Source organism: Strongylocentrotus purpuratus, unplaced genomic scaffold (assembly GCF_000002235.5).
Source record: "Strongylocentrotus purpuratus isolate Spur 01 unplaced genomic scaffold, Spur_5.0 spur5_scaffold_16, whole genome shotgun sequence".
Classification (NCBI taxonomy): domain Eukaryota; kingdom Metazoa; phylum Echinodermata; class Echinoidea; order Camarodonta; family Strongylocentrotidae; genus Strongylocentrotus; species Strongylocentrotus purpuratus.
Window position 1 is genome coordinate 32,664,828 of NW_022145601.1, and position 119,138 is coordinate 32,783,965.

Sequence of the window (119,138 nt, forward strand, 5' to 3'; positions counted from 1 at the left end):
ATGGAAAAAGAAACCTACTTATTTGTCATTGCAATATTGTAAGGGGAATGCGTTCGCTAATTGTTGATGTTACCTTAAGACCCCCCCCCCCCCCCCACTCCGGGAACGGAGGGACCGCATTCATGTTCCCCAGATCTCCGGTAAAAGGGTACTTTCACGCAACAAAGTCCGGCTCGTAATACACAAAAAAAATAATCGGCCAGTATGGACTTTACACAGCGGACTTAGGGGGGATTTCAAAGAGAGGGAACATGCATACGCGTTCCCTAAATAACACTGAGTGGGGGGGGGGGGGGGCGGGCCCTAGGGAGGGAAAGTTTTATCACTCAACTCAAAGTGTACATGCTGTAATAATAGTTTCCCCTCAAATTTTAGGTAATCGTAAGTGAAGAAAACGCAGCTGAAGTCAGCCAGCAAGTTGCGTACATTACTTCCAACATCGAAGATATCACATCAGATGACATCATGTTTGTGGCAGAGATAACATCAAACATTGTGAAGCTAAATCTTACTAGTGAAGAGGTATTCTGCACGATACCAGACCGATCCTATTGAATATGACGTTGCGATGGTTGATGAATTTTATTATGTTCCGATAAATATCTCATGGGGAAAAAGTGAAGTTTTCCCTCCAATACATATATAAATTGTTTATAGAATATGAAAGAGGTAAATCCCATAACCGTTTTTAACAATATTTGAGGCCTTGAAGCTAAACTACTGTGAATGAAGGAACCTTACCCCGCATGCGACTTTGCGTTTTACACCCTGGCCTGGACCTTTTCCCAATAAATTTCAAGGAACCGACTGGGAAAAGTCTATCCATGACAAGATATTGCGCGCGCACGTAGCTCTTCTGCAATGCTCAACGTACGTCCTATATGTCCAGTGTCGCGGTACGCGGTACATGTACTTTTGTATCGAGACGTACGAGTGAGAGAAAAACAACGAATAACAACAGAAGGAAATAGAGAAAAACAATAAATAATTAAAGAACAGAGAGGAAACAAAGAATGTCATAAGCAGAGAGAGAAAACAAAAACTAACTTGAAAGAAAGAGAGAAATTAGAGAAGGAATTAATCAAAGTAAGGAAAGAGAGAAACCAAATAATATTATGGTTTTTGTGGTTTAATTCCGCCTTCTTCAGGGTTTCAATTTTTGACGTGTAGCCTACTTTCAAACCATTTGCTGATTCGGACCCCCCCCCCTAACACACGTGTACACATATCGACACATACACAGACTACACTCGACATAATATGTGTAATGGTAATGTAATACATAAACTGTGATTTAAATATTGCACTCGTACCATTTTCTATTATTGTGGGATCACGTCTTTCATTTTATAAATTCATGTCATTTGTTTCTAAGACCTAATTTCTCTAATTCTCTTGACCCCTCTCCCTTCATATTTGTTTTCTAAGACCTCCCCCCCCCCCTCATCTCTCTTCATATTTGTTTTCTAAGACCCATTTCTCCCCCGCCCCCCCCCCCATCTCTATTCATATTTGTTTTCTAAGACCTCTCTCTCTCGACCCACTCTCTCTCTCGTATGTATTTCTCAGACCCCTCTTTCTTTCTCTCTCATTAACCCCCTCTTCATATTTGTTTCTAAGGCCTCTCGATCTCTCTCTTCATATTTGTTTCTAAGACCCCCCCCCTCTCTTTCTCATTTCTTGATATTTGTTTCTAAGACCTCTCTCTCTCTAGCTCTCAATTCATGATATTTGTTTCTAAGACCCCCTCTCTTTCTCACTTCTTGAATTCATATTTGTTTCTAAGACCTCTGTCTCTCTCTCCCTTTCTCTCTTTCTCATTTTAAATTCATGATATTTGTTTATAAGACCTCTCTTTCTCTCTTTTTCCATTCATCACTTTGTCTAGTGTAATGTACAGACACATAACATATAAAGGAAATTATACACCAGTTTTACATGAATTCATTTGCACTTTATTTACTGCTTTACAGCATTCATATACTTTTTTTTTTCGTGAAGGTAATCTAATCCTTCAATGTCAGAGAAGTAATACAAAAGATACAGGAGTATGTGTATGCATAAATAGTTATATAAAGAAGAAATATGTAGTGATGACTGACAGACAGTACTGACAGTGACAGTGACAATGTGACACTGTGTAGCGACTCACTTAGTCTTACTCTTAGTTTTGCTAACTATGGATGCCTAACAGTTACAGTTAATCGTACTCATATAACTACAATTCAAAACTGGATTTACAGTATCCGCAAAGGCGTCTGCATTGCCACTCCGTCATCATCCTCGATGAATTCCATCGTGCAGCAAGCTTCTTAACTTGTTGTTCTGAACTTGAAATCCTATATCTTCTCCCTTAATCTTCAGTATTGCAGCTGCGTACGGTGTGTATAAATGCTGCATCGACGTACGTCTGTGCATGTACGATTCGATTTGGAACTGGCGCGCCCGATCGAGGAGCGTAGACTAGACTCATTCAAGCAGTTTCATTGCTATTTACCGGGAAAATGTCCAGGCCAGGGTGTAAAACGCAAAGTCGCTACCCCGCATCAGGCTGTTTTTGGACAATTTGTATAATATGTAATTTGTTCCAATACAGATTTAGGTCTTTAACTGCCCTAACATATCTTTTTGACCCCTCGACGGTTGGTTCTTCCAGAAGTTGTTCAACAGCTTTAAAATAAAAGCTGTGAAAGGGCTGTCATGTTATTTAATATCCTATTGTCATTCAGTTTGATTTCCGGGCTTTGGCAGCTTTCTCCTACTATGGTTTAAACCATCTTCTTCTTTTGTGATTGGATTGACAGGTAACAAAGTCTATAACGAGTATTGTGAGCAATATAGCTCAGGTAGAAACAGAAGAACTTGAAGCCGCACAGGACGAAGGTGGGGCAATAAGTAAGTTTGTCCAGGCTTTTGAGGAACAAATCAGTCATGTTCAGGTTGCCGATGGTGGGATGCTCAACATTCAGCAGCCAAATGTAGCCGTACAGGTGATTTTACATTTAGGCCTATATCCTAGGTTATGAAAAAATAATTTGATTTCAACCAGTATACTAAAATATAGAATTTCATGTTCACGTTTATTTTCCCTTTTTTTTTGCATAGATAACAAAATTTAAAAATCCTGACACTGCCATTCTTTCATTGTGGTCTTATTCAATCTGGTGTCCAACAAGTCGCGGCACAAACAATTATAAAACAAAAATAATAATAATGATATTTATTATATACCTCACTTAAGAAATCCATCCATCTGAATGGTCGAAGTTAGAGTCGTGATTTTAGCCATTCCCTGTAAAGAAACGAACAATGCCAATACCGCTTAATAGTTCAAGAGTGAGATCCCTCGAAATTTTGGTTAACATGAAAATAGTAAAATTTTGCTGCGATACCCACTACTTTAAGTGTTACAATGTTCTTTGTCCGAGCGCGAACATCATACAGTGCTTTTTGTCTGCAATCCCAAATGATTGAAACTGTCAGTCATTTTTCAAGCAAAGATTACAGACAGTGTCTCAGATTTTCCGTAATGTTTTAACCAATCTTTATAAAATAAAAGGATAAGGTAATAATTCTTGATAGATTTTTAATCAGACTACAGAACATAAAAAATGGAACAATTAAGTATGTTCCAATCGAAATCTAAATAATATATTTTTGAACACCTCAATTGATCTGCTTTTATGAATTTATCAAGGGAGATCATTTTACATCGTGCATGAGCAAATGTTCCTTCTCTCACTTTCAGATAATATGGATAATAATAATAAAAAATAATGAATACAATAATAATGATGTTCACAATGATAGTAATAATAATAATGATAAAAATAATAAAAAATAATAATAATAGTAATTGGGGTTCTAATTCACATAATAATGATGAAGATGAGAATGATAATAACAATAATATTGATAATAATAATAATAATAATAATGATAATAATAATTATAATAATAATAATAATAATAATAATATAAATAATAACAATAATAACAATAATAATAATAATTGAAGTTGTAATTCACATAACAGGTTCAGAGTGTACTTGCTGACGACGTAATGAGCGGTCTCGTGATTTCGCTAGCTGTATACAGTCTTTCAGACCTGACCAAGTCCAATATTACCATCAGTCCTCCGATTCCAGATGACCAAGATGCTAACATACCAGACACCATCGCTCAGGTCAACATTCCACCTTCAGTATCATCCATCATTCCGTCGAATGGCAGTGGTGACCACATCCGGGTCAACTTCAATGTATTTTCAAGTCCAGCCCTGTTCATTTCTAAATCATTGCGCACAATCAGTGCAGATAATGAAGGCTTCAATCGATCGGCGAACTCGCACGTGATTTCTCTCAGTATCGGTCAAGGGAAAGTAGCAGCCTTGAACGAATTCATCAATTTTACCTTCACTACAATAATGGTAAGATCTATAGTGTCTTGGTCGAGTGGTTTAATGCGCTTGACTAGAGATGCGAAGGTCGAGGGTTCGCATCTCGACACGGCACTAATATCCTTTGGCAAGATATTAACCTGCACTTGCTGCTCTCCACCCAGGTGTTAAATGGGTACCCGGTAAGACCCAGGAAGTGGAGATTGTGCACAGAATGTGTTTGGGCAAGTATTGAATCCAATGGCCGGGGTAATAGTATATCTGTAAAGCTCTTAAAGACATCATAGATGTATTAAGCGCTATATGAAAGCGATATTATTATTATTATCGTAACAATAAAATGCCAGAATAACGTGTTTATCACATGTTTGTAATCTACATTTAGCAGTATTTATAGAGAATTAAATTTCTAGACACACACATATATATATATATATATAGGGGATAATGTATTATTTATTATTGTTATCTCAGCCTATGTTTTTCTTTTTTAACTCCTGTGTTTGATTCCTCTCATAATACTTGGGCTTTTAAACTGACAATCAGATTATCATTTATTCTACTTTCATGCCTTGTTTAACAAATGTTATTATGGGTCTATGCATTTCTTGCTGTTTTTGTTGTTGTTGTTATGTAGTCTGGCTACACGAATCCCAATTGTTCATTCTGGGATGAGGAGCAGAAAGATTGGTCCCAAGATGGGTGTGTTCTTGTTTCTGGAATCACATCTTCTGATGAGCGTTATGATGAGGAGAGAGTGCGCTGTGCGTGTGATTATCTTACCAACTTCGCTGTTATAATGGTCAGTGAAAAACAATATTAGTTACTTATTATATCCATTCTTACCATTTAACTACTCCCCGGATAACTGTAGCCCTTACTAACTATATAAACGCAGTATGTTACTAGAGACTTTGGGCGCGTTTATGCTTGATTTTGAAGGGAGAATGAGCGATTTGTAACGCTCATCGTAAACGCTCATCGTAATCGCAGTTCCACGGTGTACTGTTCATGCTCACTTCTCTGGCTCCTCCAGGCAATTTTACGCATCTTTTTGTGAGTTTACGATCGGCGATCGTGATCGCCGTTTTTCGGTGATTCTACAAAAGTGAGCATGGACGCAACCGTGTTTTAAACTAAACGCGTAACAGATGCCTGATTCTGGCCAGAAAAAGTGAAGCATAAACACGCCCATAGTGTAATAGTCCTCTTGATGACCCAGGGGTTTAGTTGGTCCAAGAAATACTAACAGGTGTTTGTGGACGAGCAGTCATTTTTCGACCTCTTCCCCTTTTACAATTTCCCTCTTACTTCCGAAGAACGCTGGAGTATAGAGCTGGTCTTCAACTCGGTTTGAATAATTTTCTCACTTTTGAGATCGAATAAAGTTTGGAGATGTGATGTTTTGTGTGAAAGATAGTAAAGTGACATTCTTTTCTTTGTTTTCCATCAGTAATATGGAGGTTCTACCACTTTAATAAGCCTCGGATTTCTCAGTTTTCAAATAATGACACAAAGACCTTATGAGAGCCGATGGTCTAATACTCAGATTTATTTGGGCATTCGAAGAATGTGTTTCAGTTTGGGCTCAAATTTCTTTCATGTTACAGGATATCCATAGACCGGAGAATTCACCAATCGAGGCTTACAACATCCTGACTTACATTGGCTGCTGTATTTCTATTTTCAGTCTTCTTGTGACATTGGCAACCTACTTGTGGAACAAGTGAGCCCATTGAGAAAAAAAAATGCCATCATTAATGTTATACAAAGGGACATAATATATAGTTATTCTCTGGTCGTTTTATTTTCGATTTTTATATGTTAGTTTTTGAACAAACAATAATTACATAAACTATAAAAAAGATGCAATTTTTGAATTCATTAAATAATCTTGCAAATTGCAAGTATCTCTTAATCAAATGATTTGTGAAATACGTATAAACCTCCAGCACAGTTCTGTTCGATATCACTTCTGTTTGAACCAGCAGAACTGTTGAGGACTACTATCAACAATGTACAGTTCATGATAGAAAGGAGAAGAGGAGGAGGAGGAGGAGAAGAAGAAGAACAAGTTGGAGAAGAAGAAGAAGAGAAAACACCATCATATGATTAGTTGCTTGGTGGTGTAGGGGTGGTGTGATGAGGGTCATAAATATATTACATTATTAATTTGTTTATATCGCACCAATATTATATATTGATATTCTATTAAATTCGTAGATCGAATCATCTGCGTAATGGTTTGCATAGAATAGAAAGCATATTCGTTTCGAACATCTTTGGCGTATATATATATTTCCCATTCGACATCGTCCTTAATAGTTACACCATGATAAATTGTATTCAACACGCGTGGCCATTCTAATGGTTTGTGCCAAGAAATAGAAGAGATACATGTATATAAGTAAAGCAAAATAAAGTATTCTCCTTCATTTTATAAAGATTTTCCCCTTCATTTTACTTTGTTTTTTTCATGTTGTTTGATGTTTCTATGTTCTGTGTTGCTAATGACGTGACCTGTACATATGGTACAAAATTGCTTCGACGCTTTTCTAACCTTATTTTGATCTTCATAGGGATTTAAGGACCAAACAGACTAACCAGATCTTCATCTATCTGTGCCTGACCTTGCTGTGTCTCTACACGACATTTGTCATCATGATCTCACTGGATTCTATCAGAGATTATCGTGAGGTCCAAGCTGGACCCTGTGGGTTCCTGACGGCCCTAGTTCACTACTTCGTTTTGTCCTCCATTGCATGGATGGGTGTAGAGGGGTACAATATCTACCTCATCATTGTGAAGATCTTTAACACCTACATCCAGAATTTCATGTTCAAGGCTTTCTTAGCTGCATGGGGTAAGAAATTTATGTTTTTTACATACCTATAGAATGTCTCTAGATCAGATACCTTTGACAGACTTGTTTGAACTATACATGTAGGTGCTAACAGTATAAATTTGGCATGGTCCGACAACCTGCTTTGCTGCGATCAACTTACAGCAATACAAAAATAAAGAATGGGCGATCAAATGTAATTCTTTTACAATTCATATATTAAACAAAGGACATTTTCCCCCACTGTTTTCTAAAGAACAAAGTAATTCAAAACCTCTGGCAGTGTACTATATTCATTGAACCATGCTAATTAAATTGACAATACGTATGTAAAGATCACACTGAGACGGACTATAGTCCAACAGGCATCTTCCTCTTCTTCTTGATTTCATCCAGATTTCATACAACTGCAGAGTTGTACCCTTCGCAGATTGAGTCAAATAGAGAAAAGGCAGACAATATAATAGGGGTACATAAATGTAGGAGGTCACAATATGTGCTAATGACGGCTAATGCAGGAGCTGCTTTGTTCGCAAAACTAGATCATTTCAAGTGCATTTCAAGGATACATTTAAGGGATGCGGCATTAGGGTTCAGGGCCTGGGCAGTAATGGGTGGGTCGTCGTTGATCCCGAGGAGGATGAGATTGGTGGTGACGTCGGCCACGAGATGGGGAGGAAACTGATTGTAGTTGGTGTTGAGTAAAAGTTGATAGGCCCTTGATGAAGTTTTACCGTTCGTCATCTAACAATGCCCATGAATTCGTCATAGGTCGCCATTAATGTGTAATTGATATATAATAATCGGCATGGCATGTGATTTGTACAAAGAAGACTCTAAACCCATGGGAGCAATGGCGTAATAAGCAAAAACGTTTTTTTTTTTTTTTTTTTTTTTTTTTTGGGGGGGGGGGGGGGGGGGGGGCTGATAAAAAAAATCCGCATCACCCCCACTCTAACATGCAGGCCCCGCTGAACAGTTCTCAAAGTAGTGTCTAATGGGCCCGCTCATGGGTATGGGCATCAGTGGCGAATCCAGGAATTTCTTACCGGGGGGTGGGGGCACAAAATGGCATGGGGTGAAGTATATGTGAAACGATGAAGCGACAGAACGAGGCTTAGGCGGCGAGGGAGCGGAGCGACCAAGCGGCGGTGTGTCTGGGAGGGGGTTCTGGCCCCTCCTAGAGTAAGAAGCATTTGCAATTTTAGAATCAAATTAGACGCATTTTCAGGCCATCAATTACCGACAAATATATTCATGCCTACAAATTTAACCCTATAAACCCGGGCCGCGCGTTTCCGTTTTACACCCTGCCCTAGGCTTTTCGGCAAGAAATTACACGAAACATGCTGTATCCGAAGTCTAAGTTTGTTTATATCGACGTCAAGAATAGCGAAGCCAAAGCTTATGTACAATTTCAATTGGGGATGCGAGGGTCTTCTTGTTCAAGACGGTTTTCCCGATATATTATTGTTTTGTTATCGCTGGGCTAAATTTTGCGAGCTGATCACGCATCCTCACGCTCTTAGAGTATTGCGTATTAATGGATAAAAATAAATGATACGACTAGGAAGATCAACTAGAGTTAGCTAGCGCTACGTGACGTTTTCAGAGTTCTGGTGGTGTGCAGAGCTCAGAGCGCCGAGGCAAGATGTGGACGACTAGACTCCGAATACCAGTCGGTTTGTAAAATTTTATTGGAGAAAAGCCTAGGGCAGGGTGTAAAACGGAAACGCGCACCCGGGCCAGGAACTAAGTTATTATCATCAGTCCCCCCCCCCTCCCCTCCCGCGCGAAGCGCGATAGCTTTGACACTCCATTAAATTATTAGAGAAAGAAGACGATCCGTTGTACCGTTCTCGACTCTCAATCCTTATCTGAATTCAGTTCCATCCCCCCTCCCGCGCGAAGCGCGGAAGCCTTGCGTTTCATTCAATTATTACTCTCAATCCATGTCTGAATTCTTTTTCGCCCATCCCCCGCGAAGCGCGAAAGCTTTCACGTTTACTCAAATGATTAGAGAAAAAAAGACGATTCGTTGTATCGTGTTCTTATCTGAATTTAGTTTTGACGTTTTATTTGATTATTAGAGAAAGAAGACGATTAATTGTACCAGTCCAGACTCTTAATCCTTGTCTGAAATCAGTTCTCCCCCTCCCCTCCCGCGCGAAGCGCCGAAGCTTTGACGTTTCATTAAATTCATTACTCTTAATCCTTGTCTGAATTCTTTTTCGCCCATTCCGCGCCAAGCGCGGAAGCTTTCACGTGTCATTAAATTATTAGAGAGAGAAGACGATTCGTTGCATCGTGTTCTTGTCTGAATTTAGTTTTGACGTTTTATTTAATTATTAGAAAAAGAAGACGATTCATTGTACCAGTCCCGACTCTTAATCCTTGTCTGAAATCAGTTCTCCCCCACTACCCTCCCGCGCGAAGCGCCGAAGCTTTGACGTTTCATTAAATTCATTACTCTTCATCCTTGTCTGAATTCATTTTCGCCCATTCCGCGCGAAGCGCAGAAGCTTTCACGTGTCATTAAATTATTAGAGAGAGACGATGATTCGTTGTATCGTGTTCATGTCTGAATTCAGTTTTCCCCCTTCCGCACTTCGCGCGGAAGATTTGACACTTCATTAAATTATTAGAGAAAGACGACGATTCGTTGTACCGTTCTCGACTCTCAATCCTTATCTGAATTCAGTTCCCCACTCCCCTCCCGCGCAAAGCGCGGGAGGGCTTGCGTTTTATTCAATTATTACTCTCAATCCTTGTCTGAATTCTTTTTCGCCCATCCCGCGCGAAGCGCGGAAGCTTTCACGTTTCATTAAATGATTAGAGAAAGAAGACGATTCATTGTACCAGGCCCGACTCTTAATCCTTGTCTGAAAACAGTTCTCCCCCCCCTCCCCTCCCGCGCAAAGCGCGGAAACTTTAATGTTTCAATAAATAAATCTTAATCCTTGTCTGAATTCATTTTTGCCCATTCCGCGCGAAGCGCGGAAGCTTTCACGTGTCATTAAATTATAAGAGAGAGACGATGATTCGTTGTATCGTGTTCTTGTCTGAATTCAGTTTCCCGACTGGGCCCCATGTGCAGTGTTACATGATGTAACTATTGAACGCTCGTTCGCAAATCTGTGCATGCTCAGTCCGAGTGGTGGGTAGCATGTATCTCTCGGCAGTGCTTGTCAGAGTAGCTTCTGGAAAGGAATTTTTTTACTAATGTTTTACTAATTATTTTACTACTGTTAGTGGCCACTATAAGGCCCCTTAGTGACTATAACAAACATACGCTCTTCCTGGCTATTTGGGAATGTGTCAGTTTGCAACAGAAACGCGTTATTTGTTGAAAATCATGTGATATCACGAACATTTATACATAACTTGTATATGGAATTGAAAATAAGTCATGGTTCAATTTTATTGGGGGGGGGGGGGGGGGCTGGCGCCCCCATATGGATATGGATATGGATATGGATAATATGACTTTTCCAGGAATTCTGCCACAAGCTTGAGCAACGTCGGGCCTGTACTCTCAATGGTTCTGGCTTTGGTAAACATAGACAGATCATAGTTCGCACTGTTGTATTCAACATCCCTGGCCTATATAGTACCTGTCTCATCACATCATCGATTCCATCATTATCATCTGCTTTAACCATCTTTAGTGTTTTTTTGACAGTCTCTCTAAATCCAATGACTGAAGCCCAACCATCAATGCGTACGATGACCTCGTCATTTCCTAGACATTTTATGAGGTTCGACAACATTGCCTTGCGACCAAGATAACCACCACATTGGACATACAATTTGTGAAGCTAAATAGAGTCCCAAATAATTAATATTCTACATATATGCTAATTAAGCTTATTTAATATTAGTACAATAATTACATATTAAGCTTATTGCATTAGTTAAAAATGAAAAATGGTGTCACAACTAAATCATAAAATCATATTATCCATGTTTTCAGTCTTCCTGGATTAAGATTAACAACATTATTACATATTGCATATACAGTGTATATGCTAATTAGGCAAATTATACGACATCTACATGGAATATCTTCTAATGAATTAATGTATAGTCTTTCAAAAGGTCATTTACAATTTTGCATTGCACCATTTTTAGGCTTTATAGATAAACAATGACAACAAAGTCCATACATCGTACATGTGCTAATTAGCTCATCATGATGCTATTTAAGACAATTCATTACTTAAAAATAAATACTGGTGTCATAAATGAATTCCTGGTCATGGAAAATCCTTGAAAAGTCACAATATGCACGTTTTCAGGCTTCCTGGATTAAGATAAGCAACCTTATTACATACTGCACATATATGCTAATTAGATTATAATGCTAATAAGGCTAATTATACTACGTATACATGGGATATCTTCTCATGAATTAATGATTATTCTTTCAAAAGTGATTTACAATGTTGCATTGCACCATTTTAAGGCTTTATAGACAAACACTGACAATGAAGTCCATATATTGTACATATTATGCTAATTATGCTATTTAAGACAATTGTATTACTTAAAATAAAAATTGGTGTCATAAATGAATTCCTTGTCATATAAAACCCTTGAAAAGTCGTATTATCCATGTTTTCATGCTTCCTGGATTGAGATTAGCAACATTATCACAAATTGCACAAATGCTAATTAGATGATTATGCTAATATGGCTATTAAAAAAGTTGCCAAGCTGGCAACCAAGCTGAATTTACTTCAATACCCATCTAGAACACGAATCAACAAAAAAACCTTGTACTTATCAACTTTTCCAGGTCATGTACATGGTCTATGGTACCGTCTACTGGACTAAGGCATATCAGAGAAACGGGGAAAGGAATGAGCTAGCTTGGCCCATGTCCAGTGTAGGCGTGTTATGAATAACTATAAACAATGTATTTCCTTACAATTGCACGTTTGTAATTTCAGGAATTCCTGCACTAATCGTGGTTCTTACCGGAGCTATTGCTAGAGGATCTTACGCCCGAGATGATCTGTAAGTGGTAACAGTTGATGCAAAATTGCCCAGTGGGAATACTTGTAGTTGGGTCTATAATATAAGTCTAGTAGTGTCCGACAGTGACTAGGCTACTGTCCCGTGTAAATTCATTTTTATACCTTTCTAATTCTATCACTGCACTTTCCCTGCTAAACCTTTGTCAGACTACTCGTTCGAAACACACCATATCTCGTATTTGCTCTCTCCTTCGCTGGTTCTTTGGTCTCTCCTCTGCTCTTTCAACTCTGCTCATTTCATGTGTACCCGCATACCCATGCCATCCCTTGGCTTAATCTCGATCGACGCGATTGTCGTCACACATGTTACACATAGCACAAAATGATTCAACCTGAACATGTCCAATTGTTTCCATTATAGTTGTAATAATCTCATAATCACATGATGACTCCCGATGAACAGATGAAGCAATAATTAAAAGCGATCATGAAGATGGAGTTTACTTTAGGTACCACTTTCATGGATATGTGTTGTGATCCAAGCTTTAGAAAGCACATTCACCACACATACTAAAAGCTCAGATGTTTTTAGTAATGTATGTGAAAGCAAATAAATAAATAATGGGAAATGATTTACCTTGACAATTTCTCAGATAAAATGTTTCAAGGACCATGGACATTTTGTATATCTATCGCTAAGAAAGTCAGTACTGATTGACTTGATTCAGTCACATTACAAAATGCATATTTACTATCAATAGATGCTTTCTACAATTCTGGGCTCAAATCGGTGGTCTCCTGATTCCCATGTCCATCATCCTCCTCATCAACATTGTCATCTTCATCCTGGTGGTTCGACAATTGCTCCGGTCAGCCAACTTCACTGGCCGGGTGAAAAGAGAGGCTAAGGCAGAACGTCAAGAGACTATCGAACGCGTCCAGAACGCGATCTGCATCTTGCTTCTGCTCGGTCTGACCTGGATCACCGGATATCTTCTTTTGATCCCGTCATTCAGTCAGGTAAAGCCAACGAGTTTAAAGAATAACTCATGTGTGATATCTTTCTCTTCTAAGAAGTATCTTGAGAACTCGGTTATGATAATTACATACCCAAGTAATACCACTTTAGATGTTTAGTACCTGAAGAACATGTAGGAATGCCATATACGTAATTATAATATTTCTGGAACATTTGCGTTCAACAGGTGGCCCAGCCAATCTTCATCGTCCTCAACTCCTTCCAGGGATTGTTCATCTTTCTACTCTACTGCGCCCGGAAGCCTCATATCCGTAAGAAATGGGGGATAACTTGTTTCGACAAGTTCCTAAAGAAAGAAGCAAGCACTTCCAGCGGTGGGGTAAGCTCGACGGTGCCATCCTCGTCACCTGGCTTATTGCGCCCAGGAGCCACGGGTAATTTCGTGTTGGCTACCGAAGACGACAATCCCGATCCTATGTGTACATGTATGTTCAATCCGACCTTTGATGTTAGCCAGGTTGAGGAAGGGGTCACACCACCTATGCACAAAGATATTTAAAGTTCAACCAAGGAACAGAAGAAGGACACGGATCGTGATCCAACAAGCACTGATGTCGTGACGGTCAGTCTTCTTCTTGATGCATCTGTCACAAATGTCACTAAGAGAGATGATGATGTTTTCTCCACCACGGATGCTGACACGGTCAGTTTTACTCTGGATTCAACTAATGCCATGAAAGCTACTGAGGCCACCGGTGATGTTGCTTCCACCAACAATGATGCTGCCACCAGTATCCCTTAGGGTGCAGAGGATGACACCATACACAATGAGAGGAGTGATGATGTTGCTTCTGTAACTAGCGATGCTGCCGTCAATCTTCCAATGGATTCAACGGTTGACATCAGAAGAAATTAGAGCAGTGACATAGATTCAGTGGCACCACCGATTTTTGAAAGGCCAAAGGCACAGTTGAGGTTTTGACTTTAGCGATGTCTTCATTCTTACCTGATTACAAAAAATGTAAAGGGTGTTTTATTCATTTATTTAAAGCAAGAATAAGGTCTTATTAAGAGAACATGATTGTACATTTGCATAATCCCTTAGGGAAGGGGGGGGGGGGCGGGGCTGGGTCTTAACTGAACCCTCCATTTCCCTTCCCCGAGCATTTTGCAATTACCAATAGTCCGTCACCACATATTTGGGAGACCAGATGATTGATTTTTATTATAATATTATTATATTTCAATGAAAAACAATTATCTGACAATTTTATTGATAGTTATCGAAGTATTCATGATCAGATGATTTGTTTATAACGATATTCTGTGGTGTAATACTCAAAGAAGACGTCTTTTTATTGTTGAGAAAAATATGATGGTGATGATGGTACGATAGGTTTTTTTTCAATTCATTTGAGTAATTTTTAATCATGACATGATGTATATATGTATATATTGCGAATGGAAATTAGAATATAATGATTGAGTAGCTAAAATCCAAGGACCCTATTGCTTTCCTTTTAAAAAATTTGTTTGCAAAGGTTTAATTTCTGTTCTGCCTTGAATCGAACCGGTTTACTTGCTGAGAACGCCAATGCCTTAACAACTAGACCACATTGAACCCGGCCCATCCCCCTTCCCCAAGCAATTTACAATTTACAAAAGTCCGTCAACATTATATTCAGGCAAGCAGGTGATTGTTTTTTGTTATCATCTTTGTTATGTTTTAATGCAGAAATTATGTCTGTACAAAACATATTATCCTTATCAAAGTATTCATGATCAGAAGATGTTTTGAAATGATACTTTGTGGTGTATTGCCCAGTGAACCGGTCATTCCATTTTTTGAAAAAACTATAATGATGATGATGAAACGATGATTTTTTTTACAATTCAGTTTAGTAATTTTTAGTCATGACATGATATATATGTAAATATTTATAATGCGAAAGGAAATAAGACAATGATGGTTCCCCATTGGTGTCCTATTTTTTGATTTTGTTGTTGTTGCGAAGATTGAAAAATTTAGCTCCGTTGCGAATCCAGTTGTGTCAATGGAATTGGCAAATCTCATGAAGAATTATATAAACATCTATAAACGTATATATACGTATATATCCTGCGTCGGTTGACGAAAAATAGAGCAGTGAGGAAAACTTATGAAAAAACCGTAGGAGATACAAAATATACAATTTTGTTCTTTTTGCTTTTTCAAGTAATGACAAATACTTGCAATTCTTGAATTTACCTAGTTGTTGAATGAACAAAGTGCCTATATAGTTTTTTGTGCCTTTTGATTTAAAGTATCTTTGTCGAAATTGATATCACCATATTTTACTCGGAAAAATGTATTTATTCTAGATTATTTTGATTGTATTCGTTACCAATTTTGTTCAAGCATATTTATTTGTTCATGGTGTCCCTGAAAAAGGAGACCCAAGTATATCGTTAAATTGCTAAATATTCCTCAATTACTTTTGGTTAATGTGCTCATAACAGAACAGCTAATACATGAATATATAATTCACCTTCATACAGCGCATATTAAAGGTTTATTGTCTCTAAACCCTATACATGATTAACTTACACGAATGTATAAATCTTTTGTAATATTCATGACAGGAATGTACGTATAGAAATAATGTAAAACAAAAATATATAGGTACAAATGTATGCAGAAAAATTTACATATAACAAAATTAATAATCACATAAGAAATACTTTTTGAAGTAAGTGTGTAAAAGAAAGGTATTTAGGCTATCCTTAAAATGATTAAAATGGAAGATAAGAATATCAGGACTTACAAGATGAGTTTTGATAATTAATATTCCCAAATCATTTGTCTTTCAAAACGACTATCATTGATTCGTTTAGTTTTCTTGTCAGTGCCACTTCAGGCTGTTTTTAATCAGTCATATATATATATACACTTGCACAATTCATACACAAAGATCGTTTAAACACTTTTCCGTTTTAAGTTTTACCTTAAGATTTTTTTTTTTTTTTTTTTTTTGAGGCCGCCATCCTTGTCAAGCTTTGCTTATGATTGCGGTCTCCTGCACTTTCCCGACAGAATAGTACGGATAATACTTTAAATTTATGATAATATGTTATGGAAAAAATAAGTTTCGTTATTGAATGTACATATATTATGTTAAAAAATATTTTGACATGAAGAAATTACTGTTTGTTTATATTGTATTATACCTTACATTTATATGTTCTTTGTTATTCAGTTATATTTTATTTTGAAAAAATGCAGAAAAAAAAGCAGAAAAAAAGAACAAAAATATGTGATTTAATGATCACATTCTAGTTGTCATACAATAGAAAGGAAAATGAGCTTTCGGGTGATGTATAAATTATTGTTTTTTTTTTAGTAGTAGAAGAATTGAGTTTTTACGAATCTAAGCTTGGATTTCTATTTTCAGGTACACCCTGTATTGTACTTCGTTTCAATGACGAATTGCTAGTAAATGTCTGATACTGCTGATACAAAGCATGACAAATCTGAACATTACTGGAACTATCATTTGTATTATCACGAGCAACAAGAAATGTATAAAAGGCAAACTTAGTAATAAAGTAAATGGCGGAATGGAAAGTTGGTATTCACATTGTTTTTATTAATCATATTGAATCAACTATTTCATATTAATATTTAATTGCAATTTAAAAACGTATATAAACTGCATTTTTTTTTCAAAGCTCATAGCATTATAGCTTTACTCTAAAAATCAATTACAAAACATACCCCAATTTAAAATGGCGGATTATTACAATTTGTATGCAGTTCATATCAGGCGCGTACGCATGATTTTTTCGAGGGGGGGGGGGTTAAAATTTAAAAATCACGCCGAAAATTTCGCATCGACTCAGCCAGCCGCTGAATAAGCAGGGGGGGGGGGGAGGGTAAGAGAACATATTTTGTTTGGTCCCGACATTTCACAACGACTCAGCCAGCCGCTGAATAATCGGGGGGGGGGGGGAGACCACATTTTTTGTTTGTCCCAAAATTTGTTTTGGGGGAGAAGGTCACATTTTTGGGGTCACCCATTATCACATTTAAATTTTTTTTTTTTATTATTATTTTTTTATATTAAAAAACAAAGGGGGGGGGGGGTTGAACCCTGCGTACGCGTCTGGTTCATATTAAGGTATATACACTGGGATGAGGTATTTATGCATGACTGACTTTGAATCATGAAGTAGGCCTATCTTTATTTTATCACGTTTCCATGCAGACACCGAAAACAAACGTATTAGGACATTTATTGTAGAGGAAGGAGAGGAATACCGACATATACTGGGGGGGGGGGGTGTGATAACTTCAGCCCTGCATACTACATAATGACAACATTTTCGTTTTAAAATACCCATTTGTGGAAAATAGCCCCTTTTGCAAAACTCCCCCGAACGCCCTGCTGTCAATAAACTCCTAAGCAAGTATCCGGAAGAAGTACCCCAGGTTAAACTACCTCTCAGTTTTAGGCCCAGATAGGTTTCTATTAGGAATATAGGATGTATGATTTTGGAGCTAGTAGTCCAGAAGTGGTAAAGTCTAGGAGTAAAAAGACTTTTGGTTTCTTCTCCTTGAAATTGTCCAAGATTTGAAAGTCTAGAGGATAGTCCTGACCAGGCGCGTACGCAGGGGTGGGGGAGGGGTTAACCCCCCCCCCCCCACCGAAACGAAATATCCATCGGCCAAATTTTGGGACCCCCCCCCCCCAACGAAAAATGTGCTGTCTCCAACCCTTGCCTCCCCCTCCCCCGCTTATTCAGCGGCTGGCTGAGTCTTTGCGATATTTCCGGCGTGATTTATTTTCAAATTATAACCCCCCCCCCCCCCTTCGAAAAAAATCCTGCGTACGCGCCTGTCACTCGATGAATAAATTAGAATTTCACTTACACCCGTGTGTAATTATGAATGTCCACCCTCCGTTAATACTGCACAATCATGCAAAGTCATGATAATCACTCTTGCAGTTGGAAACATGTATTGTGCATGGATGATATCAGAGGCAGACTGGCCGTCGGGATTTCAGGGGGGTTTATCACGGGCCGCTCGAAATTTGGCATGAGAACCCGTCAATTTATACTCTCTTGTTGATCATAAAGTAATATCAGAATGTTGTTACTTTTATTTATCCCCCCTCGTTGTAACCAGGGGCGTCTCTAAAGGGGGGGGGGGGGTTGTGGGGGTACGACACCCCCCTCCACACCTGTCAGGACATGGTCGGTAAAATTGCGCTGCCGTCGGGAAAAAAGAGAAAAGGGGGAGGGAAAAAAAGAGAGTGAAAGGGAAAGAAAAGAAAAACAGAAAAAGAAAAGAAAAGAAAGGAAGGAAAAGAAAGGAAAGAAAGGAAGGAAGAGAAAGGAAAGAAAGGAAAAGAAAGGAAAGGAAAAGAGGAGAAAGAAAGAGAAAAAGAAAAAAGAGGGAGGAGAGAGGCAAGCGCGTAGACAGGATTTCATTTTCTGAGGGGGGGGGGCGGTAATGAGCATGCAAAGCGCGAAGCGCGGAAGCTTTGACGTATTATTAGACAAAGAAGACTGTGGTGTACGATTTGGCGAACCAACCCAGTTGCCCTAGACCCATAGTAATGACACCATGCACCGTTGTAATTTGGTTATATACACACTGTAGCAGGCAAGGTTCAATCTGCAATTTAATAAAAGGATAAACAATAATAAGTCAACTTGCATAAACTGACATGAAAATAACATATCATGTATCAAATCTTAATAACTATCTGTTATCATAACAAAGGAAAACAAACAGTGCCTTTTTCATTATATATCTGACATAGGTAAATACATGCAACAATTAATGACGCACCGACGGTGACTTTGTCATTCTTCAAGGTCATATCATTCATGTTACTACTACGTACATGTAACACGCACTACCGTGCACGACAATTACGTAACCTACATACACGTGTACAATCTTTCACTTGAACGACTCATTCATGTCATATTTCATCATCTCAAATTAGTGTCATAAACATCATATTTCATTAAGCTATCTAGCTGTAAAGACAATATAACTCATAAACTTCAAGATAACATATTCATTTCTACTTACATCATTGGGCTTGTATCACAAAATTAAACGAAAACTTAGGCAACTCTGGGAGGCAACTATCCCATGACGTGGAAAATCAGTAACACACAAAATCCGGTACGCCCTCAAGCGGCCTAATCCATACACTTTCTACAAAGCGACGCCTGTGACGTCACAAGCATCGGCTTCAAGCAGAACGTCATCCTGCACTCCACAAAGACGATTCGTTGTACCTTTCCTAACCCTCAATCCTTATCTGTATTCAGTCCCCCTCTTTCGAAGCGCGGAAGCTTTGACGTTTCATTAAAGAGAAAGAAGACGATTCTTTGTTTCGTTCTCGACACCTTTCCCTTTTTCTTCCTACGTCCTCTTACATTTTTTCTTCTCTTTCTCTCTCTTTTTTTTTTGGTCCGGCGTTTTTTTTTGGGCGGGCGACCGCCCCCACCGCCCCACCCCTGGCTACGCGCCTGGAGAGAGGAAAGAAAGGAAAAGAAAGAAAAAGGGAAACAAAAGAAACGGGAGATGAAAGAGAGGAGAGAGAGGGGAGGTGATCGTGCCCGAGAGAGGAGGAGTGGGAGTAAAAGAGAGAGAGGGGGGTTGTTGGGTGAAGTCGTCTCGTCGAGGAAGCAAGAAAGACACGAGTGAATAATGTTGCTGTGTCGGGTCCGCTGTGTCGGTAGAGAGAGGGGGGTTGTTGGGTGAAGTCGTCTCGTCGAGGAAGCAAGAAAGACACGAGTGAATAATGTTGCTGTGTCGGGTCCGCTGTGTCGGTATTCTTGCTCGATCCTCGTGTACTATATCAATGCAAAAGTTTGAAGTCGGTGAGATGTATTTTTTCCCCTACGAAATGCCATTCCACTTTCCTTTCAATGGTAGTCTCAACCTTTTCAGACAACACAGGAGAACACTGTGACAACACATTCAATGCTTCGCGGGACACTGTATAATTTCTATACTTATTACATCCAACGATGGCACATTCACTCTCGCTCTCTCTCTCTCTCTCTCCCTCTATCCCTCTCTCTTCTCCCCCTCTCTGTCTTCCTCCCTCTCTCTCTGTCACAAGTACACGCTATAATTCGCTTTATATAATAGTTCCTAGTTTAATGAAAGAAAAAGGATGTCTTGATAAAACCGCTGATTGCGTTTTCCAACGTGACTTATAACTCCCCTTTTAAGAAAAGGCAAAGTTTTTACCAAATTAATCCTTTTTCTTTAACTTGATTTAATTAATCTACCACATGTACTGTACGAAAAGTTAGATTTTCCCTTTTTTTTATTCTTCTTCTTAACACATTACATACCCCAAAAGACAAAACACAATATAAATACGTCTTCTCTCCGTGCTCTCAATATTTCGGAGTCTTTCGTAACTAATATTCTGATGGACATCGGCTAAAAAAGTCAGCACCTACATTTTTAGCGCCCTTTATTGTTTCAATGCGGAAACAATACGGTTGCAATGCTAACGCCCAACGCATAATTCTACCATTAGTCACTTTTGCGCTTTGTATATAAGCTAGTGGATGATGATCCGTTTCATGGATTAATTCTCTGCCATACAGGTAGGGCTCGAATTTCTTGATGGCCCATGCTATTGCTAGACATTCACGTTCTATGACTGAATATGCCTTCTCCCTTTTAAGCAATTTCTTACTTGAGTAAGCGACGGGGAACTTTTCGTCTTCATGTTTTTGTAGGAGAACTGCTCCTAACCCAATGTCGGAGGCATCAGTTCGGAGGATGAAGTTGTTACTCAGATCGGGGAGACGAAGAATAGGGGGGGGGGGGGGTGGCAAGTATTGCTTTCAATGTCTTAAAAGCATTCTCTTGGCTTGCCTCCCACAGAATGACATTTGGTTCGTTTTTCTTAGTTGTGTCAGTGAGTGGCACATCAATGGCAGCGTAATTGGGGACGAATTTACGATAGTACTTCGTCGTTCCCAGAAAAGACCTCAACTGCTTCTTAGTCTTAGGTTGGGTTATCTCTTGAATAGCTTTAACCTTCTCGGGACGATTCGCTACTTCGCCTTGGCCGACCACATGACCTAGGAATTCAACGCTATTATGACCAATATAACACTTGCTCGGTCGGGCAGTCAAGTTTGCAGCTCGGAGTCTCACAAAGAGCTCATTTAGGGTCTTGAGATGTTGTTCCCAGGTAGTCGAAAAGATGAGGATGTCATCTATGTAATTGAGTGCCCCATCCAATCCATCAAGGAGTCTTCTCATATGATGCGACTAAAATACGCTGCAGCATTAACCAATCCAAAAGGCATTACTTTAAATTGAAACAAACCATTGGGGAAAATGAAAGCAGTTAGTTCTTTGGATTTAGGTGACATTGGGACTTGCCAATAACCTTTACTTAGGTCGACTTTAGAGAAATACTTACTCTTACCGATTTTAGTGAAGATTTCGTCTTGATCGGGGATCGGTTCAGCATCAAAAGTCGTGATCTTATTCAACATGCGGAAATCAACGCAGAAACGGTTACTACCATCTGGTTTCTTAACAATAACAATAGGCGATGCAAACGGGCTGTGGGATGGTTAAATGACATCAAGTAATAGCATTGTTTATACCTCTTCTCTGAATGTGTTTCTGAGTGCATGCGGAATTGGGTAAGGTTTTCCTTTTGGGAGTTCCTTTTGATTTAACTCAATGTTGTGTTCTCCAAGAGTTGTGCGGCCTTGAATATATGTAAGTATGTCCTGAAATTCATTCAGGATCGTTTGGACCTGTATATCTTGGGGAGAAGATAGATTTTCATTAATCTTGACATCATCGACAAATTCACTAGCAACTATAGGATAAGGTTGGAGGAGGGAAGTGTTAGTCATGTGATCGTCCAGCCTACCATCATCTGATGTGTCCTCTTCCTCGATCACTGCAGTGCTAGCCTCAACTGTGCTGTCTGATATGGGTAACTGTACTCTCTCTCGGGAGTGATATTTCTTAAGTAGATTTATGTGAAATATCTTTGGTTTTACATTGAGGTCAGTGCGATAGTCAGTGCGACTCACTTTCTCAACTACAGGATACGGGCCTTTCCATTGTAGAAGAAGTTTATTCCTATCTGTAGGAAGAAGAAGAAGCACTTTGTCTCCTACCTCAAACTCTCGGTGCTTCGCATTACGATTGTAGTACTTCTCATATCTGGTTGCCGACTTCTGGAGTTCAGTGTGGGCGTTGTGAGATGTCTCATCTAACCTGTTTTTTGTTTAGATCAAGAACATATTGGTAAGTGGTTTTCGTTTCTGATGTTTCAGTTTCGCCTGTCCACAATTCACGAAGAATCATCATGGGGCCCCAAACCTTCCTGCCATATAGAAGCTCGAAAGGGAAAACCCCATACTCTCTTGCGGAGCTTCTCGGACTGCAAAAAGAAGGGGTTCGATATAACGGTCCCAGTCTTTCGGGGTTTCGGCACAAATTCTCTTTAACATCTGTTTCAGTGTACCGTTAAACCTTTTGACCAGACCGTTTGCTGCAGAGTGGTATGGAGAGGTTGTGAACTGTTTGATATATAGGAGCTTACTTACCTGTTTCATGATACCAGATGTGAATTGGGACCCTTGGTATGTTAGCATCTCCTTCGGGATTCCTACTCGGGTAAAGATACTGATCAGGGCCTCGGCGACTCGTTCTGCTTCAATGTATGGAAGTGGTATAGCCTCTGGGTATCTGGTGGCATAGTCAATCACGAGAATGTAGCGATTCTTTGGTTCGGTCATTGGGTAAATTGGACCAACAATATCAACCGCAATTCGCTCAAAAGGTATTTCAATAAAAGGCATCTTTCCAAGAGGTACTTTCGTTTCACTACCCTTTAAAATAGTTCTTTGACACACATCACATGATCGACAATATCGAGTCACATCTGCAGTGATACCAGGCCAAAAGAATTTGCTAAGTACCCTTTTTAAGGTCTTCTTAACACCTTGATGTCAACCTATTAGGGACTCGTGTGCAATTTTCATGACTTGTCTACGATATGGTTTAGGTACCACAATTTGAGTAAATAGGTGATTTGCTTCAACCTTTGGTGATTGCAATCTGCGGTACAATATTTCATTTTGATAATAGAAAGAAGATTTGCCATCATTGCGACTTATCTTCTCCTTTCGAATTTCTGCTAGTTCCCTTGCACGGCCAAGAGTTTGTCTTCCTGTTGTGTTCCCCTTAATTTCTCTGGGTTGACGATGTTCTCCAAGGGCTTGGGGGTCTTTAATGGGCGATATGGCTTCTCTCGATCTCTTCGTTGAGCTCTTGTCTCCGCGGCACATACTGGATGGATGTGGGATGACCATGATCGGTCTGGATTGTCTGCAGCTCGGACACCTGTAATGTTTCCCAAAATAAGACCATATAAAGGGTTAGGCATACATATTGCTTCAACCTTGCCTGTGAAGTAAGCTAGAGTGTCAACCTCTACAATAGCGATGGGTGCTCTTCTCAAGCTACGATCAATGAGTATACATGTGACTTCTCTACCCGTTGACAAGCCATTGCTTGACGACTACTATCTCTGAGGACAGAAACTTCCTGTTTTCCTACAAAGCCTTTCAAAACTGGCATCCGTTTTAAGCCTTCAAAGTTAGTATTGCTACAAACTGAGCTGAGCATTGGAAGTGAATATTTATTTATGTAAGGGGCTTCTACATTAATCTGGGTATGGGAGTATTGACGTGATCTGTTCAAACCTACCTCAGAATCATGAGGGAACCAATCTTGTTCGTGCGGTACTGTAACATCTGTACCATCAGTATCATCTGTTGTCATCAGTCCTGCTGTTTTGGCAGCGTTGTATGGGCAATTGTTTGCATAGTGACCAGATTTGTGGCAGAGGTAACACGACCTTGGCTTGGGAACCGAAGGCGATGGACAATTTCTAGCGTGATGACCTGTTTGGTGACAGTTGAAACAAGTCTTGTGATAAGGATTACCAGGAGGTATTTTATGTTGGAAGGGATGCTTGCCATCACTTCTCTTTGTGGCTCCAGTTTGTGTTGGGTTGTGTCTCTGAGGGACTGAGATGTCTTGAAGTATCCCCCTCTTGCGTCTAAGTATTGGTCTACCAGTATCGTTGTCTGTTTCATAGAGGTCGGTTGTCGTTCCTTGAGGAATATAACAAGTTCCCGATGACAGCCTTCGATATATTGCCCTCGAATAATGAAATCCTTTACTCCTCGAACGTCTTCTCGATGCCTGCAAGTTCAATCCATCTGTCTAGGTAATCCTCCATGCGGGTGGCGTATTGGTGCCCAGTTTCTCCGGCCTTGTGTTTTCCTGTAACAAACTTAGATCTAAAACTATCCCCTGTTAAATGAAACCTTTTTAGAAGGGCATTTTTCAATATCTGGAAGTTATTCCCATCTGATAAATAGACAACTGGGCATATACCTTCAATGCACTACTTGTAACTATAAGCAAAGCACTCAAGTTTATGGCCCATTCAGTATCTGGTCATTTCTGAATCTTGGCATATCGTTCATATCTTTGTAAATATGCATCAATATCTTCCCTCTCTTGGTTGAAGAGAGGCAATTTTGGCGCTCTTGCTTTAGCGCTTACATTCTCTGCAAAACTAGCTTCGCCGCCATTATGCTCGCGAGATGCGCGCTTTTCCCGCTCGATCTCCAGCTGTATTTCGGCTAACTCTTTTTCACTTTTCTTCAATTTTAGCTGCTCAACTCTCTCATCTCTTGCTATATTCTGCTCAGATTTCAAAAACAATTTTAACTCATCACCGCCCAATCCAAACTTTTCACCTGCTTCAATAAGTTTTCCCAACTCCATGTTCACTGTGTGAAATCTACAATTTGCATCCAAAGTTTCAAATTACTACCAAAGCTAACACAAATTTTTTCAATAATTTCAATTCTTTTCCTCGAACCATTTTTTTTTTGCTTATTGATTTTCTATGTTATTTTAAATTGCGTGCTCTATCCCACTTCTGACACCAAAATGTCACATGGTCCACTCAAAATAAAGAAACCTTAACACATGCCATTTACGATACTCGTAATTATAATCAAGCTTTATTGTAAAGCAAAGAAGAGTACCAGTCTCCGACAAAAAAAGGAGAATGGTACGAACGAAATAAATATCCTCTTACAATATCTTTCCAAAACACTCGGTCCCAGCAAAATAAAATCAAACTTGACAATCAAATATAAATTATCAACATCTTTGTAACATGTATCAAATCTTTCTATAATTTGTTATACATGAAGTCTAGACCAATAATGTTCTATATAAACAGACATGAAATGTCTAAATGTTTAACACATATGTATAGCTTAATCAATTATCTTATACACTTCTCGTTCTCAGTTGAGAAACTTTACCTTAACATCGATACACAGACCAGTATTGTCGTTTATTTAGTTATCAACTTTACAAATTATACCTTCAAACAACCTTGTTCTCTTCTCAAGACAATCAACAACTGAATTTTTGTCACGTGAATAGTCAACTCCAGACCTGTATTGTCCGCTAACTTCCCTTGACTACTATGTGAGCATCGTTTCTCCCTTAGTCTACGCTCTATCTCCCATACATGTTAGTGTATAATTTTCGTCTCTATCCAATGCATGCATCGACAATACACACTCAAACTCGAAATAGTCCATATGGCTCTGCTAAGCCTTTGACATCTCTTCACAGTCGCGTACGCAGGATTTTTTCAAGGGGGGGGGGGGGGGTGGTCCCACAAATTTCGCAACGACTCAGCCAGTCGCTGAATAAGCGGGGGGGGGGGGGGGGGGGTAAGTTCTTTGAAAATTTGACCGATCGACATTCCGTTCCGTTGGGTAGGGGGGGGGGGTGTAAGGTCATCTGTTTTAGGTCATCCATTGGGAACTTTAAAAAAAAAAAATCAAAACTTAAAAAAAAGGGGGGGGGGGTACCCAAAAACATACACGTAACAAAAACTGAAGGAGGGGGTGTAACCCTCCCCCCCCCCTCCTCCTCCTTGCGTACCCACCTGTCTCTTCAGCTATGACTTTCAAGTTCATCGAACTATTTATCTCAACAAGTTCCATAATAGTCTGTCAACATGCTCGGCACCATTACCGCTCAACATAATGTTCATTTTGTGTTCTCTTCTGGAGACGCCATGTTCTTGGTGATCTGTCGGCCACGTGTCCAAATGTCCCGTCTCACATCAACTCTCGTAAAAATCTCAGCTTGTCTCCCAAGCCCCTGTGGCATCTAAAATGTAAAGAGTTCAGGCACAAACATTTCTCTACTATAGATTCTTCTTATAGGTGAAACATGCATCAATACAAATTGTAATAATTTTCCTCTTCTTTAATCATTAAGTTCTTTGCCAAAATATAATTGATAACAAAAGGTGAAACAACATGTTATACCTTTGTCGTACTTCAATTTGTCATGTTGAATAAAATCACCCTTCATTAGAGTACAAAATGATACAATTATCAATGAAGTAAAAGAATACAATATCGTGATCATTACCGATGGAAAAGTATTGGTTCTACTTAAAGCTGCAAATTCTCATGTAGCAAAACTTATAAAGTAAAAAGTCACATCTTTCTCAACTTGTAATCTTCAATGTGTGGACAAGCAACTAGCTATATTGCTCAAGCAAGCTGCTACTTACACCAAGACCTCCGTACACCAAGACAACTTCATTGGGTGTGGCCCCTAGCCACTGTTACTCCAGTACATTATGTCAAGGAGGATATACTTCCTGTCTATAACAGGTGTAATACCATTCCACTTTCCTTTCAAACAGTAACCCGTAACCACCCATTCAATGCTAATTACATCCACCGATGGCACATTCGCTCTCTCTCTCTCTCCACAAGTACACGCTATAATTCGCTTTATTTAGTTCCTAGTTTAATGAAAGAAAAAGGATATTTTGATAAAACCGCTGTTTGCGTTTTCCAACGTGACACCAGGAGGGTGGGGGGGGGGGGACCCGGGCCTTCTCCCCTGGGAAAAAACAGGTTAAAACAGGTTAAATTTACCTAAATTTGGAGACTGGGCCCCTCCCCTGGTGCTCAAGGGGGGGGGGGGGGGGGGGGGGTGCGATTTATCAATTTTCGAGGGCAAAAATAAAATACAAATTAATGCTCACTATCCCCAATTGAATGACAGCCCATGACTGAGGAAACGTCACTATGTTTTAAAATACAAACGTGATGATAAAATAATTTTACCATGTGTGTGTGATATGTCATATGAAAGGGAATTAAACTTCCCATAAACAGCTATTACAATTTATTGGTTTGACGATAATTTGGATAACGATTTGAGGCAAAAAAAGAGGATTTTTGCAATGCGTTTTTTTACTCTAGCAGTGTAAATTCTATAGTTTACATGAGGTTGGGAAAACCCATATCAAATAATTGTATTTCTTTTCCTTTTTTCAAATACTTCCTCTTTGTGACTTGAAAACGAAAATAAGTGATCTTATTCGATAGGTTTCCTCTGTTTGGACGCCGCAATACATGAACTAACATGTTTTGATCTTGTGCACCATGCGTGCAAATCATATTTCTAAGCAAAACATTGCCACATAGACATCACTCACCTCGCCACCTGATTCGAGAACAGTTCAGTCGTGTTTGCAGAACTGCGCTTGCTGTAGGTTACTATCTGCCATACTGTATACATTCATAGTGAATAGCTGCGTGGGAGCTTAATTGCCATCATTTAGAAGCTGCAATTCCTTCGCAGTGTACAGGTAAGAAAAAAGTAAACTTTTTCAGCAACCTTTTAACTCACCCCAATAATAATTTCATGCATATGCAAACCTTTGGTTCATCCTATAGGAATGCGCATTTTTCTTTTCGTAAAAGGTAAGATCAAAGTAAAAGTAAGATATCACAACAGAGGAGAAATCATGTTGAAAACCTTTCTCAGCCACCTTTTAAATCACCCCAATGATAATTTCATGCATATGCAAACTTATGGTTTATCCTATAGGAATGCACATTTTTCTTTTCGCAAGTGGGCTGAGTCATCTTGCTAGAACATCAACCATCCTGTTTCTATTTTGTTTAAAGCGAACGAGGGGAGCGAGTAAAAGTATAATATTTGTTTACTATGGTAATGGTATATTGCTATTTCGTCATCCAGATACACTAGACAGGCTACAAGAATCATACATTTGGGCATTTTGCTACCCGAATATGATGATATTCAGTCAACTAACCCTTTTTCAAAGCATGAGGAAAATTAAGATTTGATGTAAGTTTGGCGATAGCGGGATTCGCGGAAAATTACAATTCGTCACAAATACTGAGGAATTATATTATTGGCCCTATACTATCCAAAAAGTATTTGCAAGTCAGTGAGAGTCCAAATATTAATAATTGATGAATATTTAGTGGCATGTTTAATAGCGATATTTTGATGAAAATCAGGAAAAAGGCTCAATTTATGAAGATTAGTCGACGAATTGAAAGAACAGTCAGCGACATTTCGCAGAATGTGTCAAATGGTTAGCGACCATTACGCTGCTTGGAGAAAGTTGACAACAAACTGAGTAATAGCTTTGAACACTTTGTGAACATTTCAGGTATAATATCCTCGTGAGATCACGCTCCTTTATAGGAACCTACCCTATTGAGTCAATTTTTGTTGGAACACTCTATCATCCCGCGTGCAGAAGCCACTCTTTTTGCAAACTTTTTCTCGTTAGACAAAATGTGTTTAACTGGCCGCTAATCACCTTTCGTGTATTTACGTCTTGTATTTGAAGTTAGTACCTTCTTGCAGAAGAATAAACTGTTATTCAATGTCACTTACATTCTTGACGAGGAAACCATGTTTTGTATATTGAAAATGTTCATGTAGGGGCTATTATATATTATTTTTTTATACTCATCGGGACAGTTTTGTCAGTCGGTTTGTAAAAGCTGTATGTTGCTTACAATCAATAACATTCTAGTACATTTATATATGAAGTCTGTTATGTGTCATAGTAAACACCTCTTAGTATCGAAGGTTCTAAGCACAGGCCTCAAAAACATGTAATTCAAACAAACCTCCAATGCCTAACTCCTTCTCAGTTTCTACAGTTACTTGCTCTTCCGTAGAATGGGCGTTCCCAACACAAGGATTTACTCTCTGGGTTTTCGACTCCTTATGCTTTTTAATTTATGTACTGACTCTTGTTTATTGTTTATTTGTTCATTGTTTGCCATTTTTTGAGTGAGAGGGAAATAACTGTGAATTTCTGTCATCTATACTCAAAAAGAAAAGACAAAGGGATAAGTTCAGTGCTCGACACTTCAAAATATTGACTGGGCAGTACTCTGCTACATTTGAAGATGGATTTCCAGAATTAAGAAATGGATACACAATTATTCCTCAACTAATCTGTAACTATTCTGCTAGTTTTCCTCAACCGTTTGGTTTGTTAGCTAACTATTCTATAATTATTCTTGAACTATTCGTTACGTCCTGGAGGTGGGGGAGGGAAAGAGCGAATTATTGAATAATAGTGGTTGAATAAAAAGACCAGTTGAATGAAGATTACCTCATGACCGTGGTGCTTATTTGCAGACCGTTGGGGGGAAAAGTCATGTTAGCTTATGGTTGTTGTACAATCTAATATGATCACAATTTTATCAGACAGTGGGCGAATGTTTGGTGATCATGGCGAACACTGTATTTACAGAAATTAAAAGAAACAATTGACAATTATATCGAATGTCTGAAAATATCTATTTGTCGCTTTCAGCCAACATTTCGCAAACCAGGCGACATTCCTATTTTACACATCTCACTGCCCAAAACTATCCAGTTTCTACAGTTAGCAAGCGACAAAAAAACGACATTCTATTGTCTTTAAAATAGTATTTCTTCATCAAAATATTCTATCAAAATATATTTCTCTGCTGCCTCATTAAGTGTGGCACATATATTTAACAAGACAAATGCGACAGCGTCTCCTATATGCCTCCGTCCAGGCGCGTACGCAGGGGGGGGGGGGGTTGAACCCCCCTTCATTTTTTTATGTGTGTTTTCTGGAGCTAAACCCCCCCCCCCCCTTGTGATTGTTTTTTTAATTTTTTTTTATAAGTAACAAATAAATACCAAAACAAAAATAAATTATGCCAATGGCTGACCTAAAAGAGATGACCTTACCCCCCCCCCCCCACAGAGCGAAAGTCCTTAAGTCATAACCTATAGGGCACTAATATAGCACATCGACACTTTTTTGATCCTGGGGGCTCACAGTAACGAGGCCATCGCTTAGCCACTGAATCATGACTGTACGCAGCGGGGACTATGGTACGTCGCCGCCCCCACAAATACAAAACAAAGAAAAAAGAAGATGCAATCAATTATCAATACTTCATTGCATTTTGCCCCGACCCCTAACATAAAAAAATCCTCTATATGGGCATGCCTTGAACCATAATGCATGGCCCTACAGAGGATTCGTATCTGTTGGGGACCGGGGGGAAATGCAATGAATTATTGATACTGATGGAAATAGCGCGTATAATTATGTAGATGTACTTGAATAGAAAAAGTACGAAGAGACACAAAAAGTGATTTGTCAGCTTATGTGAAACAGGGATTGAAAGCAGACTGGCTGTGAATAGACCATCCACCACGATAGGAAGGGACCTCTTCGACTTGTTCTTCATACTAATATAATTCTAATTATCCTTCATTTTTATATGTATAATTTAGGTATTATATTACATAAAACTCGTAAAAGTTTTCAGAGGTTAGCATCTTCAAAGTAGCTAATCACATGAGATAACATGTTTCCAAAGATGGAAAATCTGTTTATTTCATTTTTTAAAAATAATTTTTCTAAATGAATTTACGAGGCAAATATTACTTCAACAAACAAAGTCGGTTACATTTATAATTTTAATCTCTCTTAGGAGGTAATGATATACATTTTCAACATAGGACTTTATTATTTCACACTTGTAGACAAGATAAAAATGTCTCAAGTTAAAAGACTACGAGAAAAAAAACCCTAAGGGAGGTAAATTTATAATATTCTGCTTATCATGATGTCCTTATGATTAAGGCGAACTAATGCAGGTATATGCCTGTCTTGTCGTCAAATCCATGAGAACAGTACAAGATGAAGTTAAACGTCTTGACGCCCACTTAGGCACACTACAATTATTTAAAACAAAATTAATATTAACTGTAAAAATACCTGTTATCCGACCTCCAAATACATTATAGTATGGATTTTGGGAACTGATATTTCTTTACAGAATCCGTTGGATCTAGTAGTGGTGGGTGTAAAAATGAGCAAATCATTGGGAAGCAAATGCAGTGTTACACAGATAACACTGTATACTGGCACACACGGCTTTATGTGTTGTTGCTTTTTGTTGTTTTTGTTTAATTCAATTTACAAATGGAGCCTGGATGGCATATAAAATAATAATGATACATGTACTTAAAAGGTTTGTTAAAACCAAGCAGCAATTTGGAACAAACAACTCTGGTCTGTCATTTTCGCTTGATGGTACCTTACAGCTGTAAGGTTTCGATAACCTTGAATTTGTGTTCGATCGAGCACCATTGTCATTGTCATGGTTGTTGTTGGAAGACGACCAAACAGCTAGACGTTTAATTTATCAATTTAGGCGTTGGTGAAAAGCTGCAAGGAGCTCCTTTCCCCCTTTTTAGTAGGAGCTTCTCTGTAGGATGATTGATAAATTATTAAGTAATTCAGAAGGGCGAGGGGGGGGGGGGGGGGGGGGGGGGTAGTGAGCACATTTTTTTTTTTTTGATCCTCAAAAAAATTTCAATTTGCACCCCCCCTTGAGCGCCAGGGGGGGGGGGGGCCCAAACCCCCAAAATCGTAAAAATCACGTGATTTTACATGATTTTTTTTCTCAAGGGGGGGGGGGGCCCGGGCCCCCCCCCCCCCTGGATCCGCCACTGTCATCAAGATAAAAGATAAGTACTCGCATACCCTTAAATATTAAGGTTATTTGAACACTAAATGATTTGCAAAGCCAAATAAGTCATTTAACTCAACAAAAGGAGAAGTAGCCACGTTGGATTTATCATAGTTTTAACTGAGAAGCTTGCTCCTCCTAGCTTAATTATTGCAGTAGACTTGTGGAATAATTAGATCTTATCAATGCGAAAAAGATTCAATTTGAAATAATAATTACTTCGGGTATAGTTCAGATATCTGACTTTGCTCGGTGTTCATGGAACTTAGTCTGAAAGTACGCCTACCATGATGAGATATTTCAATATTTTTTGTTTAGCAATACAGCTTTTCTTCAAACTAAAAGTAAACAAAACTCAAAATTTTCCTTGAAAGTTCAGACAAATCATCAGAGCTACCGAAGTGCTTCATTTATTGTCTGTCGAGATTGCAATCTACTTCTCATGTGTAAACATGGTTTTAGATCAAGATTGTTGATAGTCCATTGCTCATGTGGCAGCTTTCTATTCCTATGCAGTTTGTTGGCAAATTTGCTTAGGGTGCAAAGTCTCAAATTACTGCGACTTCTATATACATAATACATTGTATAATACCCGAGTCGTATGCACTAGCTGTCTCATTGTTATCGCGTGATACATAAATATCCAGGGATAGCGGGGGGGGGGGGGGGGGTGGTGGTGGTGTTGTGTGTGGAAAGACCTGGTTAAAAACCGAATTTGTCTGGGGTATTTTTAAGTGTTTAAACTACACTTGAGAATATTGAACAGTGTCTTTTTGCGAATAGACTATCACTGAACTTGGACAAAACTAATTTCTTATTTAGCAATTCAATCACCGATTTACCTGGAGATATCTATTTCAACAATGTCGAAATTAAGAAAGGAAAATCGATTAAATTTCTTGGACTGTTTATTGATGATAGAATGTCATGGAAAATACTTACAAATTAATTGTGTTTATTACTCCCAAGAAATGCTGGTGTGATATACAAACTGAAACCAATGTTTCCATCATATGTATTGCAAATGTTGCACTCCAATTTAATGTTGCCTTACTTGAACTATAGTATTCTTGTCTGGGGTAGTTCATTGAAACTTCAGCAGAACGAAATCCTGGTTGTTCAAAAAAAAGCAATACGAACAATTTGCAATGTATCTATTCGTACTTACTCGAGCCCTCTTTTCTTTAATACTAATAATACATCTTATAAAAGACCATTTTATCCCATATCAAGTATAATATAATATGCATAATATCGTATTACATCATCATTTTTTAATTTTAAGCCCAGTGGCATGAACGGAATAAAAATGACGACGTTTTTCGGAAAAACTCACTCAGTTGTCCAGCTTCTCCTCATTCTTTGGATGACATCCCTCATCCACATTGCAGTTGGGGGTAAGTAACATTGAATAAACGTATACAGGTTACGATTTTATCTTTTTATCAATTTGTACAGGCCTAGATTGATATTTGGTACATGGATGTGATATTAATTTACGGTAAGTTAGTTTAAGTATGCATCTACATGTGCTGCGGGTTGAATGGGGTTTTATGTAGTACAGGTATGGACATATATGTACATGTAAATTGTAACATTCGTTAAGTGCTATTGCGTATCATGAAAATTGACCCCGGTAAACTAGCCCCGGAAAGCTACCCCCAAGGACAACCACCTCCGATGACAATTACCCCCTCCCCCTTGGATAATAATACAACAATAATAATAGTACGAGCACATCTTTTTTATTTTGGCCCCGGAAATTGGAAAAATGACGTCGTCAGATATTTCGTTCAGTGGCTTGGGAGGGGAGGGGGGGGGGGGGGGGGGAGGAACACTTTATTTCTAAAAAAAAAAAAAAATCTTTCCCCTTTTTTTCCTTCTCTTTTTTTCCCTTTTTCTTTTTTCCCTTCTCTTTTTCCCCAGGGGGGGGGGGGGCACCCCCTGGATCAGCCACTAGTGGTAGAAGTCCGAATGGTCCTCTCTGAAGTTATCCCGATGAAAACAGTCGAGAGGAACGCAGGACATTCCATGTTGACAGTTCGGTGACAACACTAAATATCCATATTTGCGTATACTTGCCTAGTAAAACATTCGATGACCTTTGATTGATTGAGATTGTTTAGATTATAAATTACACTGAATTTGGGTTTACATTACAGTTTTATGCGATTCAGATGATTATTCTTAACTGTCCCACATTTTTGATCGATAGCTACCATATTAATTACACCTCATTGATCTTTTCTTCTCATTTCGAATACACAATTGTACCTGTAGCACCGTTTGGAGCCGACAATCTCGGTAGAGAATTCGTGTTCGCCTTCCCGCCAAATTTGGTCGAAAGTCAGAGCCAACCTACGATTGGCGTCGTTGTGGAGGCCATTTCAACCAACGTCACTTCCGTTAAGGTCAATGTGCTGTTGAGGAGTTTGGGTTTCAATTTCACACTTGAACCCGGATCAGCACCCTATGATCTCGTGCTTCCTCCTGAACTTACGACGACTGGGGTAGGAAGTGTAACAAACGCTACGGTTGTGGTGAGGTCCGATCAAGATGTCTCAGTGACGGCTTACAATATCAAAACTTTTAGCATGGCAATGTTCACATTGTTACCGATCAAGTATATAGGTAAGGAATACTTTATCGCGACCCTTACGGAACCAAGAGGGGGTGTCGTTCTATTGTCTGCAATTAATGAACCGACTGAAGTTAAAATAGAATTGACCGGTAGAGTGGAATTTCGTGGTGAATGGCATTCACCGGGAAGTGTTATTATATGTAGCTTGAGACCATATGAAACATTAAAACTTGAAGTACTGCACGACGACATCATTGGAACAAGAATTACTGGCAATACGTCGATTGTTGTGATTATCGGTGGCATTTGTCCAAACATTCCTGATGGAATACCAGCTTGCGATCATATCGCCGAACAGCTAGTTTCATTTGATCGCTGGGGACGTTTATTTTACTAAGTCCGTTCGCCAATCGACTGTCCGGATATCAATTCCAAGTTATTGCCGGGAGAAACAATACAAGGGTATCATTTGGAAATTATGAAATAGACTTGAACATGGGGGAGCACTATCTAGGAGATATAGCCAATCAGAGCATGACCTCAATATCAGCGACCAAACCAGTCATGGTGATGCAGTACTCGAAAGGTACGAACTCAGACTATAGGCAGGGGGATCCAGCCATGCTGTTAGTGACTCCTTGGGAGCAATATGTATCGCGTGTAGAATTTCCTGTGTCAGACTTTTCCGCAGCAGGGATCTCCGCAGTCTATATGTATGTTTTAATTGCTCGTACAAATTTCCTCCTCCCTTTATTAAAAAGAAAATCAATAAATACATCTTTTTCAGTCTGCATGTTTGCTCCTTTTCTACCTATACATTTCGATTAAAAAGCGATCATGAATAACTGAAGATTATTTCACCTTTGAATCTGTTTTAAGTTGTTGTTTTTCATATTTACTCAACTAATAGGTACCATGGCTCTTTGAGTACGATCTCGTCACCAGTGATAACAGACTGATTTGTAGTCGTTGGGTGACCATAGAGGAAGGTAGTCACGTGCTGAAAAGCGAATCAGCTACGCAAGTAACAGGTGCAGGAGAGACAGTATTCACCGCTCTAGTTTACGGAGTTGGAGGCAGTATCGCTTACCTGTACAATGCAGGTTTTGGTCTGCAACCAAAAACGTGCATCGCTCCAAGTTCTGACCCACCATACAAGGAGATTGAAGTGTCGTGTGCTAGTCAGCGAAGAAGTAGGTCCATAAACGATCTATTCAACTGTAGACTCTGTTCACCCTTGCAATTACTTTGGGGGTGTTTCATCAAGCCTTTAAATTGATCTTATAGGGCAATCAAACCCTTGTTATAAATCCATTTTAATATTTTAATAAAGCAGAAAAAGATAGAGAAACAGAATGGCAAACGTTTGAAATGAATCGGAATAATAATAGGAAAGTTATGAAGGTTTGAAATATGAGAGCATGGAGCAGGGCTCCCACTTAGCCGAGTTGTATAACCGAGTTATGGCGAGTTGTGGTGAGTTGCCTCAAAGAGGCACTCGCTCTTCTTGTAACTCGGGATAACTCGCAGCAATGCGGTATGGCTTAGTGTAACTCTCTACAACATTCCACGACTCTCCTCAAAGTTGCGAGCAGTTCCAAAATTTGGAACATTTTCAAAATCAAATCTCAAGGTGAACGGCGCCTACACTCGTAATATACTCGCATTACTCGTAACAAGCTCGCGCTGCACTCTTCATAACTCGTAGCAACTCGCCACCTTATGAAGAGTGCATCGCGAGAATGTCACGAGTAATGCGAGTATATTACGAGTGTAAGTGAGTTCACCTCGAGTTACAACGAATGAGTAAAAATGTTGAACATGTTCACAATTTTGGAACTGCTCGCGACTTCAAGGAGAGTCGTGGAATGTTGTAAAGAGTTACGCAGAGCCATACCGAGTTGTCGCGAGTTATCCCGAGTTTACAGGAAGAGCTTTCGCGAGTTATTGCGAGTGCCTCTTTGAGGCAACTCACCACAACCCACCTTAACTCGGCTAAGTGGGAGCCCTGCTTAATACATGTATGCGAATCTCAGATTGGAAATTCAGTGTAGTGTAACGTAGTCGCGGATAACTCTCCCCTTTGTCGTGCAGAAAAATATCACTAATTTCTGTCTTTATCCTAAATGCCGCCATCCTTGGGGCACCGTATTAGAACAATTACCCCCCGGATAATTATCCCCCCCCTCGATGACAACCAACCCTAAAGGACAATTACCCCCACCCGTGGACGGTATGTTTAAGCTGGATGGAACCATTAAATATATGGCTTTGCTTTTACTCCAAATCAAATTATTATAGCCATACTGAATTCCATATTGCTTTAATTATCTGCATCTTTAAAAATTACCCACCTCCCCTTCCCTTCAACAGTGAACCCCCCCCCCCGTGAACGACTACCCCGGAGGACAACTACCCCATTAACATATCGGACATATATGCCCTAAGGACAACCAAGGACAAGCACCCTCTAGGACAAATATATTCCCGCCGAAAATTAGTCCGGCCTCCCGTTCATTAAAGGGGAAGTCCACCCTGATAATAAGCTTGTTTCATGAAAGCATAATTTTCGGGGGTTAAATGTAAAGATTCATCTTGAAATTAAGGACATTTCCTCTCCTCTGTGCTGTGTAGTTTTATCGGAACAACCCATGTCAAAACGGAGATACCTGTGAGAACAACGCATATACATGTGCCACGGGTTTTAGTGGTGTTTTGTGTAGTACAGGTTATCTATTGCTACATACGCTAAGTTTGATCGGGATTCATCGTTTTCGTTAAATAATATTTTGGTTTAAAGAAAGTTAATGGTTACGTACGAATTGATTAAAAGATTAATGCTATGTTATGCTCAAATTGCGACTTTAACCTCTTAATAAATTTAAAGATCATCCTTTTAACCCCCCCCCCCAAAAAAAAAAAAAAAAAAAAAAAATCCATACAGAGGGGGAAAAGTCTACCTTCTTTCTACTTTAAGAACCTTAAGTAAACCAATTTTAAATTCCAAGCTTTTGGTACGGTTCCATCGAGAATGGTGGATGTACAGATTTAGTCATGAATTTACGGACATTTCTTCTCCTTTGTGAAGTTGATTGTTCTGGGAGCAACCCATGTCAGAACGGAGGTACCTGTGAGAACGATGCATGTACATGTGCAGCCGGTTTTGATGGTGTTTCGTGTAGTACAGGTATGGACATCTATTGTAACATATGTTAAAGGGAAAATTGAATTTCGGTATAGAGGGCACTATAGAAAATAATTTTTAGGTGAGATAATGAAAAACTGAGTGTCAAATTTAAAAGAGGATACAATTTAAATGACAAGATCATAATTGATAAAAATCGGTTTGGAGACGGCTGAAATATCCATAGACATTAAAACATTTCTTATATTTGTGGGGCCCCACAAATATTTGATAATATGAACCGATCGTTGAAAAAACGAGAAAACGCCTTGTGCATTTTATTCGGGTAGGTGAAGCGAAAAACGTATTTTATCCTGCATTTGTGTTACTACTTAATGAAAGTATTTTATTTGACATGGGCCTCCGGAGGGGAAGGGGAAGGGCTATGCCAGAAACGCCACCTAATAGTGTGGTACGTAGGTAATTTGAAACGCAGGAGGTATAATTTAGCGAACGGTACCTGAATTTTAAAAAGAAAATCACTGTTCTGTTTGTTTAAAGTAATACATTTCCATAATTTTAGTAACCGAATTCGTTCAAACAGGCTGCCTGCCGTAGCAACAACCAGTGTTTGAAATGCAAGTATGACTTTAAACAAACAGAACCTTGTTATTCCTGGCTCTTTTTTCCTGATTGAGGTGTCATATGAAGAGCAGAAAATAAACTTTCTAGAAATGTGATTTTCTCTTTGAAATTCAGACAAAAAAATGGATTTGGCTCATGCTGCAATGATAATTATAAACCTTTAGGTAGGTCAGGAATCCCATGGCTTTTACAAGCCGATCGCCTGTCTGATTATCAAGATATTTATGATTGGAAATCGAAATCAAATTTTGCGTTTTCCTAACGGTTTTCATAACACTACAGTGTTTTGGGGGAAACGAGTATGGTAAAACCGGTCACTCAAAGATTTTTAATTTTTTGAGACACTTCTTGATCATTTTGAAGCTTTTTTTAGGGCTTCAATGTTACACCATATCACAAGCACTGATAGGGCCTTGCATCTCAGATTTAACATTGTTAAGAGGTACCTTTAGGGCCGAGAAGACAAGAAGGCGAGTGGCTCAAAATAGCTAAGGCGCCTTGTATAAGACGAGAAGGCGTCTTTCTCGGCTTTAACAAGGCGCCTTTAAATAAGCCCCTTTCACACCGGGCCATACGTAGAGTTACGTACCGACTACGCCGAGCTTACGCTGCCCTACGATGGCCTACGGAACGAAACAAATTAAACATGTTTATTTATTTTTTCGCGTACTTTCGGCTTTGACACTAGACGCGGAAAGTACGCATTTTGTACGCAAGTCTACGCATAATCTAAGCAGGGACTACGCCGAAGCAACTTTTTTTCATGAATACGCAGCCTAATTTCGGCGTACTCGGTACGCCACACTACGCAACTCTACGCAGATCCAGTGTGGAAGGGGCTTTAGCAAGTTGTTATTACACCCCTTCTCGCTTCTCACTTAAACATATGGCGCCTTGACGTGTTTTGACGATTCACCTTCTCACCTTCCCGTCTTAATCATGGCGCATTGACGAATTAAACTAGTCGCCTTCTCGCTGCACGTTTTGCTTCCCTAGCATTGGACATTTCTTGGAAACAGGAATACCTACACAGTTTGCAGCAATTCATTTTAAAATTCATAAACATACGTGGAATTAAACGTTATCGGGGGCTTTGTCTTAATACTTTTTATTCACTCTTTTTTGTGAAGCTATTTGCCAGAATATCTCATGGATATCTCCTCGGTTTGAAGAAGTCGAATTTCCGGTGGGTGAAAACGGTACGTGGGCGAATTCAACAGGAATGTGTCCATTCAACACTACTCAAGGTTGGTTTTCATGGTCTTTAATTCATTTTTTTTATTTGAGGAATTAGACGGGGGATTAGGTTGGATAACACGGTCATTATGATAATTTCCCTATAGGCTAGTTCAAATATGGCGCGGTAATCCGCTGCAAAAAAAAAAAAAAAAAAAAAACGCGTTTTGGGGGTAACGTGTTAATGAATGGCAATTGCGCGATAGAAAACGACTTATTTACTCGCAATATCATTTCCAAAATATCCTTACTTTCATGATGTTCAGTCGATGTAGTTTGTTTCACTTCGTTATTTACCACTTGACTGCTATTGGCTTAAAACGCGTTCATACCCCCTGTGCTACAGCATTTTTGTACTGTACAAAAACCTGACAAAAACTGTACACTGTACACATCAAAAGCCAGATTTTTTTTGGAAGAGCGCCATCTACTGTTCAAGACCTGTATTACATCATTGCAGTGTTAATTACACAGCAGGGCTTGGCATTGTGCAGTGCTACGGTCTTGAAAGTGCACTGCCCTAAGCGCGTACATTTACGTGGTAAGCACAGGCATACAAAAGCGATAACACATAGTGTATGTGGGTAGCAGTCAAGTGGTAACCACTAGCGAATCAAGATAGGGGCATGGAGTCTAAAAGCCCCTTTCTATAGATATTCAAGCCCCCAAACTGTTTTCATGAATAAAAATGAATATGCGGGGCACACGTAGAAAATGAATGCAGGAACCCCAAGCCCTTAGCCCTCAGAATTAGATTTATATACTAGATCCGCGCGTGTTGTTGAATGTATTGACTATTTCCAGAGTCATGAATTTCTCGAGAAAATTGTAATCATAGACGCTTCTTCTTTACTTTTATTATGTCTCCTTCTATGGTAATAATTGTTTGTCAGTGTTCTTTTGATATTATGTGTGTATTTGTTTATATACCGAACAGCCAATGAACCGATCGGACGGGCTCTGTGTTTTGGCGATGGTATTACCCAGAGCCAGTGGTATCCTGTGGATAATTGCGGACCATTTAGAAATGTCACAGATACTCTCACAGAAATTACACAGGTTTTTTTTTAGAATTTTCTTTTCATATTTCGATCATTGAAAAAAAGATTTTTTAATAATCTTCATATGTAGTGCATTTGTGTTTAGTATTTTGTAGATACCACTAACAATTACAACCTGAATTTTTTTAAAAACATTATTATAAAAAAAAGATAGGTATAAAATGACCTATTATAGGGTAAATTTCACCCGATTCTTTACATTATTTTTTTTACCAGTAATGTGTACAATTTTACACAATAGACATTCATTTTCCATTCTTATTAATTTTTTTTTGTAAAGAGTGTATCCTTACTTTATATTTGAAAACTATGAAATCATGTCTAACAGGTAATAAATAGCCCATGTTCAATCAATTATACTGATTGTTTTAATATCATTCCATTCACAAATGGATTGGAAGATTTGTATTCAAGGCGGCAGCATATTCTCTGTCATATTCATTGACAATACTAAAATAGGAGCACTCTTGATACGGCATTGAAAGTCATAACATAGTTTGACACTGGTATAATTTTACCGAATTATTGCATTTATAAGATGTTGGTCTGATTAAAATCATTTGACAACCGTAGCGATAATTTATTCGGAAATAATCTACCATTTGCCGGTTCATGAGTTGTGAAATTAGATATTATAGGACACATCCTTAATTTTTGTTATAATTAAGATGGTATATGGAAAAAGAAACCTACTTATTTGTCATTGCAATATTGTAAGGGGAATGCGTTCGCTAATTGTTGATGTTACCTTAAGACCCCCCCCCCCCCACTCCGGGAACGGAGGGACCGCATTCATGTTCCCCAGATCTCCGGTAAAAGGGTACTTTCACACAACAAAGTCCGGCTCGTAATACACAAAAAAAATAATCGGCCAGTATGGACTTTACACAGCGGACTTAGGGGGGATTTCAAAGAGAGGGAACATGCATACGCGTTCCCTAAATAACACTGAGTGGGGGGGGGGGGGCGGGCCCTAGGGAGGGAAAGTTTTATCACTCAACTCAAAGTGTACATGCTGTAATAATAGTTTCCCCTCAAATTTTAGGTAATCGTAAGTGAAGAAAACGCAGCTGAAGTCAGCCAGCAAGTTGCGTACATTACTTCCAACATCGAAGATATCACATCAGATGACATCATGTTTGTGGCAGAGATAACATCAAACATTGTGAAGCTAAATCTTACTAGTGAAGAGGTATTCTGCACGATACCAGACCGATCCTATTGAATATGACGTTGCGATGGTTGATGAATTTTATTATGTTCCGATAAATATCTCATGGGGAAAAAGTGAAGTTTTCCCTCCAATACATATATAAATTGTTTATAGAATATGAAAGAGGTAAATCCCATAACCGTTTTTAACAATATTTGAGGCCTTGAAGCTAAACTACTGTGAATGAAGGAACCTTACCCCGCATCAGGCTGTTTTTGGACAATTTGTATAATATGTAATTTGTTCCAATACAGATTTAGGTCTTTAACTGCCCTAACATATCTTTTTGACCCCTCGACGGTTGGTTCTTCCAGAAGTTGTTCAACAGCTTTAAAATAAAAGCTGTGAAAGGGCTGTCATGTTATTTAATATCCTATTGTCATTCAGTTTGATTTCCGGGCTTTGGCAACTTTCTCCTACTATGGTTTAAACCATCTTCTTCTTTTGTGATTGGATTGACAGGTAACAAAGTCTATAACGAGTATTGTGAACAATATAGCTCAGGTAGAAACAGAAGAACTTGAAGCCGCACAGGACGAAGGTGGGGCAATAAGTAAGTTTGTCCAGGCTTTTGAGGAACAAATCAGTCATGTTCAGGTTGCCGATGGTGGGATGCTCAACATTCAGCAGCCAAATGTAGCCGTACAGGTGATTTTACATTTAGGCCTATATCCTAGGTTATGAAAAAATAATTTGATTTCAACCAGTATACTAAAATATAGAATTTCATGTTCACGTTTATTTTCCCTTTTTTTGCATAGATAACAAAATTTAAAAATCCTGACACTGCCATTCTTTCATTGTGGTCTTATTCAATCTGGTGTCCAACAAGTCGCGGCACAAACAATTATAAAACAAAAATAATAATAATGATATTTATTATATACCTCACTTAAGAAATCCATCCATCTGAATGGTCGAAGTTAGAGTCGTGATTTTAGCCATTCCCTGTAAAGAAACGAACAATGCCAATACCGCTTAATAGTTCAAGAGTGAGATCCCTCGAAATTTTGGTTAACATGAAAATAGTAAAATTTTGCTGCGATACCCACTACTTTAAGTGTTACAATGTTCTTTGTCCGAGCGCGAACATCATACAGTGCTTTTTGTCTGCAATCCCAAATGATTGAAACTGTCAGTCATTTTTCAAGCAAAGATTACAGACAGTGTCTCAGATTTTCCGTAATGTTTTAACCAATCTTTATAAAATAAAAGGATAAGGTAATAATTCTTGATAGATTTTTAATCAGACTACAGAACATAAAAAATGGAACAATTAAGTATGTTCCAATCGAAATCTTAATAATATATTTTTGAACACCTCAATTGATCTGCTTTTATGAATTTATCAAGGGAGATCATTTTACATCGTGCATGAGCAAATGTTCCTTCTCTCACTTTCAGATAATATGGATAATAATAATAAAAAATAATGAATACAATAATAATGATGTTCACAATGATAGTAATAATAATAATGATAAAAATAATTAAAAAAAATAATAATAGTAATTGGGGTTCTAATTCACATAATAATGATGAAGATGAGAATGATAATAACAATAATATTGATAATAATAATAATAATAATAACGATAATAATAATTATAATAATAATAATAATAATAATAATAATATAAATAATAACAATAATAACAATAATAATAATAATTGAAGTTGTAATTCACATAACAGGTTCAGAGTGTACTTGCTGACGACGTAATGAGCGGTCTCGTGATTTCGCTAGCTGTATACAGTCTTTCAGACCTGACCAAGTCCAATATTACCATCAGTCCTCCGATTCCAGATGACCAAGATGCTAACATACCAGACACCATCGCTCAGGTCAACATTCCACCTTCAGTTTCATCCATCATTCCGTCGAATGGCAGTGGTGACCACATCCGGGTCAACTTCAATGTATTTTCAAGTCCAGCCCTGTTCATTTCTAAATCATTGCGCACAATCAGTGCAGATAATGAAGGCTTCAATCGATCGGCGAACTCGCACGTGATTTCTCTCAGTATCGGTCAAGGGAAAGTAGCAGCCTTGAACGAATTCATCAATTTTACCTTCACTACAATAATGGTAAGATCTATAGTGTCTTGGTCGAGTGGTTTAATGCGCTTGACTAGAGATGCGAAGGTCGAGGGTTCGCATCTCGACACGGCACTAATATCCTTTGGCAAGATATTAACCTGCACTTGCTGCTCTCCACCCAGGTGTTAAATGGGTACCCGGTAAGACCCAGGAAGTGGAGATTGTGCACAGAATGTGTTCGGGCAAGTATTGAATCCAATGGCCGGGGTAATAGTATATCTGTAAAGCTCTTAAAGACATCATAGATGTATTAAGCGCTATATGAAAGCGATATTATTATTATTATCGTAACAATAAAATGCCAGAATAACGTGTTTATCACATGTTTGTAATCTACATTTAGCAGTATTTATAGAGAATTAAATTTCTAGACACACACACATATATATATATATATATATATAGGGGATAATGTATTATTTATTATTGTTATCTCAGCCTATGTTTTTCTTTTTTAACTCCTGTGTTTGATTCCTCTCATAATACTTGGGCTTTTAAACTGACAATCAGATTATCATTTATTCTACTTTCATGCCTTCTTTAACAAATGTTATTATGGGTCTATGCATTTCTTGCTGTTTTTGTTGTTGTTGTTATGTAGTCTGGCTACACGAATCCCAATTGTTCATTCTGGGATGAGGAGCAGAAAGATTGGTCCCAAGATGGGTGTGTTCTTGTTTCTGGAATCACATCTTCTGATGAGCGTTATGATGAGGAGAGAGTGCGCTGGGCGTGTGATCATCTTACCAACTTCGCTGTTATAATGGTCAGTGAAAAACAATATTAGTTACTTATTATATCCATTCTTACCATTTAACTACTCCCCGGATAACTGTAGCCCTTACTAACTATATAAACGCAGTATGTTACTAGAGACTTTGGGCGCGTTTATGCTTGATTTTGAAGGGAGAATGAGCGATTTGTAACGCTCATCGTAAACGCTCATCGTAATCGCAGTTCCACGGTGTACTGTTCATGCTCACTTCTCTGGCTCCTCCAGGCAATTTTACGCATCTTTTTGTGAGTTTACGATCGGCGATCGTGATCGCCGTTTTTCGGTGATTCTACAAAAGTGAGCATGGACGCAACCGTGTTTTAAACTAAACGCGTAACAGATGCCTGATTCTGGCCAGAAAAAGTGAAGCATAAACACGCCCATAGTGTAATAGTCCTCTTGATGACCCAGGGGTTTAGTTGGTCCAAGAAATACTAACAGGTGTTTGTGGACGAGCAGTCATTTTTCGACCTCTTCCCCTTTTACAATTTCCCTCTTACTTCCGAAGAACGCTGGAGTATAGAGCTGGTCTTCAACTCGGTTTGAATAATTTTCTCACTTTTGAGATCGAATAAAGTTTGGAGATGTGATGTTTTGTGTGAAAGATAGTAAAGTGACATTCTTTTCTTTGTTTTCCATCAGTAATATGGAGGTTCTACCACTTTAATAAGCCTCGGATTTCTCAGTTTTCAAATAATGACACAAAGACCTTATGAGAGCCGATGGTCTAATACTCAGATTTATTTGGGCATTCGAAGAATGTGTTTCAGTTTGGGCTCAAATTTCTTTCATGTTACAGGATATCCATAGACCGGAGAATTCACCAATCGAGGCTTACAACATCCTGACTTACATTGGCTGCTGTATTTCTATTTTCAGTCTTCTTGTGACATTGGCAACCTACTTGTGGAACAAGTGAGCCCATTGAGAAAAAAAAATGCCATCATTAATGTAATACAAAGGGACATAATATATAGTTATTCTCTGGTCGTTTTATTTTCGATTTTTATATGTTAGTTTTTGAACAAACAATAATTACATAAACTATAAAAAAGATGCAATTTTTGAATTCATTAAATAATCTTGCAAATTGCAAGTATCTCTTAATCAAATGATTTGTGAAATACGTATAAACCTCCAGCACAGTTCTGTTCGATATCACTTCTGTTTGAACCAGCAGAACTGTTGAGGACTACTATCAACAATGTACAGTTCATGATAGAAAGGAGAAGAGGAGGAGAGGAGGAGAAGAAGAAGAACAAGTGGAGAAGAAGAAGAAGAGAGAGAAAACACCATCATATGATTAGTTGCTTGGTGGTGTAGGGGTGGTGTGATGAGGGTCATAAATATATTACATTATTAATTTGTTTATATCGCACCAATATTATATATTGATATTCTATCAAATTCGTAGATCGAATCATCTGCGTAATGGTTTGCATAGAATAGAAAGCATATTCGTTTCGAACATCTTTGGCGTATATATATATTTCCCATTCGACATCGTCCTTAATAGTTACACCATGATAAATTGTATTCAACACGCGTGGCCATTCTAATGGTTTGTGCCAAGAAATAGAAGAGATACATGTATATATGTAAAGCAAAATAAAGTATTCTCCTTCATTTTATAAAGATTTTCCCCTTCATTTTACTTTGTTTTTTTCATGTTGTTTGATGTTTCTATGTTCTGTGTTGCTAATGACGTGACCTGTACATATGGTACAAAATTGCTTCGACGCTTTTCTAACCTTATTTTGATCTTCATAGGGATTTAAGGACCAAACAGACTAACCAGATCTTCATCTATCTGTGCCTGACCTTGCTGTGTCTCTACACGACATTTGTCATCATGATCTCACTGGATTCTATCAGAGATTATCGTGAGGTCCAAGCTGGACCCTGTGGGTTCCTGACGGCCCTAGTTCACTACTTCGTTTTGTCCTCCATTGCATGGATGGGTGTAGAGGGGTACAATATCTACCTCATCATTGTGAAGATCTTTAACACCTACATCCAGAATTTCATGTTCAAGGCTTTCTTAGCTGCATGGGGTAAGAAATTTATGTTTTTTACATACCTATAGAATGTCTCTAGATCAGATACCTTTGACAGACTTGTTTGAACTATACATGTAGGTGCTAACAGTATAAATTTGGCATGGTCCGACAACCTGCTTTGCTGCGATCAACTTACAGCAATACAAAAATAAAGAATGGGCGATCAAATGTAATTCTTTTACAATTCATATATTAAACAAAGGACATTTTCCCCCACTGTTTTCTAAAGAACAAAGTAATTCAAAACCTCTGGCAGTGTACTATATTCATTGAACCATGCTAATTAAATTGACAATACGTATGTAAAGATCACACTGAGACGGACTATAGTCCAACAGGCATCTTCCTCTTCTTCTTGATTTCATCCAGATTTCATACAACTGCAGAATTGTACCCTTCGCAGATTGAGTCAAATAGAGAAAAGGCAGACAATATAATAGGGGTACATAAATGTAGGAGGTCACAATATGTGCTAATGACGGCTAATGCAGGAGCTGCTTTGTTCGCAAAACTAGATCATTTCAAGTGCATTTCAAGGATACATTTAAGGGATGCGGCATTAGGGTTCAGGGCCTGGGCAGTAATGGGTGGGTCGTCGTTGATCCCGAGGAGGATGAGATTGGTGGTGACGTCGGCCACGAGATGGGGAGGAAACTGATTGTAGTTGGTGTTGAGTAAAAGTTGATAGGCCCTTGATGAAGTTTTACCGTTCGTCATCTAACAATGCCCATGAATTCGTCATAGGTCGCCATTAATGTGTAATTGATATATAATAATCGGCATGGCATGTGATTTGTACAAAGAAGACTCTAAACCCATGGGAGCAATGGCGTAATAAGCAAAAACGTTTTTTTTTTTTTTTTTTTTTGGGGGGGGGGGGGGGGGCTGATAAAAAAAAATCCGCATCACCCCCACTCTAACATGCAGGCCCCGCTGAACAGTTATCAAAGTAGTGTCTAATGGGCCCGCTCATGGGTATGGGCATCAGTGGCGAATCCAGGAATTTCTTACCGGGGGGTGGGGGCACAAAATGGCATGGGGTGAAGTATATGTGAAACGATGAAGCGACAGAACGAGGCTTAGGCGGCGAGGGAGCGGAGCGACCAAGCGGCGGTGTGTCTGGGAGGGGGTTCTGGCCCCTCCTAGAGTAAGAAGCATTTGCAATTTTAGAATCAAATTAGACGCATTTTCAGGCCATCAATTACCGACAAATATATTCATGCCTACAAATTTAACCCTATAAACCCGGGCCAGGAACTAAGTTATTATCATCAGTCCCCCCCCCCCCCTCCCCTCCCGCGCGAAGCGCGATAGCTTTGACACTCCATTAAATTATTAGAGAAAGAAGACGATCCGTTGTACCGTTCTCGACTCTCAATCCTTATCTGAATTCAGTTCCATCCCCCCTCCCGCGCGAAGCGCGGAAGCCTTGCGTTTCATTCAATTATTACTCTCAATCCATGTCTGAATTCTTTTTCGCCCATCCCCCGCGAAGCGCGAAAGCTTTCACGTTTACTCAAATGATTAGAGAAAAAAAGACGATTCGTTGTATCGTGTTCTTATCTGAATTTAGTTTTGACGTTTTATTTAATTATTAGAGAAAGAAGACGATTAATTGTACCAGTCCAGACTCTTAATCCTTGTCTGAAATCAGTTCTCCCCCTCCCCTCCCGCGCGAAGCGCCGAAGCTTTGACGTTTCATTAAATTCAATACTCTTAATCCTTGTCTGAATTCTTTTTCGCCCATTCCGCGCCAAGCGCGGAAGCTTTCACGTGTCATTAAATTATTAGAGAGAGAAGACGATTCGTTGCATCGTGTTCTTGTCTGAATTTAGTTTTGACGTTTTATTTAATTATTAGAAAAAGAAGACGATTCATTGTACCAGTCCCGACTCTTAATCCTTGTCTGAAATCAGTTCTCCCCCACTACCCTCCCGCGCGAAGCGCCGAAGCTTTGACGTTTCATTAAATTCATTACTCTTCATCCTTGTCTGAATTCATTTTCGCCCATTCCGCGCGAAGCGCAGAAGCTTTCACGTGTCATTAAATTATTAGAGAGAGACGATGATTCGTTGTATCGTGTTCATGTCTGAATTCAGTTTTCCCCCTTCCGCACTTCGCGCGGAAGATTTGACACTTCATTAAATTATTAGAGAAAGACGACGATTCGTTGTACCGTTCTCGACTCTCAATCCTTATCTGAATTCAGTTCCCCCTCCCCTCCCGCGCAAAGCGCGGAAGCCTTGCGTTTTATTCAATTATTACTCTCAATCCTTGTCTGAATTCTTTTTCGCCCATCCCGCGCGAAGCGCGGAAGCTTTCACGTTTCATTAAATGATTAGAGAAAGAAGACGATTCATTGTACCAGGCCCGACTCTTAATCCTTGTCTGAAAACAGTTCTCCCCCCCTCCCCTCCCGCGCAAAGCGCGGAAACTTTAATGTTTCAATAAATAAATCTTAATCCATGTCTGAATTCATTTTTGCCCATTCCGCGCGAAGCGCGGAAGCTTTCACGTGTCATTAAATTATAAGAGAGAGACGATGATTCGTTGTATCGTGTTCTTGTCTGAATTCAGTTTCCCGACTGGGCCCCATGTGCAGTGTTACATGATGTAACTATTGAACGCTCGTTCGCAAATCTGTGCATGCTCAGTCCGAGTGGTGGGTAGCATGTATCTCTCGGCAGTGCTTGTCACAGTAGCTTCTGGAAAGGAATTTTTTTACTAATGTTTTACTAATTATTTTACTACTGTTAGTGGCCACTATAAGGCCCCTTAGTGACTATAACAAACATACGCTCTTCCTGGCTATTTGGGAATGTGTCAGTTTGCAACAGAAACGCGTTATTTGTTGAAAATCATGTGATATCACGAACATTTATACATAATTTGTATATGGAATTGAAAATAAGTCATGGTTCAATTTTATTGGGGGGGGGGGGGCTGGCGCCCCCATATGGATATGGATATGGATATGGATAATATGACTTTTCCAGGAATTCTGCCACAAGCTTGAGCAACGTCGGGCCTGTACTCTCAATGGTTCTGGCTTTGGTAAACATAGACAGATCATAGTTCGCACTGTTGTATTCAACATCCCTGGCCTATATAGTACCTGTCTCATCACATCATCGATTCCATCATTATCATCTGCTTTAACCATCTTTAGTGTTTTTTTGACAGTCTCTCTAAATCCAATGACTGAAGCCCAACCATCAATGCGTACGATGACCTCGTCATTTCCTAGACATTTTATGAGGTTCGACAACATTGCCTTGCGACCAAGATAACCACCACATTGGACATACAATTTGTGAAGCTAAATAGAGTCCCAAATAATTAATATTCTACATATATGCTAATTAAGCTTATTTAATATTAGTACAATAATTACATATTAAGCTTATTGCATTAGTTAAAAATGAAAAATGGTGTCACAACTAAATCATAAAATCATATTATCCATGTTTTCAGTCTTCCTGGATTAAGATTAACAACATTATTACATATTGCATATACAGTGTATATGCTAATTAGGCAAATTATACGACATCTACATGGAATATCTTCTAATGAATTAATGTATAGTCTTTCAAAAGGTCATTTACAATTTTGCATTGCACCATTTTTAGGCTTTATAGATAAACAATGACAACAAAGTCCATACATCGTACATGTGCTAATTAGCTCATCATGATGCTATTTAAGACAATTCATTACTTAAAATAAATACTGGTGTCATAAATGAATTCCTGGTCATGGAAAATCCTTGAAAAGTCACAATATGCACGTTTTCAGGCTTCCTGGATTAAGATAAGCAACCTTATTACATACTGCACATATATGCTAATTAGATTATAATGCTAATAAGGCTAATTATACTACGTATACATGGGATATCTTCTCATGAATTAATGATTATTCTTTCAAAAGTGATTTACAATGTTGCATTGCACCATTTTAAGGCTTTATAGACAAACACTGACAATGAAGTCCATATATTGTACATATTATGCTAATTATGCTATTTAAGACAATTGTATTACTTAAAATAAAAATTGGTGTCATAAATGAATTCCTTGTCATATAAAACCCTTGAAAAGTCGTATTATCCATGTTTTCATGCTTCCTGGATTGAGATTAGCAACATTATCACAAATTGCACAAATGCTAATTAGATGATTATGCTAATATGGCTATTAAAAAAGTTGCCAAGCTGGCAACCAAGCTGAATTTACTTCAATACCCATCTAGAACACGAATCAACAAAAAAACCTTGTACTTATCAACTTTTCCAGGTCATGTACATGGTCTATGGTACCGTCTACTGGACTAAGGCATATCAGAGAAACGGGGAAAGGAATGAGCTAGCTTGGCCCATGTCCAGTGTAGGCGTGTTATGAATAACTATAAACAATGTATTTCCTTACAATTGCACGTTTGTAATTTCAGGAATTCCTGCACTAATCGTGGTTCTTACCGGAGCTATTGCTAGAGGATCTTACGCCCGAGATGATCTGTAAGTGGTAACAGTTGATGCAAAATTGCCCAGTGGGAATACTTGTAGTTGGGTCTATAATATAAGTCTAGTAGTGTCCGACAGTGACTAGGCTACTGTCCTGTGTAAATTCATTTTTATACCTTTCTAATTCTATCACTGCACTTTCCCTGCTAAACCTTTGTCAGACTACTCGTTCGAAACACACCATATCTCGTATTTGCTCTCTCCTTCGCTGGTTCTTTGGTCTCTCCTCTGCTCTTTCAACTCTGCTCATTTCATGTGTACCCGCATACCCATGCCATCCCTTGGCTTAATCTCGATCGACGCGATTGTCGTCACACATGTTACACATAGCACAAAATGATTCAACCTGAACATGTCCAATTGTTTCCATTATAGTTGTAATAATCTCATAATCACATGATGACTCCCGATGAACAGATGAAGCAATAATTAAAAGCGATCATGAAGATGGAGTTTACTTTAGGTACCACTTTCATGGATATGTGTTGTGATCCAAGCTTTAGAAAGCACATTCACCACACATACTAAAAGCTCAGATGTTTTTAGTAATGTATGTGAAAGCAAATAAATAAATAATGGGAAATGATTTACCTTGACAATTTCTCAGATAAATTGTTTCAAGGACCATGGACATTTTGTATAACTATCGCTAAGAAAGTCAGTACTGATTGACTTGATTCAGTCACATTACAAAATGCATATTTACTATCAATAGATGCTTTCTACAATTCTGGGCTCAAATCGGTGGTCTCCTGATTCCCATGTCCATCATCCTCCTCATCAACATTGTCATCTTCATCCTGGTGGTTCGACAATTGCTCCGGTCAGCCAACTTCACTGGCCGGGTGAAAAGAGAGGCTAAGGCAGAACGTCAAGAGACTATCGAACGCGTCCAGAACGCGATCTGCATCTTGCTTCTGCTCGGTCTGACCTGGATCACCGGATATCTTCTTTTGATCCCGTCATTCAGTCAGGTAAAGCCAACGAGTTTAAAGAATAACTCATGTGTGATATCTTTCTCTTCTAAGAAGTATCTTGAGAACTCGGTTATGATAATTACATACCCAAGTAATACCACTTTAGATGTTTAGTACCTGAAGAACATGTAGGAATGCCATATACGTAATTATAATATTTCTGGAACATTTGCGTTCAACAGGTGGCCCAGCCAATCTTCATCGTCCTCAACTCCTTCCAGGGATTGTTCATCTTTCTACTCTACTGCGCCCGGAAGCCTCATATCCGTAAGAAATGGGGGATAACTTGTTTCGACAAGTTCCTAAAGAAAGAAGCAAGCACTTCCAGCGGTGGGGTAAGCTCGACGGTGCCATCCTCGTCACCTGGCATATTGCGCCCAGGAGCCACGGGTAATTTCGTGTTGGCTACCGAAGACGACAATCCCGATCCTATGTGTACATGTATGTTCAATCCGACCTTTGATGTTAGCCAGGTTGAGGAAGGGGTCACACCACCTATGCACAAAGATATTTAAAGTTCAACCAAGGAACAGAAGAAGGACACGGATCGTGATCCAACAAGCACTGATGTCGTGACGGTCAGTCTTCTTCTTGATGCATCTGTCACAAATGTCACTAAGAGAGATGATGATGTTTTCTCCACCACGGATGCTGACACGGTCAGTTTTACTCTGGATTCAACTAATGCCATGAAAGCTACTGAGGCCACCGGTGATGTTGCTTCCACCAACAATGATGCTGCCACCAGTATCCCTTAGGGTGCAGAGGATGACACCATACACAATGAGAGGAGTGATGATGTTGCTTCTGTAACTAGCGATGCTGCCGTCAATCTTCCAATGGATTCAACGGTTGACATCAGAAGAAATTAGAGCAGTGACATAGATTCAGTGGCACCACCGATTTTTGAAAGGCCAAAGGCACAGTTGAGGTTTTGACTTTAGCGATGTCTTCATTCTTACCTGATTACAAAAAATGTAAAGGGTGTTTTATTCATTTATTTAAAGCAAGAATAAGGTCTTATTAAGAGAACATGATTGTACATTTGCATAATCCCTTAGGGAAGGGGGGGGGGGAGCGGGGCTGGGTCTTAACTGAACCCTCCATTTCCCTTCCCCGAGCATTTTGCAATTACCAATAGTCCGTCACCACATATTTGGGAGACCAGATGATTGATTTTTATTATAATATTATTATATTTCAATGAAAAACAATTATCTGACAATTTTATTGATAGTTATCGAAGTATTCATGATCAGATGATTTTTTTATAACGATATTCTGTGGTGTAATACTCAAAGAAGACGTCTTTTTATTGTTGAGAAAAATATGATGGTGATGATGGTACGATAGGTTTTTTTTCAATTCATTTGAGTAATTTTTAATCATGACATGATGTATATATGTATATATTGCGAATGGAAATTAGAATATAATGATTGAGTAGCTAAAATCCAAGGACCCTATTGCTTTCCTTTTAAAAAATTTGTTTGCAAAGGTTTAATTTCTGTTCTGCCTTGAATCGAACCGGTTTACTTGCTGAGAACGCCAATGCCTTAACAACTAGACCACATTGAACCCGGCCCATCCCCCTTCCCCAAGCAATTTACAATTTACAAAAGTCCGTCAACATATATTCAGGCAAGCAGGTGATTGTTATTTGTTATCATCTTTGTTATATTTAATGCAGGAATTATGTCTGTACAAAACATATTATCCTTATCGAAGTATTCATGATCAGAAGATGTTTTGAAATGATACTTTGTGGTGTATTGCTCAGTGAACCGGTCATTCCATTTTTTGAAAAAAAGTATAATGATGATGATGAAACGATGATTTTTTTACAATTCAGTTTAGTAATTTTTAGTCATGTCATGATATATATGTATATATTTATAATGCGAAAGGAAATTAGACAATGATGGTTCCCCATTGGTGTCCTATTTTTTGATTTTGTTGTTGTTGCGAAGATTGAAAAATTTAGCTCCGTTGCGAATCCAGTTGTGTCAATGGAATTGGCAAATCTCATGAAGAATTATATAAACATCTATAAACGTATATATACGTATATATCCTGCGTCGGTTGACGAAAAATAAAGCAGTGAGGAAAACTTATGAAAAAACCGTAGGAGATACAAAATATACAATTTTTTTCTTTTTGCTTTTTCAAGTAATGACAAATACTTGCAATTCTTGAATTTACCTAGTTGTTGAATGAACAAAGTGCCTATATAGTTTTTTGTGCCTTTCGATTTAAAGTATCTTTGTCAAAATTGATATCACCATATGTTACTCGGAAAATATGTATTTATTCTAGATTATTTTGGTTGTATTCGTTACCAATTTTGTTCAAGCATTAATTTCTTTGTTCATGGTGTCCCTGAAAAAGGAGACCCAAGTTTATCGTTAAATTACTAAATATTCCTCAATTACTTTTGGTTAATACAGAAAAGCTAATACACGAATATATGATTTACCTTCATACAGCGCCTAAGGTTAATTGTCTCTAAACCCTATACATGATTAACTTACACGAATGTATATGTAAGACAAAAATATATAGGTGCAAATGTAGGCCAAAAAATGTACATATGACGAAATTAATAATCACATGAGAAAAACCTTTTGAAGTAACTGTGTAAAAAAAAAAGGGTATTTAGGCTATCCTTAAAATGATTAAAATGGAAGATAAGAATATCAGGCTTTACATGATGAGTTTCAATAATTAATATTTCCAAATCATTTGTCTGTCAAAACGACTATCATTGATTCGTTTAGTTTTCTTGTCAGTGCCACTTCAGACTGTCTTTAATCAGTCATATATATATATATATACACTTGTACAATTCATACACAATCCTTGTCAAGCTTTGCTTATGATTGCGGTCTCCTGCACTTTCCCAACAGAATAGTACGGATAATACTTAAAATTTATGATAATATGTTATGGAAAAAATAAGTTTCGTTATTGAATGTACATATATTATGTAAACAAATATTTTGACATGAAGAAATTATTGTTTGTTTATATTGTATTATACCTTACATTTATATGTTCTTTGGTATTCAGTTATATTTTATTTTGAAAAAATGCAGAAAAAATGCAGAAAAAATGCAGAAAAAAGAACAAAAATATGTGATTTAATGATCACATTCTAGTTGTCATACAATAGAAAGGAAAATGAGCTTTCGGGTGATGTATAAATTAATAATTTTTTTTAGTAGTAGAAGAATTGAGTTTTACGAATCTAAGCTTGGATTTCTATTTTCAGGTACACCCTGTATTGTACTTCGTTTCAATGTGGAATTGCTAGTAAATTTTTGATACTGCTGATACAAAGCATGACAAATCTGAACATTACTGGAACTAGCATTTGTATTATCACGCGCAACAAGAAATGTATAAAAGGCAAACTTAGTAATAAAGTAAATGGCGGAATGGAAAGTTGGTATTCACATTGTTTTTATTAATTATATTGAATCAAGTATTTCATATTAATATTTAATTGCAATTTAAAAACGTATATAAACTGCAATTGTTTTTTTTTTCAAAGCTCATAGCATTATAGCTATACTCTAAAAATCAATTACAAAACATGCCCCAATTCAAAATGGCGGATCACTACAATTTGTATGCAGTTCATATCATGCGCGTACGCAGGATTTTTTCGAGGGGGGGGGGTTAAAATGTAAAAATCACGCCGACAATTTCGCAACGACTCAGCCAGCCGCTGAATAAGCGGGGGTGGGGTGGGGGGAGGTCAGCTTTTTTGGGTCACCTATTATCACAATTTTTTTTTTTTAAATATTTTTTTTAATTAAAAAACAAACAAAGGGGGGGGGGGGGTGGAGGGGGGTTTCCTCCAATACACATACATACAAAAAGTTAAAGGGGGGGGGGGTTAAGAGTATTCACCAAAGGCCTTTATTCAGCCAGTCTACATTTCATTCTTGAGTAATAAAATACACAAAAAACATCAAATTTCCCAGGGGTATGAATAATTTAATTGTTAACTGTTAATGTATATGTTCACTAGAAAATGCCTTATTTTCATCTACATTGTATTATGCACACATATTCATACACACACACACACACACACACACGCACACATAAACATATATTCTCCTCTCTCTCTCTCTCCCTCTCTCTCCCTCTCTCTCTCACACACACACACGCACAATAACAAACAAAGCAAACAGAATGGTTTTTAACATCGATAGTTGGGTGGTTTACTAATGGAAAATGCTACATAGGTTATTGAATTCTCCTGCCTTAGCAGCGGATGAATTTTAAATTCAAGAGACTCCACTTGTCTCACCAGGGATGGGTCTAGAGTTCAAACATTCCAGAAAATTATTTAAATATATTTGTGGCTTACTCTCCACTCAGGTGTTACATGGGTACCCGGCAGGATGCGAAAGTTAATGTGGTTTGATTAGCAAGTGGCGCATGTAAAATGGCGACTGGCTTGATTGCTCCCCAGGGAGTGGAGAATTTGAAATGCACTTTATAAGGACGAATTATTATTATTGTTATTTAAATCGTTTCTAGTGCGTTGATTACAAACTATTTTTTTACCATTTTGAAAATGTCTTCTCCTTGTGTTTATTCTCAGATGTGCCCATACGTGTGCTTGACGAGTGCCAGAGTCATGTAAACAAAATAGTCTGTGAAGACTTTGGGATTTGGGAGAAACTTTTAATTCCTTGAGAGGGAGCCTTGATATAACGCTAGTCTAGAGGAAAGTATTGCTATGCATTTTAAGAAGCGCTGGAAAATTACCTAAAACTTATACCCTTCGTGGAAATCAGCAACCGCACTGGCGTTGCATAAATTATAATTAAAGGGAAATGTGTACTAATGAGGAAGATAAAGTGCTATAGTTTTTGAATGAATATGGGTTCATGCATAGGATCTTATGGGCTCGTAGCCATCTCTCAATGTGTCTTTTGCTATTGAATCCTGATTGTCCAAAAGGGGTAGCTTTCCTAAGGGGGTAATTGTCCTCGTGGGTATAGTTGTCCTCGGGGAATAGTTGTCCTCGGGGGTAATTGTCCTCGGGGTAGTTATCCTCGGGGGGTAATTGTCCTCGGGGTAATTCTATGGGGGGTAATTTTCCGGAGTGTAATAATTTTTCTGGGGGGGGGGGTGATTTCCCAGGGGGCAATATTCCTAGAACCGATAAATGCATTTTGTTGCAAATCATTCAATTTTCTCCTTAAGAAGTTACACCTAAAAATAAGAGAATCCATTGTGATGGATGTCCATAATGTTTTTAAACCAAATAATGCTATGCGGTTGGCAGAAGGTGAGCAGGGGAAAAACGATTTCCAAACAGTAGTATGTTTTCTATGTTTATGGCTTCATGTCTCTATAGAATAATCGATAAACTGAAAATACACTATAAAGACAAAAACCCAGTTTTGTTAATGCTATCAATGTTCTCTTATTTATTTTATTACATATTTAGGCAAACATTTTAAATCGAAATTGATTTTCTTTGAGTTTATGTGTTTTACGTGGTCAAATCATCACCGGCCCGTAAATGTGCCCGCTTATCTTTAAATGTGCCTGAGGAGAGGGGAGGTTAATAAGGCATACAACTAGTGATGTATATCGAATATCCGAGAGATAAACGATTAAATCTAACTGTATGCTACAATTCCCTGCGTCTGGTCTATGACAGATTTTGCAGAATACCCATATAGTGATATTACAGTCCTTGATATGCTCGGCATTGGTTGAAATTTCGTGACATTAACAAATATGACTTTTCAAACTCAAACATTTGCATTTTGTTGCAAATGAGTGATTAATTGGCTGCTTAATTTGAATCATATTCAATGCAAAGACAACAAAGCATAATTCATTTGTTCTAACAAACATTGGCATACTTAACTCTTATCATGCCACAGGGCTAATCCCCATTGTGCGAAGTCCCAAATACCCCCCCCCCCCGTGCCAGGTTGTTTTGGAGATTAACGCGATGGATCTGTGAATAGCAAGTGCAAAACCCACAGCACAGTCCGATGAGCATGAACAATAACTGCTATTACGAATGCGCCCTTGCACGCACATGGCAATCAAGCGATGGCTCTCTCGCATATACAAAGTACTATAACGATTGCGCGCATGCAGCCTTATGGCAGGCTATGAGTTAAAGGTACTATATCCCATTTGCAGGCCCAACAAATGAAAAAGGTTGAATTCCAAGAGCATTTAAAAGATAATCCTAATTTAGAATTTCCCTAAACAAAAATTGGGCTTTAAAATGTCTTAAAGTGGGAAAATAACGACTATTAGTTGTCGAATCGACTTAAAAGCTATAGAGCCAGTAAGTAATAGTCTGATTTTCAGACCATCCATTGTTCCGAATGGTCGTACGTTTTATGCTGCCCAAATATTCAGTCAGTTTAATTTTGACATTACAAGAAGGGTGTTATTGATGTAGACAAATGCTCGTGTGCCCTTCACAGCTCATTTTATGTATGTTATTACCAAAGAAGAAAAAAGGCCAGTCAGTCAGTCAATAGTGTCTGACAGTGAAGTCTAACAAGTATAACAGGTTTCCTTGCATAATTTGAAAAATAGGACCCTGCTAACGTTTAAATTTCACAGATAGGACATACATGACATATTCATAATTCTTGCAAAGTTCTAAAAAATGTGTTGTTGCTGCAAAAGGGACATATGATCTTTAAGGTAATACATGTATGTAAATAATTTATTGTTAATCACTGCAATTAATGACATGAAAGAATGATCTGTAAATGTTCAAGATCGCTTTCATTTCTACTTTGCTGTTGCTTACAGTGAGATGAATTAGGATGTATGTGTCCAACCTAGAAATAACAAAGAGTCCATTGTAATGGTTGGGCATTATATTTCGAAACCAAATAATGCTGTGCGGTTGGAAGAAGGTTAGCTAAGAGGAACTTTTTCCAAACGAATTTTTTTTTGGTTTGCTTATGGGTTCATGGCTGTATATTCGATGAACGTCTAATGGCTTCCTGTAAAGAACATTGGAAATGTAAATACCGAAAATACATTCTAAAGAAAAAAACCTAGCGATAGAAAGATTTTGGTTAATGCTCATCAATGCACTCTTATTACCGACATTATTTCCTGGGATTTATACCATTACACATTTAGGCAAACAGTATAAATCGAAAAATTGATTAACCGTCAAAGTATTGAATTTTTCGACTGAATCCACTATGTATCACAAATCATATGATTCATTTGTTTAACTTATAGCTACCCCCTCCATCCCGTAAACTAATAAAAACCTGCTGCGTACAGTCCTGATTCAGTGGCTAAGCGATGGCCTCGTTACTATGAGGCCCCAGGAGCAAAATCGTGTCGATCAGCTATATTAGCGCCCTTTTGTCAGGCATTAATCATCATTACTGTCAATTATGACTTAATGACGTAGGTCCCCTAGCTGATTAGCCTAGTAGCACACAAATGCTTTAGCAGTCACGCAAAACAAACACTCACAAATTATTATTCAATAAAATCTGAGAATGTATACTATTATCTGGATGTATTAGAAATAAATCATTGTCAAAATCATTCCATGAATTGGGGTAAAAAAATTATTCCACCATTATGACCAACAGTGTATATGGGACTATATACCCTAATCCATCCAGTCCGGATAAATATAATAATTTACCAAATATATCAACTAGTAATAGTAGGCGGTTTCCCGGCAAAATTTGTATCATCACGTATTTGTCAAAACAAATTCTTTCACATGATTGGTAATAAGAACTTACATTTCATTTTTTTGAGAGAGGGGCGTTTCCCAAACTGGTCTTTACCTTTAACCCAATCCGCAGTTATGCCATGCTCTCCCTTACTCCCTCGCTATCTTGTAGTACCTACAAACACTTCCGCATTTCTACCCCCCCTTTTTTTTATAAGTGTCCTATCGTTGTCTCTCCTCCTTTTCCTACACCACTCATTTTCTCTCTCATCCTTCTCATTGCGGTTATGTTTGGTCTCCTTTTATCTTATTAATACTCTAAAAAGTGACAAGAGTTATATCTGGCATGTGCGTGCATGTGTGTGTGTTTTAGGGCGAATGGGGAGAGAGAGAGAGAAAAAAAATACACGATGACATGTTCCTTTAATTTGTCTATTAATGGTTTGCAATCGCTAACCCTTGTCAGTCGTTGTGTGTAACAGTGTCTGCAATATGAGACTACAATAGACCATGTACTTGAGTCGCTTCTGACATGGCTCAAGGATTTAGAAGTCGGGATTAAGTGCTAAATTAGAGCCTGTGCTTGCAGATTAAAGATACTATGTTCCTTCTGCAGCCAACATCAAATTCTGTAGAACTTTGCAGGAATTATTGATATGTCATGTATGTCCTATCTGTGAAATTTAAACATTAGCATTGTCCTAGTATTCAAAGTATGCAAGGAAACTCGTTTATCTTATAGACTTCACTGTCAGACACTGTTGAGTGACTAACTGACGTGTTCTTTCTTTGATAATAACATACATAAAATGAGCTGTAACAGGTTAATGAGTATTTGTCTACATCAACAACCCACTACTTGTAATGGCCAAAATTAAAGTGATGGAATCTTTGTGTAGCACGAAACGTAAAACCATTCGGTGAAAGGGTCTAGAAATCAGACTATTTAGCTCTATAGCTCTTAAGTCGATTCGATAACTAATAGTCGTTATTTTCCCATTTAAAGACATTTTCAAGCCCCCCTTTTTTTAGGGAGTTCTAAATTAGTATTATCTTTCAAATGCCGTTGGAATTTAACCTTTTCATTTGTTGGGCCTGCAGCGTTGGTCCAGTATGCTCAACGAACGAGTAACGAATGATAACGCACACTTAGCGAACGACAATGCACTGGCCAAGATTGCAAATTTCTAATGCGTTGGCCGTGCGTCTCCCATGCGTCCCCAATGTGTGACCAGGCCTTTAGCTTATGTGGAAATCCTTCTTCATGATTGCTTTATGGTAATGATACAATTTAAGTACTTGATTTTGATGATGTATTAAATATATATTTGTTTATTATAATGATTATGTTGTAAATATTTTGTAATTTTGAAAAAAGAAAATGAGGAGAAATGAATTATTAAACTCAAATCAAATCAAATGATTGTACAAAGGCATGCTTTTGCTTTAAGTATAACAGAGGGACAAAAACAAAATTATCAATTAAGAAGTGATGCTCACTTCAATTTACCAAATACCTTAATGTTCACATAGATCTCGTTACACGATTCTGCATAATATTGCACCAGGTTTTAACAATCAAATTTTTGTTATGGTATGGCACAGATGCGTGCCAGTGAAATATCCGAAGTACAAAGGATATCCCGGGTTACATAGGTCAACAAAACAATTTTTTTAAACGGGAAAACCCCCATATTAGCTGTTCGGTTTTACATCCCTCACAAGTATGGGTGAGAGGGTTGGGTTGGGGGTGGGCAATTAAACCAGTCCACTTCATTATAAATGTCAAATAGGGGTAATTAGAATGAAACTGATATGATATAATTGCTATCATTGAATCGTTATACAAATAGTTATGAAAAGTTGTTTATTCAACCCTTATGCATGAATCGCCACATGTATATTCTCGCTATTGTCCTCCTCGCCCTAACCCCACCCCTCTCTCTATCTCTCTCTCTCTCTCTCTCTCATCTCCCTGCTCATTCTCTATATCTCCTCTTCTCTTTCTCTTTTTCTCTTTCTCCCCCTTTGCCTCCCCTCTCTCTCTCTCTCTCTCTTTCTCTCCCCCTTTCTGCTTCTCCCCTTTCTCTTTCTATTTCTCTCTCCTCTCCCTCTCCTTTTCTTTGCCCAAATCTCCTCTATATTATCTTTATTCAATAAGTATAGCTGCCAGACTTTGATATGACTATTTCTGTTCTGATGTTTGGTTTAGTTTGCTCCTCACTTTTCAAAATTCTCCACGGAAGAAATGCCCCCTTTGGTTTATTTTTATTACACTCAAGTCCGTAATATAAATAGGCCTTGCTTCCCGGAAAGAAATCAAGAGCCTGCGATTCTGAAGCCCTCGTGAAAACAACAGACTTCTCGTTATCCTGTTATTGAGTTAGGAAGAGATTACAATCTCCCCGGTAGTGAATCCTGGCATTGTGCCCGTAATAAGCATGCAACTTGAGAAGAAAGGGAAAGTTAGAATGTCGTTTTTTTTGTATTAAATCCCACTGTTCAATTAACTCAAATCGTCTCTATCCATTGTAAAATCAACACTTATAAAAATCAATGACAAATTGAAAATGAAAGTGGCGGGATCATACAAAGCAAAGAAACACCAAAAAACTTGCTTGTAACGACCCTTTCATAGCAGATGTATAAAATCAAACTGAGAAAGTATCAAATAATTGATACACCTAATATACATGTAGGCTTATTCATTTCTACTTGAAAGTCTTAAATTTCTTTCACATCTTGTCCTCTTCACAATAAAATGCTATTATCAGTTCTGCCCGACTGAAAATACAATGGCGTGTTACTTTGTCAAAGGCCAGGTCAAACAGGGGGGACGCATGGGGGACGCACGGCCAGCGCATTGGGAATTTGCAATTTTGGCCAGTGCTTTGTCGTTCGCTAGGTGTGCGTCATCATTCGTTACTCGTTCGGCGAGCGCGCTGGACCAACCCCGGACGCGTTATTTTTTTCTGCGGCAAAGATTCGGGCTTTTTTTTAAAAAAGGTGTCGTGATTTACAGACTAATAGTGGTCGTGTGCGTACTAGTAGTAGAGGTCTGTCTTTAGTAGTGTTACGTGTAATCCTCTCCGGAATCCACTACCGTATGGAAGATCATTACATCAACAATTAAAACGAAATTGGAAATCTGAAGAGGAAGCAGCACGTCAATAAAGAGAACATCACAATAATTAGTCAATAAAACTTAACTAACTTAAACGAAGAGGAATGTTATCTAAACACATAGTTCGCGATGGATTCGTTGTCATTCGCTGTGTATGTCGGGATTTTTTAAGCATGCTCAAAAGTGTGCGCGGAGCTCGACACATGAATGTACGCGCTAACAGGACGCCAGACATGCGCGGAGCGCGCTAGACCAACGCCAGACCAACGCCAGACATAAGTGGAGCACACACCCTGTATACGCACAGTGCGCTAGCAATACGCTATGCATTCGGTGTCAGCTCGCTAGCTTCTCGCAAATCCTATCAAAAGTATGACCGGGCCTTTAAGGCCCGATCACACATAGGGGCGCATGGGGAACGCACGACCGGTGCATTGAAAATCGGAAAAAAGTCGTAAGCCCGACTTTTGTCAGGATTTGGGAGAAGCTAGCGAGTTGACACCAAATGCACAGCGTGTTGCCAGCGCGCTGCGCGTATACAGGGCGTTTACTCCGCGTATGTCTGGCGTTGGTTTAGTACGCTCCGCGCATTCCTGGCGTTCTTCCGGCTTATACATATGCGTCGAGCTCCGCCCACACTCCTGAGCATGCTCAAAAAATCCTGACGCACACAGCCAATGACGACGAGTGCATAGCGTTGGTCCAGCATTGGTCCAGCGCGCTCAACGAACGAGTAACGAACGACAAAATCACAAATTTCCAATGCACTGGCTGTGCGTCCCCCATGCGTCCCCTATGTGTGACCGGGCCTTTACAAGCGATAGATTCTTTCTTTTTTATCGCTGCATTTTCATCAAAATAATACCATGCGTGGGGCTTAGAGGGAGGAAACAGATTAAACATTTAGCCTGATGGTAGTGAAGTAAGCGAAATAGCTGAATTAAAGATGACAAAACAGGCAGTGAAAATGTGTGGGATGTCATGGAACATCGTCTGCTTGTGCAAAAAATGTTTGCTCACAAGAGTTTGATGTTTTTTTTTTTTTTCGGGGGGGGGGGGAGGGGCACATACATCGATCGACGTCCTGGGGAGGGGTCTAAAAAAGTTCAACCGATCTTGGAAATTTGTTAGGGGCACGTGCCCCTCCGTGCCCCCCCCCCCTCCCCTGGCTACGTGCCTGAACATTTGACGTCACACATCTCAACAGCGTTCAGAGAGCTCTTCAGGTGCTATGCCGGGGCTGTATTTAAATGTTTTGTAATTGATAATAATCATTACTTCAAATCTTTCCAAGTATTTAATTTTGACAACCTTGTTCAATCAAATGTTCACCTTTGCAATAATGACAAAAAAGTTAGTTTTTAAAATCAACGAACCTCCTCTTTAAGCACTTCAAACCAATGCATGGAAATAAAGCAATACATCATAGTGATATAACGATATATGACAACATATGATTCCCCGTATTTTGATTGACACATTCTCCTATGATATTCATCCAATCAGCACTCTCAATCTTCGAGCACCGTTCAGAGCGTGACCACGCCCATTCTGAACATTTATAAATACAGTTCCTTTCTTTACAAGTGGAACTTGAAAGGTGGTATCGGATCAAGAGTCCAGTAGATTGACGAGCAATGGAGGAAAAGAGTTCTCACTATATTGTCCTGTTCATAGGACTGTTTCTTTGCCTGTTAAACAGTGGCGGTAAGTGGGTTATTACGATCTTTTTAAGACTTATACCATACGACGTGGCCAATTGCATATTAGTTCATACATTTTGAGCATGCGCACCCCGTCCCTCATTCCATGTCTAATATGCCGTATAAACAGTGCGTCCCAGAAAAAAACGAAACCGAGATTCATCGATGTTTTATCATAACGAAATTAACAAAAGACTTAACTCCGTTTCGTTGACAATCAGCCGTAGACGAAAGACTTCATGCATGGCTGATTGTCAACGAAACGGAGTTAAGCCTTTGTCAATTCTGCTTGCTGCTACAACAGTCAGCCAGTAAAAACGAATTCGTTTGATAAAGTTATGGAAATGCAAGCACTACTTCAAACAAACAGAACGTTGTCTGTCATTCCTTGCTCATTTTTCCTGATTGAGATGTCACATGAAAGGCCAGAAACTCAACTTTCTATAAATGTGATTTTCTTTTTGAAATTCAGATACCGTCCTCCAAATGACTTTTTGGTTTCCTCTCTTCAAATGCATCGAATGAGTTGCATCAAATGAAGAAGAGGATCTAAGCTTTTCTAAAAATGTGTCATTTATTAATTATAAATGTGACTAAATTATGATAAAACATCGATAATTCTCAGTTTCGTTTTTTCTGGGACGCACTGTATACAGGGGGCCATATGGATTCCACGAAATAAATATTATAATTTCCATTAAATCCATGAAATTACCAACACTATCGTATAGTGGTATAGTGCTGATGGTGAAGTTGGTAGTGGTTATGGTGGTGATGTTGATGGTTGTAGTTGTTTTAAAGGTGGTGGTGATGATAGTGTACGTAGTCGGAATGGTGATGATGATGGTGGTGGTGATGGTGGTGATGGTGATGGTGGTACTGATGGTGTACATGTAAATCTCACTCTTTGATTACTATCTTTGCAGCGCATACAGGGACATATGGCTTATGCCGAAAGAGTGGGTAGCTTCGCGTTGCGTCGCGTTGACTTGAACGCGACCATTCGTCCAAAGCCCCCCCCCCCCCCCGTTGTGCCGAAAGTTTTATTTAATTTTTAATCTGTTTCTATTTTGATTATTTTAGTTAAAACAACTTAAATTCTATTCCTTAATTTCTATTATAAACGAGTGATGTGGAAGACTAGTCAACGCACCCTTTCGGCAAAACCGGGGGGGGGGGGCTTTGGACGAATGGTCGCGTTCAAGTCAACGCGACGCGACGCTACCCACCCTTTCGGCATAAGCTGGGAAATACTGATGAAATGCGCTATTAATTATTATCTGCTTAATCCTGTCTTAATCAGGGGTATCATCGAGCTGCGATAACATCAATGAGATTGATTTTGCGGAATTCACGTATGAACCGGAAGGTTTAGCACCTCACCCTGAAGGGACTGTTGCACTTATCGAGTGTGGTGTCTTGTATCAGATCGTGCCCACGGCTTTTGAGAGAACAACATGCACCAATGGATCGTGGACAGGACCGTTGCCCCGATGCAGACATGTTCGTAAGTAGATCATGAAAGTCTAGGTAGGGGCATTGTACCAGTTGCGGACGTGTTCGTAGGAAGATCGTGAAAGTCTGACATGGACGTGGCCCATCACGACAGACATGCATGTTTGTACGTAGAGCATGAAAGTCTGGACAAGGGCTTGATCCCCGTTGCGGACGTGTTTGTCAAGCCATGGTCTCATCCGACCCACGTAGGGCAGTACATTTTTAAATGTGGCCATTTTTTTCTACATGGGCAAATTTGACCTCGGAGTGGTCACATGATCACCTGCGTCCGGTCCACGTAGAAAACTCATTTTTTCGAGGTGTTCTCATGGGCAGTACGTGGTACGGTGGACTAAATAGGTCCGATAAAACGAAGACTGGTGCACAAATCCTTTTCTGTAACTTGTATACCCTGCAAATAACGAAGAAAAGTTGCAAGTACTATACCCATGTACCCCCACAGGCCCCCTACGCACCAGCCATGCACCAGCCACGCACCAGCTATGCGATAGCCGCCATAAATCCATGTCCATTTTTTCTCCACGTAGGAAAATGAAGGCGCGCGGAGGTCAGGTACGTAGCTTCAAATCACTTGATTAGTGCGCACAGTCCACGTCCCCCCCCCCCCCCCCAATCTCTACGTGGACCCCTCCCTACGCCCACGCGGGTCGGATGATACCATGGCTTAAGTACTCCTGGGTGCATCAAGTTACTCTGGACAAGGGCTTGGCTCAATTATGTTGTAGAGTCACTATTGCAGGAGATGTCCGTCATTTCGTTAAGTATGAGTAAGAATGAGGAATTTTTGAAAGGGCTTAAACCAAGTGTGTGGATCTTAGATCACGGTAAATATATATATACACTGTCGCTCATATAGTTCGAATATTTTTTTTTACCCCAATTAAGGAATTATTTTGACAATGATTTAATCCTAATAGATCTAGATAATAGTATACATTCTCAGATTTTATTGAATAATAATTTGCCAGTGTTTGTTTTGCGTGACTGCTAAAGCATGTGTATGCTACTATGCTTATCAACTAGGGGACCTACGCCCTTAAGTCATAAATGACAGTAATGAGGATTAATGCCCCACAAAAGGGCACTAATATGGCACATCGACACGGTTTTGATCCTGGGGGCTCACAGTTACGAGGCCATTACTTTGCCACTGAACCATGACTGTACGCAGCGGGGACTTGGGTAGGGGGCAGTACCCCCCCCCCTCCAAAAAAAAAAAAAAAAAAAAAAAAAACAGAAAATGCAATAAATTTTCAACAATTCATTGAATTTTTCCCGGTACCCAACATAAAAAAAATCCTCTGTACGACCATGCATTATGGCTCAAGGCATGGTCACACAGAAAAAAAAATATGTTGGGGACCGGGGCAAATTCAATAAATGTATTGCATTTTCTGTTTTTTTTTATTTGATAAGCATAGTAGCTTACACATGCTTCAGCAGACACGCTAAACAAACACTGCCAAATTATTATTCATTAAAATCTGAGAATGTATACTATTATCTCAATCTATTAGGAATAAATCATTGTCAAAATAATTCCATAAATTGAGGTAAAACTATATGAGCGACGGTGTATATAAAATTATATATGCATATTATGTCATTTCGTCTTTTTTTCACAAACCATGATTAGAAAAACGTGTTATTAATATAACATATAATACATAAATCTGGTGGTATAGAAAGTACGAAATTGCATTGAACAATCTAATAATTGTTCGATGCAATTTTGTACTTTCTATATCACCAGATTTATGTATTTTATGTGATATTAATAACATATTTGTCTAATCATGGTTTGTGAAATAAAGACGAAATGACATAATATGCATATATAATGTACCCCCTACTATTCATTTGGCCAATATTTTATGAATTACTTTAAAGGAATTCAAACAATATTGGCCAAATAAATAGTAGGGGGTAAATGATATTTTGTTCTACAATAGAAATAGTTTGCGAGGCACACCTAAAAAAGCCCAGACGCCTGCGCGCAATTATGTAGATCATGTAAAACAGATGGTGGTGAATAAAGAATAAGAACACAGTTAAGGTTGGAGTATTAATATAAAAGGCTAGATTTTATTTATTTTTTCATTATTTTGTCCTAAATCAGCGAGAAATTGTCAACGTCATAAAGGCTTGGTCCAGATCTACGGACGGGATTGTCAGACCCGATGCAGGAACCGTCTTGAGGGGGGTTGTACTGGAGACAGGCGATGTCATTGCGACGGGGTGTGTGGGTGGAGTTGTATTTCAATTTGTAAGTACTGACCGCTTCTCGTCAATATCTAAATCAACCGTTCAAAACTATTTGAAATACATGTAACTAAAATAAAAGAGAACAATATGTGTATCGACTGTAATTTACAACAAACGGAATTTTGGGCATACTATCAGGACTACCTTTATAGTAGAAAAAAAATACGATAAAATGACATTTGAAAAATGACATTGTCATAATGTGGCACAAGATAATTATACTCAAATTCTTATAAACTCTGCTCTATTTCCGTCTGTTATAATAATAGGCATTCTCCGCTGTCCTACATTGGTTTACAAACCTGGATCTATCCAAATACCTGAGTTATATTTGTTGAAGTATATTTTAAGAGCCAAGCCTATCAAACCTAGACCAAGTATTTTCTTTTACAAATAATGTTATAGTCCTCGGTGAATTTAACTCCAACATGCTGAATATAAATACCCTTTCAAGGTGCATGAACTTTGTTCCACCTTTCAGTTAACTCAGCATATCCGAGAACCAACAAGAATAACTCCTTTCAGCAGTACTTTAATTGACGTTGTTTGTGTTCAATGCTATCTGGAACAATTTCAAGTGGACTTGACCACTCCCTAGTCTATTTGATCCTTGGACATAATACCCCAAAAGCTAAGCCCGATCTTTTCATTTAGATCGTTTAGGCATTTTGTCGTCGAAGATTTTGTCGAAGACCTATGTAACATACAATGGAATGATCTATTATTTCTCCGAAGAGGACGTAGAGTATTGCTGGGATAAATTCAGTGAAGCATTCAAGGCATTAGCTGATAAACATGCTCCCCATGTTACAGTAAGAAAGAAACTGAATGGGTCTCCCTGGATTACAACTGAATATCTGGCCCTATCTAGGGATCGTGACTATTATAAAAGAAAGTTTGACAAACTTAAAAAATCAGCCGAAGTAGGTCAGGAAATCAATGAACTTTGGAATAAAGATAAATATCTCAGAAATAAAGTAAATATCTTAAATAAAAAGCTGAAAAGGGACTTTTTTTGCAAAAAATTTCAACAATGTGCAAACAAATTGCAAAATTCGTGGAAAGTCCTGACAAAATTACCCCCGAGGCAAAAGCTATCAGTTAATCCGAATATTAACACAGGAACTCAAATGACTTCAGATAAGGTAGAAATTGCAAAGTCGTTCAATGAATTGTTTGTTAGTGTTGGAAAACGACATTCCCCTCTTAACCAACAAAGTTTTAATTCCTTGAATACATTATCAAGGGTTGAATCAACGTTTAAATTCAAAAGCATAGACTCGGAGTTTGTAAAAAGAGAACTTGGGAAAATTGATGTTAACAAAGCTGTTGGTCTGGATGACTTACATCCAAGATTATTGAAAATCGCTGCTCCTTTTTATAGCTGAACCACTTTCAATAGTCTTTAACAAATCTCTAAGCTCAGGATGCTTCCCAAGTGATTTCAAAAGAGCCAAGATTATTCCAGTACCCAAAAGTAGTGAAACAAGTGCCATTGTCAATTATAGGCCAATTTCTTTATTGTTCTGTCTGTCAAAGATGGTCAGTCCATGCCCATGAGTATCTTGAAGAATACAAACTGCTATCTCAGCGCCAATCGGGTTTTCACCCAAAGCATTCAACTGCGACTTGTCTAATTGAAATAACCGATTACTTGTTAAATAATATTGACTGTGGTTTGATAACAGGGGCGATATTCCTTGATCTCAAAAAGGCGTTTGATGTTATATCTCACGAAATATTGTTATTAAAAATCCAATATTATGGTATTAATTCTGTTGAATCAGACTGGTTCTCTTCATACCTAACGAATAGGCAACAATGCGTCTCATTTCAAGGTGTCCAAAGCAATTTTCTACAGATTTACTCTGGTGTACCCCAAAGGTCTATTTTGGGCTTATGCCGAAAGGGTCGGTAGCGTCGCGTCGCGGCGCGTTGACTTGAACGCGACCATTCGTCCAAAGCCACCCCCCCCCCCGGTTTGGCCGAAAGGGTGCGTTGACTAGTCTTCCACATCAGTCGTTTATAATAGAATTTAAGGAATAGAAATTTAAGTCGTTTAAATTCAAATAATCAAAATAGAAACAGATAAATAATTAAATCAAACTAGTTTTACGTAGTCTTACAGATTAGGCGTTTATAATAGTTAAGTCAATAAAAAGCAAGAAACTAAATCAAATAATTTACTATGATATCTAAAATGTCTAATAAAAGTGTTTACCTAGTTTTGCATATCAGTTGTTTATTTATTAAAATAACGAAAAATAATATCCATTTCTTTCTATGTATGGAATTCAGAAAGCCCCCCCCCCCCCCCCCCCGCCCGCTTATCCCGAAAGGGTCCATTAAGGTGGTAGGCCTACTCCGTTATTTATTTATTAATTTGTTATTTCATTTTTAAAGACCGTTAAGCATGATTAGTTTACATCAAAAAAGAATTATATACATAGAAAGAAATGGATATTATTTTCATTTGGCCTTTTAAAAATATTTATTGAATTCATTAATTGATGTGATTTTTATAAACGCCTGATTTGCAAGATTACGTAAAAACTAGTTTTATTTAATTTTGAATCTGTTTCTATCTTGATTATTTGAATTTAAACGACTTATATTACTATTCCGTAAATTCTATTATAAACGACTGATGTGGTGGACTAGTCAACGCACCCTTTCGGCCAAACCGGGGGGGGGGGGGAGGCTTTGGAAGAATAGTCGCGTTCGACGCGACACGACACTCCCAACGCACCCTTTTGGTCAAACCGGGGGGCTTTGGGCTAATGGTCGCGTTCAAGTCAACGCGCCGCGACGCGACGCTACCCACCCTTTCGGCATAAGCCTTTATTTTAGAGACATTCAAAAGTAAACTTAAGACTTATCTGTTTAATATGTAATGTAATGTAATCATATCTTGTTTGTTTAACTATAAAGTGTTATGTAAATATTAACTATTATTATTGTATGATTGTTATTAGGAATTTGTTATTATAATAATGTATCATGTATTATATTCTTGTAATTTGTAGGTTAACATTACTTTAATTAAATTTTTTGTTAAGCGCTTAGAAACTTTGTATTAAGCGCTATATAAATTTAATTTATTATTATTATCATTATTATTATAATTTATTATTTTTGGCCCACTCATTTTTTGCTTATTTCTTAATGATTTGTGTAACTTGAAATTTAGTAAACAAACCAAAATTGCTTTGTACACTGATGACACGGCACTATTTTGTAAAGGTAACAATTTAAAAAGCAGTCATAAGAAACTACAAAAACATTATGATTTACTGCGTAAATGGTTTGAAATAAATAATATAGAAATAAATGCAAAGAAAAATAATGTGATGGTCTTTGGAACGAAACATAAAACTAAGAACCAAATTTTGAAAATCTGTCATGGACGTGACTATCTTGAGAATGTTACCGAGATCAAATAATTAGGCGTAACCCTTGACCAAAGTCTAAGTTGGACACCACACATTTGTCTCAAAGAAATTTAATTGGTCACAAGTGTTTTTGCTTGGGTATAGTTGGTGGCCTTTTACTTGAAGCGATATCATTCTTTTACACCTCTCACCTTCCCATTTGCAATACGATTCGGGGGTGGGTGGATGGGGTCCCGTGCCTCCCAATCCACTCACCGTGCTTAAGAGCGTGTATTCTTAGGTAATCTTTATTTTCTTATTTATTTATTCGGTTTTATTTAAAAACAGGGTAGTCTTTTCAGTGCCAAAGGCCTGCTTTACAAAAGAGCCCTGTACATACATAGATTTACAAAAAATAGAATACATTGCAGAAAACAAAGACATTATATAAACAACATACCATAAGAGATTGAAAGAAAAAAAACTTAAACAACTTGCACTTGGATTCGTTGAAAGGTAGCTGCCATCTTTTTGACCATTCCATCAGAGGATCAATATCATGTTGCAATTTGTTGACATCCGCAGTACCCGTTTCATTTTCAAATACTTTGGTGTCATAGGCAAACAGCGCAACACTAGAGTTTACTGCTACAGGAAGGTCGTTAATATAGATGAGGAACAAGATCGGGGCGAGCACAGACCCTTGCGGAATGACACTTGTTACATTTTCCATGATGATTGGGCTCCATCTACTCTAACTCTTTGAGTTCTACCTGTCAATAGGGCTTTAATCCACTTGGAGAAATTTCCTCTAATTCGATACGCTTCAATCTTTGCAATCAGCATCTTGTGAGGGCAGGGGCGTAAATCCGTACCGAGGAGTGGGGGGGGGGGGAGATGATCGGCGATAGCCATCACATACTAGCAGGAGCACACGCCCACACTAATTTACGCAAGCGCGCGCGATCGCGCACGCACAAAACACAACACACACACACACACACACGCACACACACACACGCTCGCTCATTAAGGGTGTGTGGGTGATAGGCAGCTTAGACGTTTCCTTAAATTATTAGTAAAAGAAGACGATTTATTGTCCCGTTCTCTACTGTTAACCCTTGTCTGAATGAATCCCCTCCCCCCTCCCGCGCAAAGCGCGAAAGCTTTGGCGTTTCTTTAAATTATTATAAAAAGGAGACGATTTGCTGTACCGTTCTCGACTGTAAATCCTTGTCTGAATTCAGTTCCCCCCCCCTCCCCCCCCCATACGCGCGGAATTTTTGGCGTTTCATTAAATTATAAGAGAAAGTAGACGATTTGTTAAACCGTGCTCGACTCTTAATCTTTGTCTGAATTCGGTTTACCCCTCCAGCGCAAAGCGCGGAAGTTTTGACGTTTCATTAAATTATTAGAGAAAGCAGACGATTGGGTGTACTGTTCTCGACTCTTAATTCCCGTCTGAATTCAGTTTCCCTTTCCTGCGCAAAGCGCGAAAAGCTTAGACGTTTGATTTAATTATTATAGGAAGAAGACGATTCGTTGCACCGTTTTCGACTCTTAATAAGCCCTAATTATCTGAATTCAGTTTCCCCCTCTCGCGCGAAGCGCGGAAGCCTTGACATTTCCGTAAACTATTAGAGAAAGCAGACAATTGAGTGTACTGTTTTCGACTCTTAATTCTCGTCTGAATTCAGTTTCCCCTTCCCGCGCGAAGCGTGATAAGGTTAGACGTTTGATTTAATTATTATAGAAAGAAGACGATTCGTTGCACCGTTTTCGACTCTTAATAAGCCCTATTCATCTGAATTAAGTTTCCCCCTCTCGCGTGTAGGCTATACATATACAAAATAACTCATTTCTCATGCATTATGCTGCAATTGAAACAATCACATTTTTTCCTTCTTCTTCTTCCTTTTTTTCCTCTTTTTTTTTGGTAATATCAGGGGTGGGGTGATTGTACAGGCCATCCCCCCTACTTCAAACCAGGGGGGGGATGCAGCCCCCCCCCCCATCCCCCCGGGATTTACGCCCCTGTGTGAGGGACACTGTCAAAAGCTTTTAAAAAAATCTAGGTAAAGGCAGTCAAATGGTATTGAAAGGTCTTCAAGTTGTTACCTTCTCCCTGAGAGCATTTTCTTTCCCTTTCCTACTTTCATCGGCCTCTCTTTTTGTCTTGATGAGATCTTTGTTGAGTTCATCCACCGTCCTCTTCTCTTCCTGGAGCAATCTCTGCATGTCATCGAAGGATGCGGCCCGCTCCATCTAGTATAGATCGTTAATGATCAATACTACATAATTGAAACTTGACAAATTGAGCGGAGCATTTTATAAGATAATATGAAATCGTGAAAATCGTGAAAATAAATGTAAATTATTTACGACTACATATCACCTAATTTGTCAAGAGACGAATTCAAGTCTAGTTTTATTTTGATTTCATCATTTCTCCTCAGCTATACAGTGTCATCGACTCGAAACACCACCGCACGCTCTCCCCGGACCGTGCTCTCCTCCTTACAACACCGGCAAGATGTGCACATATTCCTGCATGGCAGGATACACGAAGATTGGAGGAGATAACAGGAGAATATGTGACGAGCATGGTGAATGGATTGGGATTCCCATACGCTGTGAACGGGGTTAGTTTTTCAATCCCTAATCATCGATACGCTTCAATCTTTGCAATCAGCATCTTGTGAGGGCAGGGGCGTAAATCCGTACCGAGGAGGAGGGGGGGGGGGGGGGGGAGATGATCGGCGATAGCCATCACATACTAGCAGAAGCACACGCCCACACTAATTTACGCAAGCGCGCGCGATCGCGCACGCACAAACACACAACACACACACACACACACACACACACACGCACACACACACACGCTCGCTCATTAAGGGTGTGTGGGTGATAGGCAGCTTAGACGTTTCCTTAAATTATTAGTAAAAGAAGACGATTTATTGTCCCGTTCTCTACTGTTAACCCTTGTCTGAATGAATCCCCTCCCCCCTCCCGCGCAAAGCGCGAAAGCTTTGGCGTTTCTTTAAATTATTATAAAAAGGAGACGATTTGCTGTACCGTTCTCGACTGTAAATCCTTGTCTGAATTCAGTTCCCCCCTCCCCCCCATACGCGCGGAATTTTTGGCGTTTCATTAAATTATAAAAGAAAGTAGACGATTTGTTAAACCGTGCTCGACTCTTAATCTTTGTCTGAATTCGGTTTACCCCTCCAGCGCAAAGCGCGGAAGTTTTGACGTTTCATTAAATTATTAGAGAAAGCAGACGATTGGGTGTACGGTTCTCGACTCTCAATTCTCGTCTGAATTCAGTTTCCCCTCCCGCGCGAAGCGCGAAAAGCCTTGACGTTTGATTTAATTATTATAGAAAGAAGACGATTCGTTGTACCGTTTTCGACTCTTAATAAGCCCTATTTATCTGAATTCAGTTTCCCCCTCTCGCGCGAAGCGCGGAAGCCTTGGCGTTTCCTTAAATTATTAGAGAAAGCAGACGATTGGGTGTACGGTTCTCGACTCTCAATTCTCGTCTGAATTCAGTTTCCCCTCCCGCGCGAAGCGCGAAAAGCCTTGACGTTTGATTTAATTATTATAGAAAGAAGACGATTCGTTGCGCAGTTTTCGACTCTTAATGAGCCCTATTTATCTGAATTCAGTTTCCCCCTCTCGCGCGAAGCGCGGAAGCCTTGACGTTTCCTTAAATTATAAGAGAAAGCGGACGATTGGGTGTACTGTTCTCGACTCTCAATTCTCGTCTGAATTCAGTTTCCCCTCCCGCGCGAAGCGCGAAAAGCTTAGACGTTTGATTTAATTATTATAGGAAGAAGACGATTCGTTGCACCGTTTTCGACTCTTAATAATCTCTATTTATCTGAATTCAGTTTCCCCTTCTCGCGCGAAGCGCGGAAGCCTTGACGTTTCCTTAAACTATTAGAGAGAGCAGACGATTAAGTGTACTATTTTCGACTTTAAATCCTTGTCTGAATTCGGTTTACCCCTCCCGCGCAAAGCGCGGAAGTTTTGACGTTTCATTAAATTATTAGAGAAAGCAGACGATTGGGTGTACTGTTCTCGACTCTTAATTCCCGTCTGAATTCAGTTTCCCTTTCCTGCGCAAAGCGCGAAAAGCTTAGACGTTTGATTTAATTATTATAGGAAGAAGACGATTCGTTGCTTTTTCGACCCTTAATAAGCCCTATTCATCTGAATTAAGTTTCCCCCTCTCGCGTGTAGGCTATAAATATACAAAATAACTCATTTCTCATGCATTATGCTGCAATTGAAACAATCACATTTTTTTCTTCTTCTTCTTCCTTTTTTTTCCTCTCTTTTTTTGGTAATATCAGGGGTGGGGTGATTGTACAGGCCATCCCCCCCTACTTCAAACCAGGGGGGGGGGGATGCAGCCCCCCCCCATCCCCCGGGATTTACGCCCCTGTGTGAGGGACACTGTCAAAAGCTTTTAAAAAAAATCTAGGTAAAGGCAGTCAAATGGTATTGAAAGGTCTTCAAGTTGTTACCTTCTCCCTGAGAGCATTTTCTTTCCCTTTCCTACTTTCATCGGCCTCTCTTTTTGTCTTGATGAGATCTTTGTTGAGTTCATCCACCGTCCTCTTCTCTTCCTGGAGCAATCTCTGCATGTCATCGAAGGATGCGGCCCGCTCCATCTAGTATAGATCGTTAATGATCAATACTACATAATTGAAACTTGACAAATTGAGCGGAGCATTTTATAAGATAATATGAAATCGTGAAAATCGTGAAAATAAATCGAAATTATTTACGACTACATATCACCTAATTTGTCAAGAGACGAATTCAAGTCAAGTTTTATTTTGATTTCATCATTTCTCCTCAGCTATACAGTGTCATCGACTCGAAACACCACCGCACGCTCTCCCCGGACCGTGCTCTCCTCCTTACAACACCGGCAAGATGTGCACATATTCCTGCATGGCAGGATACACGAAGATTGGAGGAGATAACAGGAGAATATGTGACGAGCATGGTGAATGGATTGGGATTCCCATACGCTGTGAACGGGGTTAGTTTTTCAATCCCTAATCATCGATACGCTTCAATCTTTGCAATCAGCATCTTGTGAGGGCAGGGGCGTAAATCCGTACCGAGGGGGGGGGGGGGGGGGGGGGGGGGGGGGGGGGAGATGATCGGCGATAGCCATCACATACTAGCAGGAGCACACGCCCACACTAATTTACGCAAGCGCGCGCGATCGCGCACGCACAAACACACAACACACACACACACACACACACGCACACACACACACGCTCGCTCATTAAGGGTGTGTGGGTGATAGGCAGCTTAGACGTTTCCTTAAATTATTAGTAAAAGAAGACGATTTATTGTCCCGTTCTCTACTGTTAACCCTTGTCTGAATGAATCCCCTCCCCCCTCCCGCGCAAAGCGCGAAAGCTTTGGCGTTTCTTTAAATTATTATAAAAGGAGACGATTTGCTGTACCGTTCTCGACTGTAAATCCTTGTCTGAATTCAGTTCCCCCCTCCCCCCCATACGCGCGGAATTTTTGGCGTTTCATTAAATTATAAAAGAAAGTAGACGATTTGTTAAACCGTGCTCGACTCTTAATCTTTGTCTGAATTCGGTTTACCCCTCCAGCGCAAAGCGCGGAAGTTTTGACGTTTCATTAAATTATTAGAGAAAGCAGACGATTGGGTGTACGGTTCTCGACTCTCAATTCTCGTCTGAATTCAGTTTCCCCTCCCGCGCGAAGCGCGAAAAGCCTTGACGTTTGATTTAATTATTATAGAAAGAAGACGATTCGTTGTACCGTTTTCGACTCTTAATAAGCCCTATTTATCTGAATTCAGTTTCCCCCTCTCGCGCGAAGCGCGGAAGCCTTGGCGTTTCCTTAAATTATTAGAGAAAGCAGACGATTGGGTGTACGGTTCTCGACTCTCAATTCTCGTCTGAATTCAGTTTCCCCTCCCGCGCGAAGCGCGAAAAGCCTTGACGTTTGATTTAATTATTTTAGAAAGAAGACGATTCGTTGCGCAGTTTTCGACTCTTAATGAGCCCTATTTATCTGAATTCAGTTTCCCCCTCTCGCGCGAAGCGCGGAAGCCTTGACGTTTCCTTAAATTATAAGAGAAAGCGGACGATTGGGTGTACTGTTCTCGACTCTCAATTCTCGTCTGAATTCAGTTTCCCCTCCCGCGCGAAGCGCGAAAAGCTTAGACGTTTGATTTAATTATTATAGAAAGAAGACGATTCGTTGCACCGTTTTCGACTCTTAATAAGCTCTATTTATCTGAATTCAGTTTCCCCTTCTCGCGCGAAGCGCGGAAGCCTTGACGTTTCCTTAAACTATTAGAGAGAGCAGACGATTAAGTGTACTATTTTCGACTTTAAATCCTTGTCTGAATTCGGTTTACCCCTCCCGCGCAAAGCGCGGAAGTTTTGACGTTTCATTAAATTATTAGAGAAAGCAGACGATTGGGTGTACTGTTCTCGACTCTTAATTCCCGTCTGAATTCAGTTTCCCTTTCCTGCGCAAAGCGCGAAAAGCTTAGACGTTTGATTTAATTATTATAGGAAGAAGACGATTCGTTGCTTTTTCGACCCTTAATAAGCCCTATTTATCTGAATTCAGTTTCCCCCTCTCGCGCGAAGCGCGGAAGCCTTGACATTTCCGTAAACTATTAGAGAAAGCAGACAATTGAGTGTACTGTTTTCGACTCTTAATTCTCGTCTGAATTCAGTTTCCCCTTCCCGCGCGAAGCGTGATAAGGTTAGACGTTTGATTTAATTATTATAGAAAGAAGACGATTCGTTGCACCGTTTTCGACTCTTAATATGCCCTATTCATCTGAATTAAGTTTCCCCCTCTCGCGTGTAGGCTATACATATACAAAATAACTCATTTCTCATGCATTATGCTGCAATTGAAACAATCACATTTTTTTCTTCTTCTTCTTCCTTTTTTTCCTCTCTTTTTTTGGTAATATCAAGGGTGGGGTGATTGTACAGGCCATCCCCCCTACTTCAAACCAGGGGGGATGCAGCCCCCCCCCATCCCCCGGGATTTACGCCCCTGTGTGAGGGACACTGTCAAAAGCTTTTTAAAAAATCTAGGTAAAGGCAGTCAAATGGTATTGAAAGGTCTTCAAGTTGTTACCTTCTCCCTGAGAGCATTTTCTTTCCCTTTCCTACTTTCATCGGCCTCTCTTTTTGTCTTGATGAGATCTTTGTTGAGTTCATCCACCGTCCTCTTCTCTTCCTGGATAATTGAAACTTGACAAATTGAGCGGAGCATTTTATAAGATAATATGAAATCGTGAAAATCGTGAAAATAAATGTAAATTATTTACGACTACATATCACCTAATTTGTCAAGAGACGAATTCAAGTCTAGTTTTATTTTGATTTCATCATTTCTCCTCAGCTATACAGTGTCATCGACTCGAAACACCACCGCACGCTCTCCCCGGACCGTGCTCTCCTCCTTACAACACCGGCAAGATGTGCACATATTCCTGCATGGCAGGATACACGAAGATTGGAGGAGATAACAGGAGAATATGTGACGAGCATGGTGAATGGATTGGGATTCCCATACGCTGTGAACGGGGTTAGTTTTTCAATCCCTAATCATAGATAGCGACCTCAATTTCAAAGATATACCTGACGATTTGCATACAGTGACAATGTGAACTTTTGGCAAGCCATACCAAAACAAAGAGAATTGTATTAATTACTTGTCTGATTTCTCTTTCACAGCTTCGCGGTTAATATGTGACATCTTTTAATATGTCATACCTTAAATGATACATTGACATTAAAAATAACGCAACGTCTTGGATTTCTAAAGATTTGGCTGAAGGAAAAATGTTTTTGGCTACAAAAAGAATCAAAATTTCGTTTCTGATAATCTATCATCTGCAGATTCTGGGACTCGAACCGCTTCATCTTGTAATCCCGACCTGGCTTTCCTTGATCCGTTGTAAAGTTCAAGTATTAAAATGCATTAATGGCTAAGACAAGGAATCATATTTGCATGATTGTGATATTTTTTAACATCTTTTATCAACACTTTTAATGATCTATCCTCTGCAGATGCTAGGAATCAAACCGTTCCATTTTGTAATCCCGATCTGGTTTTCCTTGAAGAACCTCAGAATTTAGAAGTAGCTGAAGGAGATCTATTCCAGCCGGGGTGCCGGGTCAGCGACCAAGATGTAACCCTGACATGGCTCAAAGACGGGCAAAGGTTGGATTCAGGTGGGGACATCATCAAAAACCGATTAAAAAAACAATTCAGGTTTAGTTACATGGTACAAAAGGGTTATTTTGACTTTTCACCCGGAGATTTCTTTAAAAAGGGTTTTTTTTTCTTTTTTCTCTCATCTCTTTGGACTCCTGAGAAATTATTCCGAATTTAGGGGGGGGGGTACATTGAGCATTTTCCTGATGTAGGGGAGTCTCCGAGGCAGGAAAAGCCCGCGAAAAGCCCGCGAAAAGCCCGCGAAAAGCCCGCGAAAAGGGGGTTCGGAAATGTTGGCAGTCCTCAGATAGGGGGGTGCTTTCAAAAAGAGGGAACGAGCATATGCGTACCCTAAATAACAATTTGGGCTTTCACTGGTCTGCTTCTCTCCCTCTCTCTCTCTCTCTCTCTCTCTCTATTGTGGGGGTGTTTTTCCTTTTCGTTCTCGAATATTCAAACTTACGAAACAGTGTTTGCAATAATATTTTCGTTCGATTTATTTGTATCTAGTTAATTTAATCGAAATATACAGTGCAAAATGTTACTATTCACTGATTCAATGCATGATTTTACTTTTAGTTTTGATATCAAAATAGCAAACAAAAAGTAAATCTTCGGCTCTCCTCATAAGTCGATAAGAGCCTTGTATTGTCCATGACACTTACGGTCTTCTCATGGGAAGCCGATCAATAAACCAAAACAAATCTAATAGTAAAATCATGCATTGAATCAGTGAATAGTAACATTTTGCATTGTATATTTCGATTAAATTAACTAGATACAAATAAATCGAACGAAAATATTATTGCAAACACTATTTCGTAAGTTTAAATATTCGAGAACGAAGAGGAAAGACACCCCCACAATAGTGAGGGAGGGAGAGAGAGAGAGAGAGAGAGAGAGAGAGAAAGAGAGGGGAGCAGACCAGTGAAAGCCCGAGAAAAATTCAACAAGGGGCAAGAAATATTGTAACAATAATAGTCTCAGATAATTTTACAACGACAATAAATTCCTATGTACACATACACACTTTCCACACACATTCACAAAATATGAAGAGGTTTCGTCGTCTAGTGCAGCGTTTTTATAAATTCTCTAGGGGTGCCGGGTGGAAAATTAATTATAGACAGGCACGTAGCCAGAGTTTGATGTTTGGGGGCACATATATGTAATCGATCGAGGTAAAAAAGGGGTCTAAAAAAGTTCAATCGATCTTTAAAATTTAGGGGGGCACGTGCCCCCCCCCCCCCCCCCCCCCCCCGTGGCTACGTGCCTGATTATAGACGCTTTTTTTTTTATCCGTTTTGAAATTAACGTCAATCTTTTGGAAACAAGATATTACAAACCGCTATGTATTTTCATGAAGGAATCACATTTTAAAGACAATTAAATGTCTTTCTAGGTAGTGAGAGTCAGTATGGAGTCCGTTTGGCGGCGTGAGTAGGTACTATGTGTTTATCTTGCGTCCCTGCCAATCTGGTAAAGGTGTTACATAGCGATACATTTTCAAAGTAATTCGAGACCATAAAAACATAACATAACATGGTTGGTTTCTATCAAATTCGCCCTAAGGTGCTGTGAACGGTATCTTCGTCAACCAATACAACCAACTAATCATTCCAAGCTTCGATGAACGACACGCAGGAAACTACTCATGCGTTGTATACTCTGGGGACAGGGAATTATGCATAAGATCAGAGGCCAGTATAAGTAAGTTCCTTCTTTTCAAATATCGTTCCTGGTAGAATAGATTGCCTTATAATGATAAAGTATCAGGTTGGTTTATTTGTCAATACTAAGAGTTAAGTTTATTGTTCAAACAAACAAAACGAAGTCAATTGTATGAATTGTCTCATTTCTACCTCCTTCGCACAAGCGCAATGTAAAGGGCAAATGGAGAGCCACTACCCCAAAACGTCCAATTAGGAAAACGAATTATCACAGCTACTTTTATATGATACATATTAAAATCATACAATTTTATAAATCAAAATGATAACGTCTGTCGGAATAACAAACAGGGTCGGGAAAAGATTTTCTTGCTGAATTACATGGATCATCATCGGTTTTGCATGGACATTTCCGAACCCCCTCCCCACGCCAATGTTTAGATACACTGTTCCTACATTTAATTCCTTCATTGCCTTAATTTGCATTGCTGACAGCTTTCGACCCCCGAAGCTACTTCGAGTTCGTTCCCGTGAATGCGTATGTCAATATCAGTGACGGTCATCAGTTCCAGTGCTCCCCCAAAGAAAACACATGGAGTGTCATCTGGGAGAAGGATGGGCAACCGCTGGAACAAGGAAACCTGCTCATCGTGAGTTACTAATTTTCTAAATTAAGGGCAGTTGCCCACTGGGGTCCCCAGACAAAAACTCATGAAATATATTAACTCATTTATTAAGCAGAAACGGATAGGTCATTGAATATACACATTTCGATGATGGTGATGCAGATGAGGATGGTGGTGATGATGATGAAGATGATGATGATGATGATGATGATGATGATGATAATGATGATGATGATGATGATGATGACGATGGTGATAATGATTCGAATGAAAGAAGAGATGACATGGTAAAGAATGAAGAGTTGACACAGAAATTCTACCTTGAGTATTCTGATAATAACATCGTTTTAACTTTAGCCTTAAATGAGTAGAGGATGCAACATGATTTAATAGATTCTGGGAGAGAGTTCCATAGGTCAGGACCATGGTCTTATGGATCTATGGGCAATAAGTAATTTCGGGTTGACTAGATGAAAATTGATGAAAAAAAGGCAGCATACTATTTAAATACTTAAACATGATCAGTAAACTTTGTAGCGAATTTATATCGCATACTGTTTGGGTTTTCAGTTGGTAAAATATTGGACTTGTGTGAGATAAATATGGTGAACCAGTACATATGCGAAGGGCTTTCTTTTGCTATAATTATAAATAGAGTTGATGTTGGTTTTGGCGCTGGTGGCCCATACTAAATTGAAATATGTTATACACGGTAATATCAATGAATTATAAAGCATAACAAGCGTATACAATTTTCGAACTGGGATCAATGTTATGAACTTGCTATCGTATGGAAGAATACAAGAATGTTGAAATATATTAGCTAATGAAAAAGACTGAAAAAATGTCATTTTTCAATTTGTTCTCATTATTCAAAGAAAAGTTATTCCGGTTTATTCTTCATGAGCCAAATTTATTGATGAAAATTGCTTTAGTAAATGATTCATTTCTTACTTTTCCTGTGTTGAGACCCTTTTCAAAGGAATAACGCAATATATAGGAACTCTTATATTATTGCTCTTATTATTTGTTTATTGAGGAAAAGGCCACGTTCTCACAGCTGAAATCTTTTGTTAACCCATGATTCTGCATAAACAGTGACTTTCGATTGATCGGTCAGAGAGATGGACGTATTTGGAGGATATTGGATGTTCCCCGTTAACGAGAAAAGCTCCGGACATTTGTGAACAAACGTTACGTTTGAAAATGAGAGGAAAAAATGTTCAAGCCCGTCCTAATTTTTCGGCCGTCAAGAAGAACTAAATAATTTCTGATGTGTATTGCGTTTACGATAAAATAAAATAATTTTTATGAATTAAACAATATATTCCGAGGATGTGAATAATAATATATATATATATATATATAAATAAAATTAATTTAAGTAAACTTGGGCCCCTGATCTTCTCATGAATTCAATAAGGCTTATATATAAGATGTATTCCCATACATTCAAGTGGTTCTATTTATTTGTTTCTTTTATCTTGCAGGTTGGAGGAAACTTATATCTGACAGATATAAGGGATGAAAATGTAGGAAAGTACACTTGCGTTGCTCGTGACCAGTTCAAGCGAACCAAGGGTCGAGTACATGCCTGGCTTTATTTGACTGATCCACCTCAGGTTGACATTACTTCAGGTAGAGCTTAGGATCAAAGCCTTTGAGACCGTATCCGGACACTTACCCCCTTGACATCCACCCCACGGATAACCAGCCCCAGTCAACTGCCCCCAGACAACTACCCCCTAGGACAATTACCCCCTAGGACAACTGCTCCCCGGACAACTACCCCCAGACAACTACCCCTAGGACAACTACCCCCTAGGACAACTGCTCCCCGGACAACTACCCCCTAGGACAACTACCCCCGGACAAATACAACTAGGATAGTTGTCGAGGGGGTAGTTGTCGTAGAGGATGGTTGTCGTAGGGGTAGTTGTATTTGGGTACTTGTCCGGGTGGCAGTTGTCCGGGGGTAGTTGTCCTAGGGGGTTGTTGTCCGGGGGTTAGTTATCCGGGGGTAGTTGTTCCAGGGGGTAGTTGTCCTAGAGGGTGGTTGGCTAGGGGGTAGTTGTCCTAGAGGGTAGTTGTCTTAGGGGGCAGTTGACTGGGGGTGGTTATCCGGGGGGGGGGGGTGGATGTCCAGGGGGTAGGTGTCCCAGAACTGTTAGAGACATGTCGACGGTCGTCATTAATTGTCGTTGGAGTGATCTACTCATGTACTACGACAACCACTACTTCTACTACTACTACTACTACTACTACTACTACTACTACTACTATAGTAGTACTACTTAGTCGCGGACTGGGTATGGAGGGGGGGGATTACTCATCCCCAGCCCCCTGTTTGGCGGTTAAAAAAATAGGGAAAAGGGGAAAGGAGAGAGAAATGAAAAGAGAGAGAGAGAGAGAGAGGGGGGGGGTTGTTGAGTAAAAAGAAAAGGAAAAGAAAAAGAGTAAGGAGAAGAAAAAGAAAGCGCTACCCTAGGTAATCAGGTCGCCAACGTATAAATCGGTGGTGGGTCCAGATGGTGGCCGAATCGACTGTGCAATCCCCCCCCCCCCCCCCCTGGTAGCCTTACAAAAAAAGGAAAGAGAGAGCGTGGAAAAAATAAAAAAAAGGGAATGAAAGAAGAGAAAGAGCGAGGGAGGTAGAGAGAAAGAGAGAGAGAGAGCTAATTTTTGAAATGTTCAAAAGGACTGAAACGTTTCGAAAATGGGTCCAATAAGCATTTTGAGGATGCGCAAGCTTGGGTGTATAGAAGGCAGCACACGGACACCGCCATAATCTCCCGAAGGAAATTTAAAGCAGGGCTCCCACAGTCCCACTTAGCCGAGTTGTTGCGATCTGGCGCGAGCTTGAACTCACGTAAACTCGCGTGAACTCGCTCAAAATTTACTAAATTGTATGGTATTTGCATGAATTAACATACGACGCATTATCGAGTTTCCTACGATGGATGTACGAGTGAACCGAGCGCATTACGAGTCACGCGAGTTCGGCATAAGTTGCGATGACTTGTGTACGACTTGTACCGATCAACCAACGAGTTATTAAGATCTTCTAACGAGTGATAAGAGTTTTCAACAATTCATATGCGATCAAGGGGCGGGAAATGCATCATTTTGGCCAGGGGCGGAGTTGGAGGGGGAGGGGGCACCAAGAAAAAAGGGCACCTTCAAAAAGAAATTTCAAAGCGAAAATAAACAATGTTTTAGACGTTGGTATATACCCTTAAATTGCGATCACATTATCAGGGATGATTTCAATATTTGTTTCACTTTGTACACAGTACAAGATATTGTTTAAGCATCATAATTTGCAGTTGAGTGTGATGGTCCTCTAATTTATTTGCGACTGAGCGAACGGGGCGAGGACATTTTTAAAGATTTGTGAGGACGTAGTTCGAAAAATTAAATCTGATGAAGAGCAAAAAAAACATCCTGATTTTGTTTATAACGGAAGACTGAAAAGGCTTTGATAAGTAACATAATCATTTATAAATGCGAACGAGCTTTAGAAGGAGGTGCTGTTAATCGCTTGAAATTAGGGGCGCGTTTAATGATGATAGGAAAAGGGGACACTCATCAGAAAAGTAAAGGAGCTCGTTTCAAAGTACAAAAAGTAATTATCAGAGTTGAAAATGGGGCACTTCTTACACCTTCTTAAAGAGGCACTCACCAGGGATGAAAAGGGGCACTTATGAAAATAGGAAACGGGCATTTTTCGACGGAAAAGGGGCTCTTATCTGATTTTGATAGGGGCATTTATAAGAGGTGAAAAGGGGCATTTATTAAAAAGGGATAGGTCCCTTATTAGAAAGGAAAAAGAGAACATGTGAAAATATAAGGTGCGCGTATCCGAGTTAAAAAGTGGGTAGTTACTAACAGGGAAAGGGGCACTTCTTACAAAGGAAAAGGGGCAATTTTCAAAATAAAAGAGGCACATCTCAGATTTGAATAAGGAAAATCATCAGAGGTAAAGTGGGCACTTGTTGCAAAGGAAAATGGGAAATTGTCGAAGGAAAAGGGGCACTTGTCAAAAAAGAGGCACTTATGAGAGGTGAAAAGAGGTAGGGGCACTTCTACAAATTAATAGGGGCACTTTTCAAAGATAAAGGGGCACTTTCCTATGTAAAAAGGGCCGGGCACATTACGAGTACTTGAAAAAGTGGGGGCACTTTACCCCCTGCCCCCTCCCTGCTTCCCTGCTTCCCTGCCTCCCGGAGAGGGCTGCCTCTGATATTGGCGTTCTCCAAAATAAAGATGGATGCCAGAAGCATATAAAATAAAGATGGATGCCAGAAGCATATTTGCTCGATATGTTGGAGGAAGAACGGGTCTTGATCCTCTGCACAACTGTAGGCCAGCTGACGTATCATTGTGCGCTCGTCATGCTCGTTATGCTCGCCCTGCACTCTGCTCATGCTCATACGAAACTCGCCTGAAGTCCCCGTACTCTGTCTTAACTCGCGTTCAGATCGTAGGCAACTCGGCATGACTCGCAATACTACCGTCGTGCTCATACTCAACTCTTGGAAACTCGCGAATAGCACTCGCGTATACTTGAAAGTGGCGAGTTGCTACGAGTTATGCAGAGTGCAGTGCAAGCATGTTACGAGTAATGCGGGTACATTACGAGTGTAAAAGAGTTCACCTCGAGTTGCAACGAGTCAGTGAAAATTTTGAACATGTTCACAATTTGTGAACTGCTCGCGACTTCGAGGAGAGCCGTAAATTATTAGGGGCTTTTCGTTTGTTTGGACGAGGACGGCGTTCCCGTCCTCTAACGATGCGAATTGGCGTCAGACACCCGTCCTGTTCACTACCTTATAACCCTTTTCGTTTTTAGTCGACACCCGTTCTCTTCACGATGACGTAATGACCTCCGCACGCGCTTATTCAATTTCTCCTTCTTCCACTTCTTATTTTATTCTTCGTTTATTATTCTATTATACTCTCTCTATTGATATTCTTTGTTTTTCCTTCTTTCACCTTCTCTTTCTCTCTTTCCTTATGTTATTCTCTGTTTTTTCCTTCTTTCACCTTCTCTTTCTGTCTTTCATTATGTTATTTTTTGTTTTTTCCTTCTTTCACCTTCTCTTTCTGTCTTTCCTTATGTTATTCTTTGTTTTTTCCTTCTTTCACTTTCTCTTTCTGTCTTTCCTTATGTTATTCTTTGTTTTTTCCCTTCTTTCACCTTCTCTTTCTGTCTTTCCTTATGTTATTCTTTGTTTCTTCCTTCTTTCATCTTCTCTTATGTTATTCTTTGTTTTTATTATTCTATCACTTTCTCTTTCTGTCTTTCCTTATTTTATTCTTAGTTTTTTCCTTCTATCATCTTCTCTTTCTGTCTTTCTTTATGTTATTCTTAGTTTTTCCTTCTATCATCTTCTCTTAAGTTATACTTTGTTTTTATCACTCTATCAATTTCTCTTTTTGTATTTCCTTATGTTATTCTTTGTTTCTTCCTTCTTTTATCTTTTCTTATGTAATTCTTTGTTTTTATCATTATATCACTTTCTCTTTCTGTCTTTCCTTATGTTATTCTTTGTTTCTTCCTTCTATATCACCTTTTCTGCCCCAAACGGTCATCATCCACGTCATCATCCACGTCGGATCAAACAATATGGCGATGAATGACTCAACAACAATAGAGAAAAAAGTGGAGTCACTGGCCCTTCAAATCCTAGGTGAATGCTCTTCCGTGAATGCGATTACGATTAGCTCCATCATCAAAAGGAGAGCGTATCAAAGTGACCTCCTCAACAAATTGAATGACACCAACAGTCGACTAAAATCAATGGCCCTATCCCACGGATGGGACTTCATCAACAACGACTCTATCGAGCCAATTCAACATCTATGCAATGATGGCATACATCTCAGTCCTGAAGGGGTTAATGTATTCGCCCAGAATCTTATCCACCACATCAACTCAGAGCGAGATAGTTGATTACAGAGAGATGATCAAAACGATAAACCTGTATTCTCCATCTCAAATGATGTTCAACAAATACATGTTGATCGGAGGACTTTATCCTCCACCTACGCCACTCGCCACCCTTTCCCACTTAACCCGCAACCTTTCTCCATGGCAATGCAGAATCCGCATCAGCAAACTGCGTCATATGTGTCTGAAGGACCGCAACTGCAACCTCCTACAATGAGCTATGCGCATGCTGTTTCTTCCCCTCGCTACACAGGATGTTTTTACTGTGGTGAAACAAATCACAAGCACATACACTGCCGCTTTGGAGAAAAGATTAGGTGCTACCTCTGCCATGGGTGTCGATCCCGGGGGGATGGGGGGGGGGGGGGGATATATCCCCCCAATATTTCAGGTGGGGGGGGGGATGGCCTGTACAATCATCCCCCCCCCCCAATAATTCACCATCAAAAAAAAAAATGAAGAGAAAAATGAATGATGAGAGCCCGATGAGAGTAGTTAATGGTTATTACTCGCAAGATGACCATCAATATACACATTTTGCTTTCTCATTTTCATAATACATACATATATACGAAGTAAATAAGACAACCGTATATGAGACAAGAATAAATTGAATTCTCGCTCATACGGCTTCATCAGGAATTGATGAATTTATTTAATTTGTTCAATCAACAGCATCATAGAAATGCAGTGCGCCAAATGCAAAGACGCAGCGTCAAAAAGCAACGAGCTAAACGTTAAGCGCGAAGCGCAAAAGTAGCAATCTGCAATGCACATCAGACAATCCTGGAAAGTGTAAACATAGATGAACTCTGTTACGATTTCGTTATGAGATCGGAGACAAGGAGAAAGATTTTCGGACATTAGTATGACTTATAAAATAGTTCACTAGTTGTCATGTTGTTTCCGTTCACCCTTTTTAAAATTCACGTCATTGTATCTTTATTTTTATTTTTTTCACTCATTTTATTTCCTGATATTTCCTAAAACATTTTTCATTTTTGGAGAAAGATTATTATGTCACAACTTATTTGTGACCCAACTTATTTTCAGTGGGAAAACTTAATTCAGACAAGGATTAATACAGAGAACAATACAACGAATCGTCTTCTTTCTCTAATAAGTTAATGAAGAGGGCAAAGCTGTTAGGGGGGAACTAAATTCAGACCTGGATGAAGAGTAATAATCTATAAACGTCAGAGCTTCCACGCGTGGGAAGGGGAACTTGATTCAAACATTAAGGATTAAGAGTCAAGAATGGTACATCGAATTGTCTTCTTTCTTTAATAATCTAATGAAACGTCAGGGCTTCCGCACTACGCGCGGAGGAGGGGGAACTTGATACAAACAAGAATTAAGAGTTGAGAATGGTATTTCGTATCGTCTTCTTTCTTTAATAATCTAATGAAACGTCAGAGCTTCCGGGCTACGCGCGGAGGAAGGTGAACTTGATTCAAACAGGGATTAATATAGAGAACAGTACAAAGAATCGTCTTCTTTCTCTGATAATTTAGTGAAAAGGGCAGAGCTGTTAGGGGGAACTGAATTCAGACCTGGGTTAAGAGTAATAATCAAATGAAACGTCAAAGTACGCGATACAACATATCGTCTTCTTTTACTAATAATTTAATGAAACGTGAAAGCTTCCGCGCTACGCGCGGAATGGGCGAAAATGAATACAGACAAGGATTAAGAGTAATAATTTATTGAAACGTTTAAGCTTCCGGAGGGAAACTGAATTCATGAAGGACACGGTACAACATATCGTCTTCATTCTCCAATAATGTAATAAAATGTGAAAGCTTCCGCGCTTCGCGCAGGAATGGGCGAAAATGAATTAAGACAAGGATTAAGAGTCGAGAATGGTACATAGAATCGTCTTCTTTCTTTAATAATCTAATAAAACGTCAGAGCTTCCGCGCTACGCGCGGAAGAAGGGGAACTTGATTCAAACAAGAATTAAGAGTTGAGAATGGTACGTCGAATCGTCTTCTTTCTTTAATAATCTAATGAAACGTCAGAGCTTCCGCGCTACTCGCGTAGGAAGGGGTGCAACTTGCCACACGCTTCTACCTCTTGGTTGCTTTTATCCATTGCCGAAAATATTTTGGCACCTATCATCCCCCCCAACCACGGATACAAATCGACACCCTTGACCTCTGCAATGAAACTGGACACAAACGTAAATTCTGCAAGAATACATATACCTGCTAAAAAGCAGGCCAGGAAGACTGTGCCGATAATGATGCACTAAAGAAACATTCTCCTAAAAAGCAAGTGAAAAACTTGAACACTCACAAAGCAAAGGGCTTGAAAGTAGCTCATTTGAATGTGCGAAGCTTGTATGATAAACTTGACGAAATTAATCATTTGTTGAAAACTATGAACTTTGATATTTTATGTCTATCTGAGACCTGGTTAAATAATTCTATTGCTAGTGAAATTGTGAAAATAAATGGGTACTCCCTCTATCGGCGAGATAGAAATGATGGTCGCCGAGATGGTGGCGTTTGTATCTATATAAAAAGTACCTTATCATTCATTGAGAGAAGTGATCTTTATGACAATTCCCTTGAATTAATCTGGCTTGAAATTCAAGGGCTGAAACTAGCAAAGTTACTTGTATGTTGTATTTATAGACCTCCTGATACAAATACTGAGTATTTTGAGAAGATCACAGAAAATTTTGAGAAGGCAAATGACACAAATATGGAATTACTTATACTCGGGGATTTCAATGTCGATTATAAACTTAATGAAACTCTTCATGGTAATCCTGTTCATTACTTGGAGAATTTATTTCTATTAACCCAATTGGTCACCAAGCCCACGAGAGTTACTACAAAATCAGCAACCTGTATTGATCACATTTTGAGCACTATACCTGAAAAACATATTTTAACTGACGTACTTAATATATCATTGAGTGATCACTATCTTGTACAAACTGTCATTGATTTAAAAAATACAAAAGAAATTCATAAATTGAGGCGGTTTCGGGATTTCAAGCAATTCGACGAAGCCCGCTTCCTTGAAGCTTTTAAAACCAATAATATTTTTGAATTGTCTAACGAAAATTCTCTGCCTCTGACTTTGGCATGGATATCCTGGAAAGAAACTTTCTTGAAAATAAGTGATGGTTATGCACCTTTTAAAGAAGTACGGGTAAAAGATCGATATTGCCCTTGGATTACTAATGACATTATTCAGCTCATGTATAAACGAGATCATTTGAAGAGTAAAGCTGACTCAACGAAATCTCATGATGATCATTGTGAATATGTGAAGTGTAAGAATTATGTTAACAGATTAAGAAATGAAAAGAAAAAGGCTTACTTCAATGATGTGTCTAAGAAATATAGTAATAATGGTAAGAAATTATGGAAAGAAATGCAACAGGTAACAGGCATGACTAAAATGATAGTTCATCATCTTGTTGTATAGACAGTGATAAAATGAATGATTTCTTTGTTAATGTTGGTAATAATATTTCACAATCATTTCCTCAGAGTAAGTCTATCAAATGGAAAAACCCAACATGTATGTATGAATTCAAAGTAGAGTCTCTGAAAAAGGAGAAAATACTTAAATATTTGCTTCTTTTAGATAAAAATAGTAATACTGATGTACTAGGATTTGATACAAGGTTACTCCAAATAGCAGCACCGTATATATATATATATATATGAATCCTTAACAGATATTTTTAATTCAAGCATACAATGTGGAGATGTACCAGAAGACTGGAAATTGGCTAGGACAACTCCAATATATAAGGGAAAAGGTTCTAGGAATGAAGAAACAAACTACCGTCCCATCTCTGTTGTGAGCCATATCCCTAAAATAATAGAAAAAGAAATTCAGGAACAACTGCTACGTTATCTTCTTAAACACAATCTTATCAATATTGAACAACATGCTTTCCTACCGAAACATTCAACGACAACTTGTCTGCATAGAGTTGTCGATGAATTTTTTGATGCATTCAATGAAAAAGAAAAAGTTGGGGCTTGTTTCTTAGATATATCGAAATGTTTCGATAGTGTAGACCATGATATTCTACTTTTCAAAATGCAGCAATATGGTATTGCTGAAAACATGCTAAGATGGTTTTCAAGTTATCTGAAGGAAAGAAAACAAGCTGTATTCTCGCAAGGTAAACTTTCTGCAAAAAAGGAACTGTCAGTAGGGGTACCATAAGGAGGAGTACTTGCCCCGATTATATTTTTACTTTTTATCAATGATATATCACAATCAATCAAATCTGGTAATCTAACAATATATGCTGATGATGTTATTTTATTTGAAATAGGGAAAGATATGCAAACAATAACCTCTATACTCCAATCAAATATTGATTCTATTAATAATTGGTACAAACAAAACCACCTAAGAATTAATGTTGACAAAACAAAGAGTATATTATTGCAAACGCGTTCTCATGACATTCTGAAAATATATATTGATGGAATTGAAATTGAGCAGGTCAAGTCCATACGATACTTAGGCGTTGAAATTCATGAAGATTTAAAATGGGATATTCATGTAAATAACCTATGTAAATCTATTGGATACAAGATCCGTTCCCTTGGAAAACTGAGGAAATTTCTTAGTTCTTCTTTACTGAACACTCTTTATAAATTTACAATACAACCCTGCATCGATTATGGTATTTCTGTCTGGGCCAACAGTGCAGATAAACATAAAACTAAACTACAAAGATTACAAAAACGAGCCGCACGTTATATTACTGGCAACTTTGACCTGAATGTTTCTTTCAAAAAAATTAGCTTGGCAAGACATTAATGAAAGAAAAGACTACTTTCTTGCCACACAAATGTTCAAATGTATACATGGTCTAGCCCCTCCACAGCTTTGTAATGATATCGAAATGTTTTGTGAACGACATAATCACCATACTAGGAACAATGATAGTCTTAATGTAGTCCCACCTGAAGCCCACCTCTCAATTTTTAAACAAGCCCTTAAATTTTCCGGTGCTAAGCGATGGAATGACATTCCCCACTTTATACAAAATGCCCAAACAATTGAAACTTTTAAAGTGATTTATAAGAAGTTTTATTTTTAATTTAATTTTTGTAAATATTTTTATATCTATTGTTCTTTTTTGTATATATTCTTTTTAAAGTATTTTAGTAAAATGTATAATACAATAGTATGTTATTTCTAATGATACTTATATTTCTGAGTTATTACTATTTTGTTTAAATTTTATGTCAACATATACAGATTATTTGAAACGTTGTTATATATTTCACATGTGATTTGCTTTTTAATGTTAACAGGACCATGTTGAAAAACAGTATACCTGAACATATTATCCTGTATAAAGATGTTTTAATAAATAAATAAATAAATAAATAAATTTCTCAAGTTATTCTTTGTTTTTATCATTCTATCACTTTCTCTTTCTGTTTTTACTTTCCGATTTACGCTGCGATGTAGCAAGATGACGTCATTCTGATGACGGGTCACTAGTTTTCTGACGAACCTCAAATCATCGATGAACGGGTTCGCAAATTTGGCCTGACGACGCCAGACGACCCGACGCATGCGCAGATCGCCGAAATGACGTCACATCTTTGACGTCGACTATGTCGACGTGACAAACGAAAACCCCCTAATGTTGTAAAAAGTTACGCCGAGCCATACCGAGTTGTCGCGAGTTATCCCGAGTTACAAGAAGAGCTACTCGCCATAACTCGCCAATACAACTCGCCAATACAACATCGGAGCGGTAAATCGGAGTACCACGCGTAATACTTTTAATCGTACATAATACAGTCATAGGAAGTCTGCATGAACATTTGTAGTGTAGGCACAGGGCATACCAAGTGAAATCATGTACGCGTACGTTGCGTGCTCGCTATACGTGATCTAACAATGCTTGGACATAGACCATAATACATAACATAATCTTCAAACTCCCATCAAATATCAAATAAAACTTGCAAGATTTAATTGCAAATAAATTTATTTTACTGACCTATAATAATGTGTAATTCTAGATGTATTTAATTAATCACATATCAATAAAGTTGATATTTCAAAACTAAATTAGAAACAGTCAATCGAAACTCGGGATAAATCGGGTGCGGCAAGACTAGACTCGGTCGTGCGTAACAAGTTCGCAAGATATAGCGTAGGTATCGCCCGTCCGTGTGCTGCCCTCTATATTCCCAAGCTTAAGCCTCTTTCAGATTCAGATTCAGATTCAGATTAATTTTATTTAAAGTTTGACGCACGGGAATGAATACGCCATGACGCGCGCACTGACATAGGTGTGACAAAAATGTTACCCCTGAGGTCAAGTTTATATATGCACATCGAATATCATTCAGAAATGACAAGTCATTCATGAGATATGAAACGAACAAAATTCATACAGAAAGAAAGGAAAAAGGAAGAAAAAACTTATATTCTGACAAAATCAATAGGTGCTCTGCTACGCTACGCGGCAGAGCACCTTAAAAATGTAGAAAACAAATTGCTATTCTGAGTGACGGGTCGGCTATATTGGATGTGATGAGTGGGGGAGGGGGTGGGGGGATGCGAATCGACCGCGACCCTCCCCTTTTTGTGGCGGCCTGACATTAGAGAATAGGGAAAAAGAGAGAATATATAGAAAGAGAGAGAGAAAAAAGGAAAAAGAGAGGGGAAAAAAGAAGAAAAAAAAAAAAAAAATGAAATAAGCTGAATTGAAAAAACTCGAGAGCGTCCGCAGGCTAGCGTACACGTTGGCTTTGGCCTCCCTTGTGGAAAATCCTGGATCCACCACCGCTGCTACTATTACTACTAACTAATACTACTACTACTACTATACTACTACTAGTACTACTACCATTGCTACTGCTTACTGCTGCTACTACTACTCCTCCCGGTACTTCTACTACTACTTCTACTATGTCTACTATACTACTACCAGCCTCTACTATTATTAGCCTATTAACATGGTTACAGAAAGCTAATATTATGTAGATACAATATTTGTATTTTCACTCAATGGGAATAACTCGCTTCTAATTCATTGAATGTCATATATTAAGATGCTGAAATGAGCTTTTATTGATCTCTACTCTAACTTACATAAATGACTACAAGTACTTTTTTGTATTGTTATATTCCTAGTTTGCGGCACAATTACTTACTGGAAAGAGAGCAAATCACAAACTACTCCCTCACCAGCTCAAGTAATAGTTGCTCAACCCGAGGAAGTTGGAATATCAAGCGAATGGAGCAGCGAACATACAAACGAAGCAGTCTCAGGCCGTGTGGTCGGAGGAATTATAGCAAATCACGGTTCGGCGCCCTACATGGTCCGAATCTGGGAATACAGGCCTGAGAATGCACGGGATCCATGGACCTTCATCTGCGGTGCGACACTCCTGGACCAGAGGTGGATTTTGACTGCTGCGCATTGCATGTTTGACAAGAACAAAAACTTGATTAAAAAGGAAAACATGAATTTATTTTTCGGTGACCATGATTCAAACGAAAGAGAAGAGTCGGAAAAGAGCCGACAGCCAGCGGAAATAATTGTGCATGAAGATTATAACAAGATAAACCTTGATAATGACATTGCCCTGATACGTATCGACCCACCACTGTGGGAGTTCACTCCTTACATTCGTCCTATTTGCCTGGCCCCTTGGGGTCTGTCCAGTCGTCTCATGGAGACCAGTATCCACGAACGCACGACCGGACGCGTGACCGGATGGGGACAAGAGACTTTCAGTGGTCCAACCAACCGGTTTATGAAGGAGGTGGAGCTACCTATTGTTGACCGGCACATTTGCGAGGAGAGTGTTCATGAGAAAGAAGGGGAGTTTACTGACAGCATGTTTTGTGCAGGTTACCACAGTCCGCTGCGGGACGCTTGCCGAGGCGACAGTGGGGGTCCATTTGCTTTTCGTCATGATGATGGACGGTGGTATCAACTGGGTATTGTAAGCTGGGGCGTCGGGTGTAATAAGGTGGGGGAATACGGGTTCTACACAACCGTCTCTAGATATCTTCATTGGTTACGTTCTAAGAATGTAACAGTTGCATATTCTCCAAACGTAGAGAGAAGGTTCAACGAGAGTCGACACAGTGAGGCCCTTGCCTTTACAGAGAGATCTCCTAGCATTTTGACGGTTGCAGCAGGTAGCGTGGTCGACCTAGAGTGTGTACCTAACAGAGATGATGCGTCTGTTCAGTGGTTCATTGGGAATAGACCAGGTAACATGTTACTCTCTACATACAGAAAATGCATTGTCAGAATACATGTGTTGATTCCAAACAGTACGAGATGGGTTGGTAACAACACTCACATTTGGTCTATGCAGCGTCATGTTCGTGAAATATGGAGGGTAATGCCGACACCACACCAGACCAACATCAGCTAGACCATGTGCAGGAGAACAAACAATGAAATTACCCCCAATTAGTCAAAAAGTGGTCGGTTTGGAGTCAATGTACATTCGTTTTGGTTAAAGCATTTTTAGATGTAAAGTAAAAAATTTGTCTAGTATGCCAAAATTGACTCAGGAGAAATTGACGCCGTTGCATGTGACATACTCCTATAAGAGATTAATCATTCTGTTTTAGTCTTAGAGCAATTTTATGTTTTGTTTTGTTTCTTTAAGGAAATGTCTTGTAAAAGTGGGAAAGGCGTTTTGGAGCATTTCTCATTGTTTTATCCCTATGAAGCAGTGTCCCATGATACAGAGATTGGATTTAAAGTGTATTCATGCATCGCAAATGACAAGACATATTTCACAACTAGACATTGAATTCGTAACGGAGACGAACTTGGTGATCTGCCGCTTTGATCAAGACATATCACATGAAGAAACTCAATGGGTGATTTGGTCTTTACAAAAAATATCTACCCTCCACGCATATAACACGCCTATTTACAAGCTCATTGTGAGATTTGATACACTACGCAGCTGATCTGACATCAAATAAAACAGAGTCAATGAGAAATTAGGACTTTGAAAAAAAATCCCACCCTCCATTTATATAACGCGTACAAATAGAAACCATAATATCACCTTAAATTGGAATTTTGACCACGATCCCATCTTTTGATCAAATATTAAATCATTTGTTAATTAATTAGGTTCGTTTGTAGAGTAAAGTCTCAGCTACAACATAACAACATATGGGAGACATCGGAGTAGAGATAGACGAGATATATTCAAAACAACAATGCCAAATATTACCTAATCGAATCAAATTGAATTGTTTTCCTTCAGTGGGCTCGTACAAAATGGCGCCTAAATGACGCCACGCATCATTGCCATGAATCAAAAATATTTTCGCTAGGTTCAATGATCCTGCATATGGCACATGTCATGACAATTTCATCGTCATTAAACCATGTCATTCATAAGATATAAACCAAACAAATTCCATACGGAAAAAAAAAGGAAAAAAAGAAGAACTACGCTAGACGGCAGATCACCTAAAAAGAAAGATTCTGACGAAACCTGTTTCGTTGATCGAAACTTATTTCTAGTGGATTTGCTGATATTTACTCTTTTCTTGTTCATTGAAAGATACCATAGATTTTTCGGTTTACGGCCGTTTATAGGTGGCTAATTTTAGCTTCGAAACATGTCAGAAAACCCGAGGCACAAGTTTCGACCGAAGGCTTGAAATTTCAACCGTATGTGCAGATTTCGTCAAGCTAGAAGTTTGGCCGACTCTCATTATGTTTAAGAAAGTTTATAGTTCCTGCCCAAGAAGTAAGTTTGCTTTAATATTAGGTTTAATGACTTTATGAACAAATTACTAAAATGTGAAACGAAAAGTGAATTCTCGTGGTTTATGTTCATTTGCATTTAATTTGCATATTTCCTGTCGCTGCAGTAAGATATAAGAATGCGACAAGTTTTGTGGGAAAAATGAGATATGAAAACAAAATATAATCCTTATAATGGAAAAGGGTATGAAAGGAAATAACTATCGAGATGAGGTCAAGCTGTTTTTATTAATAATTCTTCAAGAATTTAATGTTACTTTCCTGTGTTTAAAAGGAGGTGCAATTTACATAGGTTTTGAGCATGAAACCAAAACTGAAGTTAGCACATCAATTTGTTGCATTGTTTACATCAATGAGTGTTTTTGTCAGGGGCTTATGTTTATGAAAGCTTATAAATCTGTACAACAATTATTAATGGAGAAATCAAAAAGGCATGAGGGATTTATATGTTAACTGAGTGTCTGAAATGAATCAAACTGGGCTAGGTTATTTTAACTTGGTTAGAGAAAAGTTATGCAAGAGTTGTGATGTGCATAATAATATTGCAAGTTGAATTTTGCTCAAGTTGAACTTGATATACATGGCTTGAGATTTATTTTCCAATACAAAAGGATTACTGGAGTAGTTTACACTTTCATATTTGCAAGGTAATTATTGCAGATATTTCATGAAGATAATTATGATTTAGACTACATATGTATCTGATGACTAGTGGTCATGATGCAAGATAAGATACAACAGTTATTATTCAATAATGACACAGAGAGACATGTTTTGATAGTTCAGTCAAGTTTATTATTTATATAAGAAGTACAATTCAGAGCTTCATAGTCTAGACAAATATGTATTCAGTGTTAATCAAGGTACTGAAGGTACATGTCTAATTTCCGGTTCAATTTGTTTGTTCTTTTTATGCAGATTGAATTATATATTCTTCAACATCTGAACTGCGTTGTTCGACGACATTTGACTCACATCGTTGGTCATTTGATTAAAGTACAAATCAACGCCATAATACAATTTCGTGCAGAGAGTCGTCTTTTTGTTCTCAGCAAATCATACTATTCAATTTCTATTGGAGCTTCGCTGAATTACTACGATGGCGGAGGACAAGAAGTCACTGAAACTCAAGAGAAGGGGAGCGAAGGCCAGGTTTACACGACACAGCAATGGTCTTCAGATGTTGCTTGACAACAACCGAGTAGAGCCAGAGGTTCAATCTGCATTTGACAAGGTTGAGCAAGCATTTGAAGCATTACAAGAAGCGCATGAAAATTTCGCTTTGACTCTTGATGATGATGCTGAGTTTGAGACAGAGGAGCAGTGGATAAATGATTGCCAGAAGGAATTCATGGAACTACAGATAACTGTCACTGATTACTGTTCTCAAACAAGCCCAGACGTTAAGACACCAGCAGAACAAGTATCATCACAGTTTGAGATGCCGCCGGTAGAGAGAGAGGCTTCTACACCACCGGAGTCTACAAGTGCGCCTCCACCTCCAGATCAGAGTCCAGACACTTCTCCTAGCATGGCAGCTGCCAGGTGTAGTTTTAAAGTGGAGAAGCCAAAGTTGCCCAAGTTTGCTGGAGATGTTCGGGACTATGAGATATTCAAGTCAGACTTCATTCACATGGTTGATTCGCAGTATGGAAAACGTGATGCCATGACAATCTTGAGAAGCTGTCTAGTGGGCCGTGCACATGATATTATCCAAGGGATAGGAAGTGATTATGACGCGGCATGGGAGCTCTTGGACTCTATGTATGGCGACCCCAGAATCGTAGCAGATACTATCATCAATGACTTAACCAAATTCAGACCCTTGAAGGAAAACGAGGATAATAGATTTTGTGAATTGGTTAATCTTGTAAGAAGAAGCTACAACATCCTCAAGCTTGTGGGGAAGAAGAGCGATATGGACAACAGTCATATGCTAGCCACCATAGAAAGAAAGATGTGCCCTAATGACAGAAAGAATTGGTTTAGATACCAAGAAACAGAGAAGCAAACTGCAGGTCTTCAAACTTTGTTGACATGGTTAAACCTAGAAATGAAGGCACGAATTAGATCTTCAGCGCCATTGAGATCCCAAAGCGAAGGCCGTTCAGCAAACGTCAACCAAATGTCAATGAAAGAGAAGAATAAACCAGCCTACAGTGATAGACGTCATGAAGATCAGCCACCGGACCGAATTCAAAGACAACATCGATGCTGGTATTGCAAGACGGATGAACACTGGATCGATCAGTGTAAGCGCCTGACATCTATGGGTGCCCCAGAGAGACTTAAGTTCTTCAAAGAAAACAGATGCTGCTTTAGCTGTTTGAAAAAAGCAGGGAAAAATCACTTCATGGCAAACTGCAGAAGAAGGCAGAGGTGTCCAGAGCAAGGGTGCACTTACTACCATCATCCTTTGCTTCATATGGAAGTGGGTCACCAATCAGAGAATGAGAGCAGTAAAAACAACGTTAACGTTGCAACTACTGTCGGAGCTTCACTTCTGCCAATCCTAACCATAGACATTACCAGTGATTTACAGACAAGAGCCAATGTTCTGCTAGATAGCGGCTCACAAGTTAGTTTGATCAAGAACTCACTAGCAGAGAAACTCCACTTGACTGGTACCAGAACTAGAATCACCATTAAAAAACTTGGTGAAGTTGAGGAAGAGTTGGAGACATTCAAATACAAGGTGCCGATTCGGGAAGCGAATACATCCAAGAAACATCAGTTCATCGAAGTTGTAGGTGTACCTTCAATCACGGAGGAAGAAGCTGTAAGTGTGAAAGACCTAGCAGATCAGTTCGATATTCCCAACCTGAATCGAGATAGTGGACCTGTAGAAGTTCTGATAGGCGTTGACTATCCAAGATACATTGTAAGTGGAAAACTGAAGAAGAGAAAAAACTGTATCGCAAGAAAGACTCCGTTAGGATGGGTAATCTTCGGCGGCACAGACAAGAGAACCATTTGTGTGAATGTGCTACATGTTGCAGTCCAGAACCCCGATCTGTCAGAATTTTGGCGACTGGAATCACAAGGGGTAGGTTGTCAGTGCCAAGAGACTACCAAGCTAACCAAGCAAGAACAGATAGAGGAAGAAATCATCAGAGCTTCTTCGCAGAATAAAGGAAAGAAATGGGAGATAGCCTATCCATGGCAACGGGATCCTCATGAACTCCCAGATAACAAAAGTCAAGCAGTGAAAATACTGGAGTCTACTGAGAAGAGACTTGCTAGAAATCCAGGGCATGCAGAGGCCTATAACAAGCAAATTCATGAACTGGAAGAAATGGGATTTGCTAAGAAACTAACAGCAGCAGATATCAAGAATTATGAAGGGCCAGTTCATTACATATCACATCATGCGATTGTAAGGCCAGAAAAGAAGAGCACCCCTATCAGAATAGTCTTCAATTCATCAGCATCATTCCAAGGTCATCGATTAAACGAGTATTGGATGAAAGGCCCTGATCTCCTGAACAATCTGATTGGAGTACTTCTGAGATTCAGGGAAAACGAAGTGGCCTTATGCGGGGATATATCTAAGATGTATCATCGAGTATCAATCCCAGAGAGTGACCAACATGTTCACAGGTTCCTATGGAGGGACATGGATGAGCACAGAGAACCTGACATCTATATGATGAAAGTTGTCACTTTCGGTGACAAACCTGCACCTGCGATAGCCCAGACTGCCCTTAAGCTTACAGCAGAGCAAGGAGAGAGTACACATCCTCGGGCAGCTGCTGTTTTAAAGAGGAATGTGTACATGGATGATATTTGCGACTCTGTAAGGACTGTAGATGAAGCCAGGAAACTCAGCGCCGAGATGGATGAAGTGTTGAATGAAGGTGGCTTCAAGGTCAAAGGGTGGATTTCAAATGAATCAGATGTCGGAGACCTCACCCAGGGAAAGATGAAATTGTTGGAAGAGATAGCTGAAGAGAAGGTCCTTGGAGTAGTTTGGGACAGAGAAAATGACACCTTCTCTTACAAAGTAAAGCTGAAAGACAGTGTAATGAGATCAGCAACAGATGGAGAGAGTCAAGAAAAATTGACTAAGAGAAAGATCCTTGGTCAGATTGCCCACATATTTGACCCCATAGGATTTGCTGCACCAGTGATAGTTAGAGCAAAGATAGGTATGCAGAAATTGTGGCAGAGAGGCTACAACTGGGACGATCATCTTTCACCAGAAGAAGATGCTGAATGGAGGCTTCTGTTTGAGGAAATGAAAGGATTGAATGGAGTATCACTAGAAAGATGCCTTACTCCTCCTGATGCTCAAGGCAAGCCAGTGTTGTGCATTTTCTCTGATGCTTCCGAAAATGCATATGGTGCTTGTGCATACCTGAGATGGCAAACCAGAGATGACAGGTATGAGACTCGCTTCATCGCATCAAAGTCAAAGGTAGCACCGTTAAAGGCATTGACAATACCGAGATTGGAATTACAAGCTGCCGTGTTAGCTGCCAGACTTTACAAGTCAATCACCGAAGAGATGAGACTAGAGGTCGAGAAAGTAGTGTTCTTCACTGACAGCATGATTACTCTGCAGTGGATCAAGTCTTCAGCCAGGGTATATAAGCCTTTCGTATCAAGTAGAGTTGGGGAGATTCAGACTCTCACTGACCCATCAAGTTGGAAACACATTCCTGGTGAAGATAATCCAGCAGACAAAGTTTCGAGAGGAATCGCAGTGAAGGAACTAATGGATGAATGGATGTGCGGTCCTAATTTTCTCCACCTCAATGAACCAGAGTGGCCAGTGGACAAAGCTATAATCGATCAGAATCTTGAGAATCTAGAAAGACGAAAGACTCAGACAGTCTTAGTCATCAACATGACAGTCACCCCCATTGAATGTGAACGCTTCTCAAAATGGCGAAAGTTAGTAAGAGTGACTGCCTACGTTTTCAGATATGTGCAGATTCTCAAGTCAAAGCTCATGAAAGCATCCATACCGGAAGATGATGTAACTTTAACTCCTGCAGAATTAGAGAAGGCTGAGCACTACTGGACGAAGGAGGCTCAGAAAGGTCTGAAGAGCAGATTTGAGAAAGGAGAATTCAAAACTCTCACTCCTTTCCTTGACAACAAAGGAATAATCAGAGTAGGGGGTAGAGTGGAGAACTTAGTGACATCCTACGAATCTAAACAACCAGCTCTGCTGCCAGCTAGCCATCATATATCTCTTCTAATCACACGTCATGTTCATGAGATTGGACATCCGGGAGTTGAGACAACAACCGCCAAGACTAGACGTAAGTTTTGGATTCTTCAGGGACATCGTCTAGCTAAAACTGTTAAGCATCGATGTGTAAAGTGCAGGTCAGCAGAATGTAAGCGTGAATCACAGAAGATGGCTGATTTGCCCAGCAGTCGCCTAGCACCCCATACTCCACCGTTTTATTACACGTCCTGTGATTATTTCGGTCCATTTCAAGTTAAAGTTGGTCGTAACAAGAGGGCCAAACACTATGGTGTAATCTTCACATGCCTAAACACCCGTGCAGTTCATCTTGAAATCGCGACTGATTGTTCAACAATGGAATTTCTCCAAGTTTTAAGGAGATTCTTCGCAGTGAGGGGACAACCAGCTCAGATTCTTAGCGATAATGGAACCCAATTTGTAGGAGCTCAACGCGAACTTCGCGAGATGATATCGGGATGGAGTGAAGATGAGCTCAAAGATTTCTGTGCGGAAAAAAGGGTACAGTGGAAGTTCATTACCCCTGGTGCACCCCACCAAAATGGGTGCGCAGAATCGCTCGTGAAGAGTGCTAAAATTGCAATCAAGAAAGCAATCGGTGAGCAGGTGCTCACTCCATTTGAGTTGTTAACATGTTTTCTCGAAGTAGCTAATCTCATGAATGAGCGACCGATAGGACGGAAATGCAATGACCCAGATGATGGAAGTTATTTGAGTCCCAATGATATATTGTTAGGTAGGTCATCTAGAAATGTTCCTCAAGGTCCGTTTAAGCAAACCAAGAATCCGCGTCATCGCGTAGAATTCATTCAGCAGATAGTAGATTCCTTTTGGAAGCGGTGGTCGCAAAACGTCCTACCACTTTTAGTACCATGCAGAAAGTGGAACGCAGATCGTAGGAACGTTCGTGTAGGAGATGTTGTAATGACTGCAGATAGTAATGCAGTACGTGGAAAGTGGACTATAGCTAGGATCATTCAGGTTTATCCAGGACCTGATGGTAAAGTTCGGAATGTGAAGCTAAAAACTGTTTCCGGAGAGTATCGGAGACCGATTTCAAAACTAGCCGTAATTTACCCAGCAGAAGGTTATATTGACTAGATCGAACTGAACAATAGAGAATGAGTTCTCATTTGAACTGAGACTGTTGATATAATATATGTAATGATTCACATGCATGTAATCATATGATATACAGTGTATTTGTTTTGAGAAATTTCAAGCTTTCAGAAAGACTCCTCATCCGGTGGGGCGGGAGGATGTTTCGTTGATCGAAACTTATTTCTAGTGGATTTGCTGATATTTACTCTTTTCTTGTTCATTGAAAGATACCATAGATTTTTCGGTTTACGGCCGTTTATAGGTGGCTAATTTTAGCTTCGAAACATGTCAGAAAACCCGAGGCACAAGTTTCGACCGAAGGCTTGACATTTCAACCGTATGTGCAGATTTCGTCAAGCTAGAAGTTTGGCCGACTCTCATTATGTTTAAGAAAGTTTATAGTTCCTGCCCAAGAAGTAAGTTTGCTTTAATATTAGGTTTAATGACTTTATGAACAAATTACTTAAATGTGAAACGAAAAGTGAATTCTCGTGGTTTATGTTCATTTGCATTTAATTTGCATATTTCCTGTCGCTGCAGTAAGATATAAGAATGCGACAAGTTTTGTGGGAAAAATGAGATATGAAAACAAAATATAATCCTTATAATGGAAAAGGGTATGAAAGGAAATAACTATCGAGATGAGGTCAAGCTGTTTTTATTAATAATTCTTCAAGAATTTAATGTTACTTTCCTGTGTTTAAAAGGAGGTGCAATTTACATAGGTTTTGAGCATGAAACCAAAACTGAAGTTAGCACATCAATTTGTTGCATTGTTTACATCAATGAGTGTTTTTGTCAGGGGCTTATGTTTATGAAAGCTTATAAATCTGTACAACAATTATTAATGGAGAAATCAAAAAGGCATGAGGGATTTATATGTTAACTGAGTGTCTGAAATGAATCAAACTGGGCTAGGTTATTTTAACTTGGTTAGAGAAAAGTTATGCAAGAGTTGTGATGTGCATAATAATATTGCAAGTTGAATTTTGCTCAAGTTGAACTTGATATACATGGCTTGAGATTTATTTTCCAATACAAAAGGATTACTGGAGTAGTTTACACTTTCATATTTGCAAGGTAATTATTGCAGATATTTCATGAAGATAATTATGATTTAGACTACATATGTATCTGATGACTAGTGGTCATGATGCAAGATAAGATACAACAGTTATTATTCAATAATGACACAGAGAGACATGTTTTGATAGTTCAGTCAAGTTTATTATTTATATAAGAAGTACAATTCAGAGCTTCATAGTCTAGACAAATATGTATTCAGTGTTAATCAAGGTACTGAAGGTACATGTCTAATTTCCGGTTCAATTTGTTTGTTCTTTTTATGCAGATTGAATTATATATTCTTCAACATCTGAACTGCGTTGTTCGACGACATTTGACTCACATCGTTGGTCATTTGATTAAAGTACAAATCAACGCCATAATACAATTTCGTGCAGAGAGTCGTCTTTTTGTTCTCAGCAAATCAAAACCTATTGGTGCTTTGCCACGCTACGCGGCAGATCACCTTAAAAGATAGATTCTGACAAAATCAATAGGTGCTCTGTTTCGCTCCGCGGCAGATTACCTAAAACAGATAGATCCTGAAGAAATAAATAAATAGGTGCTCTGCTAATAATTTTGGATTCGAGTCTTAGGCTTCTTAATGTGTAGTCTAAGTTAGTGGCCGTTGATTTTAAATGTTTGTGATGTTAGTCAATCTGTCATAATTTGATGATTCTAAAATTCTTGCCGCAGAATTGTTCCTTTTTACAACATCATTAATCGTCCAAAATAACTTCTAGGATGTTATTGCATGACAGGTACTTAACTTTGTCTTTAGAGTTTGATGCACAAATTATGACGCCTTTTATAGTAACGTGAAATTAATTGAACCTTAATACTGTCCCCCTTGACCCTTGTTATGTTTAATGTTGTATCTAAATATTTGTTGTTCCAATTTGACTTTAGAACTGGTAAAATCCTTTTAATTACTCTCTTGTTATTCACAGTGAGACAACTGGTGGAAGGAGTGCGCATCCTACCTACTGGACTAGTCTTTCACTTTGACGCCATAGAGGATAGTTTCTTTGGAGTATACTCGTGCGAGGTCAGGGTCAATGATGAGGAGGGAGAGCAAGTCATCAGGGCAAACTTCCAACTACGTAAGTGGCTTTGGTGGAGCCATAGCCAATAAATACAGATTGTGACACACGTGCGCGGTCACAGATAAAATCACTAAGCTCCGAATGGACTAGTTAGCTTTGTTACAAATGACCCACAAATATTCACAGATCTTTTACACATGGAGACGTCCCGCTGGCGTAATTTTTATTTACACAGCGGCTTGTGATTCTTACAGCTTGAATTTCAATAAAGCCGCTTCTAGCTAGCTAGCTAAACCTGCACGTACGCACATGGTTTGATTGATTGATTTTTATTCGACAAGCTTCCAACATACAACAATATACAATAATAACAGATCAGAAGTAAGTCATCTTGAGCAGGATAACCCACGAAAGCTCGAGAGCTTATTTCCAGTGGGGTCCCTTACAGACATGTATAAAATTAATAACTTAAAATAGTAATAATTATTTACAGACAGATAAGAAAAATAAAAGAATTACTTATTAAAGATAATAATAATAACAACATTAAACTGATGATAGAAATGGTAATAAGTACAAGAAGAAAAGGAAGAAGGAGAAGAAGAAAAAGAGGCGGAGGAAGAAGAGGAAAATAATGATGAATTTGTAGAATTTCTATAACGTACGAAAACATAGTATATACAAAATGAAAAAGTATGAACCGGCAGAAGAATACAAATTTCAATCATATAACATGTCATTTACTTCTCTTATCTGACTGTCAAGTATTAGGTATTCCTTAATTTCCTCTTAAAATGAGCATAGTTTTCTATTTCCTTTACACCATTGGGGAGGGAATTCCAATGTTTTATGGCATTGTAATAAAACGAATTTCCAATACTACCTACTCTTTCTGGTAAGTTAAATTTGAATCGGCTATTTCTTGTATTATAATCATGTAAGTCAGTAACAAGATCGAAGTTGGATCGAATATAATGATTCGACCTAGTATGATATATTTTATGCACGTGATGCAATACGAGTTGTTTTGATCTTTGGTCGACTTCAAGAAAACCAGCTTTAGAAAGTTCGCTGTAGCCAACATGTGTTCTTGGACCAGAACAGTTGATAAATCTCACCATTTTGTTCTGTATAATCTTCAGCTTCTTTTGATCTGACTTGTTTATGTTACTATACCATGCAGGGTTAGCATAGTCAAATAAACATTGAAAAAGAGCAAAACAGAGTGTACGTCTTGCTTTTAAATCCATACAACTTTGATACCTGTACAAAAATTTCAGACGAGAATTTGCTCTTTTTACCACTGATTCTACTAAAGATGAAAATGAAATTGCGTTAGCCAACTCAATGCCTAAATACTTCACAGAATATTATCTCTTGATTACTTGATTATTGTGTGTCACTTTGAATTCAAATGACTTTTTAGAACTACTTTTAGAACAAAACGAAATGCTTTCTGTTTTTCCCAAGTGTAAAGAAAGCTTATTATCAGTCATCCAATCGACACACGTAGACAGCTGTTCACTGAGCTTTTCCTTAATATATTTAGGATCAGGATTTGAAAAGAGTAGTACGCTGTCATCTGCGTACAATAATAGTTTAAAGTCTTTTATACAAATACACATATCATTTATATAACTTGAAAATAGAATTGGGCCTAAATTGCTTCCCTGAGGAACACCGCGTGTTATAGGCATTATTTTGGAACGAATATCATGAATGGCCACTACTTGGTGTCGATTAGATAAGTAGGATCAGAACCAACCTAAACTTGCCTTATTAAAACCCATTAGTTGTAACTTCTTCAATAAGACGCAATGATTAACTGTATCAAAAGCTTTTTGCAGATCAAGGAGCACCTTACCAACAAAGCGCCCTCGGGAAGTTTCTGTCCTCAAATAATCAGTCAAATGAATTGGACATGTTTCAGTCGAATAATCATGTCGAAAACCAGATTGAAATTCATAAATTATATCATTTTATTTGAAGTATCTTTCAATTTGAACACAGACCGATTTTTCTAGAATCTTTGATGCTACGCTTAAAAAACTAATAGGTCTATAGTTGCTAAAATCAGTTTTATCTTTCTTTTTATAAAGTGGAGTCACTTTTGCTATTTTTATATCCTCTGGAAAAGTACTCGTCAAGATAGATAGGTTCATTAAGTAACTTAGAGGCTTAAATAAAACCCTCGCACCATCCTTTAGGAATTTAGCTGGAATCATGTCTAACCCAGTACTTTTTGATACATTCAACTTACGTAACTCTTTGAAAACAAATTGTTCACTGATTGGTAATAACTCGAAGGTGTTTTCACGTACACCTTTTCTTTCGTAAAAATCACGAATACAATCATTGTCTGCGCTGAAAAAGTCTTTGGAAGGGGGGAGTTTGTCTACTAATTTGGCAACCACATTTGTGAAATGAGAATTGAATTCATCAGCGATGGCCATCTTATCATGACATAATTCCCCATCAATTTTAATGACAGATTCTAGTTCTTTTCGCTTCTTGTTTTTTAATCCTAAGCTTTTTAGATTCTGCCAAATCATTTTCGAATCTTGTTTATTTTCTTCTATCTTGTTTTGTAAGTAATCGAGTTTAGCCTTTTTCACCTCTCTTTGGACCATATTTCTTAATACTCTTAAGGTTTAATAGTGATAGGGTTAAAATAATCATGCAAACCCACCTTTCATCAACCCATCGTTAGCTCAATCGGTAAGGACAGCGTAATACAACGTTGGAGTTGTGTGATCGAATCTCAGTATTTATCCAGTTTAATGTTTGCCTTCATAAATAGGGAGACAAATAAATAAATAATCAAAGTCTAATTGTTTGTGACCTCTTTCCAAGCTTTCGTAGCTAGCTAGACTTTTCGCGAGCGGGTTTATTAAAATTCAAGCCGTATAATCACAGGCTATTGTAAAAATTAAAAATATGCGTTCCGCTGTGTGTATTTCGGAATACTCACTGCCAAAGTAATGGAGGTGCTCCATGATTGCCGTTTGTTTGACCTCTTGAGAAGAATACTCCCACCCGGCCGTGTGTCAGAGAATGTGACGTCGGTGAATAAATGAATAATGATTTTCATAACTGTCATGAGCACGAATCCAGTATTTGTCTCGATGGGTTTTTAAAATGTTATAAAGTTATCGATCGGAAACCAGATGTGTATTTTTCGCATGTTTAATGAGCTATGACCTTTGACCTGTGACCTTCAAACTCCGAAATCGAATTTAGTCTTTTTTTGATATTATGTACCTTCATGTCAAATTTCATTAAAATCTGTCAAACATTACTGAAGTTATCGATCAGAAACCAAAATTGTTACGGACGCACGCATAGACGGACGGACGCACGGAAGGACGGACGGTGAGGGGATAATAAAACATCATCTTATAATACAAATAAAACATCATCTATTAAAACAAATAATACACATCAGTTTGATCGGGTATTTATGAGTAAAATTACACACACACGAGCCTGGCTTCACTATCTCGAGATTGCCAAATATCCAGGTATTTGAATTATCCGGATCGGAGACGATCCAGCTAATTTGCGTCTTGCGACAACGATTTCCGGTTTTCCGTGATGGTAAATAAACTAGTTGTACTAGCGCACATGCGATCTTCTATACCGCTCAGCTCAGCTTACCTGCCGTACTTGTGATTCGACTCGTCATCGTATTATAATTTTCTACATTTACCCGTCTAGTTAGGTGGGCTGTATCTAATACAGACCACCTTATAATTTTGTTAAAATCGCCTTTATTATTATTCTTTATTATCAGGTGGGCTGATATCGTACAGACCACCTTATAATTTCGTTAGAATTGCCTTCATTATTTATTTATTTATTATTCTTTATTTTTCTTATTTCTTACCACTTTTTTGTGGACAAGATAACTTGAAAATGGCTAGATCAAATGCCTTGAAATTTGGCACACATATGTATAGGCATAATACAAAGCACAATAACGTTTTCAACATTGACCTTCACTGATGACGTCATCTAGGCGCTATTTTGTAAAATTTTCGGAAAATCAACTCATGCGCGCGCGTTTTCGCGCGTAACACCATTACACAACATAGAATCGCCATTTTTTTCTTTGTACATGATATTGCTCATATTTTTCGAGGAATTTGAGACCATGTATATCTATTTATGTCCATTAATAACAAGATGAGCGTCAATTCAAGAAAAATGCCCGTGCGCGCGAGCTCTTTTAATACATAGCATATATGGGCAAAAACATGCATATACAAAATTCATTATAGCTTTTTGGAATGAATCGTGACCTTCAATTTTGTTCATATTTAGATAGAGTATGAGTCGAAGATATGATTCCTTGTCTCAATTGGCCATTAAGTGTATCGTGATATCATCATAATGGCCTTGGAACTTAAAAAATACGAATTTGCATATTATGAAGTCAGCATGTTTACGTAAAATTGATTGTATCTCTATTAATATTGATCGATTTTCTTCCAAATTTCGATATGATGTAGCTAAGACAATTCTCTACAAGCTCATTTCCACCATTTGTCATTTTGATCACTATGAAAATTACGATTAAAGGGCACATATCAGAAATTTCTTAAGTTGCGTGTTATGCCTAATGAAGGTGAATTTCTTTCACATCATCAATATATATAGGACATTGTTTTTTAGCAGTATCTCGCTTATTTTTGCTCTATTTTGTGTCAAATTTTAGTTGACCAGCCCACCTATACTTTATACTTTATACTATACTTACTATATGCCGTTATACTTCGCGATGCTTTTTTTTTTGGGGGGGGGGGGGGCTTATAACATATTATACGTTCACACTGTTATATATATTCCCCCAATCCATGACCTTAAACAACAATGTGCATTATAATTTGTGTGTGTCATTCGCCTGTTTATCAGTATCTTCCCTAATAGACCCTACACCACCACCACCACCAAGTGTGTTTCCACCAAGTAGTACATACCGGGTACCACCAAACTCAGTCTTTGAAATCATCTACGGCACTGTGGAGAATGGGGAACCGAGTATTATATACAACGGGACGGAAATCACGGACAGCAATGAGGAAGCGTATCGCCTGTTGAAAAACGAGAGCCTAGATTGCACCAGGAGTCTGGTCCACTTGAGGATCCTAATCTTGGATGATACCCATGTGACGTTCACAGAATCCAATTTGAAATACTTGATCGAACCCTATGGTATGTTTGAATCTTTCTCGTGTTAGGTTTACATAGACATTCTGACTATTCCACAACCAGATGCCTGGTCTAAACTTTCTTTTGATAAAAGAAATTTGGACCTAGGTTCAATTTGTCTTTGACTGTTATAATGTCAAATAAAAAATGTGATAAATAAGCGATGTGTAGGTGTACTGAGCGTGTGCAGTACGAGCAGACAATGAGCTTATTTATGAATTGACTGTCTTCGTGCCACAAAACCACCAACAAGTTGCACTGTGTAGTTTTCTGTAATAGCTCAATAAAGGTCTACCGGTATTTGGTTAGGATGGTCAAACTTTTGTTTTCAGCATTTCCTGACAATTTTATTTGTTTACCTGTAATTTTTAACTTTGGGAGCACAGAACTGGCAGTTTTTTGTAGACCTTTGTAATTCTGATTTTGAGTCTGTTTTAGTAGTTTTTGTTTAAATTCTTTTACGACCCTTGCTACTGATCTCATTTTGATCTCCAATAATTTTTAAACAGAGTAGGCAATTAAATCTATATGATTCCTTGAAGAAATAAAGAAACAGGATGTGCTTAATTAGTCTTTTTATTTTGGATTAGGGACATGCACTTTTGATGAGTATAATATATCCTTTTAAAGCTTAAAATCCCCTCTTTCAGAATCAGCCCTAAACTAAGAAAAACTTCACTGGCGACTATTTGGTGGTTTTGTGGTGCAGGGTCGCATTTGCGTTAACAATCAAACCGTCGCTCCGTTGAACAGAAAGTCGGTCTTCTGCCAGCAGCACTTACTGAGACTCAAGTTTATTCAATTTATCTTATTGTCTGCTTGTTGCGCTTGCACAGTACATAACCAACACAAAACCAAGATAAATAACCTGTCTATATACAGAAGGAAATAAGCACGAAAGGGGGGCATTAGTAGAGGTTCTACAGGTATTTGGGGCACAAGCTCCTTAATCTCCTCAAAATTCTTCAAGACCCCAACAAATTTGTTGCAAAGCACATGTAGAGAGTGAATGCAAGATCCACCATTGTGCTTCCAAATTCTCATATAACAGCTCCTTGGAGGCATGTACCCCTATCTAAAACTGATCGGTGAATAAAATAAATAAAATGAAAGAAAAATGTGTCATTGAACATTTTTAGAAATACCACCTGCCTCCATTGGCCACTTTTTCTGTTTCCCTTTCTAACCTTAATAGAAAGGTTGGACTGTAGTTCGTGAAGCTAATTTTATGCATGGAGTCACGGTTTGTGATATCGCACCATCCTTTGCATAAATGTTTATCAACTAAATGTTCTACCAAATGGAAGAGGAATTGGTTTAAAGAAATTCTAATTCAGATCTCACAAGTGCGGAAAGGATCCTCAGAAGATTCATTTTCATGGTAATTAGATATGAGGCATTATTGAAAAGGGTATATTCAGCAGCAATGGATAATAATTACTGATTATTTAAAGAAAATATGTCTTCCATTATTTTGCATTGTTTATAGAAATTCCCTGTTTTGTGACTCTGTAGTAATTTCTACATGTGCACAGGCGCGTACGCAGGATTTTTTTTTTTCGAGGGGGGGGGGGGGGGGGGGGGGGTTCAAATTTGAAAATCACGCCGAAAATTTCGCAACAACTCAGGCAGCCGCTGAATAAGCGGGTTGGGGGGTGGGGTAAGAGGACATTTTTTAGGGGTTAATCATTACCACAATTGTTTTTGTTAGATTATAATTTTTGTTTTATTTTTAAAAAAAATGGGGGGGGGGGGGGGTTTCCTCCGAAACACAAAAAAAAAAGTTAAGGGGGGGGGGGGGTTCAACCCCAACCCCCCCCCCCCCCCCCTTGCGTACGCGTCTGCATGTGAAAACTGATGTTTGTAAATTTCCATGCTTTATTTATATTGAATCACTTGGGATACATAACTTCTTTGTAGTCTCTGACTGACAGACGTCACAAAAAGGGTTTCTTGTTTATTTTTTTAAAGATACGTACACGAATAATGAAGCTAAACAAAGATGTGGAGAATGGGAAGATGGCAGCAAAGTTTATTCATCCTTAAATGAGGAAACTGCCCGGAGGAATGTAAGTTCAAATGCTGCTCATGTTATTTTCTTTATTTTGTGTGTGTAGTGTAAAAATACTGACCTGCAGCACTTCACAACCTTAAAATATAGTGAAAGGTTCAGTTGATTAAGGAGTAATTAGGTAATTTCCATTAATATTACATATTACAACGTCGTGAATTTTATCGCCAATTTTTCACGACGAAATTGACGATATCGTAAACTTCGTCGTGAAAAATCGGCGATAAAATTCACGACGTCGTCAATTTCGTCGCGAATAATTGGCGATAAAATTCACGACGAGATTCACGCCTGGCTGGTTTCGTCGCCAACTAGCGTCGTGTATTTATTTTTGCCTTGCTATGCGGCCTGAATAGTATGGTGGCCCTGAAGGGACATCGCGAATAGACCAACTCGCGAATTATTCCCGACGTCGTGAATTTTATCGCCAATTTTTGATTTTGATTCACGCCTGGCTGGTTTCGTCACCAACTAGCGTCGTGTATTTATTTTTGCCTTGCTATGCGGCCTGAATAGTATGGTGGCCCTGAAGGGACATCGCGAATAGACCAACTCGCGAATTATTCCCGACGTCGTGAATTTTATCGCCAATTTTTGATTTTGATTCACGCCTGGCTGGTTTCGTCACCAACTAGCGTCGTGTATTTATTTTTGCCTTGCTATGCGGCCTGAATAGTATGGTGGCCCTGAAGGGACATCGCGAATAGACCAACTCGCGAATTATTCCCGACGTCGTGAATTTTATCGCCAATTTTTCACGACGAAGTTTACGATATCGTCAATTTCGTCGTGAAAAATTGGCGATAAAATTCACGACGTCGCGAATTTCGTCGTGAATAATTCGCGATGTGGTCTATTCGTGATGTCCCTTCAGGGCCACCATAAATTTGGGAGAGTAAGTAGGTGTCATGACTCCGACAGAAAGTGTGCTTATTTCGGCTTTTGTGGACTATTCATACATATAATCAGGGTGTTGTATGGCACATAGGTGTACGTACCCCGTGTTGAAATATCTGTACAGAGTACAAACATTATGGCCCGAATTCACAAAGCAAGGTTTGAGCTCAGACCAAGGTTTGAGCTCAAACCTCCTTTTGTTATTTACAAACCTGGTTTGTAAATAATAAAAGGAGGTTTGACCTCAAACCTTGGTCTGAGCTCAAACCTTGCTTTGTGAATTCGGGCCTATGTTTTTTGTAACAACTAGGAGCGGCATGTGAAGAATTACATCCCCAACCCATGGAACCGAACTAGGAGGGAACAGAATAGGGGATTTTGTGATCATATGAAGCGACCTGGGCTATCAGATACAAGGAGAGTTTTTTCTGCGTCGGTGCTTCTTAGGAGGAAACAGACTCGTGTAAATTGTTTGTCAAGAGTAAAGAACTAGTGAAAGCATATGCTTCTTTTTCAAAAGGTAGAGTTCAACTCTAGACTTTCTTCAAGAGGTATAGTTTGCTCTAGGTTTTGGGTTTCATGGAGCTTTAATTTATTTCAATCAGATTATGCACAGTTTGTATTATCAATTCTGTAAAGATACCATACAAGGTGTAGGCTATGCAAATTGTAAAGGTTGAATTTAACTCTGTTAACTCTGACATTCTGTATCTTAAATGTGGTGTTCCGCAGGGATCCATCCTGGGCCCATTATTATTTCTTATTTATATCAATGATATTTGTAATGTATCTAAAACTTTAAATTACACCTTATTTGAAGATGATACGAGTGTTTTTTTGTCTCATCGTGAAATCAACACTCTTGAACAGAAACTAAATTCGGAACTGCCAAAGTTGACTTTATGGTTTAGAAGTAATGTGCTCTCTCTCAATGTTCTTAAAACAAATTATATTCATTTTGGAGTTAGAAAATCTAATGACAACCTTGCTCTTAATATTAAACTAGATGATATTTCTTTAGAGAGAAAGACACGTACGAAATTCCTTGGTGTCTATATCAATGAAAAAAATTGACTGGAGCGACCATGTAAAACACATTGTTACACAAATCTCCAGAAATATTGGCGTACTGTATAGCATAAAATGTTTTGTTTCTGATAGAATATTACTTATGCTATATAATAGTCTAATTTTACCACGCATCTCTTATTGTAATATTTTGTGGGCAACATCCAAGTGTGTGACTAATAATATTCTTCTGCTGCAAAAGAAAGCTGTATGCATATGTACCCGAGCTGGTTATCGTGACCATGCTACCCCACTATTTGTTAAACTGAAATGCTTAAAGGTTAATGATATTAACTTCCTCCAAATTGCCATATTTATGTTCCGTTTTAACATTAAAGTATTACCTACGTCATTATCTTCAATGTTCCAACCTAATAACATGGTTCATTCGTATTCAACAAGGCAGTCATCGAATTTACATGTGGTCAATCCTCACACTACATTAGCCCAGAAATCAATCAGACACAGAGGTCCAGATGTATTGAATTCTTTACCTAATGATATTCGAAATATAAAATCAACAAACTCCTTTAAAAGAGCACTCAAATGTTTTATCATTTCACAGATGTAAGATATTACTTACATTATAATCTATATATCAGTTCTAATCTAACATAATTTTGATACTAGGCTTAACGAATTTTTTTTTCTTTCTTTTTTAATTTTGTAAATAGTGTGAATAGTTCACTACAAAACTTTAGGAATTTTATTTGTCATATATTATATATTTGAAAGGTGTTGTAACGATTCAAGCTCTATTTGCTTATGTTTCATCACCTGCGTGTGTATTATTAACTGTATATTAGTTGCAACTTGTCTTTGATAAAACAATGTTATATTCTTGTTCACGTGAAGTTAATTCAAATGGATTGTAAAATTGAAAATGATTTGTTATATTATATTAATTTTTCATGTGATGTTAGCTTCAATGAATTGTGAAATTGTGAACATGCATAAATAAATAAATAAATAAATAAATTTGGAGTATACCTTTGGAGTTATCCGAAACACTTCTTTGAGGCCTTTGATGGAAACCCACTATTTCCTCTATGCTCTATTATAATCATGACCATCAGAATGTATTATACATTTATTACGTATTATGATGTTATATATAATAATAACTGAATAGTTAATGATTTGTTGGTAATTTTAAGTTGATCAAGGTATACTGGTCCAGGGCCATGTTTCATCAAACTTGTTATCAATAACAAATGCTAAATATCCATGACAAATTTGCTCTCAGCCAATCAAATGCCATGATTTCAGTAGCTTATAACAGTTATCGTAACTTGTTGATATTGATAACAAATAAGTTAAAAGGTAATGTAACCCTGTTGCAGTCAACATCAAATTCTGTAGGACTTGCAGGAATTATGATTATGTTACGTATGATGATCTGTGAAATTTAAACGTTAGCAGTGTCCTAGCATTCGAATTATGCAAGGAAACTCGTTTAATTTCTAGACTTCACTGTCAGACACTATTGAGTGACTTGCGGATTTCTTTTTTTCTTTGGTAATAACATACAGAAACTGAGCTGTAAAGGATACATGAGCATTTTTCTACATCAATAACCCACTTCTTTTAATGGCCAAATTTCAACTGATTGAATCTTTGCGCAGCACAAAACGTACGAATTTTCGGTACAAGGGTCTGAAAATCAGACTATTTAATCAAACGACCGCGATCGCTAAATTCGAATCGACAACTAACGGTCATTATTTTCCCCAAAAGGCATTTTTAAGCCCTTTTGTTTTGAGGGAAGTTCTAATTAAGTATTATTTTCAAATGCCGTTGGAATTTAACCTTTTCGATATGTTTGGCCTGCAAATGGGACATAGTACCTTTAAGATACAGGCATATTAACCGTACATTGTGTAGCATCATCAAATTATCATGCGAAGATACATGTACTGTTTCATGTCTGCAACATGTGCAGATTGAAATGTTATTATTTTAATACTTATTGTCATTCCTGATTCCTGACTATTCTTGTCTCCAAGCTTTATACTTTTGTTCATTACAATGAGTAAATAACGGAATGACCATGCCAACTATGTTTATAATATACTCATATCGAGAGCAAACTATATTGTAATATTGTTTCAATAAGCTGCAGATATATTCCCTTCCCTTTCCCTTGTTTTTTGTAGTTAATTGTGAGTATCGGTTCATGTATCGCTGTAATCTCCCTTTCCCTTTTTAGCGTGTATTGGTATTTATAAACTTTACTTTAGTTAATTATGTCATTTGTAGTTTAAGGAGCATATATCCACAACAAGCTCTGCTTTTCCATAGGCTCCGCCACTATATCTCTTAAGTTCAACTCAATGGACAATATTCTGAGTAGTGTGTACCGGTAATGTATGTACATGTATATTATAATCAGTTTCAATGTGTTGTTACACTCTTTGTAAAATGAGATATTGTGGAAACCAAAAAGCTATCTATCTATCTACCATACGAGTACAATATGACCATCCACTATGTGTTGATTAATATATTATGTAAAAATATACCTAATTCAACTTGTAAATTCTAGACAATTGCTTTTGTCAGATTACTTTGAATGTTAGCTACGTGAATATTAAGAAATTTCGTTTTACTTAGCTTGCTGGAAAATATATTTCGTGATTTTCTTAATATTGTAAGTTGAAATGTTGCGTTTATGTGGAAACCCCTTCCATAAAAAAACCTCTAATTAATATGACGGATGCGAACATATATTTTTACCCAGGCCTTCTCTGAGATTTTTTTCAATGAACTCTTATCTCACCTTTTTAGTAAATGAAGGTTTCACGTTTTAATACACCAAATATAGCTTGAGTATAGTGATGGGGAGAGAGGAGAGGGAGAGGGAGAGGGAGAAGAGAAATGGAGTCGGTGTGCACATGTGGTGAAGGCAAAAGAAGAAAGGGAGAAAATGGGAATGGCAATGATGTTATGAAATAAGTGGTTGATTTATGGCAGTCAAAATGGAAGGAGCGAGA

General features: G+C 38.7%; 6 protein-coding genes, 3 long non-coding RNA genes and 1 other non-coding gene across 10 annotated transcripts; all 10 read left to right on the forward strand.

Moving 5' to 3' along the window:
- Nucleotides 1-331: 331 nt before the first annotated feature.
- Nucleotides 332-14,001, forward strand: LOC115924743 (adhesion G-protein coupled receptor G2-like). The gene is made up of 10 exons (XM_030987531.1): nucleotides 332-522; nucleotides 2,805-2,990; nucleotides 4,037-4,429; nucleotides 5,037-5,201; nucleotides 6,010-6,125; nucleotides 6,979-7,262; nucleotides 12,194-12,260; nucleotides 12,982-13,240; nucleotides 13,426-13,716; nucleotides 13,771-14,001. The coding sequence occupies exons 1-10, from the start codon at nucleotides 466-468 to the stop codon at nucleotides 13,999-14,001; spliced, it is 2,049 nt and encodes a 682-aa protein (XP_030843391.1). The 5' UTR covers nucleotides 332-465.
- A 21,689-nt stretch (nucleotides 14,002-35,690) lies between these two features.
- LOC105441141 lies at nucleotides 35,691-39,786 on the forward strand. Its single transcript, XR_971929.2, has 3 exons — nucleotides 35,691-35,969; nucleotides 37,865-37,963; nucleotides 39,676-39,786. It is a non-coding gene; the product is annotated as an uncharacterized LOC105441141 (long non-coding RNA).
- A 2,191-nt stretch (nucleotides 39,787-41,977) lies between these two features.
- Nucleotides 41,978-53,544, forward strand: LOC105446784 (adhesion G-protein coupled receptor G2-like). Its single transcript, XM_030987532.1, has 9 exons — nucleotides 41,978-42,034; nucleotides 42,518-42,703; nucleotides 43,751-44,143; nucleotides 44,757-44,921; nucleotides 45,730-45,845; nucleotides 46,701-46,984; nucleotides 51,443-51,509; nucleotides 52,231-52,489; nucleotides 52,675-53,544. The coding sequence occupies exons 1-9, from the start codon at nucleotides 41,978-41,980 to the stop codon at nucleotides 53,005-53,007; spliced, it is 1,860 nt and encodes a 619-aa protein (XP_030843392.1). The 3' UTR covers nucleotides 53,008-53,544.
- An 11,328-nt stretch (nucleotides 53,545-64,872) lies between these two features.
- On the forward strand, nucleotides 64,873-80,190 carry LOC115918216 (CUB and sushi domain-containing protein 3-like). Its single transcript, XM_030987534.1, has 7 exons — nucleotides 64,873-65,038; nucleotides 66,338-66,541; nucleotides 68,672-68,818; nucleotides 74,645-74,830; nucleotides 77,062-77,247; nucleotides 79,629-79,814; nucleotides 80,129-80,190. Exons 1-7 carry the CDS (start codon nucleotides 64,969-64,971, stop codon nucleotides 80,188-80,190), a joined length of 1,041 nt encoding a protein of 346 aa, XP_030843394.1. The 5' UTR covers nucleotides 64,873-64,968.
- Nucleotides 80,191-82,040: 1,850 nt separating this feature from the next.
- Nucleotides 82,041-84,375, forward strand: LOC100891126. Its single transcript, XR_004064411.1, has 3 exons — nucleotides 82,041-82,157; nucleotides 82,613-82,767; nucleotides 84,234-84,375. It is a non-coding gene; the product is annotated as an uncharacterized LOC100891126 (transcript).
- Nucleotides 84,376-95,855: 11,480 nt separating this feature from the next.
- LOC115924790 (coagulation factor VII-like) lies at nucleotides 95,856-97,300 on the forward strand. Its single transcript, XM_030987618.1, has one exon. The coding sequence runs from the start codon at nucleotides 96,031-96,033 to the stop codon at nucleotides 97,102-97,104; it is 1,074 nt and encodes a 357-aa protein (XP_030843478.1). The 5' UTR covers nucleotides 95,856-96,030; the 3' UTR covers nucleotides 97,105-97,300.
- Nucleotides 97,301-98,257: 957 nt separating this feature from the next.
- On the forward strand, nucleotides 98,258-99,483 carry LOC115924644. The gene is made up of 2 exons (XR_004064412.1): nucleotides 98,258-98,451; nucleotides 99,387-99,483. It is a non-coding gene; the product is annotated as an uncharacterized LOC115924644 (long non-coding RNA).
- An 84-nt stretch (nucleotides 99,484-99,567) lies between these two features.
- On the forward strand, nucleotides 99,568-104,787 carry LOC115924744. The gene has a single exon (XM_030987535.1). It carries the CDS (start codon nucleotides 99,568-99,570, stop codon nucleotides 104,785-104,787), a length of 5,220 nt encoding a protein of 1,739 aa, XP_030843395.1.
- A 311-nt stretch (nucleotides 104,788-105,098) lies between these two features.
- Nucleotides 105,099-106,235, forward strand: LOC115924645. Its single transcript, XR_004064413.1, has 2 exons — nucleotides 105,099-105,203; nucleotides 106,139-106,235. It is a non-coding gene; the product is annotated as an uncharacterized LOC115924645 (long non-coding RNA).
- A 255-nt stretch (nucleotides 106,236-106,490) lies between these two features.
- On the forward strand, nucleotides 106,491-115,894 carry LOC100891103. The gene is made up of 5 exons (XM_030987536.1): nucleotides 106,491-106,501; nucleotides 106,762-106,955; nucleotides 111,828-112,112; nucleotides 114,081-114,178; nucleotides 115,388-115,894. Exons 1-5 carry the CDS (start codon nucleotides 106,491-106,493, stop codon nucleotides 115,568-115,570), a joined length of 771 nt encoding a protein of 256 aa, XP_030843396.1. The 3' UTR covers nucleotides 115,571-115,894.
- Nucleotides 115,895-119,138: the final 3,244 nt, after the last annotated feature.

Coding starts and splice junctions, on each gene's coding strand:
- LOC115924743 (XM_030987531.1), top strand. CDS start 466: ATGTTTGTGGCAGAGATAACATCAAACATTGTGAAGCTAAATCTTACT. Junction 7,263..12,193: donor GGCTTTCTTAGCTGCATGGG/GTAAGAAATTTA, acceptor TTGTAATTTCAG/GAATTCCTGCACTAATCGTG. Junction 12,261..12,981: donor TCTTACGCCCGAGATGATCT/GTAAGTGGTAAC, acceptor TACTATCAATAG/ATGCTTTCTACAATTCTGGG.
- LOC105446784 (XM_030987532.1), top strand. CDS start 41,978: ATGTTTGTGGCAGAGATAACATCAAACATTGTGAAGCTAAATCTTACT. Junction 42,704..43,750: donor AGCCAAATGTAGCCGTACAG/GTGATTTTACAT, acceptor TTCACATAACAG/GTTCAGAGTGTACTTGCTGA. Junction 52,490..52,674: donor TGATCCCGTCATTCAGTCAG/GTAAAGCCAACG, acceptor TGCGTTCAACAG/GTGGCCCAGCCAATCTTCAT.
- LOC115918216 (XM_030987534.1), top strand. CDS start 64,969: ATGGAGGAAAAGAGTTCTCACTATATTGTCCTGTTCATAGGACTGTTT. Junction 74,831..77,061: donor TCCCATACGCTGTGAACGGG/GTTAGTTTTTCA, acceptor ATTTCTCCTCAG/CTATACAGTGTCATCGACTC. Junction 77,248..79,628: donor TCCCATACGCTGTGAACGGG/GTTAGTTTTTCA, acceptor ATTTCTCCTCAG/CTATACAGTGTCATCGACTC.
- LOC115924790 (XM_030987618.1), top strand. CDS start 96,031: ATGGTCCGAATCTGGGAATACAGGCCTGAGAATGCACGGGATCCATGG.
- LOC115924744 (XM_030987535.1), top strand. CDS start 99,568: ATGGCGGAGGACAAGAAGTCACTGAAACTCAAGAGAAGGGGAGCGAAG.
- LOC100891103 (XM_030987536.1), top strand. Junction 106,956..111,827: donor CAGGGCAAACTTCCAACTAC/GTAAGTGGCTTT, acceptor CTTCCCTAATAG/ACCCTACACCACCACCACCA. Junction 114,179..115,387: donor AGGAAACTGCCCGGAGGAAT/GTAAGTTCAAAT, acceptor TGTAACAACTAG/GAGCGGCATGTGAAGAATTA.